General features: G+C 40.3%; 2 protein-coding genes, 1 long non-coding RNA gene and 1 other non-coding gene across 4 annotated transcripts; 2 read left to right on the top strand and 2 right to left on the bottom strand.

The window, feature by feature from the left end:
* Positions 1–18,471: 18,471 nt before the first annotated feature.
* On the top strand, positions 18,472–18,777 carry LOC117513158. Its single transcript, XR_004561477.1, has one exon.
* Positions 18,778–21,339: 2,562 nt separating this feature from the next.
* On the bottom strand, positions 21,340–41,972 carry LOC117512287. The gene is made up of 3 exons (XR_004561264.1): positions 41,962–41,972; positions 37,935–37,939; positions 21,340–22,367 (listed from the first exon to the last, which is right to left on the bottom strand). It is a non-coding gene; the product is annotated as an uncharacterized LOC117512287 (long non-coding RNA).
* Positions 27,210–101,847, top strand: smc5 (structural maintenance of chromosomes 5). Its single transcript, XM_034172296.1, has 24 exons — positions 27,210–27,420; positions 39,423–39,564; positions 40,193–40,245; positions 41,531–41,693; positions 54,100–54,234; positions 54,311–54,451; positions 54,533–54,694; positions 60,839–60,910; positions 63,839–64,094; positions 65,117–65,271; positions 66,603–66,716; positions 66,883–66,977; positions 71,130–71,262; positions 71,487–71,660; positions 77,060–77,229; positions 77,562–77,685; positions 85,256–85,378; positions 85,582–85,707; positions 95,160–95,255; positions 95,532–95,636; positions 95,739–95,858; positions 100,052–100,231; positions 101,171–101,266; positions 101,386–101,847. Exons 1-24 carry the CDS (start codon positions 27,260–27,262, stop codon positions 101,518–101,520), a joined length of 3,231 nt encoding a protein of 1,076 aa, XP_034028187.1. The 5' UTR covers positions 27,210–27,259; the 3' UTR covers positions 101,521–101,847.
* Positions 101,848–122,493: 20,646 nt separating this feature from the next.
* On the bottom strand, positions 122,494–124,852 carry c6h1orf194 (chromosome 6 C1orf194 homolog). The gene is made up of 4 exons (XM_034171590.1): positions 124,690–124,852; positions 122,899–123,015; positions 122,700–122,815; positions 122,494–122,599 (listed from the first exon to the last, which is right to left on the bottom strand). Exons 1-4 carry the CDS (start codon positions 124,762–124,764, stop codon positions 122,494–122,496), a joined length of 414 nt encoding a protein of 137 aa, XP_034027481.1. The 5' UTR covers positions 124,765–124,852.
* Positions 124,853–125,411: the final 559 nt, after the last annotated feature.

Here is a 125,411-nt window from a genome sequence, read left to right as displayed (position 1 = left end):
TTTGGACATAACAAGGGGGTGGTATGCATGACTGAAAAAGAACACAGCATTCCAAGAAAAACACTTGCTGCCTACAGTAAAAATTTGGAGGTGGTTCCATCATGCTGTGGGGCTGTGTGGCCAGTGCAGGTACTGGGAATCTTGTTAAGTTGAGGGTCACATGGATTTCAGTCAATATCAGCAGATTCTTGAGAACAATGTTCATGAATCAGTGACAAAGCTGAAGTTGCACCAGGGCTGGATCTTTCAACAAGACAGCAACACTAACTGCTCAAAATCTACTGAGGCATTCATGCAGAGGAACAAGTACAACCATTCTGGAATGGCGATCTCAGTCCCCAGACCTGAATATTATTGAAAATCTGTGGTTGATTTTAAGTGGGCTGTCCATGCTCAGAAACCAACAAACCTGAGATGTTTTGTAAAGAAGAATGGTCCCAAAATACCTTCAACCACAATTGAGGCTCTCATTGGAAGCTATAGGAAGTGTTTTGAGGGTGTTATTTCTGCAAAAGGAGGATCTACTAAATATTGATGTATTTTACTGTTGGAGTGCCCAAATTTATCCACCCCTTCTTTTTTTTTAAAGAATTATTGCACTTTCTTTAAATCCTATAAACTTCATTTAATTTCTCAAATATCACTGTGTTTGTCTGCTATGTGATATATTTAACTGAAATTATGATCCAACAACCAATGATTTATAAAGGAAAATCATGGAAATCATCAGAGGTGCACAAACTTTTACATACGACTAAATTGCACAGGCAGGGGTGATCACATAACGTCTGGCTCTCGTCAATTAATGGAAGACGTAAGGTTTACATTGTAGGCTTATAGTGTATCAACATTTTAAACAAAATATCAAACAGAAAAAAGTGGGTGGCTTGTGCCAGGTTGAGTTGGTGCTGCATTTAGTGATTGCTGTAATAATATTAACCATGTCTGATGTTTTTAAAAGGATTATCCAAATGTATTGTGAACCCCTAATACAAAAGTGAAACATTTGTGGGTGCCAGTAAATTTGACTATGATCCACAGAAAAGTTTGGTTTGTCTTCAAAATGAAAGGTTTCTTCAGTGTTTCTTGAACAAGAATACATTTATTAAAACCTCAAATAGTTTTTCTTGGTGTTGTGGAATATTGGCTATTTTTTTTATGTTTTGTTTTCTGCATTTGAGAATCCCCCCCCCCCCCCCCATTTTGTTTTAAATGTTCTAAGCATCAGTGTTGCTGAAATGATCATTTTTTCAAGTGACTATCTACAGATTCTGTATTTGAAATCAACTTTATTATTATCCCAAAGGAAATTGATTGCAGCAGGCATTAAGACATCCAAAAAACACAAAGAAATGAAAACAAAAAAGTTTTAAAAAGACAAAAATTTCCTCCTACCATGGCAAACCAGAACCAAACATTTAAACAGCACCAATTTGTGAAATCAATATGTGTGCACATTGATTAAAATGACTATTTTCAAACTAAATGTGTGTGTTTTTTTAAGTTCCAAAGTGCTGGACAATGCATTTTCTCACAAAACAGGTCCTAAGGCTTTGTGTACGCACATGACTGTGTCTGTGGAGGTATGCTGCTCCCATAGACTGTATATACCGGACAATCCCTGCATTGACATTACTCATTGTTTTCTATAGAGATCCAGTGTTCTGATGAACCATCCTACTTTGTCCAAACATCCTACTGTACTCTGAATTTACAGATGCAACTGCCAGAGTAGGCGGAGTCAACTGGGCTCAGCTGCTGTCATTCAAAGTGGCCACACCACTAATTATACAGTACGTTATGGCTTAAAAGATTTTAACTAAGAAGGTAGAAATAAAAATTTTCCACCCCATTTTCCATCAGTTGTCATGGAAGAGGAAACTATATATTGAGACCAAAAACTTTTTCTTTTTTTGTTTTGTCCAGGTTGCGAACATGTTTATTTCTGCTCTAAATTTGGACATTTTAACATGGACTCCTCTGAAAATGTGCTCTGTTTTGGAGCCAGCCTCAAGCGGCCAGTCAGGGAACTGCAACTTTTATCTTCTGGTAGAGCTGCTTTTTTTTTCAAAACTTTATTTCAACACATACTATAACAAACAGTAAACGAACAAAAGGCAAGGCCACAATAACTTCACAGTATTATTATATAATAGAAAGAGACAAAATAAATAATTATAAATGAATGAATTGTACAATAATAAAACTAAAGGGATTCTTTCCGTCTGGAGGCGTCGAAGTGGAGGTGACGTGTTTCCGGTCTAGCGTGGCGCGCGCCACCAGCAGCCGGACCCAGTAGAACAGAGGAGTATTGAGTGCCAGCTGGTCATTATGGCTGAGCCCAAAAACAAACAGCGGCTCAGTCAGTCCGTGAATAGCGGCACTCAGACGTCTTCCAGCATGTCGAAGGTCAGACCGGCCACTCTGCCGCACAAAGTGCAGGCGAATTTTGTGACGGGATCCATAGTTCGCCTCACCATGAAAAACTTCCTGTAAGTTATCGACTCGTTAGCTGTCTGTCCTAACCGCGCAAAAACGGCGATAACTCGCCGCTTATGAGCATGATGTTTGGAAGTCCACAGTGTCAAGGAGCCAGAAGTATTCAGTATAAGTTCACTTGATCTCCGACACAAAATCTAGATAAGGTCGAGTTTTGAGCACAGACTGTACACAGAGGCGCATCGATATCTTGAGGGCTCCGAGCAGGGGCTCGTCACTAGATTTTAAGGACAGGGGATCTCTGATTTGCCCTTGCCTGTTGATCGTTTTCTCCCTCAGCATCTTCTAGTGCCTGGTCCTTCAAGATACATTGAAACACAATGAATTGAATTAATAACATCATCATCTAGGCTAATGCCATAACTTTCGCTCACAACACAATAATTGCTTGCTCACAAATGTTTTGAAGTCGCATAGATTGCATTTTGGGCACATATGGCTAAAATGGTTGCAGTTTCAAGCCCTAGAAAAATATTACTTAATGAACTGAATTAAAGTAATGTTAATGTACTCTTGAAAACATTTGGGTCAGCCTAATTTGGCATTTATTGTAGTTTATGTATGTGTGTGTGTGTGTATATATATATATATATATATGTATATATATATATTATATATATATATTATATATATATATAATATTATATATATATATCGGCTATCTAAATAAAAGCTCAAGTTAAATAAGTTTTATATGGTGCACCTTGACTGAAATGTGTTTCATATTCATATCTAGTTACGTAAAATTCCAAGTAGGGTTGGGTATCAAGAACTGGTTATTTTCGGGTATTGTTAAGAATTGATTCGATCCATCGACATCAATAGCCTTTTTGGTTAACGTCCCTTATCGGTCCTTCAGAGTGGCCATTGTTTGAGGGTGTTTGTCAGGAAAATGATCATTTACTCTACGTTGATTACAGACGCTGCAGCAGCTCGGTAAATCAACTGCTTCTGCGTGTGGCTTCACTTTGAAGTGTGAACCATTGAAGCAGTGCTTCGATCCACTGGCTCATTGGTTCTTTGATTTGCTGCTCTTCAGAAGTGGCGAGTCACTTCTTAACCCCTCTCAAAGTCATTAAAATATGTCAATTGTGAGTCACTTTTTTGTGGATTAAAGTCACTAACTGGGACTTTTGTTGCAGTCAAGAAAGGAGAATTCGTCCTCCGTTTCGTTGGCTCAGCTCCAAACACTGCGCCCCTCTCTGCCGAGACAGAGTCCGGTCTGAATTAATAACTTCAAAACGAATTGCCACTTTAAATACAATGACACCTCTTTCCAAATGCTTTAATACAGACAAAAATTACAATCGGACTAAAACTTTTTTTTCCCCAAATGAGACATCTTGCATTCTTTATAATTACATCTGATGTGCAGCACAGCTGGCTGCAAGAGCTCAGCTCAGATGTGTGGAAAGATGTTCATGCCAATAACGTCTGAAAGGAAATGCTTTTGACAAAAACTACAGATTTTGTTTATTTTTATTTATGTCCAGAGATCGAGGATCCACCATTTAGAGTTTAATATGTCCAGAGTTTAAGGATCCAGTGACCAGTTTCATATTTATTTACTTGAAGACTCAATAAAAAGTTGCTGACATAGAAAATCTGTAAAGCCTACTTTTAGTACACAGAAAATTCACAAGAGGTATCGATACGGGAATCGATAAGGAATCGGATTGATAAGCGGAATTGGTATACAATCTTATCCATACCCATCCCTAAGTCCAAAACTGTCTGCATCCCAATGACTGTGTAATCCTTTAGACTCACCTTTCCAGTAGTGGTCTCTCACTCTCTGTGCTCCTCTGCCCCGACTTGTACAGGTCAATATGGGTGGAGAAGTGATTATTATTAGTGCATTATTACCATTATTATTATTATCCACTGATGATAATACCAGAATGAGCTTAGCTCCTGTTTCATGGTGTGTAGGACCTTCACAATGCATTTCTGACTAACTAGCTAGCTGAGTATCAGTATTCTTTTACAGTTGGAATGTAACTTTTGACCCCCCCCCCCCACTTTTGACCAAAAAAAGCAAAATTAAGGTAGTACGCGCATGGGTCATCTATACAGTACATATTTCACACTGCCCCCTGTACAGGGGGTGCTCTTGTGTGTGCTGTGCCAGCCAGGTTTTTATTTGTCAAACAGGGAGCACTTGGTTCATTAATTACATGGGACTTTCTGCTGTTAGCTGGCGCTAAATCATTGTTACTACCAGCAGTGATGAATACTTACTTTCTTGAAAAACCTTCGTATATCCATTCTTCAAGGAATCTTCTTGCTGCTCTAATTGGCTCTATGCACTGCAGGTACACACGCTGCAAGCAAGGTCACAGGGCAGGGGTGGAATTAGTACGTGCATGTGCTAGTTTGTGCACGTATTATTCGAGCGGTGCACGTAATTTTATACTGCACTAGCACTGTTGCAAGTAACTTTATCCAAGTTTTATCAAGTATAAACACCAGTAGAATGAACCCATAAAGAAATAAATAAGGAAAAAACAATTTCCAGTTTGTTGTCTTCGTCTTCCCTGCGTTTTATGACTCTCACACATGGAGCAAGTTGCTGTGCTCTATTTGTTGTGGAAAGCTGCGAGCAGCAGCAGCGCCTTCCCTGGGTTCACAACATCCTCATGAGACGTTCCCAATTCGGGGAGTTTCATGATTTGCTGCAGGAGATGCAGCAAATAACTGGAGCTGCAGGAGCTCCAGTTTGAGGACCTCCTGTCCCGTTCGCGCGCGCACATGTAAACAAAGAAAAGAAAAAAAAAAAAAAACTGTCTGCTGCTGCGATTCCTCGCTCTCTCTCCCCTCAAACTCATCATCATCATCATCATTGTCATCATTGTGTCATAAACCAGTCACCATTTGTTTTATTATACATCTGTGTAGTTAATAAAATTATCTTCAAGGATGATTAGTTCGCGCGCACGTGAAAAAAAAAAAAAACCTGGCTGTCGCTGTGGTTCCTCTCTCTCCCCTCAAACTCTGTCATAATTGTGTTATAAACCAGTCACCATTTGTTTTATTATACATCTGTGTAGTTAATAAATGAAATAATCTTCACGGGCGATTCATTCGTGCACGCACGTGAAAAAAAGCTCTGCCGCTGCTACTGCTCTCCCCTCAAACTCTCCCTAGAGAGGAAGAGTCTGACACATCAGAGGAGGAGTTTTAAGGTTGATATAAGACTGACTTTTGGTTGTGCACGTAACCTTTTTTTGGTGCAAGTAATTTTTTTGTTACTAGCACCAGTGCAAGTAGGTTAAAAAATGTATTTCGACCCCTGCAGGGAAAATGAGGACTGGATTTTCAGAGATGTGGGTGTACTCTATATGAATAAGTGGAATGGATTGGATAATGATGCACTGACGGGAGTCTCTATGAAGTGAAGGGAAACTGACAGATTTATGATCATATTTAAGCTAATTTAGAGTTTATATGATTATTTACACTCATATTCTGGCCACATTATATTGAATTTGTCAGCACTTTTTTGTAAAATAAATAAATAAATAAAAAAACCACCAGATTATTTCGGGGAGCTTAAAATATTTTAGGGGTGCTTCAGTCCCCCCTAAAATAGGCCTAATGACGCCACTGGCTCCGAGCTTCATTGAGGCTCCACCCCACCTGGATCAGCTGCTATGTTCCAGACAACTTTAATTAGAAATTTCTGATAGTGAAGGGGTAATTCATTCTTGGCTTAAACACAATTCTTTCCATTCAGTTGAGCTAAATAATTGTTTGGTAACATTTCCAGTTTGTGTAAAATATATGTGAAATGCTTATTGGTTGGCTCTCACATCCAGGTACTCCGTCTGTGAGCTCTTAGCAACGTGCTTAGCAACACCAGCTGCGGTGTAAACAATCAGTAGCAGACAGTGTAAGTTGATGTGAGTTTTTTTTTTTCTTCTCTTCATTTTCACCACTGTTTTTTATGCCTGGGAAATGCGAGGCAGTGGATTGTACCAGCAAAGCAAGAAAAAATAAAATAAAAAACCATCACGACACACCAAGAGGATTATGCATCACATCGTTCAGTATTATACGTTACTTTGGGGAAATAGTCAACAGCTGGCCCCTCCTGGGGCAGACCAGCAATTCACAGTGGGCCTCATGTATCAGCGTTGCGTACGGCGATATTTGAGCGTATATGGGGTGTACGCCAAAACGGCTGCGCTACTTGGCATTTATCAATGTGGTCGTTGGCGTACGCTGCGCTGAAAATATACACCAGGTCGAGAGGTGGCGTAAATTATACACCAAAATGAACCAGCACTGGAATCCACATAAAAATGAAAATGATCAACATGATAAACAGTGCCATTATACAAATCAATGCATATGTTACATAAATAACGCTTTCTTGATTATACTACATAATAATTAATACAAATCCCGCTTTTGCGGGACTGTTGGTCTCGAGCACGATCCGTGGCCACAGCGCTGACCGCAAAGAAAGCGCTGCTCGCCTTTTTCTCCAGACTTTGAGCCTGGAGCCAGAGCAGCGCTGAGCTTAACTTTATGTGGTGTGATCGTTTTAGACAATGAAATTGATAATAACAACTGTAGTGTTGTCATTCCCTTCACCCGTGCTGCAATCAGGTTGTGTCGTCTCCATTCGTTTTTTTACAATAAAATAAATAAAGAAATACATTTTAAAAATAAAGAAATCTGAAAAATTAGGCGTGTCTTATAATTGAGCAAGCAAATATCCACATGTCAAGAATTATTGACATGTGAAAAGAGAATACAGTGGTCCCTCTATAACGCGGTTCACCTTTCGCGGCCTTGTCGTTTCGCGGATTTCTTTAGTCCAATTTTGCATGCTTTTTTTTACAGTGCATTGTGGTCTGCATGTCTGTTTATAAGAATCTTCTCGCCCAGAAGAAAAAGAGCGCCAACAACTACTCTTAACTGTGTTTGTCACTCGGAAAAAGACACCTGCAGCGAGGTGTGAGTGGAAAAAGGCGCGACAGTGGCGCAGCGCCAGGACGAAGAGGCGCGGTCAGAGGAACTGTGAAATACTGGTCAGTCACTATTAATAATTTCTTATGTGTCCAACCTCGTAGGTTGATCGTTAAAATTAAATTCGTTAGTTCTAAAAGCCATCATAATTATTTATAGGAAAATGTTCTATTTTTATTTCTCAAACAAATGTTTGGGCCTGAAAACAGTTTGGTCTTATTTTTCTACTAAGGTTTGAACTTTGAGAGTGTTTACACACGAGAGAAAAGTGAGAAAATGTTCATGCCTGATTGAGAAAAGTGTATAAAGTGGTTTTACAGGAGTTTTACAGCTTTAAAACATCTATAATAATTGTAAAAAATAACGCTGACTACGTCGCGGACTTCGCTTTATGCGGACTATTTTTAGAACATAACTCCCGCGATAAACGAGGACCACTGTAACACTTTTTTGATTATACTACAAAACAATTAATACGACGGCCGCTTTTGACACTATTGGCACGCGTCGTGATTGGTGAAGTTCTTTTTCTTTGCCGTCTTCCTGGCTTCCATGTCGTAAAATGAGGGTGTGTCTGAAGCGGAGTCTAAATATTTGGGCGTATTTATTATAATTACGATTGTTTTCACCCGCTGCATTTATCAAGGTCACGTCAGGCGTACGCCGGAAATGGGCAGGTGTAAGTAAATTTACGCCACGAGTGCGCAACTTTGATACATGAGGCCCAATGTATACGCGACATAAATTATGTCAAATACAAAAATACCTGGTGTGTCTATGAGGTTGGAATAAATATCAGGATACTGAACATTTGACCATTGTGTAGGATCATTTTTCCATTGTCCATCTTCAAGTTGGTGTGGACAAGATGCCAATCCTGCTGCTGCTAATTTGGTTTTATCGCTTCCGGGTGATATTATCCAAACCCTCTGAATAGTTGAAGGCCTTACTAAGGTCCTAACAACAGAAATATACTAAATTCAAACAAATTATTACTTAAATCTGGAATTCAAGAGCAAATACCACTCCCAAATACACAGTGTATCTCTGTGGTAAAACACGTCAACATCCGCATATTTTCGCACTAGCGACTGATCTGACGCGGACGTAAACTGACAGTGACCTGGCTGTGACCAAGTCAATATCCTGGTATGTGAAAATAGCATTTATTAATGTTAAATAGTAAGCTTTAAGCTAATGGCCCGGTCACACGGCATATAACGATTCCTGAATGAAGGGAAAAAGTAAAAGAGGAACAAAATGAAAGCAAAGCTAACGCTGATCTCAACACTTTAAATGAAATGCACCTGGAGCCGCTGCTGGAGCAGTGTGTGTCTGTATCTCTGCATTCCACAACTCGGCACTGGGACGGAGCTCAGCTGCAAACAAAAACGCGTGAGCCGACCCATTGTGGAGATCTGTGCGCATGTCGGTGGATCCACCTGCTCTGGTTCCTCGTCCAGAACAAAAGAGGGTTCATCTCCTTCATTGTCAGAATCCTTACTGCTGGTTTAGACTCTGATGACATGCTGCGACTTGCGCCTTGCACTTCATCTTGCTCCAATTAACACAGCACTTAATGAAGGACAACCAAGCCTGTATGAAACAAGAAATCTGGATGTTTGTTGGCATCATTTAACCTTTGCGCAGCTTCATTCCTGTAGCTGGTGCTTCGTCAGGATTTTTAAACTGTTGAAAAATTTGAACGAATTCCACCGAAAACCTCAATTTGTCCATATTTTGTTTTGCTGTTGTTCTTGACTGTTTTTACAAGTTTTTGTGGGGGTCAGTGTCACTGGTTTCTTGCACCTTAAGCCTGGTTCACAAGACAAGATTTTAAATTATCTTTAGGGTTCCAAAACCTGAGACACGACACACGTGAAGATAAAAATCATAGATCTAACAGCTTTGGTCATACAGTGTGTGGTGTTCAGCCACACGGCAGGACACCAACACCACACACGAACATTCTCGGGTCAGACAGGAAATCTCGCAAAATCTCTTGAGATTAAACGTGACTTCAGAGTAAACAAATGGACATACTTGGTGGACTATTTAAACAGAGGGAAAAAACAATACAAAAAGAAAAAGAAAAGACGTTCTTTAAAGGAGTGGAGACAGCGCGACCACCGGACTTTCTGGTAAGTCAGAACAGCTTTTTTGATTTTATTTTCCGCTCCGTACATCCGTCACCTTGCTTTCTGGTTGGCTACGCGTCACATTCAGCAGGCTGTGTGCTCGTTTGTGGTTGGAGGACACAACACACGCTGTGATATAGAGCCAAGACAATCCAGCAATATCCCCGATTTGTGATTGGAGCACTCCTGACGTCCTTCCAAGCAGATCAGCGCACTCTTAACACACACACATGGCAAATATCTGATAAGATTATCTTTAGCATCATCACGATTGTCGGGGTGTCCTTAAGATTGTCGGAAGGGGAAGATCGGGTCCGATATCGGCCTAATTATCCTGTCGTGTGAACCAGGCCTTATATAGGCCAGAATTAATCTTTTGTGTAGATACAATTAATTATTTTGCCACAAGCAACTGCTGAATTTAAAAAAAAAAAAGTTGTGTAGTTTCTGATGGTACACAGCAGCAGCAGCAGCTCCTGTGTGAGCTTATTATTTTTATTAAATATAACAATATGAGTGTAGGAATGGCAATCCAGCCCTTATTGGAGACAAAGTCAGAGATGAGAGATTGAGATGGTATGGACATGTGGAGAGGAAGGACCCAGGGTATATAGGGAGAAGGATGCTGAGGATGAAGCCACCAGGCAGGAGGAGAAGAGTGAGGCCAAAGAGGAGGTTTGTGTATGTGATGAGGGAGGACATGCAAGTGCTTGGTGTGAAAGAAGAAGTTACAGAGGACAAGGAGAGATGGACATGATTGATCTGCTGTGGCGACCCCTAACGGGAACAGCCGAAAGAAGAAGGAGAAGAAGCTGTATGCATGCATTTGTGCAATCGTGTGCCATATTTACATTCATCTTGCAGTAGTTGCACAAAAATTTACCTTTCCTGTGCTGTCCGTGTCCAGGTTTCTGTTACATTAGATAGCAAAGGAATGAAACAGAAGGAAATATATTAGACACCCTGTATGTATGAGTTTACAGTTAACAAAATATGAAATCTGACAAATAACATGTTAATCAAAACAACTTTACTCCTGTGATAGACATAGATAGATAGATAGATATGAATATGAATATAGCGAAGCAGATGCTTCTTCCTTCTCTCTTTCTCTGTTAACACGTGTGTAGTTCTGAAGTTACATGAATCATGAAATGTGCTTATTTGTCAGTTTATTTCTGTTCCAAAGCCTAGTCCTGCTTGTTTTGCTTCCCACCTGATTGGACAGAGGGTATAATTAGATCAGGACGGTGTTTGCTGGGCTGCTTAAGTTAAATAAGGAGCACAGGGGTGACGTACGTAACTCATGTGAACACAATCATCTTATGATGGAAGAAATAATATAAATGTTCTATTATATGTTACATCCATTGTAAAAGCATGGGCTGGCATGTTACGACATTAACTCAGTTAGTCAGGTACTTATTCTGCAGCCATCTGATAGCAGTTAAACAGTTATAAAGGATGGGATTGAGCAGCTGAAGTTGTGACTGAATAGTATTAAGAGAAAACAGTCAGATAACAGATGACATCTGACCATGACAGACCTCAGCTCATCTCCCTGGGTGTTTTGTCACTTTTTGCATGCACAGATCCACCTTGTGATTGCTCAGAACTGTATTTAGGATTGTCCCTTTCACCCTGATCCCGTCCCTTGTTGAGCTCCTGCAGAGAGGTTGAGCTGAAAGTTAATGTGGTGAAGCTCAGCCAGCCCGAGCCAGGGCCTGGATGGACTCCAACCTGCCCTGACAGCTTCTCATTCCCATGAGCACACTCTGATTAATACGGTCTCTGGTGGAGTTTTGGCAGCATTTTAACCCTATACATGATATTAACTTCAATAAGCACTAAAACACAAACTGTGAAAACCCTGAACTGAAAAACCACTAAAACCAAAAAGCAGACAAAAGACCAGGGGAGACCATGCTTTTTCAGTGGTGGCTCCTAAGTTATGGAATGAGCTGCCCACTCATATCAAAATAGCCCTCCACCCTGGATACTTTTAAATCTCATTTAAAAATGTATTTTTACTCCATGGCTTTTAATACTGCAAGAGAGTTGTGTGGTCTTCTATCTCGTTTTTATCATGTTTTTATCTTTTAGTGTTTTATCTTATCTGATATTTCCTTTTTGTTTTTATATGTTTTTAATTAGAGCCCAACCGATATGGATTTTTTGAGGCCGATGCCGATAACGATATTTGGATGAAAAAAAATGCAGATAATCGATAATTCGGCTGATTTTCAGATAGCAGATAAATCAGCCAATATTTATTATTATTAGTTTTTAAATTAATAAAATGTTCTTTTTTGGACCCTTAACAAAAAGGTATGAGCTAAAAGCTGAAGCTTTGTCCTCATATTGATTAACTTTATAACAGAAGAATTTTCAAGTTCAAAAAATGCAATCAAGAATTAAACCTTTGTGAAATTAGCAAATACATGTCCTTAAAAAGAGTTGTGAAATACATCTGATCTTGTACCTCTTGTTGCTGCAATTTAGATATAGGTTCAGGATAAGGATATAGATCCTTATAAACTTACTTGTATGCTTTTGTCAGCCGATCAGTGCAGTGTGAAGGCGAACTACGGGGGCCAGTGATGAACACATTTAAGCAGGGGAGTAAGCAGCTCTCAGTTGAATGGAGTCAGAGCTCCATCTACTGGACAAACGGTGCAAGGACATTTTACATTGCCGACAAACATTATTTCAGCAACTGTTGTGTTTATGAGAAATTATCAGCGTTCTATCGGCAAAATGTCGGCCGATAGTGGGTACTTTGAAAAGGGCTTATATCGGCCGATAATATCGGCCGGCCAATAATCGGTCGCGCTCTATTTTTAATCTATTGTATTTTATCTTTATTTTATTTTTTATATTTTATCTGTTGTGCAGCACTTTGGTAACCTTGTTGTTTTTAAAATGTGCTATACAAATAAAGGTGGATTGGGATTGGATTGGATAAAACACTGAGCTGAAGCTACAGCTAACCACTACTAGCCACTAACTTTATTATATGAATTTAGGTTTGCTTTGGTTTTTAAGCTCTAAACCCCTGACAAACAGACCAAAAGAGCTGAAAGAACCTGTGCTATTAAGGGGGCACATTCTGCCTATGCTTGAGTGAAATTTTCCACATCGAAGATTTTAATTAAAACTGTTAGATTTCAGTGGGTTACATAATGACATTCAATGTAGAAATAGAGAGAGTTAGGAAAAATATTAAATTTAATGCTTTTTTCACCGTCATATACAAGGGATAAATGTAATAAATTTACATATTATCTTTCTGTATTCTTGGCACAATACTGGGCATAAATCACAGAGTAAAATGACTTGGCCTGGGATGATCTGATGTGTTTACTGGCCTGATTTTGCATTGAGCTACATCTTAACTTGAAATGGGAAATGTTGTTTTCTAGCATGCAATACAGTCCAGAGCAACGTTTATTTGTGGCTTACGGTTCATCCAGAAAGTATTCACAGTGTTTCACTTTTTCCACATTTTATGTTACAGCCTCTTACAGTTTTTTTTTTAATACATTTGTAAAAAAAGAAACAATCCAAAACACTTTGAGGAAGTTACAAATTTTCCATGGAGTCACAGAGGTTTCAGGCATATGCTGCAACAGATGTTTTCTGGAAGCTAACAGATCCAGATTTATCAATCCATTGACGTAAATTTCATTTATGGCTGCACATTAAACATAAAGAGAAAATAAACATATTAGAAATGTACTATTCCTCAACATTTAGCCTATTTCTTTGTAGCCCGAGGGAACGTATTGGACCCAATCCTTATATCATAATTAACATTTATGAGGAGGTCCAAGGGAATTGAGGGGGAATAAAACTAAGAAGAGGGATTTGATGGAAAAAGAAGAGGGTTTGGAATTTAAGAGGGATTGAAATTGTTATTACTATAAGTTATATTCTCAATTCTACCTTTACATACCTCATTAGTGTGGGATATATGTTTGTGATTTATGGTATGAGGATACAATCTTCAAATAGATTAAATTGTAACCTGGAAATTGGTTTTCAATATGTGTGACTTACCATAAATAAAGTTATATTTCCACATTATTGCACTGTGTGATTCATATTTCATATTATACTTTCTAATACCATTAAAGAGCTGTAGGAAATTTTTTGAGAACATTTGAGGATAGACAGATGGCCCATAGCATGGTTTTGTTTTATGTTGTGTCTTAAATAAGCAGGTTTCCACAAGGTGTGCCAAGATCAAATGATAATCAAGATGTGCATAAAAAATTAAATGAACAAATAAAGCTAAACAGTAGTTTTCATTCAACATACAGTTTATTCACATTATAGAGAGTATTAAATATTAAGAAAAAAAAAATATGTAAGGAAAATAACTAACAATCTGATTAATGCTTTTACACTAGCTTGACCTCTTGCTCCTCCGTCTTCTCGAAATGATGCTCGTTGTCTTCGCACAATGTATTAGTTTTGTTTAATAGATTAGTGTATAAGCTCCAAAGAAGAAGAATTGTACAGTTAGGGTTTCAAATGCTTTAGCTGTTAAACCTTATGTAAAAAAAAGTTTGCAAACTTTAAGTTGGGAAAACTAAATTAACTGGAAGCTAATTGGTCTGCTAATGGTTTTCAAAGCTAGCTGAAAAGCTAATTTGCTAATGGAAAAGTTAGCTTTACTCGTTAGCTGTTAGCCAAACTGTGCCCACCACTGGATATAATGTATCACATTTTAGTGTCTGAGACTAACCAAATTCTTCTGAAATATGTTTATGTGCACTTTAGAAAAGCCTGGGCATGTACCCTGTGAAATGCAGTGAGTGAATGGAGTCCATCCACTCCAGATTGTTACAATGACAAGTCAAAAACAATAAATATTATTATCTTTCATATCTACTAATTAAAGGGCATATAAAAGAGATGAACCAATTCAAATCTGGTGACCGCTGAGGCAACAGATCGATTTGAAAAACAACTGTTTGCCTCAGTAATATCCCATAGACATCCTGCCACCTGCTGGTGGATGCTGCTTAGATCATGGAAAATTAAGAGCAGGTGTGGCTGTCACGGACTGACACAAAAATGCTCTAAATCAGAGAAGTAAATCAATTTACAACTCAGATACCTCCGTCACAGAGAAGGAAGAACACATTTCGTCCTTTTCTCTGTATTTCAATGTGTAGTTTTAAAGTTACAAGGAGCAATAATTGATCTTGTTTGTCAGTTTCATTTCTAAAGCTTTGGTCTGCCGGCCATCAAAGGCACCGCTGCTTCTCAGTTTACTATTGTCCATAATAACTGAAAAGCTGTTATGCCAAGATCCACACTGCGACCGTTCAGTCACCAGACAGCAGCAATTAGAAATCAAGTGGCATTAACTTACTTTTTTTGTATTTGGTGCTTCCATGACAGGATGACTGACATCCACTGCTTCCGTCCAGCAAAAATGTTCCTTTTTTTCAGTATTCCATTGATGAAAGTGTCACAGACCCTCTCACAGTCTGTCCAACATAGTGCTGTTGACGAAGGGTCGTCACTGTGCCTTCTACTGTACTACTGATAGTCAGTAGTGGTAGTAGACACTGAATCTCATTACGCCATTCAGGATGACCTCAGAGCCAATCCCCACCGGCTACACAACACAGGATTAGGTAATTACCAATGACATGAAGACGGCTTTACTCCAACCTATCAACAGCTTTTCAGATGACTTCTCTACTACTGAGTCCTTAAAAACTGAGGCTGACAACTAATTACAATTCAAATCAATGATTTTATACAGCACCAAATCACAGTAAGTCATAAAAAGAAGAAATAACTGGTGCAGCACAGAAATAAGTGCAAAAAGTCTTTAATAAGGTGCTGAAAGGAAAACAAATGTTCAAAGGGACTGACGTTTCGATGTCGAAACGTCAGTCCCTTTGAACATTTGCTGCCACCAGTTATTTCTTCTTTTTTACAATTGGTCCTGCCTGGTTGCACCAGATTTGTTTGTGCTGTGCAGAAGCGTGGTGAACTCTTTGTTTTTGCTTCACAATAAGTCATCTCAAGGTACTACACACAAGCATAGTTTAAACTTACCCACCCCAAGTACAAACGGTGACAGTAGGAAGTAAAAACTCTGTCAGGTGTTTTTTAAATTTTTTTAAATCCTTATCATTATAGGAAGAAACCTCAGTCTGACCAGACTCTGTGGGTGACCATCAGCTGACAAGTAAACAAAACACAACAAAGAATTTCCAGAACATGCAATTATAGAAATGATTCAGCTAAGTAACCACATATGTGACAGATGACTGAAAGGACAATAGAAGACCAGAGTCCCAGCAGAATAGACCTCACTCATAAATCAGCGATTGCATTGATGCTAGGGAAGAGAACTGATGACCGTTCTATTGAAATAAATTCTGATTATCGGTACAATCCTTAACAATCCCTTATTGATTTCCTAATCAATTTTCTGTATGGAAAAATGTAGATCTACATAGCATCAATACATTTGTTTTCCTCGTTGCTGGATGGTGTCATGACATCAGATGTGACATTATGGCGCATGGGTTTTTGCACTGAACCACTACAACACAAACAACCAAAATATACTACTAAATAAATAAATAACACTTTCTAAAGTTCAAAATTGTCTTCTAGTTAAATATTGTCAGGTCTAAACTGTTGTGTGGCTGGGGGGCCTGGCTGCCTTTTGTTTCTGTTTTCTGTCCTGTCTTTTGTTTTCCTTCCAGGTGGCTTGCATTTGGGACTGAGTGGCTGTGTAGCTGAGTTTATCAGGACCTCACCCTGATCACCTGAGGCTGATCACCTGCGGCTCATCAGGACTCACAGCTGTGGTGCATCTACATGGATTGGAACATGGTGGCATTTAAGACTGGAGTACACAGTGTGTATTTGCCAGAGACTCGACCTTGTGACCAGACGGGTGAGATCGTCGTCTCAGGAGCCATCTCATCATCAGTGGATGCAGAGAACGTCCAGGTTGATGCATGGTCTGTGAAAGAGGAGGGGGTGAGGTCTCACGCTCGTCAGCACACTTCCTGAGGTACGTTAGATTTTGTGACTAACATTTATACAGTCAGTAAATGTGGTGTCCCTCACACCTTATTATATTGAGCTGTATGTTGGTCGTGTGGTCAGCTTCCTCTGCAGTGGAGTTTTGTGAACTGGGTGTTCCATGCCTGCAGGGTGGGAAGCTGATTAGTAATTAGGCCAGGAAGTGTTTGCTGTTTGTGCACCTTTGAGCGTTCTCTCTGTGTGTTGAGTGTGGACTCACATAATGATTCCTTCTGTCACAGACTCGGTTTGCCGCGGCCACCTGGGGGGTGTCGGCGGGGTCCTTGGGTCCGGGTTGGTTCTGGCTCGGACCGTTGGCGCTGCTGGGAGTGCACCGCAAAACCACCACGCCAGACCGCGCACTTTTATATTTTTTCACAGCACTGTTATGTTCATTAAACTCTGTTATCCTTTGTACCGTGCTCTGCTTATTTATACTGGGTCCTTCAAACGCTGGTCGGTTCTCCGGGCTGCGTCCGACACATAACACTAAACACTACAATGAATAAATAAATATTGATGTAAAATACAGGACATGTGTAAATTTTAAAAATTGATGTACCACATTGGGTGGGTGCAAGATTTTTTCTCAATAAATGATTCAATTAACTGAGGGAATTAATTTATTTATGTCAATCAGTCACTAATGATGACTTCTTTCTAGTACCCTGGCATAGGCTTTTCCAAGGAGGCTGAGTAGTGTGACACCTCTAGAATTGTAACACACTCTCCGGTGACCTTTTTCAAAAGATGGGGACCATCACACCAGTTTGCCAATCCAGAGGTCCCGTTCTTGCTTCCATGCAACATTGTAAAAGTGTGTCAACCTCAGGCTCCTTCCCCACCAGAGAGGAAACATTCCACGTTTCAAGAGTTAAGTTCCATAACCAAATGTGCAGTCTGTGTAGGCATTTGTCCCGTCCACAGCCAGAAAAACAGCACACCATACCTCTGCAGACTCCCTGCAGGTGGTGAGCCCACATGGAGATGAAACCATGTTGTTTCTTCGAGCTGAGCTCCACTGAGTCCCACGGTGGTAGGCTCATGGGACTCAGTGAAATGTCATGAAAATTCAGTAAGGTATATCTTATATATTATATTCCAATTGTAAGGTGGAACTATGCTAGTATACTAAGGTATATTTACATATCTATAAAGGCAGAGTAAAACAGAAGAGTAGAAAAGAGTAGAGTAGAGCCACTTAGGTGCCTGGTCTTGAGAACCAGGGGTAGTAGGTTGAAATGCTTTTTTTTAATCCCTTTTTTTAATCTCTTTTTTATCATGTCATAAATTGTTCATTTATTTTTAACTGGTCTGTCACCGTAATTACACTTTCAGGAGTAAATAATGAAACACATAAAAACAAAACAAAATAAAACAAAAACAAGCAAACAAAAGCAATTTTTAAATTAAATATAAAGAAACTGGTGAGAGAACTGGATCTGAAAAATAATATCTCCTTCCTGACCCAAAAGTGAATTATCTACAATCCTTATTCAAAATCTGTTCATCACTTTGATTTATTTTTAACATATTCTGACCAAAATCAAACAGACATAGTGACATAACCTACACCCTCCTCTGATGGTGGTGGAACCTTAACAAACACACTAATCCCTGCACGTTTTATTTGATTTGTAATAAATCAGCACAAATCACTGAAATAGAAGTGGGTCTTCTCTTCGTGGCCACATGGGGGCGACATATACACATCTTTGTTTTCCGTGTCCCATAATTCTTTGCGACCTTTAAGAGACAACCCCGGATGTTCTTTGCTCAGTTCGAATGGTGTGTGTGTGTGAGAGAGATTGTGCGCGTGCTGGTGAGAGTGTGTGCTGTTGTTGGAGTGAATGTGATTAAAATCTACACACTGATCTTATTTGATCTGGTCTGAGTCGGGCTCTGCTCTGATCGGAGATGATAGGACACGGACTCGTGAGTCTTTGGGGCGGTGATCGAGTCCCGGTTTGACCGTCAGGGCCTCCGAGCTTCGAGCTGTGGTCAGAGGTGATGAATTGATCAGATATACTAGTCCTGAGAGTTTAGCTTCGTGTTAAACTCCGGATGGACGGTGAGTCAAGAAGCGATTCTGATCTAACCACGAGCAAAAAGCACAGAGTCAAACAAAAACCCACGCCGTCTGTGTCGCGTTCAGAACCGTCGAAAGCTCGGAGACACACTCTCACAAGCGCCACTAGCTTAGCTTGTCACAAGCTAAGCTAGTGGCGCTCTCGTTTTGGCCGAGCAACTTTCCACAGTTTCTGGGGATTCTGTGTTAGTACGCGCCCGCGGCCGATGTGCTTGATGAGTTCCTGCGCAAAAAGTAGTTCCCAGATAATTGTGATATAATCCTGTGAGATAATGAGTATATCTCATCTAAATCACTTCTACAATTTACCAGTAATAAAATTATAAAGAAAACTGAAATTTTAAGAGTGTCCATAATAAATATTTAAGAAACTTAAAAGTTTGTGAGCATTGTAAACATTGACACGATGGCGTTTGATGCGGAAGAATTCAGAAAGATATGATTGGAATGTTTTAATTACCATTTACAGTTGGCGATGAAAGTCTTGGGTGTCAACTTCATGTTAAAGTCAGAACAAGAAGCTGCATTGAAAGAGCTCTATCTGGAACACAGAGACACATTCGGTGTGTTGTTGCTCCAGTGAGAGCGGCACGCTGAGCAGTTTCACGAAAGTAGTCCGGCGAGCTATCCCACAATGCTAAAATAGAGATGTCGGTCCAATGACAGCGGCGCTCTGAGCAGGGTGGCTCGGAGATTCCGGCCTTTCATTTGGGGGGGGGGGGCCCTGAACGCTACGTGGGGCAAAAACTAGAGGTGGGCAATACTGGGAATTTTGGTATTGATCCGATACCAAGTAAACAGGCCCAGTATCGCCGATACCGATACTTTTTCATATTTAAGCTTAATAGAGTCAAAGGATCCAAAAGACCTAGGATAGAATTTTGCCAAACATTGTACATGGTTCCGGGTTCAAATCCCACCCCTGCCACATTTCTCCATGTAATGTGTCGTTGCATCAGGAAGGGCATCCGGCGTAAAACCTGTGCCAATTCAACATGCAGATCCACCTTGGATTTGCTGTGGCGACCCCGAGTGCAAACAAGGGAGCAGCTGAAGGGACTTACTTTTATTGTACGTGACAACAAATACTTTATCACAATCAACATTTTTGTTTAAAAAATATCACTCAACACAACTTAAAACAAAATCTCCTGAGGTAGAGGGCTGACAAACCACAATACAAGGGTGCGCTGCTCCGTGTTGTGTGACACAGCGCAGCGCTGCTCTTACAGTCAACTTTGATGAATCTGCGTTGGCAGCAGTCAGTGTGTATGGGAGAGAAAAAAAAGCTTGTATCGATCTTTTTACATGAGGATCATTCAGTACCAGCGTTGGTATCGATATTAGGATCGATCCGCCCACCTCTAGCAAAAACGTCTGACAATTTCAGTTAGCCCAGAAGATAACGTTAGCCTAGCTCTGCTGTGGTATAGGCTAAGTAGTTGCAGACTTTTGTGGAAGGTTTTTTTTTTTTTTTTATAATGTCTGGTCTTTTGAATGTCCAAGGGTTCTGAACACCGTCGGTGTTCTTCGGTGCATTTTGACTTTCGTTTTTAAAGTCTGTTTTCACCAGACTGCTGTATCTGTTTACACTTGCTCTGGTGAAAAGTAAGTCAATAGACTTAAAGTAAAAAAAAAAAAAAGTAATTTAAGTCCGTGAGGAGAAAAGATAGCCATTCCTCCTGTAGCGCTATTTAAACAGTAAAACATTTGCTCACATCTTGCACCCCAAATTCTAATGTGCTCCGCCAAAGCGGCAATGTTTTTACTGGTGTTTGTCTTTTACCAGGATAACTTAAACACTACTGAATGGTTTTCAGTGAGATTTGATGTGCAGATGCACAATGTTCTGGGAAACAAGTTGCTCAATTTTGGACGTAACACTATATTCTGGAACAGAAATCTAGAAAATGTTTGGCATGTGGCAAATTTAACTCAAAGTTGTGACAGGATAGTGATGAAATTTGGTGACCATATAGATAATGTCCTATAAAATGAGGGATTTTAGTTTGAGTTTGATCTGGAACATAATTTGGATGCAGAATCCAGAGGTTTTAACAAATGTGGACTTTGTGGTGGTATGTGTCTTACAGGCTACACTATGAAGTTTGCTACACTTAGTGATATTCTGTTTCTAGACAAACCACACAAATTGTATTGAAGAAGCAGCAGTGGCAAAAAGACTTTATAAATCACGGAAAACAAAAGGCCTGCATAAACAAGCCCGGACGTGTCTACGGTGCCATCATTGCTATGTCACTGACTGATATAAAAGCAGCCATTCCCAAACTTTAAAAACTTTAGGACTCACTTTGAAGCCATTAAATCTTCTGGGGCCCACCTAAATCTTGACTCACAATTTTGACTGACGCAAGAGAATTAAGATCCATCGTATCAAGCCTATAACATTTTAAGATAGGTAATTAAATTAGGAATAACATTTTAAACCTTTGTTGTTTTTATTTGTGATTATACTTATTTATTTTTTTACTAATTTCAGACTTTATTCCAAATGGAAAATTAAAGACTTTTTTTTTAAATGGTATTTTTAATCACTTAAATCAAGAACCACATGCAGTATCTTCAGTGTCCACAGTTTGAGAATCTCTGATGTAGAGTACTATCTCACCAAATTGAACATCAGAACTAAAGGAAATTTAGGAGAGTTGTGTGTACCCTATTACAGTGACCAAACACCCATTCTTTCCAAACGCTATATGGTTCTGGAAAACTCTATCAGATGATGATGCTTCTGATGCGGCCTTAGACCAGTTCAAGTCCAGGTTGGCAAACATCACCCCCACAGCAGCTGATCTCAGGGTTATCTGTAAATAACAAAGTACATGATTTAAAGCCTCTGAGATCCAGAAATTGGACTCTTTACTGAACTACCTTGAGAAAATAAAACAATGGCTCAGTGCAAATTCCCTGCAGTTAAATTCGGATAAACCCGAGGTGCTGGTGGTTGCCCCGATGATGTTATTCCGGGGATTAAACAGTATTTAGGTCTTTTGAGCTCATCTGCAAAATCTAGCCTGAGAAATCGAGGTGTTATCTTTGATAAAGAAATGTCATTTGGGCATCATTCCATGCAGCTAACCAAAAACTCAAAAACTGTTTCTACCAGTTGAGGAAGATTTTCAAACTCAGATCAGTTGTTTCAAAAGATGATCTTGAGTTGATTATTCATGCTTTTGTATCTTCTCCTTTGGACTACTGCAACAGTTTTGCTGTCTAAACAAAAAGGAGCTGTCCCTTCTGCAGCAGGTCCAAAATTCTGCAGCAAGGCTGCTGTCTTGCTCAAACAGAAGGACTCATATTTCTCCTATTTTAGAGTCCTGTCATTGGCTCCCAGTGTCGTTTCATTTACATTTTCAAATCCTGGTGTTGACTTTTAGAGATTTGCATGGCCAGGCTCCCTCCTACATTAGAGACCTGTTACGTATGTCTCTACACTCCTGCTCAGAGCCTGTGGTCAGTGGATCAGAACCTTCTGAGGGTCCCTCGTACCCACTTTAAGACCCGAGGAGATCACTCTTTCCAGGCCGTTGCGCCGAGGCTCTGGAAAGATCTCCCTTTGTCTCTTTGTTCACTGGACTCTTGATGTTTTAAGAGCAAACTTAAAACCCATCTGTTTCTCCAGGCCCTCAAACCATAGTAGTAAGAGGGCTGTTTTATGACCACTGTGTGTGTCTTAAAACAGTGTGTGTCTTTTATTGTGATGTAAATTGTATTTTTCACAGAATTTTATGTGTGTGTGCCTTTTGTGAAGCACTTTGTGACTTCTCTTGTCTGTGAAAGGTGCTATATAAATAAACATTACTTACTTACTTACTTTGTACAACTAAGTCGACACTTCTCATGACAGTGCAGCGGCAGCATTGTATCTATTATTTGGTAGAAGTTGACAATAATACATATTTGACATGGTGCACTGAATGTCCTCTTGACAGCAAATTTAATGGATTTCGCTTATTTCAGAAAAATGATTCAGAAAATCTGCATTGATGTATATTAGATTTGACTAATAATTCATACAGTCAGTATAGAAATTTGGGGGCTTTATGAATTTAAATTTAGTAAAAATCATTGGACATCTTGAAGTGTCTGATTTCAGACAGCTTGAGACGTGTACAGTTGTGCTCAAAGGTTTGCATACCTTGGCAGAATTTTTGTTTTTTTTGGCCATTTTTTCAGAGAATATGAATGATAACACAAAACGTTTTTCCACTCATGGTTAGTGGTTGGGTGAAGGCATTAATTGTCAAACAAGCATGCAAGTACAGTTGTATGCAAAAGTTTGGGCACCCCTGATAATTTTCATGATTTTTCTTTCTAAATCATTGGTTGTCTGGATCAGAAATTTCAGTTAGATATATCATATAGCAGATGAACACACTGATATTTGAGAAGTGAAATGAAGTTTCTACTATTTACAGAAAGTGCAATAATTATTTAAACACAATTAGGCAGATGCATAAATTGGCATCCTTGTCATTTATTGATTTGAATACATTTAGCAGTAATTATTGTAACATAAAATTAGTTTGGTAAGCTCATTGACCTTTGACCTCCTTACACAGGTGAATCCAATCATGACAAAGGGTATTTAAGGTGGCCATTTGCAAATGTTTCTCCTTTTTGCATCTCTTCTAATGAGTGGCAACATGGGAGCCTCTAAACAACTCTCAAATGATCTGAAAACAAAGATTGTTCAGCATCATGGTTTAGGGGAAGGATATGAAAAGCTATCTCAGAGATTTCAGCTGTCAGTTTCCGCTGTGAGGAACATAGTAGTGATGGGATGATGATACCTCAAGGAGTGTATTGACACACTACACAAACTGTGTCGGCACTGTTGACACTGTGTTGGTCGCTCAATAGTGACCCCTGCAGTAGTTATAAAATCATTGCAGGTAAATAAGATGGAAAAGTTACCGTGCTGCAAACGCAACATCAGCCTGTGAAATAGTTAATCGCCAGTCCTCTATTTAAAATATGATCTCATCATTGCATAATTTCATGTGCTCAATTTGAGTGTCAAGTTAAGCTGTTCATGAGAAGAGTTTAAAATTTGCTTAAAACCTTGTTTGTGTAAATGCTAAATTGAGTTAGTTTGTAAAATATAGCAAATTTGTCTGTAATAAAATTCAGAGTTAAAATTTGTAACTTGTGTATGGAAATTTGTTAAGTGTTAAAGCATACGAAATATAACACTGAAAATAGATTAATTTATGCATTTTTATCGAAGAACAAAGGTTCCTGAAGTGTCTTTGCTCCAAGGCGATTTCTCCTCTTACACAGCAGTTCCCCTGCCTTAGAAAAAACTCTTTCACAGGGTACAGATGAAGATGGTGAGCATAAACATTTCAGTGTGAGTTGATAAAGGTGTGTATATGTTTTCTGGTTAGTCTTCCAGTATTGTAAAGGAGTACAAACATATCTAATTGGAAAAATAGCAGTAAACAATGCCGAAAGGAGAAAAAGATTTATCTTACTTGGCATCAAAAGATCAAAATTATTCCAGACTGGGGAAACATCTTTGAACGTGCCATGAAGTCAGTGGAGCAAGGTGAGGGCAAGCAAAAATCCACCAGCAAAACTCCATCCAACAAATACGCAACATGTCGATACAGTTTGTTTCCTTATAAACACAATTTGGCGCGGCGCAGCCGAACGACACAGTTCCTGTATCGGTCACGTGAATTTTTCTTAAAGCGATAACGCGCACCGATACGGGGTTTCACTCTTGTGTGCTCAGCACAGTGTTGACGCACCAGTGTTGTTCATCCCATCACTAGAACATAGTGAGGAAATGGAAAACCGCAGGCACAGTACTAGTTAAGTCCTCAAGTGGCAGGCCAAGAAATATCTCAGATAAGCTGAAGCAAAGGATGGTGAGAACAGTCATAGTCAACCCACAGACCTGCTCCAAAGACCTACAACATTATCTTGCTGCAGATAGTGTCTCTGTGCATTGTTCAATTATACAGCGCACTTTGCACAAAGAGAAGCTGTATAATGCTGTAATGCAAAGGAAGCCTTTTCTGCGTACATGCCACAAACAGTTGCTTGAGGTATGTTAAAGCACATTTGGACAAGCCAGCTTCATTTTGGAATAAGGTGCTGTGGACTGATGAAACTAAAATTGAGTTATTTGGACATAACAAGGGGTGGTATGCATGACTGAAAAAGAACACAGCATTCCAAGAAAAACACTTGCTGCCTACAGTAAAATTTGGAGGTGGTTCCATCATGCTGTGGGGCTGTGTGGCCAGTGCAGGTACTGGGAATCTTGTTAAAGTTGAGGGTCACATGGATTTCAGTCAATATCAGCAGATTCTTGAGAACAATGTTCATGAATCAGTGACAAAGCTGAAGTTGCACCAGGGCTGGATCTTTCAACAAGACAGCAACACTAACTGCTCAAAATCTACTGAGGCATTCATGCAGAGGAACAAGTACAACATTCTGGAATGGCGATCTCAGTCCCCAGACCTGAATATTATTGAAAATCTGTGGTTGATTTTAAGTGGGCTGTCCATGCTCAGAAACCAACAAACCTGAGATGTTTTGTAAAGAAGAATGGTCCAAAATACCTTCAACCACAATTGAGGCTCTCATTGGAAGCTATAGGAAGTGTTTTGAGGGTGTTATTTCTGCAAAAGGAGGATCTACTAAATATTGATGTATTTTTACTGTTGGAGTGCCCAAATTTATCCACCCCTTCTTTTTTTTTAAAGAATTATTGCACTTTCTTTAAATCCTATAAACTTCATTTAATTTCTCAAATATCACTGTGTTTGTCTGCTATGTGATATATTTAACTGAAATTATTGATCCAAACAACCAATGATTTATAAAGGAAAATCATGGAAATCATCAGAGGTGCACAAACTTTTACATACGACTAAATTGCACAGGCAGGGGTGATCACATAACGTCTGGCTCTCGTCAATTAATGGAAGACGTAAGGTTTACATTGTAGGCTTATAGTGTATCAACATTTTAAACAAAATATCAAACAGAAAAAAGTGGGTGGCTTGTGCCAGGTTGAGTTGGTGCTGCATTTAGTGATTGCTGTAATAATATTAACCATGTCTGATGTTTTTTAAAAGGATTATCCAAATGTATGTGAACCCCTAATACAAAAGTGAAACATTTGTGGGTGCCAGTAAATTTGACTATGATCCACAGAAAGTTTGGTTTGTCTTCAAAATGAAAGGTTTCTTCAGTGTTTCTTGAACAAGAATACATTTATTTAAAACCTCAAAATAGTTTTTCTTGGTGTTGTGGAATATTGGCTATTTTTTTTATGTTTCTGTTTTCTGCATTTGAGAATCCCCCCCCCCCCCATTTTGTTTTAAATGTTCTAAGCATCAGTGTTGCTGAAATGATCATTTTTCAAAGTGACTATCTACAGATTCTGTATTTGAAATCAACTTTATTATTATCCCAAAGGAAATTGATTTGCAGCAGGCATTAAGACATCCAAAAAACACAAAGAAATGAAAACAAAAAAGTTTTAAAAAAGACAAAAATTTCCTCCTACCATGGCAAACCAGAACCAAACATTAAACAGCACAATTTGTGAAATCAATATGTGTGCACATTGATTAAAATGACTATTTTCAAACTAAAATGTGTGTGTTTTTTTAAGTTCCAAAGTGCTGGACAATGCATTTTCTCACAAAACAGGTCCTAAGGCTTTGTGTACGCACATGACTGTGTCTGTGGAGGTATGCTGCTCCCATAGACTGTATATACCGGACAATCCCTGCATGACATTACTCATTGTTTTTCTATAGAGATCCAGTGTTCTGATGAACCATCCTACTTTGTCCAAACATCCTACTGTACTCTGAATTTACAGATGCAACTGCCAGAGTAGGCGGAGTCACTGGGCTCAGCTGCTGTCATTCAAAGTGGCCACACCACTAATTATACAGTACGTTATGGCTTAAAAGATTTTAACTAAGAAGGTAGAAATAAAAATTTTCCACCCCATTTTCCATCCAGTTGTCATGGAAGAGGAAACTATATATTGAGACCAAAACTTTTTCTTTTTTTGTTTTTGTACCAGGTTGCGAACATGTTTATTTCTGCTCTAAATTTGGACATTTTAACATGGACTCCTATGAAAATGTGCTCTGTTTTGGAGCCAGCCTCAAGCGGCCAGTCAGGGAACTGCAACTTTTATCTTCTGGTAGAGCTGCTTTTTTTTTCAAAACTTTATTTCAACACATACTATAACAAACAGTAAACGAACAAAAGGCAAGGCCACAATAACATTCACAGTATTATTATTATAAATAGAAAGAGACAAAATAAATAAATTAATAAATGAATGAATTGTACAATAATAAAAATAAAGGGATTCTTTCCGTCTGAGGCGTCGAAGTGGAGGTGACGTGTTTCCGGTCTAGCGTGGCGCGCGCCACCAGCAGCCGGACCCAGTAGAACAGAGGAGTATGAGTGCCAGCTGGTCATTATGGCTGAGCCCAAAAACAAACAGCGGCTCAGTCAGTCCGTGAATAGCGGCACTCAGACGTCTTCCAGCATGTCGAAGGTCAGACCGGCCACTCTGCCGCACAAAGTGCAGGCGAATTTTGTGACGGGATCCATAGTTCGCCTCACCATGAAAAACTTCCTGTAAGTATCGACTCGTTAGCTGTCTGTCCTAACCGCGCAAAAACGGCGATAACTCGCCGCTTATGAGCATGATGTTTGGAAGTCCACAGTGTCAAGGAGCCAGAAGTAATTCAGTATAAGTTCACTTGATCTCCGACACAAAATCTAGATAAGGTCGAGTTTTGAGCACAGACTGTACACAGAGGCGCATCGATATCTTGAGGGCTCCGAGCAGGGGCTCGTCACTAGATTTTAAGGACAGGGGAGGCTCTCTGATTTGCCCTTGCCTGTTGATCGTTTTCTCCCTCAGCATCTTCTAGTGCCTGGTCCTTCAAGATACATTGAAACACAATGAATTGAATTAATAACATCATCATCTAGGCTAATGCCATAACTTTCGCTCACAACACAATAATTGCTTGCTCACAAATGTTTTGAAGTCGCATAGATTGCATTTTGGGCACATATGGCTAAAATGGTTGCAGTTTCAAGCCCTAGAAAAATATTACTTAATGAACTGAATTAAAGTAATGTTAATGTACTCTTGAAAACATTTGGGTCAGCCTAATTTGGCATTTATTTTATTTTATATGTATGTGTGTGTGTGTGTGTATATATATATATATATATATATATATATATATATATATATATATATATATATATATATATATATATATATATATATATATATATATATCGGCTATCTAAATAAAAGCTCAAGTTAAATAAGTTTTATATGGTGCACCTTGACTGAAATGTGTTTCATATTCATATCTAGTTACGTAAAATTCCAAGTAGGGTTGGGTATCAAGAACTGGTTATTTTCGGGTATTGTTAAGAATTGATTCGATCCATCGACATCAATAGCCTTTTTGGTTAACGATTCCCTTATCGGTCCTTCAGAGTGGCCATTGTTTTTGAGGGTGTTTGTCAGGAAAATGATCATTTCTCTACGTTGATTACAGACGCTGCAGCAGCTCTGTAATCAACTGCTTCTGCAGTGTGGCTTCACTTTGAAGTGTGAACCATTGAAGCAGTGCTTCGATCCACTGGCTCATTGGTTCTTTGATTTGCTGCTCTTCAGAAGTGGCGAGTCCACTTCTTAACCCCTCTCAAAGTCATTAAAATATGTCAATTGTGAGTCACTTTTTTGTGGATTAAAGTCACTAACTGGGACTTTTGTTGCAGTCAAGAAAGGAGAATCGTCCTCCGTTTCGTTGGCTCAGCTCCAAACACTGCGCCCCTCTCTGCCGAGACAGAGTCCGGTCTGAATTAATAACTTCAAAACGAATTGCCACTTTAAATACAATGACACCTCTTTCCAAATGCTTTAATACAGACAAAAAATTACAATCGACTAAAACTTTTTTTTTCCCCAAAATGAGACATCTTGCATTCTTTATAAATTACATCCTGATGTGCAGCACAGCTGGCTGCAAGAGCTCAGCTCAGATGTGTGGAAAGATGTTCATGCCAATAACGTCTGAAAGGAAATGCTTTTGACAAAAACTACAGATTTTGTTTATTTTTATTTATGTCCAGAGATCGAGGATCCACCATTTAGAGTTTAATATGTCCAGAGTTTAAGGATCCAGTGACCAGTTTCATATTTATTTACTTGAAGACTCAATAAAAAGTTGCTGACATAGAAAATCTGTAAAGCCTACTTTTAGTACACAGAAAATTCACAAGAGGTATCGATACGGGAATCGATAAGGAATCGGATTGATAAGCGGAATTGGTATACAATCTTATCCATACCCATCCCTAAGTCCAAAACTGTCTGCATCCCAATGACTGTGTAATCCTTTAGACTCACCTTTCCAGTAGTGGTCTCTCACTCTCTGTGCTCCTCTGCCCCGACTTGTACAGGTCAATATGGGTGGAGAAGTGATTATTATTAGTGCATTATTACCATTATTATTATTATCCACTGATGATAATACCAGAATGAGCTTAGCTCCTGTTTCATGGTGTGTAGGACCTTCACAATGCATTTCTGACTAACTAGCTAGCTGAGTATCAGTATTCTTTTACAGTTGGAATGTAACTTTTGACCCCCCCCCCCCCACTTTTGACCAAAAAACAGCAAAATTAAGGTAGTACGCGCATGGGTCATCTATACAGTACATATTTCACACTGCCCCCTGTACAGGGGGTGCTCTTGTGTGTGCTGTGCCAGCCAGGTTTTTATTTGTCAAACAGGGAGCACTTGGTTCATTAATTACATGGGACTTTCTGCTGTTAGCTGGCGCTAAATCATTGTTACTACCAGCAGTGATGAATACTTACTTTCTTGAAAAACCTTCGTATATCCATTCTTCAAGGAATCTTCTTGCTGCTCTAATTGGCTCTATGCACTGCAGGTACACACGCTGCAAGCAAGGTCACAGGGCAGGGGTGGAATTAGTACGTGCATGTGCTAGTTTGTGCACGTATTATTCGAGCGGTGCACGTAATTTTATACTGCACTAGCACTGTTGCAAGTAACTTTATCCAAGTTTTATCAAGTATAAACACCAGTAGAATGAACCCATAAAGAAATAAATAAGGAAAAAACAATTTCCAGTTTGTTGTCTTCGTCTTCCCTGCGTTTTATGACTCTCACACATGGAGCAAGTTGCTGTGCTCTATTTGTTGTGGAAAGCTGCGAGCAGCCAGCAGCGCCTTCCCTGGGTTCACAACATCCTCATGAGACGTTCCCAATTCGGGGAGTTTCATGATTTGCTGCAGGAGATGCAGCAAATAACTGGAGCTGCAGGAGCTCCAGTTTGAGGACCTCCTGTCCCGTTCGCGCGCGCACATGTAAACAAAGAAAAGAAAAAAAAAAAAAAACTGTCTGCTGCTGCGATTCCTCGCTCTCTCTCCCCTCAAACTCATCATCATCATCATTGTCATCATTGTGTCATAAACCAGTCACCATTTGTTTTATTATACATCTGTGTAGTTAATAAAATTATCTTCAAGGATGATTAGTTCGCGCGCACGTGAAAAAAAAAAAAAACCTGGCTGTCGCTGTGGTTCCTCTCTCTCTCCCCTCAAACTCTGTCATAATTGTGTTATAAACCAGTCACCATTTGTTTTATTATACATCTGTGTAGTTAATAAATGAAATAATCTTCACGGGCGATTCATTCGTGCACGCACGTGAAAAAAAGCTCTGCCGCTGCTACTGCTCTCCCCTCAAACTCTCCCTAGAGAGGAAGAGTCTGACACATCAGAGGAGGAGTTTTAAGGTTGATATAAGACTGACTTTTGGTTGTGCACGTAACCTTTTTTTGGTGCAAGTAATTTTTTTGTTACTAGCACCAGTGCAAGTAGGTTAAAAAATGTATTTCGACCCCTGCAGGGAAAATGAGGACTGGATTTTCAGAGATGTGGGTGTACTCTATATGAATAAGTGGAATGGATTGGATAATGATGCACTGACGGGAGTCTCTATGAAGTGAAGGGAAACTGACAGATTTATGATCATATTTAAGCTAATAATTAGAGTTTATATGATTATTTACACTCATATTCTGGCCACATTATATTGAATTTGTCAGCACTTTTTTGTAAAATAAATAAATAAATAAAAAAAACCACCAGATTATTTCGGGGAGCTTAAAATATTTTAGGGGTGCTTCAGTCCCCCCTAAAATAGGCCTAATGACGCCACTGGCTCCGAGCTTCATTGAGGCTCCACCCCACCTGGATCAGCTGCTATGTTCCAGACAACTTTAATTAGAAATTTCTGATAGTGAAGGGGTAATTCATTCTTGGCTTAAACACAATTCTTTCCATTCAGTTGAGCTAAAATAATTGTTTGGTAACATTTCCAGTTTGTGTAAAATATATGTGAAATGCTTATTGGTTGGCTCTCACATCCAGGTACTCCGTCTGTGAGCTCTTAGCAACGTGCTTAGCAACACCAGCTGCGGTGTAAACAATCAGTAGCAGACAGTGTAAGTTGATGTGAGTTTTTTTTTTTCTTCTCTTCATTTTCACCACTGTTTTTTATGCCTGGGAAATGCGAGGCAGTGGATTGTACCAGCAAAGCAAGAAAAAATAAAATAAAAAACCATCACGACACACCAAGAGGATTATGCATCACATCGTTCAGTATTATACGTTACTTTGGGGAAATAGTCAACAGCTGGCCCCTCCTGGGGCAGACCAGCAATTCACAGTGGGCCTCATGTATCAGCGTTGCGTACGGCGATATTTGAGCGTATATGGGGTGTACGCCAAAACGGCTGCGCTACTTGGCATTTATCAATGTGGTCGTTGGCGTACGCTGCGCTGAAAATATACACCAGGTCGAGAGGTGGCGTAAATTATACACCAAAATGAACCAGCACTGGAATCCACATAAAAATGAAAATGATCAACATGATAAACAGTGCCATTATACAAATCAATGCATATGTTACATAAATAACGCTTTCTTGATTATACTACATAATAATTAATACAAATCCCGCTTTTGCGGGACTGTTGGTCTCGAGCACGATCCGTGGCCACAGCGCTGACCGCAAAGAAAGCGCTGCTCGCCTTTTTCTCCAGACTTTGAGCCTGGAGCCAGAGCAGCGCTGAGCTTAACTTTATGTGGTGTGATCGTTTTAGACAATGAAATTGATAATAACAACTGTAGTGTTGTCATTCCCTTCACCCGTGCTGCAATCAGGTTGTGTCGTCTCCATTCGTTTTTGTTACAATAAAATAAATAAAGAAATACATTTTAAAAATAAAGAAATCTGAAAAATTAGGCGTGTCTTATTAATTGAGCAAGCAAATATCCACATGTCAAGAATTATTGACATGTGAAAAGAGAATACAGTGGTCCCTCGCTATAACGCGGTTCACCTTTCGCGGCCTTGTCGTTTCGCGGATTTCTTTAGTCCAATTTTGCATGCTTTTTTTTACAGTGCATTGTGGTCTGCATGTCTGTTTATAAGAATCTTCTCGCCCAGAAGAAAAAAGAGCGCCAACAACTACTCTTAACTGTGTTTGTCACTCGGAAAAAGACACCTGCAGCGAGGTGTGAGTGGAAAAAGGCGCGACAGTGGCGCAGCGCCAGGACGAAGAGGCGCGGTCAGAGGAACTGTGAAATACTGGTCAGTCACTATTAATAATTTCTTATGTGTCCAACCTCGTAGGTTGATCGTTAAAATTAAATTCGTTAGTTCTAAAAGCCATCATAATTATTTATAGGAAAATGTTCTATTTTTATTTCTCAAACAAATGTTTGGGCCTGAAAACAGTTTGGTCTTATTTTTCTACTAAGGTTTGAACTTTGAGAGTGTTTACACACGAGAGAAAAGTGAGAAAATGTTCATGCCTGATTGAGAAAAGTGTATAAAGTGGTTTTACAGGAGTTTTACAGCTTTAAAACATCTATAATAATTGTAAAAAATAACGCTGACTACGTCGCGGACTTCGCTTTATGCGGACTATTTTTAGAACATAACTCCCGCGATAAACGAGGACCACTGTAACACTTTTTTGATTATACTACAAAACAATTAATACGACGGCCGCTTTTGACACTATTGGCACGCGTCGTGATTGGTGAAGTTCTTTTTCTTTGCCGTCTTCCTGGCTTCCATGTCGTAAAATGAGGGTGTGTCTGAAGCGGAGTCTAAATATTTATGGGCGTATTTATTATAATTACGATTGTTTTCACCCGCTGCATTTATCAAGGTCACGTCAGGCGTACGCCGGAAATGGGCAGGTGTAAGTAAATTTACGCCACGAGTGCGCAACTTTGATACATGAGGCCCAATGTATACGCGACATAAATTATGTCAAATACAAAAATACCTGGTGTGTCTATGAGGTTGGAATAAATATCAGGATACTGAACATTTGACCATTGTGTAGGATCATTTTTCCATTGTCCATCTTCAAGTTGGTGTGGACAAGATGCCAATCCTGCTGCTGCTAATTTGGTTTTATATCGCTTCCGGGTGATATTATCCAAACCCTCTGAATAGTTGAAGGCCTTACTAAGGTCCTAACAACAGAAATATAACTAAATTCAAACAAATTATTACTTAAATCTGGAATTCAAGAGCAAATACCACTCCCAAATACACAGTGTATCTCTGTGGTAAAACACGTCAACATCCGCATATTTTCGCACTAGCGACTGATCTGACGCGGACGTAAACTGACAGTGACCTGGCTGTGACCAAGTCAATATCCTGGTATGTGAAAATAGCATTTATTAATGTTAAATAGTAAGCTTTAAGCTAATGGCCCGGTCACACGGCATATAACGATTCCTGAATGAAGGGAAAAAGTAAAAGAGGAACAAAATGAAAGCAAAGCTAACGCTGATCTCAACACTTTAAATGAAATGCACCTGGAGCCGCTGCTGGAGCAGTGTGTGTCTGTATCTCTGCATTCCACAACTCGGCACTGGGACGGAGCTCAGCTGCAAACAAAAACGCGTGAGCCGACCCATTGTGGAGATCTGTGCGCATGTCGGTGGATCCACCTGCTCTGGTTCCTCGTCCAGAACAAAAGAGGGTTCATCTCCTTCATTGTCAGAATCCTTACTGTCTGGTTTAGACTCTGATGACATGCTGCGACTTGCGCCTTGCACTTCATCTTGCTCCAATTAACACAGCACTTAATGAAGGACAACCAAGCCTGTATGAAACAAGAAATCTGGATGTTTGTTGGCATCATTTAACCTTTGCGCAGCTTCATTCCTGTAGCTGGTGCTTCGTCAGGATTTTTAAACTGTTGAAAAATTTGAACGAATTCCACCGAAAACCTCAATTTGTCCATATTTTGTTTTGCTGTTGTTCTTGACTGTTTTTACAAGTTTTTGTGGGGGTCAGTGTCACTGGTTTCTTGCACCTTAAGCCTGGTTCACAAGACAAGATTTTAAAATTATCTTTAGGGTTCCAAAACCTGAGACACGACACACGTGAAGATAAAAAATCATAGATCTAACAGCTTTGGTCATACAGTGTGTGGTGTTCAGCCACACGGCAAGGACACCAACACCACACACGAACATTCTCGGGTCAGACAGGAAATCTCGCAAAATCTCTTGAGATTAAACGTGACTTCAGAGTAAACAAATGGACATACTTGGTGGACTATTTAAAACAGAGGGAAAAAAACAATACAAAAAGAAAAAGAAAAGACGTTCTTTAAAGGAGTGGAGACAGCGCGACCACCGGACTTTCTGGTAAGTCAGAACAGCTTTTTTGATTTTATTTTCCGCTCCGTACATCCGTCACCTTGCTTTCTGGTTGGCTACGCGTCACATTCAGCAGGCTGTGTGCTCGTTTGTGGTTGGAGGACACAACACACGCTGTGATATAGAGCCAAGACAATCCAGCAATATCCCCGATTTGTGATTGGAGCACTCCTGACGTCCTTCCAAGCAGATCAGCGCACTCTTAACACACCACACATGGCAGGAATATCTGATAAGATTATCTTTAGCATCATCACGATTGTCGGGGTGTCCTTAAGATTGTCGGAAGGGGAAGATCGGGTCCGATATCGGCCTAATTATCCTGTCGTGTGAACCAGGCCTTATATAGGCCAGAATTAATCTTTTGTGTAGATACAATTAATTATTTTGCCACAAGCAACTGCTGAATTTAAAACAACAAAAAAGTTGTGTAGTTTCTGATGGTACACAGCAGCAGCAGCAGCTCCTGTGTGAGCTTATTATTTTTTATTAAATATAACAATATGAGTGTAGGAATGGCAATCCAGCCCTTATGTACATGTGGCAACAGGTAGATGATTCAGATGATTATCTAAAGAGGTGTTCTGGAAGGCAGAATTCATATTGTGGATCAGTGACAGCTCGTGGAATAACCGCACATGGGAAGTCAATGCGCGTTCACATAGACTGATCAATTTACTGCTCTGATATATTCAATCATCTTTACACTTATATTTATTCCCCCTTTTGACAGTTTTCTGTTATAAATCAATGTATATGGTTTAGTAACATAATACAGTGATAGAGCAGTCACCACAGCACACCAGCGTGTTTTTTTTTTTTTTTTTTTTAATTGGAGCAAGACGGAGCGCGTAGCGTGTCGTCAGACATTGTGGATTCTGATGATGAAGGAGATGATCCCTCTTTTGTTCTGGAAGAGGAACCAGAGCAGGTGGTCCCACCGACGTGCACACAGATCTCCACAGCGTCTGTTTGCAGTTTCTCCAGCACTCAGGCGCTATGAGCTCCGTCTCAGCGCCGAGTCCTGGAACTCAGAGATGCAGACACACACTGCTCCAGTAGTGGCTCCAGGCACATTTCGTTTAAAGCGTCGAGATCAACGTTAGCTTCGGTTTCGTTTTGTTCCTCTTTCATCCATTTTGCGCTCTTGCTTTGCAGGCTATTCGGTGATAAAGCTTGTTCGTCCACCTTTTCTCAACGAATTGTGACTTTTTTACTTTTTTCCCTTCGTTCAGGAATCGTTGTATGCCGTGTGACTGGGCAATTAAGTGTCATGTGACCGAGCCTTTAGGGAGAAAATACAGTGCTGCTTGAAAGTTTGTGAACCCCTTTAGCTTTTTTTATGTAAAATTTTTTTTGTAGCATAAAACATAACATAAAAAACAAAACAACTATTCAGGCTTTTTAATATAAAAATTTCTAAAATTATGCCCTTGAAACTCACAGTGAAAAGTAATCTCTTCATGAATTAAAAGAAGGGCGAGACTCGGCTACGGAAAGCAACACTCTCTGCAGCCGGCAATCAGTTCACCCTATTGAGGTTTCAAATCCTACAAAATCTCCCAAGATCTCAGACAGGTGGCTTTCATTGCAAGATGTATATTATATTAAATTTTATTTATACACACACACACACACACACACACACACACACACACACATATATATATATATATATATATATATATATATATATATATATATATATATAAAGAAATTGCCCAGTCCCTCATCGCCAACCTCTTATTGGCTGCATTTCATATACTGGTGTATCAAAAAGGGTGGACTTATGCTCTGGTTAATTTTTATGAACATCAGATGTAATTTCTTGGAGAAGAGAAGACATACCAAGACAATCTTGGTGTCATTTTAAAGCTTAGGATGTTCTCCTTCCATTGATATGTATTTCATAACATTTGGACATAAATCAATGAACTTCTGGTCTGTTGAAATAATTTTGTGGACTCGGTGGCGATTCAATAATTCATAGTCATTTTTTGCCCATATGTCTTTAAATATGGTATATTATGAAAGAATAGGTTCTTCAGAACATTTTGACACCATTTCCATAGATTTTGCATGAAAATTGACTGAATAATGTTATTTGTTGCAAAAAAGGTCAATTCTGAGATCATCGACAAAAACGTTTTTAATTCCAATAAATTTTCCATTTATTTATGTCACATAAATTTGCTTTTTCTCCAAAACTAAATGGGATAAATTCAGAAGGTTGCATTTGAAAGGGATAATGATAATTAAGGGATAATAATGGATGATATGATACTGATATTAGGGAGTAAAACATTTCTGATGCAGATATGGCTGCTAATATATACATAAAAGACCATGAATTCTAGCATTTTATCAAACCATTATGACAAGGAAATATTATTGATTGTTTATTATTTAAAAAAATGTAGCAAACAACCAGTGTAAGTCATTCAGCATTTTCTTGACATAGAATTCCTGTTTATTTTGGCCCTGCCTAGCTGGCTGCACAGTGATTACTTGTCTTCTGTTGCTATAAAACACCCACTGTGATTGAAAATGAATTACACCTAGTTGGTTTATCTCTTCTTGTAGCCAATGTGACCAAGGGGTGATGGGGGTCCTAGCCATGTTTGACAGCACTGCAAACAATGCTGTTAGGCACCCTCTGCTGAACAAACTATGTAATGACACCATATCCAACAGCTGGAGTGTTTCACTGAATTGTTTATTCAGTAAAATAAAAGTAGTCATAGCAGCAAAAAATTATGCAGAGACTCATATATTTGTCAAAAGGTCATGTCAGCTGATATTATCGGCCAACCAGTAACCCTCAAGCTCTAGATTACATATTCATATTCCTTGTGTATACACATCCTGATATTTCATACTCGGTAAACATTTTGTTTCCTAGTAGTTCCTGCACATATGTACTATTAAATTAAAGAAAATGTTCACATCAAGGTTAACTTGGGAAAAGATGTTCAGTAGCACCTGTTGGGCTCCAGAGATTATTGTTGACTCTTTTGATCATAAATAGCAACCCAGTGGGTTTCAATGCCTGTATGGGACTATGTTGACACGTAGTGGTAAACAAAGCTATTCTAGCTCGGTATTGTTACCCAGGGCTCTCCCCAGAAATATAGAGCATGATGGCACTAGAGATCAGGTCAGGGTGGGATGTTACACCTTTATCATGGAGAAGCTCTAGTATTTTGCCTTTTTCAAATACCAAAACAAGCCATTTCCTGCAACTTCAGCTTTTCCTCTCATCTAAAATTACAAACTAAAGCCTTGTCCACACGGAAATGGATACAGTCTTTTTATTTGTCGTTTTCAGAACGTGTTCTGTAAACACAGCACCGTTTCAAGAAATATCCACTGAAAACACTGTAGTATGTGGTGCTGTAATGCTCCCACAAAAAACAGAAAAGTTGTAGTGCACGTGCATAACCTATGTAAGGAGCTAATCAATGTAGAGGCTAGAACTCAAAGTGGCACAGTGAGCAAAATGAAGCTTTTTAATCAGACATGTTGTGTCCTTTCAGCTGGATTCATCATCACGGCCCGCCATTAGATGAAATTAGATTAGATTAGATAGAACATTATTGATCCCTTAGGAAAAATCTCTCAGGGAAGTTGAGGTTCCGGCAACATTGTATAGCAGCACACAGGGTAAGAAGAACAGTTTGCACTATAAATACACAATATAAATACCAGACATACTGATCAATAGTGGTTTACTGGCAACTACTGTTCCTTTCATTCCCAGCCTCTGTCTTCCTGTTACTCCTCCTCCCCCTGAGTGAGGAGTTGTACAGTCTGATGGCCTGAGGGACAAAGGAGTTTTTCAGTCTGTTGGTCCTGCACTTCAGAAGGAGCAGTCTGTGGCTGAAGAGGCTCCTCTGGTTGCTGATGACGGTGTGCAGAGGGTGACTGGCATCGTCCATCATGTCCAGCAGTTTGTCCAGTGTTCTCCAGCTTCATGCCAACGCCAGAGCCATCCCACCTGATCAGTTTGTCCAGCATGGATGTGTCCTTCTTGGATGTGCTGCCCGCCCAGCACACCACGGTGTAAAAGAGGATGCTGGCTACTATGGGCTAATAGAACATCCACAGGAGTTTTTTGTTTGTTTGTTTTAGAAGATGATGTGGAAATGCTTTCAAACCTTGTCTTGGAAAGTGCTTGTGAATAAATGCGGAGTGGAGGTGTTTGTAAAGAAAAAGAAGTGTTTTTCTCCCAGTGCATTTTGCGGCCTGCTGCCACTTGTCCCGCCACCAAGAAGAAGGAAAAAAAAAAAAAACTTATTTGAAAAGCTGAAAGTGTCACAGCGGTCCCTTTATAAATGTCAGTGTTTACCACAGCCACTCTGCGTCTCCTCAGCATTCTGTTATTGTACGAGTACATTATGAGCGGGAGATGGCAGTACACTCGGTGAGAAAACCCATGATTAAGTCCCCTGCCAAAAAAACCCAATTTTTTTTTCTTGTTGTTACGGCCGGGTCTGAGGTTATAGAAATGGGTCTGTGACACGTTGAAATGTTGTGAGATGCCTCCCCTTCACATGATTTCACAGGAAAACACTGGCCCAGAGGAAAATGATGCTGCATGGGTGCAAACCAGCAAATTTTAATAGATTTAAGTAAAATTACTCAAGAAAACAGAGAGAGAACACCCTAAATTTGAAAATCAGCATGATGGCGCTGTGACATTATTCCATTGCTTAGGGAGAGCCCTGCTACCCAAAACATTATGATATTTACTTTTGGTTTTAACTTTAAAGTGTTACTTGTGTATACAGTATATCTACAGTATCCTTTTCTCTTACAGGACCTATGACTATTCTGTGGTGTATCCTGGACCAAACCTCAACATGATTGTTGGAGCCAATGGAACAGGAAAATCCAGCATTGTGTGTGCCATCTGTCTGGGCTTAGCTGGAAAGACCAGTGTCCTGGGCAGAGGGGACAAGGTAAAGTAACCACTGATGGATACACAAACGTTAGTGGTGTAAAGGATAACCGTTGATCTGTAAGAGCGGCCCCCTATGGTCCAGAAAGCATGTGAGCTGCGGATTAATTGCAGTTTACAAGTGTGATTTCGTGTGATGGTGATTTTTTTTTTTTTTTAATGTGATAACTGGGTTAATTTTGATGTAGTTGCGGAAAACTCACACTCAGTGGAAGAAAGGCAGCAGTTCTGCAGTCACACAGCCTGTTAAGGAAAATAAAACACTGTCACTGTGTGCTCATGCAGCCTTTAACAGCCTCATGCAGACACTTCTGCAAAAAGAATTTCCATTCATGTTAATACAAAGGGACTGTCATGTCATCCCCACGAGCCCATTGAACCAAGCGTGTGCGCAGCCAACGTGGCTGAAAGTTCACAGCTCAGGAAAAATAATGAGTATTACTGACTGTTTCCAAGCATCTGCTTACTAGGATCAGTGCGTTGGATGAAAGGGTTATAAATAAAATTATTGTTGTTACCTTCTAACCATGTTACTTCAGACTACATGTACTGTTAATATACTGGAGAAATAAATGAATTAACAGTTTGAAAATTGCAGAACCACTGAATATTATTTTTACTTTCTGTAGGTTGGGCTCTATGTCAAGCGTGGATGTCCAAAAGGATCTGTAGAAATTGAACTGTAAGTTGTATAGAACAGTTTACAGTTACACACTGATTTTTCACATGTCAAATTTCTCTCTCTGTGTGTGTGTGTGTGTGTGTGTGTGTGTTAATTGCTTGTTTACGATTTTCTTATCTTGTGAACATTACTAAGCCTTGTAAAATATAGACATTTAAAAAAAAAATTATACCGGCTCCCAGAAAATGGCAAATATACTGTCGTGTGCATATTGAATAGAGTAATGTTAAAGGACATGTCACACCGAAATCATAACAATTAAGATTTAGGCTGTTAGTGACCATCTGATGATCCACCGGGACTACATTGTGCACTTCTGTGACTGGTTTCAACAACAAACAGCTACGGAGACTTCTGAAAACAAAGTACTCGTGTGTTTACGACAAGTGACGTAGCTTTTAGAAGCGTCTCATCGTGCTCGGCAATGGAATGTAGGCTAGTTGCTAACATTAAGGACGGAGGCACACATTAATTCCAGAGTTGACATAAGTGTGATGTTGTGTTATGATGAGTCATTTTTAAGTGAAAACTGTTCATTTTGATGCAATCACGGTAAAAGCTGCAGCTCTGAGAGGGTTTATGTGCATCTGCGGCCATGAGTCATAAACACAGCCTGTCATTAACAATCTTTGGTCCAGGTTCAGCTTTGTGCATGATTAATTATCAGTGTTGTTATCACTAAAATCTGAAAAAATAATCTGCTGCCGGGGAAAAAGCATCATGGAGACATTTACAGCGGCAGGAGCTGAGAGGAGCAACAATCAGCGCGCGCACACACACACACATTCCAGCTCCAAATTTACACTCTCTCAAAGTAAGTTTTAGCGTTATTTCCAAAATGTAACGTCCATTAACTGCTGGAAATAATGTATTGTGACTTTTTCCAGTGTAACAAATCCATCTGTGTTTCAGTAAGTCTGTTAAAAACAGTGTCATGGAAATGCCCGCATGTCCACGTACACAGCTTCTGTAAACGTCACCGCACATTAGGTTCCGAAATCTGACACTCTGAAAAAGTTAAGAGTTTCAGGGTGAAGTGTGTCGTCTACTGTCTGTAAATCCAAGTCATCACTTTTGATCGGCAGCTCAGAAGCTTCATTTTCAGACAGTGTGCGGAGAGACTTACAATCATGAGTACTTTTTTTGTTGTCTTGCTAACTGGGATGTTAAAAATGTGCGACATGGCCTTTAAATCAATTACAAAAGTTTTACTCCTTTGTTTTAATAGTTATTGTAGTTTTTTTTTTTTTTTTTTAAAGAATCACTTTTCTTACTCTGTTCACAGATGCAAGGAAAATGGCAATATAGTGATCAAAAGAGAGATTCAAGTGGACAATAACCAGTCTGTGTGGATGTTGAATGGAAAACAATGCAATCAGAAGACCGTGGAAGAGGAGGTCAAAGCACTGCACATCCAAGTGAGCAACTTGTGCCAGTTTCTGCCTCAGGTATGTACAGTATGTGCATGTTTGCACAATATGGCTGAATCTAATTAGAATGAGACTTGCTTAAGCTTGTATTTGAATCCACCCTGTTTAAATATGGTGGTGACGTTGCAGAATTTTATCAGTGTATGGACAGGGATGTTTTTTTTTGTTTGTTCCTCTGTCCATATTATGATTACCAGCATTACTTTCCTTGGATAGCAAGTTATCTGCGTAATAGGTATCAGTATGTTCATGTTGGTGAGGTAAATTCTGAATTTTTGAAGTGTACTTGTGGTTTGCCCCAGGGCTCAGTCCTTGGGCCTTTGTTGTTTCTTTTATATATTAATGACATATGTTTGGTTTCAAAATTTGTGAGTTGCATTTTGTTTGCTGATGACACGACTGTGTTTTGTAGTGGGGATCATTTGGGAGAGATTCTGGACATGGAGAGGGAACTACAGACGTTCAAAGAATGGTTTGATTCAAATAAATTATCGCTTCATTTTGGTAAAACAAAGTATATCATATTTGGAAATAAATCCAGGAATTTATCTATGAATTTGCTAGTGCACAATATTGAAACTGAACTTGTAAATGAAACTAAATTTCTTGGGGGTTTTATTGATGAGAAATTGAGTTGGAAAACATAAATTATGTTAAATCAAAAATGTCAGAAGCCATTGCCATTTTGTATAAAGCACAATACTTCCTCCCCCAATGGTCATTAGTTACCTTATATCATTCATTACTAGTTCAGTACATGACCTATTGCATTGAAGTTTGGGGAACCACCTACAAAAGGAATACAAATTCAGTATTCTTACTACAAAAGAAAGCCATAAGAATTATTAGTAATAAACCATATTGTGAGCCTACAAATCCATTGTTTGTCTGTTTAAACATTTTAAAATTTTGGGACCTGGGGGGGGGGGGCGCTAGTGAACACCTGATGGAGTAGATGTTTCTTGACAGAGCTCCTCTGACCCTCGCTGCATTTTGGTCACTATTCAATGTAATTGACTCAGTGTTTGATCCGACGGGTATGCACCTTTCGTGTAACATCATCAAGATGACTAAACCAAGAAGTGAAAGAGGAAAGAAGCTTGAAAAACCTAACAATGAGAGCGATACCGAACCACCTGCGCTAGCCGAGGACCCTGAGCTAACTTCTGCTATAGCTAGCAAGTTGGACGATGAGGAACCGACAGACATCCTCTCGGCCATTCGCGGCTTACAAAATAGGATGGATGAGAGATTCAACACACTCGAGGCCTCTCTATCGGCTACCCGGGCGTCCGTGGTGAGTCTGGGTGCCCGGGTTCAAGATGTTGAGAAGGCTGGCTGTGACTACGAGCGACGTATTGACGCTGGTTGAGAATGCTCTTGACACGCTTTGAGCTGAAAACGAAAGGCTGGGTCATAAAGTGGTGGACTTAGAAGCTCGTTTCAGGAGACAAAATATCAAGATAGTGGGAATTCCTGAAAAAAATGGAGAAAGGTCAGATGGAAATGTTTTTGTCTAAGTTCCTCCCTGAGCTGCTTGGTGCAGACAAGTTTGAAAAGCCAATAAAAGTAGACCGAGCGCACCGGCTGGGTGCTCGCGTACCTGGAGAGGGTGAGCGTCCGCGCATAATCATCGCTCATCTGCATCACTATTTCATCAAGGAGAAGATATTGCGGCTGGCACGTGAGGCATTCCTGCTCCACTACAACGACAAGCCGATCTTCATCTTTCCAGATCTCCCAGCCGAGGTGGTGAGGCAGCGCCAGGTCTTTGGGGATGTGCGTAAGCGTCTAATGGCTCGCGGCGCACGGTGTGGATTCATCTATCCAGCTTGTCTCCATGTGTCTTTTGGATCTACTGTTAAAGTATTCTCTTCGCTGCACGACGCGGAGGTCTACGCGGGCACTCTGGAAGAAGGCTGATCTGTTAAGCTTGGTGTTTCGGAGGTGTGTTCTCAGGATTAAAGGTGACTTTTTTGGTACTTTCTTTGGACATTCGTTCTTATCCAGATGGCTCGGAGGGGCTCTATAGCGCGGTTGTTCCATCTATCCCTACGTGACTATGTGGGCTATGCATTCTCACTTTGTTTGGGAAAGTGGGAAGGAGGGAGGGGGGTATATGTTTATATGTTTTTATGTGTTCTTTTATTTTTGTGCTTCTTTAATGCATAGTTAACACTGCAATTTTCTTTTTGTGGGTTTATCCCTGAGTCATTAACACAGCAAGGTGGTTTTAAGTTTATCAGTTGGAATGTGCATGGTCTGGGACGTGTTGAAAAGAGCTAAAGTTTTTTCGCATTTAAAATCATTATCTGCTAACATAGTTTACCTTCAAGAAATACACATTAGACCATCTAAAGAGCAATTGCTTAAATACAGCTGGGCTAACCAGATTTTCCAATCTACCTTTTCAAGCAACGCGAGAGGGGTGGCAATTTTGATTAAAAGGACTGTACCTTTCAGGCATATTTCCACTGTCAAAGACCCGAATGGTCGTTTCCTTTTGGTAACCGGCTATATTCACTCATTTCATGTCATTTTTAAATGTTTATGGCCCCAACTATGACAATCCCTCTTTTTTTCGTAAAATACTCAAAATGATTCCCAATCTGTCCGAGACCCATGTGATATTTGGTGGAGACTTTAATTGTGTGCTAGATGCACATTTAGATAAATCCTCTCAAATTTCTCATGTGATGGCCTCTTCAATTCAACTGAAAACTTTAATGAGTGTGAACAACTTGGTTGATATATGGAGATTATGTAATCCTACAGTAAGGGACTATTCATATTTTTCACAAGTACACAAATCTTACTCTAGAATAGACTATTTGTTGCTAGATTCCAAATTGTTACCCTATGTAATCTCCACTAAATATCACAATATTATTATTTCAGATCACTCCCCAACTTCAATAGTTTTAGATTTACGCTTTTCTAAGCAGGCATATAACTGGCGGTTTAATCCACATCTTTTGACTGAAAAATCTTTTCCACAGTTTATTGCGGATAAAATCTTAGAATTTATAGAGTCCAGTGATAAAAATGATGTGTCTGACTCGGTGCTGTGGGAGACTTTTAAAGTAGTGTTAAGAGGGCATATTATATCATTTGAAGTTTCTTTAAAGAAGAGACATCAACAGCGTTTGCTAGATATAGAAGCTAAGCTAGCAGAGCTTGAACAAGCACATAAGGCCTCTCCTGGCTCAACTGTCCTGCAGGATATCCTGATTTTAAAATATGAGTATAATTCCATTCTATCAACCAAAGTAAGTGAACAACTCATCAGAATTAAACAAAAGCATTTTGAGCTTGGTGAGAAACCCCATAATCTTCTTTCACGACAATTGAGAGGAATCCAATCTAACAGGGCAATACATAAATACATGACTATTGTAATTCATTATTATCAGGTTGTCCTAAAAGTTCCCTGAAAAGCCTTCAGTTAATTCAAAATGCTGCAGCTAGAGTACTGACGGGGACTAGAAGGAGAGAGCATATCTCACCCATATTGGCCTCTCTTCATTGGCTTCCTGTTAATTCTAGAATAGAATTTAAAATTCTTCTTCTTACTTATAAGGTTTTGAATAATCAGGTCCCTTCTTATCTTAGGGACCTCATAGTACCATATCACCCCAATAGAGCGCTTTGCTCTCAGACTGCAGGCTTACTTGTAGTTCCTAGGGTTTGTAAGAGTAGAATGGGAGGCAGAGCCTTCAGCTTTCAGGCTCTTCTCCTGTGGAACCAGCTCCCAATTCGGATCAGGGAGACAGACACCCTCTCTACTTTTAAGATTAGACTTAAAACTTTCCTTTTTGCTAAAGCTTATAGTTAGGGCTGGATCAGGTGACCCTGAACCATCCCTTAGTTATGCTGCTATAGACTTAGACTGCTGGGGGGTTCCCATGATGCACTGAGTGTTTCTTTCTCTTTTTGCTCTGTATGCACCACTCTGCATTTAATCATTAGTGATTGATCTCTGCTCCCCTCCACAGCATGTCTTTTTCCTGGTTCTCTCCCTCAGCCCCAACCAGTCCCAGCAGAGGACTGCCCCTCCCTGAGCCTGGTTCTGCTGGAGGTTTCTTCCTGTTAAAAGGGAGTTTTTCCTTCCCACTGTCGCCAAGTGCTTGCTCACAGGGGATCGTTTTGACCATTGGGGTTTTTCCGTAATTATTGTATAGCCTTGCCTTACAATATAAAGCGCCTTGGGGCAACTGTTTGTTGTGATTTGGCGCTATATAAATAAAATTGATTGATTGATTGATAAAATAAAATCTAAATCTGGGGAAATTATAATAGACCCTAAAGCTATTAATGACAGATTTAAAGAGTATTATGAAGAAATCTACAGGTCAAAATCCAAAGGAGGCATTTCAGCCTGGCTAGACAAGTGGGATCTCCCAATTTTAAATGATGCATCACGTAATGCTTTGAATGCTGAAATCACCATTCAGGAAATAGTATCAGCAATTAAATCCATTCCCAATGGCAAGGCTGCAGGTCAGGATGGCTTTGGCATTGAAATTTACAAATAAAATGCTGAAAAAATTGCCCCTTTGTTACTTAGGATGTTTAAGCATTCATTTCAAACTAAGGAATTCCCAAGAACATTATATAATGCCAACATTTTATTATTACTGAAGGAAGGGAAGGATGAAATGGAACCTTCATCCTACTGCCCCATTTCCTTATTAAATACCGATTTGAAAATATTTACTAAGTTATTGGCAAATAGATTAAATAACCACATTAGCTCAATCATTCATTCTGATCAGACTGGGTTTGTACCTAATAGGTTTTCTTTTTTTAACATTAGGAGATTAATGAACATCATGTATCATCGACATTGGCATACTCAAAAAGTCGCAGCTTTATGTTTAGACGCAGAAAAGGCGTTTGATCAGGTGGAATGGGCCTATATGGTGGTAGTATTAGAAAGATTTGGTCTGGGTGACCAGTTTATCTCCTGGGTGAAGTTATTATATAGGCATCCATCAGCTTCCATTTTTATTAACCAAGAACGATCAGCACCTTTCCCTTTGCATCAGGGCACTCGTCAGGGTTGTCCCCTAAGCCCCCTGCTTTTTGTAATTGCAATTGAGCCCCTCGCCATAGCGATTAGGAACAGTCCCTCCGTTATCCCAGTCCAGTTAGGTAGAGTTGATCATTCCATATCACTGTATGCTGATGATGTGGTTATCTTTTTATCTAATCCTGAAAGCTCAGTTCCAGCTTTATTAGAATTGGTAAAATCTTTTGGGGAAATTTCTGGCTATACCATTAATTGGTAGAAAAGTGAATTTATGGTTCTGGGGACTGATCTTGACGTAGATTTTTTAGAAAATCTCCATTTTAAAAAAACAGACCAGTTAAAATATCTACATTACTATTTACTATTCAACATTACTATTGGGCGGCACTCTGCCGCACGTTGGTCTACTGGCAAACGGAGTACACATTGGACTCAGTGCCTGACATTCCTCCTTGGGTGGCCATTGAAAGTGAAGAGGTTGAAAATAGTTCTCTCCCTGCCCTCCTTTTTTCACCTCCTAGTCCAAATGTTAAGGTGCACAATTTTGTTGTCTCAAACTGTATAAAAATGCTCAGTCAAATTAGGAAAAAATATTCCTTACCAAATACAAATATTCATTCACCGATATCACGTAACCACACTTTCCCCCCATCCTTGTTAGATGCCTCATTGATAATTGGAAGGAAAAGGGAATTGTTTCTCTTAGGGATTTATATGTTGCTAGACAGTTTGCCTCCTTTGCTCAACTAGAAGATAAGTTCTCTCTGCCTGCAACGCATTTTTTTTCAATATCTGCAAGTTAGGAACTTTGTTCGTTAGAATACCCCTGAATTCGAGTCCTTACCTGAGGAGGTGCCAATTTATAAGCTTCTCTCGAGTTCACCTGAATCCAAAAAGTTGGTGTCTGGGTTTGTTAATCTCTTTTTAGTTCAGTGTAACTCTTTACCCTTGAAAAATGCATGGGAAGGGGAGCTGGGCTTACAGATAGAGGACGAGGAATGGGAGGAGAGTGTGAACAAAATCTGGTCCTGCTCTATAAATGCAAGGCATCAATTAATTCAGTTTAAAATTTTGCACAGGCTGCACTACTCTAAGACTACATTGCACAAAATTTTTCCTTCCACCTCTCCTTTATGTGACCGTTGTAAATGTGCGGAGAGCTCTCTGACCCATTTATTTTGGTCTTGCACAAAACTGCATAATTTTTGGCTGGATGTTTTTCAGTGGTTTGAAGGTATATATGAGTGCTGTTTAACCCCAGATCCCAAAGTAGCATTGTTTGGGTTATCTCGATCTCTTCTGTGCCTCAGCTCCTCTGAACGATACACAATTGAATATGGTATGATTATAGCAAAAAAGATTATATTAACTTTATGGAAAACTGATACGGTACCCCAATTCAAAATGTGGTTGTCTGAAATCATAAACATCTTGCATATGGAAAAGATCCGGTATTCCCTTCAGAATAAAGCGTGTAAATTTATCAAGATTTGGCAACCTTTTCTGGACTATTTAGGAAAACATAGAACTGTTTCATAGCAGCTGTTCAAGATGCCACTGAAAAATATGCATATATGTTCATATTTCTCTGTCTTAAGAGAAAAAACGTGTAGCAGTGTAACAGTGTTGGTCCTTTTTTTGTGTGTGTGTATATGTGTATGCGATTTGATTTCTGTCGCTTTGTTTGTTCGTTTGTTTGGTATACTTGACAGGAACGTTTGGGGGTTCCTTACTGTTCAGTTGTTATTACTGTTTGTTCACCTTGTATATAAATTTGCAAAACTTTAATAAATACATTTGGTAAAAAAAAAAAAAAAAAAAAGATTGGGACCTGATTGACTATAGCTTAATACAAATTATGTTTAAAGTAAAAATAACCTTTTACAACATGTCCAGGACCTGCTCAAAATGAGGGACTCCAGTTGTAATTTGCAAGGAACATTATTTCAAAAACCGAAGATTCGAACTACAGTAAAAAGTCATGTTTCTTTTAAAGGTGTTAATATTTGGAATTTGTGCCCAGATAACAAAGTCGCTCAGTAACTTGGTTGGCTTCAAAAGGCTCTTCAAAAAATCATTTAATTACTTGTTATAGCATGATGAATTAGGTTTATTGATTTTCGTTTGGTTTTTTGGGTTTGTGCATGCATTGCTGTTTGTGTTTTGAAATCTTAGTTTAGTGATTACTTTAAATTTTTTTGTTATCATGGGTGTGTATCTATCTATCTATATATATATATATATATATATATATATATATATATATATATATATATATATATATATATATATATATATATATTATATATATATATATATATATATATATATATATATATATATATATATATATATATATATATAGTATATACAACCCCTGGCAAAAATTATGGAATCACCGGCCTCGGAGGATGTTCATTCAGTTGTTTAATTATGTAGAAAAAAAGCAGATCACAGACATGACACAAAACTAAAGTAATTTCAAATGGCAACTTTCTGGCTTTAAGAAACACTATAAGAAATCAGGAAAAAAAATTGTGGCAGTCAGTAACGGTTACTTTTTCAGTCCAAGCAGAGGGAAAAAAATATGGAATCACTCAGTTCTGAGGAAAAAATTATGGAATCATGAAAAACAAAAGAACGCTACAACACATCACTAGTATTTTGTTGCACCACCTCTGGATTTTATAACGGCTTGCCGTCTCTGAGGCATGGACTTAATGAGTGACAAACAGTACTCTTCATCAATCTGGCTCCAACTTTCTCTGATTGCTGTTGCCAGATCAGCTTTGCAGGTTGGAGCCTTGTCATGGACCATTTTCTTCAACTTCCACCAAAGATTTTCAATTGGATTAAGATCCGGACTATTTGCAGGCCATGACATTGACCCTATGTGTCTTTTTGCAAGGAATGTTTTCACAGTTTTTGCTCTATGGCAAGATGCATTATCATCTTGAAAAATGATTTCATCATCCCCAAACATCCTTTCAATTGATGGGATAAGAAAAGTGTCCAAAATATCAACGTAAACTTGTGCATTTATTGATATTTATTGATTGTAATGACAGCCATCTCCCCAGTGCCTTTACCTGACATGCAGCCCCATATCATCAATGACTGTGGAAATTTACATGTTCTCTTCAGGCAGTCATCTTTATAAATCTCATTGGAACGGCACCAAACAAAAGTTCCAGCATCATCACTTTGCCCAATGCAGATTTGAGATTCATCACTGAATATGACTTTCATCCAGTCATCCACAGTCCACGATTGCTTTTCCTTAGCCCATTGTAACCTTGTTTTTTTCTGTTTAGGTGTTAATGATTGTTGGGTATTTTCTCCTCCAAACATTCTTAAAACCTTGATAAGACAAACAGAGTCAAGAAACACCAGTGAGACAGAAAGTCAAATTTATCTTGCACGGAGTGCAGTCAGGCTGTACACCAAGGCTACACTAAAGTCTGGCCTGCGCTCCCGCTCTTTTTATTAGAGAAGCCCTCACCACATCATAAAACTTGTCCTAAGGGTGGGGGGGACGACGCAAGACAAGTTTCTTCCCGTAACATAAACACATACGTCAATAAGTGCAGCTGTAAGGAAAAACAGTTTCTTTCTTTAATCTTATCGTCGAAGGTCAGCACATCCCGTTCGTCTGTTGCAGTTATCAGCTGTTCTGCATCTGCCTGGAGTGTCCTGTTCTTCACACTAAGCATCACATCACAACAGTCAAAACAACCTCCAGTTCTTTTACTCCCACTTCAGCCTGACCCCATCATGCTTCACTCCCAGTCGTTAGCGGCTACAAAAACAAAGTTGTATAATAATAATAAGTACATCCAGCTCTTCATTCCCAGTTCAGATTGACCCCAGCATGCTAAAACAAGGTTGAATAACAAGTACATTCTCAGGGTTACGTTAAGACAGGTGCTAAACAGCACAACAACGTTTTCATGAGAAAGAAGACAAAGGTACAAATGTTTAACAGTGATAACATATATACAAAATCTTTAACAATGATGGCTTTTGTTTAGCTTTTCTGTATGTAAATCCCATTTCCCATGTAAATTTCCATTTGCGGTTTCTTACAGTTCGGTCACAGACGTAGACTCCAGTTTCCTCCCATTCGTTCCTCATTTGTTTTGTTGTGCATTTTCGATTTTTGAGACATATTGCTTTAAGTTTTCTGTCTTGACGCCTTGATGTCTTCCTTGGTCTACCAGTATGTTTGCCTTTAACAACCTTCCCATGTTGTTTGTATTTGGTCCAGAGTTTAGACACAGCTGACTGTGAACAACCAACATCTTTTGCAACATTGCGTGATGATTTACCCTCTTTTAAGAGTTTGATAATCCTCTCCTTTGTTTCATTTGACATCTCTTGTGTTGGAGCCATGATTCATGTCAGTCCACTTGGTGCAACAGCTCTCCAAGGTGTGATCACTCCTTTTTAGATGCAGACTAACGAGCAGGTGTTGATGCAGGTGTTAATTTTGGGGATGAAAATTTACAGGGTGATTCCATACTTTATTCCTCAGAATTGAGTGAGTACATATTTTTTTTCCCTCTGCTTGGTCTAAAAAAGTAACTGTTACTGACTGCCACAATTTTTTTTCTTGATTTCTTATAGTGTTTCTTAAAGCCAGAAAGTTGCCATTTGAAATGACTTTAGTTTTGTGTCATGTCTGTGATCTGCTTTTTTTTCTACAAAATTAAACAAATGAATGAACATCCTCCAAGGCCGGTGATTCCATAATTTTTGCCAGGGGTTTTATATATATATATATATATATATATATATATATATTTTTTTTTTTCCATTTGGTTAAAGGGGTGGGCGTTTATAAGCTTTTGCTTCTGCCCACAACCTTTCAGTCACATGGGCGCTTTGTCAGATTGTTTTCTGTGTTTTTGCTGTGAGGTTAATTTGTCATTTTGGTTTGTGTGTGCTGCATTCATTCATTCATTCATTCATTCACCTCTGCCAAGTAGCTAATGTTTTCAGTGGTTTTTGTTTCTGTTTGCAGGACTCCACCAAAAACTACTGAATCACTTTTTTTTCTTGAAACTTGGTGAAAGGGTGGGGTATGGACTAGTTATGGACCAAGACCAAAAAACGGTTACCAAATGTTCTGGACTATAAGATGCAGGGTTTTGTTTTGTTTTTTTGTTTTTTTCTAAGTTTTTTGATGGCCCTGTGACCTATATTTTGAAGGGATTTGTATATCGTCCTGGGACCCAACCTGTTCATTTATGTCATCTGTAGTGGACAAAAAAAGTGAAGTTGAATGACACTTTTTTCCTTGGATCTCAGGAGGAAATGTAAAAATGCTGCATTATCATCTCTGGCTACATAATGACACTGTACATGTGTGACAAGCTGCTCCTGTATTCACACACACACGCACACACATATATATATATATATATATATATATATATATATATATATATATCTCTCGCACCCTCTTGCACCACGTCACATATTGGACTTTGAACTTTTACTGGTACCAGACCCGGTCACACCAATGCTCAAATGTGGCTTTCAAACGCATTTGGCCCCTTGACATTTCACGCGTTTTGCTCTTGAATAAGGATGGAGAGTAACCTTCATACTATATTTCACTTTGTGGCACAGCCAGAACAGTAATGAGAACAGTGAGGCTAGGGTAAGGCTAACTATAATGTTTTGATAATGTATCAGCCTTTTACAACATTTAATTACATTTAGTGAAGTTAATGCAAATATTTCAGTCTGAATAGACATTTTCTTCTATTCAGTGGTGACAAGAAACAGTTTACTCGATTAGCAATTCACAGTTAGCATCTGCTTGCTAATTTGGTGTTCACATTATAAATTTAATAATGCGCTAATTAAATTAATTTTGCTTCTTTTTGCATGAAGCAGTAGCACCACATTTCAAAAATAAATGTGACTTATAGGCCAGTGTGACGTACATGTTTTTTCCTCTTCATGACCTATTTTTGGACAGATGCAACTAATAATCTGGTGTGACATGTAGTCTGTTACAATACGTTAACTTTTGGAGTGGATGCAGGTATTCTCTTCCTTACTTTAACATTGCAAGCTAGGGAATTTTTGAATGTTTCATTTGACTGCAAAAAAGTGAATGACACTTTTTTCCTTGGATCTCAGGAGGAAATGTAAAAATACTGCATTATCATCTCTGGCCACATAATGACACTGTACATGTGTGACAAGCTGCTCCTGTATTCATATATATATATATATATATATATATATATATATATATATATATATATATTCATCTCTCGCACCCTCTTGCGCCACGTCACATATTGGACTTTGAACTTTTACTGGTACCAGACCCGGTCACACCAATGCTCACATGTGGCTTTTAAACGCATTTGGCCCCTTGACATTTCACGCGTTTTGCTCTTGAATAAAGGTGGAGAGTAACCTTCATACTATATTTCACTTATTTGCACTTTGTGGCACAGCCAGAACAGTAATGAGAACAGTGAGGCTAGGGTAAGGCTAACTATAATGTTTTGATAATGTATCAGCCTTTTACAACATTTAATTACATTTAGTGAAGTTAATGCAAATTTTCAGTCTGAATAGACATTTTCTTCTGTTCAGTGGTGACAAGAAACAGTTTACTCTATTAGCAATTCACAGCATCTGCTTGCTAATTTGGTGTTCACATTATAAATTTAATAATGCGCTAATTAAATTAATTTTGCTTCTTTTTGTGTGAAGCAGTAGCACCACATTTCAAAAATAAATGTGACTTATAGGCCATGTACATGTTTTTTCCTCTTCATGACCTATTTTTGGACAGATGCAACTAATAATTTGGTGTAACATGTAGTCTATTACAATACGTTAACTTTTGGAGTGGATGCAGGTATTCTCTTCCTTACTTTAACATTGCAAGCTAGGGAATTTTTGAATGTGTTTGTGAATTTCTCAAGTGACACTGACAATTAAAAGATAAATAAAATCTGGCATATAGTGCAAATATAGAAATTATTTCTTGAGAAATTAACAAAAATGCTGTCTGTCAGTGTTAAAGTGGTGGAAAACAACAAATCCTGGACATGCTCCCTTATTCAGATCCACTCCAACAGTTATGGTAATTGTTTTTTCTTTGGCTCATATTCAACCCTTTCACCAAGTTACAACAAAAGTGGCTCAGTAGGTTTTGCATAATCCTGCTAGCATTTATCTCTAATAGTACAGAAATATGTGTGAAATGTGTGCTTTCTGAGCACCCCAGGTGTTTTTATTATTATTATTATTATTATTGTTTTTTTAAGTAAAACTGATCATTCTCTGTACTGAAGCTTTACTTGTATATTGACTCACTGTATATGTCTCATTTTCTTGTGAATATTTTTGTTGCTACAGGAGAAAGTTGGTGAGTTTGCTAAAATGTCTAAAATTGAGTTGCTGGAGGCCACAGAGAAGTCAGTTGGACCACCAGAGATGTATGCGTACCACTGTGAACTAAAGAACTTTCGCAATAAAGAACGAGAGCTGGAGGTAGGCACACAGTTCAGATGGCTATGCTCAGCAGGTTAGAGTTCTTCAGAGTTGCCTGTGGTTTGTTTCCCACTAGAATGTCTTGAAGGAGAAGGCTAACTTCTTGGAGAAGGCCAAACAGAGGCATGAGAGGAACAAGCTCGATGTGAACCGATACTATGAAAAGAAGAGGCACCTGGATGTGATTGAGTTGCTTGAAAAGAAGAAACCATGGGTGGTGAGTGGAACAAGAGCAGTAAAAAAAAGCAAAACAAAACAAGCCACCTGCATCATTATCTTTGTTTCCCTCTGGTGCCAGGAGTATGAGACCACTCGCCAGGAGTTAGAAGGTGTGAAAAGGGAGCGAGATGATGCCAAGAAACAGCTCTTGGCTTTGAAGCAGGCCCAGGCGCCCATGCTGCAAAGGATCCAGGAGATTGACAATTTGCTGAAGCCTACTGAGGCGCAAATCAAAAACAAGGTCAGAACGCAAAGGTTGGATTCCTTCCTGTCCAGTGTACAGTACCACCTTTGAGAGAGAGGGACACACACACATACACACACACACACACACACACACACACACATCAGCCTACGTATTAGGTTTCAGTGATAATTGTGTATGTGTAGCAAGAGACGAGTTCCTCTGAAAAGCAATTGGATATTTGTGAGGGTGCCACTTGACTTTTGAACAGCATAATACTGTCAGTGGTATCACATATTGTGCAGTAAATGCAAACACGTGAATTTAGCTGAATAAGTTGCATTTTGCCAGTTCCTCATTGGTTGAGCACACTTGATCTGAAGTCACTGGATTTTTGTGTTAGATTTTGGGAAGAAGAGGAAGACATAAGCCCCATTTCCACCAAGCTGTCCGGGTTGGTATGGCATGCTCTTTATGCATTTCCACATCCAGATTCAGGAATGGGTACCAAAATAACCAACCCGTACCATACCACGTTTTTGGCACTCTTTGGTTAGGGTCTCAAAATAATGGAAAGATAACAAAAGGAAAACGCTAACCCACTGCTGTCCATTGATTGGATCAGCAGCTAAAGTGAAAGCTGCAGTCCTCACGAGACCATTCATATAGTTGAGACTGTTTGAAATATTAAAACCATTCACACATTAAATAAATATTAAAGTCTTAAGCTTACCTAATATGTCATTTCAGTCAAATTCATCATCAAAGCCTGACAAAAACTTATCCACATAAAGTTTGGAAATACTTTAATTCCTTGTCGTGGCTGAAGAAACGCAGTGTTTTTAAAATGTCCCTCTGTGTTTGTCTGCTCTGGGTGCGTTTCTCAGCCTGAACCAAAGGACGCTGGCACTTTGTCCCACAACAAGAAAATTAACATTTTAAAAGTTAAATGTCACAGCACCACATTAATTCACATCAGCATTTACCACGCAATGAAAATAAATTCCATGATCTGCCAAGACAAAAATTAAATGAAATTTAAAAATGTTAAATTACACTGTGTGGACTCTGTGTTGAAGGGGCAAGGCCACGCGACAGCGTACACACTCAGTGACGTGTATGTCGACTATGGCTGCCACAAACAATTATTTTGATCACCGACTAGTCACCGATTATTTGGATCATACGTAAATTGTGGCTTATCGCACCAGGATGCAGCTGTTATTTGGACAAGGATCTCATGTAGGGCTGAAACGATTACTTGAATAAATCGATTACAAAAAATGTTCGAGGCAAATTCTGTGCCTCGAAGCTTTGTTTAACATTGTAGTACATATGCCAGGCCTGTGTGTGATGCTGTAACATCCCCAGAAAAAGAAACAAAAGAAGACTAGAGCATGCACACAGGCTGTGTAAGAGCTAATAATTTAGCACTGAAAGCTACTGCTTTCCAATGCAACACAAAGTAACATAAAGCCTTTTAAGAGAAAGAGGGCCCACACTGATCATCTGAAATAGACTTAATGCACATTTAAAGCGAAACAGTGTGTTGTCTATTTTTAAAAAACATACAGTCTGCTCAATGTGGTGAGTGACTATTGACCTGACTTATTGTCCCTCTCTGCCTGGTGGGCGGGGCTCTCAGCAGTAGTTCACTCTTTCTTCTGTGTTTTTCTCAAACTCGCACTGAGCATTTCGCTTTTTAATTTTCACTTTTTTGGCCAACACACAACGCTTCACAAACACGATAACCTTAAATAAAAAAACAAAACAAAACAGTGACTGAGGCTTGCATGTTCAATCTCCAGCTGAAATACATCTGCTCAATCGCAGAGAAAGAGGGATTAAAAAAAATTTTCACGTAGGGACCCAGTCCGCCAACTTTTTAAAAAATAACACTCAAAATGGTTAAATTTTACAAGTTGGGGAAGAAAAAAACAACAGAAAGCCACATCCCATCGTCATTTCAGCAAAATGTCAAGACTTTGGCACAGCGACATTATGCTGTTGCTTAGGGAGAGCCCTGGACTATTGGTGTTGTTTAAAAACACAGAAGTACTTTTTATCCGATTACTCGAATAATCGATAGAGTACTTGATTACTAAAATAGTCGATAGCTGCAGCCAGAGTCTCATGTCAGTCACCAACATGTTAAAGATTGTTTCAGTCAGGATATTTGCTTGCCGAGGTGTGCATGTTGTTGGCTTGGTAACAAAGTCCGTTGAAGTGGAACATTTTTTAGCGCTGTAACGTAGCATTATAAAACATTAGTGTTATCACATTTCCTGATTAAACATGACATCACTGTTATATAATGTTAAAGCAAACATATAACATATGTGTGCTAAGACCAATGAAATAGACATCGTTAATGTTTGCAGCTATCAACATACAGTGAGGAAAATAAGTATTTGAACACCCTGTGATTTTGCAAGTTCTCCCACTTAGAAATCATGGAGGGGTCTGAAATTTTCATCTTAGGTGCATGTCCACTGAGAGAGACATAATCTAAAAAAAAAAAAAAATCCGGAAATCACAATGTATGATTTTTTAAATAATTTATTTGTATGTTACTGCTGCAAATAAGTATTTGACCCCCTACCAACCAGCAAGACTTCTGGCTCACACAGACCTGTTAATTTTTCTTGAAGAAGTCCTCTTATTCTGCACTCTTTACCTGTATTAATTGCACCTGTTTGAACTTGTTACTGGTATAAAAGACACCTGTTCACACACTCAGTCAATCACACTCCAACCTGTCCAGCATAGCCAAGACCAAAGAGCTGTCTAAGGACACCAGAGACAAAACTGTAGACCTGCACAAAGCTGGGATGGACTACAGGACAACAGGCAAGCAGTTTGGTAGAAGACAACAACTGTTATGATTATTTATTACACTCAACAAAAATATAAATGCAACACTTTTGGTTTTGCTCCCATTTTGTATGAGATGAACTCAAAGATCTAAAACTTTTTCCACATACACAATATCACCATTTCCCTCAAATATTGTTCACAAACCAGTCTAAATCTGTGATAGTGAGCACTTCTCCTTTGCTGAGATAATCCATCCCACCTCACAGGTGTGCCATATCAAGATGCTGATTAGACACCATGATTAGTGCACAGGTGTGCCTTAGACTGCCCACAATAAAAGGCCACTCTGAAAGGTGCAGTTTTGTTTTATGGGGGGGATACCAGTCAGTATCTGGTGTGACCACCATTTGCCTCATGCAGTGCAACACATTTCCTTCGCATAGAGTTGATCAGGTTGTCAATTGTGGCCTGTGGAATGTTGGTCCACTCCTCTTCAATGGCTGTGCGAAGTTGCTGGATATTGGCAGGAACTGGTACATGCTGTCATATATGCCGGTCCAGAGCATCCCAAACATGCTCAGTGGGTGACATGTCCGGTGAGTATGCCGGCCATGCAAGAACTGGGACATTTTCAGCTTCCAAGAATTGTGTACAGATCCTTGCAACATGGGGCCGTGCATTATCCTGCTGCAACATGAGGTGATGTTCTTGGATGTATGGCACAACAATGGGCCTCAGGATCTCGTTACGTTATCTCTGTGCATTCAAAATGCCATCAATAAAATGCACCTGTGTTCTTCGTCCATAACAGACGCCGGTCCATACCATAACCCCACCGCCACCATGGGCCTCTCGATCCACAACATTGACATCAGAAAACCGCTCACCCACACGACGTCACACACGCTGTCTGCCATCTGCCCTGAACAGTGTGAACCGGGATTCATCCGTGAAGAGAACACCTCTCCAACGTGCCAGCAAATGTGAGCATTTGCCCACTCAGGTCGGTTACAACGACGAACTGGAGTCAGGTCGAGACCCCGATGAGGACGACGAGCATGCAGATGAGCTTCCCTGAGACGGTTTCTGACAGTTTGTGCAGAAATTCTTTGGTTATGCAAACCGATTGTTTCAGCAGCCGTCTGAATGGCTGGTCTCAGACGATCTTGGAGGTGAACATGCTGGATGTGGAGGTCCTGGGCTGGTGTGGTTACACGTTGTCTGCGGTTGTGAGGCTGGTTGGATGTACTGCCAAATTCTCTGAAACGCCTTTGGAGACGGCATATGGTAGAGAAATGAACATTCAATACACAAGCAACAGCTCTGGTTGACATTCCTGCTGTCAGCATGCCAATTGCACGCTCCCTCAAATCTTGCGACATCTGTGGCATTGTGCTGTGTGATAAAACTGCACCTTTCAGTGTGGCCTTTTATCGTGGGCAGTCTAAGGCACACCTGTGCACTAATCATGGTGTCTAATCAGCATCTTGATATGGCACACCTGTGAGGTGGGATGGATTATCTCAGCAAAGGAGAAGTGCTCACTATCACAGATTTAGACTGGTTTGTGAACAATATTTGAGGGAAATGGTGATATTATGTATGTGGAAAAAGTTTTAGATCTTTGAGTTCATCTCATACAAAATGGGAGCAAAACCAAAAGTGTTGCGTTTATATTTTTGTTGAGTGTAGAAAGTGGAAGAAAAACAAGATGACTTCCAATCTCCCTCGGTCTGGGATTCCATGCAAGATCTCACTTTGTGGGGTAAGGATGATTCTGAGAAAGCTCAGAACTACACAGGAGGACCTGGTCAATGACCTGAAGAGAGCTGGGACCACAGTCACAAAGATTACAGTAGTAACACATGATGCTGTCATGGTTTAAAGTCCTGCAGGGCAGCAAGGTCCCCCTGCTCAAGCCAGCACATGTCCAGGCCCATTTGAAGTTCACCAGTGACCATCTGGATGATCCATAGGAGGCATGGGAGAAGGTCATGTGGTTAGATGAGAACAGAATAGAGCTTTTTGGAATCAACTCCACTTACCATGTTTAGAGGATGAGAACAACCCCAAGAAAACCATCACAACCGTGAAGCATGGAGGTGGAAACATCATACTCTGGGGGTGCTCTTCTGCAGAGGGGACAGGACAACTGCACTGTATTGAAGGGAGGATGGATAGGGTCATGTATTGTGAGATGTTGGCAAACAACCTCCTTCCCTCAGTAAGAGCATTGAAGATGAGTCATGGCTGGGTCTTCCAGCATAAAAATGACCCCAAACACACAGCCAGGGCAACTAAGGAGGGGCTCTGTAAGAAGCATTTCAAGGTCCTGGAGTGGCCTGGCCAGTCTCCAGACCTGAACTCAATAGAAAGTCTTTGGAGGGAGCTGAAACTCCAAACCTGAAAGATTTGGAGAAGATCTGTATAGAGGAGTGGACCAAAATCCTTGCTGCAGTGTGTGAAAACTTGGTGAAAAACTACAGGAAACGTTTGACCTCTGTAATTGCAAACAAAGGCTACTGTACCAAATATTAACATTGATTTTCGCAGGTGTTCAAATACTTATTTGCAGCAGTAACATATAAATAAATTATTAAAAAATCATGCATTGTGATTTCCGTTTTTTTTTTTTTTAGGTTATGTCTGTGACAGTGGACATGCACCTAAGATGAAAATTTCAGACCCCTCCATGATTTCTAAGTGGGAGAACTTGCAAAATCACAGGGTGTTCAAATACTTATTTTTCTCACTGTAGCTCACTATAGACTTAACTAGCCAATTAGCTTACCAAGACGACTGTCCCTCTTTGTCAGCATCTAAATCAGCCACAATGTGCTTCCTTCTCAGATGCTCTTGCATCGCCATTGTATTGCAGTGGAAGGCAAGTTCTGTCTTGCAGATTTTGCATCGCATATTTTTCTCTTTAATTTGTTTAAAATACTCCAAAACTTTTTAGTTCCATTGCCGGCTAGCCATGGTATTGTTTGGGCATAACTTTTCCTGTGACATCACTCCTGACCCGGATTACCACTACTGCACATGTGCGTAAAAGACAGAAAGGCAGCGGAAAATACAGCGGCAGTTTTTGAGAGAAATGCAAAGCTTAAAAAATAAACAGTGACATTGTTTATTAAATTAGTCACCGATGATTTTGATAGACGACGTAATTATGACTAATTGTGGCAGCCCTATTGTCAGTGTCTGCATACTCCCCCTTCCAAACAAAAGGGTACTGCTGGTAGTGGAAACGCAAACCAAGCCAGACCTAAACATTCAGACCTGGACCGCTCTGTGGAAACGAGGCTATAGAAGAACTGAGAGGACTGAGAAGTTCTAATATGCAGGAATGATTGTCATTTAGATGAGCTTGATGTTTTTCAGACTGCCAGCATCAGAGAAGCCTCTCTGAAGTGCAAGCAGAAACAAGATCAGCTGGATCAAAAGCACAAAGAGGTGAGCCTCTAAAAAACTGGTGCAGATCTGCGACATCATCCATGGCAACTGGTCTGGTGCAGTATAGTACTGTTTTAATTTTCTGTGGAAAAAAATCAAATGTTTTATAATAACTAGCTGAAATGGCCATTGGTTAGAATACATACATACTTCTTCAGCCACTTATCTGGGATCGGGTCGCAGGGATTGGTTAGAATGCATAATGCAGAAGATAAGACAACGGGCATGGGTGCTGTTATATTTGTGTGAGAAAACAATGGTTCTTGTTATAATCTGTCAACATACTGTTGCTCAATACTCTACTGAAAAAAAATGAAAACATGTCAGATCAAAACGCATGCAAGATCAAAGCCAATGATATAATTTAAATATGTATTTATTGTGCAGCATCGTGGCCAAGTGGGTAGTGCACATTTTTCCAAAACAAAAGGTTCTCGGTTTAAGACTATCCGTGGCCATTCTCCATGTATTGTAGAGCTTCATCAGTAAGGGCACTAGGGCGTAAAATGTTCGCCAAATCAACATGCAGATCCATATCTGATCTGCCGTGGGAAACTAGAGTGAAAAAGGGAGTTTTTCAATTTATTTTCATTTATATAGCGCCAAATCAGAGTTGCCCCAAGGCGCTTCACACAAGTAAGGTCTAACCTTACTAACCCCCAGAGCATCAGTGGTAAGGAAAAACTCCTTCTGAGGAAGAAACCTCAAGCAGACCAGACTCAAAGGGGTGACCCTCTGCTTGGGCCATGCTACAGGCATAAATTACAGAACAATTCACAAAATGAATATACAGGAAATGCTGTTGGTACACAGGACTGGAGGGTCTCCAGCACAAAGGGAGAAGCTGAAGGAACTTACTTCCTATTTATTGTGTCCTGTGATACAGTAGCGGACTGTCCAGGGTGTCTCTAACCCAGTGACCATGGAGATAGGCTTCAGCTCCCCCGTGACTCTTAACTGGAAGTAGCAGTTATGAAGGAATGTATTTATTGCACCGCATTCTCGAGTTCACGATAGCCTAGTTATCTGAACACATTAGAGGCGTGTCCGTTTTGAGTGACAGTTCATGTGTTGACGCTGCCGTTGTTCAGGGGCTCGGCAGGCTGTTGGCTGCAGCTGCTGTGAAAGCCCATCTTTATTTGAACATCTGCTACAAATACAAATATGTATACTAATATGACTTGTGTAAATTCTCTGAATGGATTATTCTAAGAAATGTACCATATTTGTGTTGAGTGAAATTGTGTGAAGATGTTTTGAATGCTAACATTGTTAGCATTTGTAGCGGCTATTGGTGGCTTTATGACCTTTGGGCTGAGGACAGTACAGTGGATTAGTGGTTAGCTCTGTTGTCTCACATGCAAATTGTGGGATTGCTCCCCACCTGGTAATTTCTGTGTGGATTTTGCATGTTCTCCCCGTTTTTGCATGGAGAACATGCCCTATCCCAGCAGTCATAGGGCGTGAGGCAGGGTACACCCTGGACAGGACGCCAGTCTCTCTCAGGGCTCATTTGTAATCTCTTTTTACTGAGTTCATTTTCTGAACCTTCGAAGTGATGAATGTTTTTCACATCAAATTGTATGAAAATCAGAAAGAACGTTTTTGTTGGATGGTGCTTTGTTTTTGTGGCGAACATATGTGGAAAAAATACACAATGAGATAGAAATGTTTGTAAAAAAAATGTCTTATTTGTATTGTAAAACTAGGTGCAAATCAACAAGTTTTAAAAATGTGTACACAACAGAACCTACAACATCAATTTGTAGATCTTCACACAAAGCATTAATACTGAAATAGAGGTATTACTTGTAGCACCAGATGATTCAGTTCAAATAAAATACACTTTATCATTGTATTCAAGCGAGTCCACTCTCAGGACACTTAAGTCAGGACACTGTACGTCCCTCCGTGGGTAGGACTGCAAAATGTCCATATGTAACTGTAAAAACATCTGCATGGTGTGCTGTGAAATTATGTGCCCTGATAGGTACAGATCCTGAGGATGACTTTACCTTCTATTTGGACCATGTTGGCATCTTTTAACATGCAATAGCTTGTTGCTGGAACATCTTTTGATGTTAGAGAGTGAGGTTTTACTCACCACACAGCACCACCTGCTGGCTCCCATTATGTTTGTCAGCTTGCGTGTGAAACCTCATTGCTAATTGCAGTGTCCTGGTGGCCACTAAGGCCACTGTCACTTGTCACATTAAATAAACTTTACTGTCAGACATGAGAACTTTATGAAGTTGGCAGAAATTGGTTGAAATTGAATAGTCATTCCCATCCCATACAGTTTTCTTATCAGAATTGGCTATAAATATTAGTCATCTTGCAGGAAAATTACACCACTCCATCTCATCATTTTTAAACCTGTCCAAATTAAACCCGTCCAAATAGACCTTTACAGTGCCAGATGCTCTAGAGGCCATTCATCTTTTATGTTTGTCACTTGGGCAGGACAACTTTAATGCAACATTCAGCCACTGTGTCTTTTATTGAAACTGACTGTAAAGTCCAAACAAAATTTTAACAGAAGACTGGCCTTTCAGTAAAAGTATGAAAGTTGTTTAAGTTGTATGTTCTTCTGTTATTTTCATGTTGTTGGCATTTGATCATGTGTTGTTAAGATCTATATCCAGTTCTCTCATAGTTGATTATTGATTTATTTGGAAATGACCACTAATATTTAACAGCTAGTAGTTTTTCCTGGTTAACACTCATCACTCATATTCAACCGCTTATCTGGGATTGCGTTGCAGGGACAACAGCTCCAGTAGGGGACCCCAGACTTCACTCTGGGTTAACAAATATTTAAATATTTGTAATTGGTTGCTTTTCTGTCCACTGTATGAGAGTACAGAAGAGTTGGGTTGTAGCTGTTTACAATGCACAATGAAAACTTCCCTTTTTTTTTTTTTACAGATAGAAGATATTAAACAAGCCTTGAAACTGAAGCAGATGGAGTTTGAAGATCACCAGAAGCGAATAACTAATACCAAACTGATCATTGAGGGCTTGAAGGCAGAGCTTGCCAGAGTTGGTGATCACCCAGATGTTACTCCACGGATTAACGAAGTAAATACTGAGCTGAGACATAACCAGGAGCAGAAGGCAAAGATTGAAGGAGAGAAGACTGATCTACGCAGAGAGAAGGACAACATCTCTGCTGAATCAAAAAGTGAATTTATTTATTTACAATTTGGCGTTTTGTTTTTTCTTTGTTAACCCGCAAACTGTTTTCTTCATTCATGTTGCTTCTGTTATGGGCTACCGTAGCAGATCATCAGTGTTCATCACACCCTGTTCTCTACATCTTTTTCTGCAATAGTGGTCTCACTACCATTATACACCAGCAGACCTGTCACAAAATCTCTCCTGCCAGGCTTCTCTACCCACTCCACCCTGCCTGTGCTCACTTCTTCACCTCTCTAACACAGTGTCCATTTACATTGTTTATCACAAGTGTTTAAACTCGTTCACCTTTACCACTTTTACTCCTTGCAATTGCACCATTCTGCCGCTGTCCATCTTATTTATACATGTTCCATCTTGCCTTGACTAGCTTTCATTGCCCTTCTCTTCAGAGCATATCTCCATCTCTCCAGGCTAGCCTCAATATTCTCCCCACTCTCACTCCAGATCATATTGTCATCTGCAGAAATTCTAGTCCATGGAAACCCTGTCTGATCTTGTCACAGTTGCAAACAAGAAAGTGTTAAGTCTATCCTTTGTCCAACTTCACCTCAGACTTCTTCCCATCCATTAATTTATACTATTAGCTGTTTGATACCGTAAGTGTAGATGATTAAACTTACATTTTTAAAACCTTCTTATTTTTAATGTACAGTTATGAATGTATGGGTCCCTAATTTTTGGTGCAGGCAGTGCAAATTAGGTTATTTTTGTCGAATTCCTTCTGTTTTTTTTTTTTTTCTTTTTTCATTCTCCCATTTTTTTCATGTCATTGAGATTTTGAGGCCATTGTAGAGTGCATGGTGTAAATGTGGGAGGAGAGGCAGTGCCAATTTTTTAGTATTCAGGGGGAAATTATATCTTGGATGTAGTCCAGGAAACTACTGTCAGAGCTGCATGTATTTGTACTATGAAGGCTGTTTAAAGTTAATGGTGACTGTCAGCAGGTCAGAAACTAAATATCTGCTGTAAACACTCAGGAAATAATACATTGATTATCATTTCCAGTGCTCGAAAAAAAACTTAATGACATGAACAACATGATGAAATCCAAAGAGGAGAAGCTGCGATTGCGACACAGGGACACGCATACTGCCATCCAGTGGCTCAGGCACAACAGACAACTCTTCAGAGGAAATGTTTATGAGCCAATTATGTTGGTGGTGAGTTGGATGAGAAAGTGTTTGTATTCACATAGCATAATGAAAGAAAGGATAACCAGGAATTCTCCACAGAATTTTTGGATAATTACGTCCACCAAGGATGTAATAAAATCATAAGTGTTTATGTGTCTGTCTGTTAGCAGGATTATGTCAAAACTACTATATGGATTTTGATGAACTTTTCACCACAGATAGATATTAGGGCATGGAAGACTCCATTAAATTTTGGAGGTGATCTGGATTCTGGATCAAGATTTCTGGGTCAAGATTACATTTTATAAAGGCTTTGAAGGATTAAGTCAAAACTACTTTACAGATTCTCACTGAATTTGCACCACATATAGATATTAGGTCATGGAAGACTCCACTGAATTTTGGAAGTGACCCAGATCCGGATTCTGGCTCATTATTTCACTTTATAGGCTTTTACGGATTACTTCAAAACTACTGCACAGATTTTGGTGAACTTTTCACCACAGATAGATATTAGGCCATGGAAGGCTCCATAAAATTTTGGAGGTGATCCAGATTCTGGATCAAGATTTCACTTTATATAGGCTTTGAAACATTATGTCAAAACTACTTTACGGATTCTCATCAAATTTGCACCACAGATAGATATTAGGTCATGGAAGACTCCACTGAATTTTGGAGGTGATCCAGATCTGGATTCTGGTTCAGGATTTCACTTTATAGGCTTTTAAGGATCACATCAAAACTACTGTACAGATTTAGATGAAATTTTCACCACAGATAGATATTAGGCCGTGGAAGACAACATTAAATTTTGGAGTCGCTCAGCATCAAGATCCCGATTCTGGATCATTTCTTAAATTTTCACCATTTTGAGGATCATCTCAAATCTGCTTGATGGATCTTGACAAAATTTAAATCAGATGTGACTATTGTACAAAGTCACATCTTTGCATTTTGGGAGTGTTCTGGATCAATATGTAGGTTCTACAGCAGAAACATGAAATCATGATGTAATCCAAGATCAGGAAGACACTATTTTGTTTCAGCTTGTGAATTAAATATCAGATTGCAACATCTGGATCAGTCTGAAAATTCTGGATCAATATGCAATTTTTGCATTGTGTTGTGGAATTTGGATCCAGGTAAAGTCCAGGTCACGATTTGAATCACATATGTTTTATTTCCGTCCTTGTCAACTCTTGGCGGACGTCAGAAATCTCTGATTGACGTTTCTTATTGTAGCCCTTCTGGAATAACTGACGCCAATACCCCAGAAGAAATTGTTGTGATTGTGAACCTTTTTTTTTTTTTAATCTAAGTAGAGATTTAATAGTAATCCACTTTTTATTCTTCAGATAAATGTAAAGAATCCTGAGTTTGCCAAATATGTGGAGAACCACATCCCTTTCCATGACCTGAGGGCATTCGTGTTTGAGAGGAAAGATGACAGGGAAAAGTTCATGGTTGAGGTCAGCATGATGCAGATTTTAACTGTCCTGATGATGCTGCTGTGGGTGTGAGATAAACCTGTGCAAATTCATCTTTACTTCAGCCAGATGACATTAACATTATTTTGAAAATTCTTTTTGAATGCTCCCCAACACTGAATTAAGTTTTATCTGACGTGACCTTCAGGTACGTGACAAGATGAATTTGAAAGTGAACTCTATCTCTGCTCCTGATGAGTCATGTTCTCAACGGCCTGCATCCAGAAATATTGAGTCCCTGAGGTGAGGCATACTTACTACTACATACTTTCCATTGTATATGCTTTATGTTGTTAGTAGATGTTTATTTTTTTAACTTTATTCCATTTGCAGTAAAATTAATTATGCTCTTTTCGGTACTATAAGTTGCACTGGAGTATTAATTGTATCTGTCAAAAAATGTCACAAAGACCATTTAATTTTCAGCATATAAACAGGGATTAAAGTTCTCTGTCGCTAAAATGGATTTCCATCAGTTGGGCTGCCAAAAGGCCATATATGACGGTTAAACAATAATGCTTGCCCGCTCGACACTGGCGAGTGAACAGTGCTATCCGACCCATGCTTCATGTCCCTCACTTGTTCAATGTGAAGTTAATATGTAGCTGCATTTAGAATGAAATCTGGAGAAAAATCAACGTATTTCACTAATGTTCCTGCGGCAGCAGAAGTGTTTTTCTGATTGGCTATTTTAAGATAAATGAACCCGATTCATGTTGTGTTCATTCAATGTTAATATGTTTTGAACCTTTTCAACATTATTTCTGACCTATGTGTAACATCAAATGACATGAAATATAGTGAAATATGACATCTGCATCATATTTAACTTGACTCTTACGACAGCGTTTTCAGATGGTTTGACTGTTAGGACACCGACATTTTGAACAAAAGTGAGATTTCCGCCTTGTCCACACAGTAAAGACATGATAACATTACACTGACTGATGACATCATTCAAAACAAGTGTAAATGGTCATGGCTGGAGTATGCTTCAGGTGGAAAACATTCCCTCCTGTGTGGATCATTGGTCGCCAGCTGGCTCTGTTCCTCGTGTGTTCTTCCCAGTCACTGAAGCAACTCTTAAGGCTGTGATTCAGGAGGTCCTTGTGGCATTTCTTATGCCCTCCTCTGGACTTTTTGCACAGCTGGGAGTAGAAAATTTGCTTGGAAAGTCAGCTGTCATCCATTCTAATGATGTGTCTCACCCACCGAAGCTGGTTCTTGATGATGACACACTTTATGTTCTGGTGCTTGGCTTCAGCCAGGAAGCTGATGTTAGCACTGCAGTCTTCCCACTTGATGTGGAGGATACTCCTCAGATAACATTGGTGGAATTGCTCGAGGGTCTTCAGGTGGCAGGGGTAGGTGATCCAGGTCTCAGATCTATACTGCAAAATTGGCATGAAATTGGATTGATCATAATTAATAATAAATAGAATAGAATACAAATTAGAACACAAACATGATATATAAGCTATTATGTAATAAAATAATATAGCGTTAACAGTGTTGGCATTACACCCAGGAGTATTGCATCAACTGGACCAAATTTAATAAATGTAATATAAGTTAGGCTTACCTTAGTCTAGCTGTCCTCATTGCTGATCTGCCTGTCCCACAATTTGTACACAGATTCAGTGCTGAGTACTTTGAAAGTTATATTCCAGATGTTTCTTTAAGAGCATGTTTTTTCAGTTTGAAAGCACAATTTATTAATTTCACTTCTCTAAGACCCAGCATGTCTTTATTATTCAGATCATCTTGTTTTATGATGGTCTCCATCCAGCTTAATGGTGCATTACTGCAACCTTCTGTTCCAGAATGTGAATTGCAGTACTTCTTCCAGATGAGTATACAGGAACAGCTTGTGATGGGCGTAGATGGTGCCATCTTGTGGCCGCAGATGATAATTTTTATCCTCCTGGTATGAAATACAGGGGATATAGCGATCAGCATGTCTGTCCTTCTGTTTGCATAAGGATTTTCATAAGGGTGTACTTGGGTAATCCCCCAACACCAGTTGAATACGGTGACCTTAGGGTCAGTTTCAAGGTAACAGCAAGATTTTAAAGATCTTGTCATTGCCGCCCTCGTTAGTGCAATATCTCAAGAACCAGCTGACCAATTTCATTTATATTTAGCATAAGGGTGTACTTGGCTGATCCCCCGGACACTTTGTATTACTGATTTGTGGGGACCATGGGGATATAATCATCTCCTGAGGACTCTTGTTTCATATATAAGTCCCTTTGAAATATAAGTCACTGGACCAGCAAAACAAGTTTAAGCAAACAAACAAATGAAAACTCTCACCCTGAGAGTGACCGGTATCTTGCCAAAAGATGAACAAAAGAGACTACCACGAGGAACGACCACCATGAAGAGGGACCGATGAGCAAGGGAATATACAATATTCATGCCAGATTTGGAGGCAAAAAAGCACAAATTGCGAGCAGCAAAGGGGTTTTGGGGGGTGGGGTGATTTTAGTGTTTGACCTTCCTGTGACTTTGACCTCGATGACCCTTTTGTGTGCTGAAAGGTATCTCTGTAGGACTGCTATGTGTGGTTTTACACGAGTCTACAGTGATGATTTACATGCTTTGTCACACCATTAAAAAAATCTACATTTTGCAAGTTTTTTGTGATGATGTCATCAAATGACATCATAAGTTAAAACTCAGATCTGAAATTTGACCTATTTTAAGCTCATGTTTGACCTCATGCCAAATTTGGAGGCAAACAAAATTGCAGCCTTGACCTTGCCTTGACCTTGACCTTTGACCATGAACTTGAGCCTTTTGTGTGCTGAAAGGTATCTTGCCAAGGCAAGTTATATATGAAGTTGCAAGAGTCTGCGATGTAAACTGTGCTACACAGTGAGTTAAAGGTGAAAAATGCAATGATTACAAAAAACCAAACATACATGCTGACTAAGGTAGTCAGTTTGGAGGGGATTGTCTCCTGTAGTTTGTGGCATGCTGAAGACTTCTACACACTGTCGCAGAATTGGTGGCTGAGAATTGTTTTTTCAGCCGTCAGAGTTAGGCATGTGGAGATTAATCGATATGAATCTGTATCTTGATATATACGTGCGTGATGCGAGCGCATCGATTCAATTAACGGGTTAAATCGTGTTGCATCGCTTGCTGCTGCTCTGCTGTCTGCTTGAAGCTTGAAGCAAGGAAGCAGCCCTTCGATCTGCTGTTCACTGGTTCTCTGCTTCGCTGGTTTTTAGAAACGGCAAGTCCGCTGGTGTGAGCACCAGCTGATGCTCAGCCAATGATCAGGTAAAAGGAAGAAATAATAATAATAATATCTGTTTTGTGGGACTAAGTGTGTAGCTCCAAAAAGCCGCATATGTTTTGGTCGGAATGAATAACTTCAGAGCGACTGGCTGTTTTAAATCAAATGACACCTCTTTCCAAATGTTATAATACAAACAATAAACTACAACTGACCAAACCCGTTTTTTTTTTTTCTTTCCCAAAATGAGACTTCCTGCGTTTTTTATGAATTCCATCCTGATGTGCAACAGCCAGCTGAGCTCAGGTATGGAGTGACATTCATGCCCTTAATGTCTGAAATGAAATGTTTTTGACAAAGTCTACAGATTTTGTTTTTCTTTACATCTACAGATTTTGTTTTTCTGTACATCAAGGATCCAGTGACCATGTACAGATTGTTGATTTTTATTTATGTCCAGAGATCAAGGATCCAGGGACCAATTTCATATTTATTTACTTTAAGACTCAATAAAATGTTGACATAGAAAACCTGTAAAGCCTACTTTTAGTACACAGAAACTTCGCAAGTATTGATAACGGAACCGATAAAGTATTGGATCGATAAGCAGAATCGATAATGGCATCAATATCAATAAAATCTTATCAATACCCATCCCTAATCGTAGCGCATTGTGAGGAATTGAATTGCCATCAAATACATATCAAATCGCATCGAATCGGGAACAGGGGTGAATCGTATCGCATCGTATCATCATGTATCGCAATATGTATGGTATCGCGGGTAGTGTTTCGAGATGCATATTGAATTGCTGTCATTGATGAAATTCACATGCCTAGTCAGAGTCGTTCCTCTTTGCTACTGTGATCTCCTTAGCGTGTTCCTGGTCTGCCTGGCTTGACAGACCTGCCTCAGCTTCCCAGTAAACCAAGGTTTGTTGTTGCTGTATGTGGAGAAGGTGTTGGTCTGCACACACGGGTCCTCACAAAACATACATACTGACTAACATATTTTGCCAAAACTTTGTTTTGGCAAGATAGCAAAAAACCCCTGCAACTTGTAGTCTGAAAAACATGGTACTTGAAGAATGATTGTCTCCTTGTAGAGTTTCAAGCAAAATTATATGTTTTTATTTCTTTGCTTTGCAGGCGCTTTGGATTCTTTTCCTACCTACGTGAAATGTTTGATGCGCCGGATGAGGTGATGAGTTACCTCTGTCATCAGTACAGGGTGAACGATGTCCCTGTGGGCACTGCAAAGACTAAAAGCTTGATTAAAATGGTGCGTTTTTCTTGAGACATTGTTCATGAATGCAACAACAGAAAACATTTCAGTGAATGTTAACCTTGTCCTCAAAAGATAAATACATCTAGATGTGATAATTATGGCTCAGGGGTGTAACTACAAGGTAGCTTTGACACTACCATTGCCATTTCAGCTAAAACCTACAAAGTAGATTGTCAAGCTCTGTCATTTTATTAATTCCTACTTTCTTTTGTATGTAGGTTATTTTGGAACCCTACATCAAAGTGTTGTACACATCAGAGGAGAGGTACACAGTAAAGAAGTCCTTCTACTCTAACAAGATTAGCACAGCAAATTCTGCAGTGCCCGATTCCCAGTACCTGTACATCACTGTAGATGTTGAACAGAAGCTCCAGCTGGAGCAACAGTTGAAGGTGAGGGAGAAATACATGAAACGAAGAAACAAATGGTTCAGAAATATTCCCTGTGAATGCACTGTATTAACTGAGTCAGTGAGTTAGTGAATGAGTTGGTCTAAAACAACCTGTGTAAGTCACTGAAGCCTGCTAAGTAGTTAGTTAAAATGATCTTCTTATGGCTTCGGACAGTGGACTTATCTCTGTGCTTGTTCTGTTGGACCTCAGTGCTGCTTTTGATACTGTTGACCATAAAATTTTATTACAGAGATTAGAGCATGTCATAGGTATTAAAGGCATTGCGCTGCGGTGGTTTGAATCATATTTGTCTAATAGATTACAGTTTGTTCATGTAAATGGGGAATCTTCTTCACAGACTAAAGTTAATTATGGAGTTCCACAAGGTTCTGTGCTAGGACCAATTTTATTCACTTTATACATGCTTCCCTTGGGCAGTATTATTAGACGGTATTGCTTAAATTTTCATTGTTACGCAGATGATACCCAGCTTTATCTATCCATGAAGCCAGAGGATACGCACCAATTAGCTAAACTGCAGGATTGTCTTACAGACATAAAGACATGGATGACCTCTAATTTCCTGCTTTTAAACTCAGATAAAACTGAAGTTATTGTACTTGGCCCCACAAATCTTAGAAGCATGGTGTCTAACCAGATCGTTACTCTGGATGGCATTTCCCTGATCTCTAGTAATACTGTGAGAAATCTTGGAGTTATTTTTGATCAGGATATGTCATTCAAAGCGCATATTAAACAAATATGTAGGACTGCCTTTTTGCATTTACGCAATATCTCTAAAATCAGAAAGGTCTTGTCTCAGAGTGATGCTGAAAAACTAATTCATGCATTTGTTTCCTCTAGGCTGGACTATTGTAATTCATTATTATCAGGTTGTCCTAAAAGTTCCCTAAAAAGCCTTCAGTTGGTTCAGAATGCTGCAGCTAGAGTACTGACGGGGACTAGCAGGAGAGAGCATATCTCACCCGTGTTGGCCTCCCTTCATTGGCTTCCTGTTAATGCTAGAATAGAATTTAAAATTCTTCTTCTTACTTATAAGGTTTTGAATAATCAGGTCCCATCTTATCTTAGGGACCTCATAGTACCATATTACCCCATTAGAGCGCTTCGCTCTCAGACTGCGGGCTTACTTGTAGTTCCTAGGGTTTGTAAGAGTAGAATGGGAGGCAGAGCCTTCAGCTTTCAGGCTCCTCTCCTGTGGAACCAGCTCCCAATTCAGATCAGGGAGACAGATACCCTCTCTACTTTTAAGATTAGGCTTAAAACTTTCCTTTTCGCTAAGGCTTATAGTTAGGGCTGGATCGGGTGACCCTGGACCATCCCTTGGTTATGTTGCTTTAGACGTAGACTGTGTTTCATAATTATTGTATGGCCTTGCCTTGCAATGTGGAGCGCCTTGGGGCAACTGTTTGTTGTGATTTGGCGCTATACAAGAAAAAAGTTGATTGAGTTGATTGATTAGTTCTGAAAGTTAGAATTCTGATAGAAATGAGTGAGGGCCAGTGAACTTCCTGTTTTTGGCCATGTTTGGACTGTGATTAGCAACAAGACCTCATAAATTTGATTCATACAAAGGGCCTGTCTGATTTACACATGCCTGTCTGAACAAACCCAGCTTGCTTGTTCAGACAGGCCCAACTAATATCTGAAAGAACATTGGCAAGGTATTGTTTTCAAAGATGCCAACACAGCCCAAAATAGGAGGTTCACTGGTCATCATATATCGATTTGAAAATGTCAAGGCTGAGTATGCTTTTTACGGTTACTGAGGGGACATGCCGTGGACCCAAAAACTCATTCACTGACTCAATCATTACTATGCATGCCCTGCTAATCAACAACATAGGAACTAAGGTCATTTTTACACCCCATTAACAGTCTCACATGAAAACAGTTCTCAAAACCTTTACAGAATAAGCAAGTAACATGTGACAGAGAAAAGGGGCAGGCCTCCTTCAGGATTCAACAATCTTACAAACAAAACTGCCTCTTGCATGTTTAAGGGTCTTGTGCATTATCTTAGCTGTGGCTAGGACTGCACTCTTCTGGACAGAGATCTCAGATGTTGTACCTAGAATCTGGTGGAGTGAGTCTACCAGTTTGGCCGTCACGACACAGAGTGCTTCTATTTGCACTGGGACCTACCTTGGCCTTTCCCTATTGCATTTTTCCTGTTCTTCCTTCAGCTTCTGGTACTTCTCAGTTTTCTCATGCTGTTTCTTTCTGATGCTCTCACTTGGAATTGCTACATCAATCCTCAACTGCCTTTTTCTGCTCCTTGTCGACCATCCCTGTGTCTGGTTGGTTGGCCAACACCTGTTTGACACCCTTGAACTTGAAGTTCCGCACCATCTTTGTTCTGCAGTTCTCAGCCACCTTTGGTGGTATTTTTCACTTGGACTTGGTTACTTCCTATACACTGTCCCAGCTACTTGGCTCTGCTTAAGATTTGCTGCTTGGTTATTGAAATGTACTCCCAAATAACATGGAATATTTCAGTACTTGATAGTATCAACACGTTTTGGTTTGTGGCACCAAAGTATTGAAATTTGGTAACCAGCCTTGCAGAAGATATTCTGGATATTCTTGAGAGGAATAACGATGTATGGCTTGGTGACAGTTTATGCTGTAAAGGTATTCATGGTAAAATGAGGTGTTAGAACCTGAACAACTGACACATCACCTATGGTGCGTCCAGAAAATATTCACAGCACTGCACTTTTTCCACATTTTAAGTGTATGTTGCAGCCTTATTCCAAAATGGATGAAATTCTACACACAATACCCCATAATGAAGAGATGGTGGGTTCCTCCTGAAGTCTCCTGTCATCTTAACAGTCTTGAGCGGGTTCAGTTCCAGGTTGTTCTGACCACACCGGAGGACCACCTCCTGTCTGTATGCACCCTCATCACTATCCTGGATGAGTCCAATGATGGTGGTGTCATCTGCAACCTTCAGGAGTTTAACAGAAGGGTTCCCTGAGGTGCAGTCATTTGTATAGAGGGAGAAGAACAGTGGGGAGAGCACGCACCCTTGAGGGCCTCCCGTGCTGATTGTCTGTGTGCTGGACGTGATACTCCCCAGCCTCACCTTGTGTGTTCTGTCCATAAGGAAGTTGGAGATCCACTTACAAGTGGGAGCTGGCACAGAAAGGTTGGAGAGTTTTTGGTGAAGAGTGTAGGGGATGATGGTGTTGAATGCCAAGCTGAAGTCCATGTAGGATCCTCGTGTACGTCTCTGCAAAGTCCAGGTGCTGCAGGATGTAATGCAGAGCCATGTTGACTGCATCCTCAACTGACCTGCTTGCCTGGTAGGCAGACTGAAGGGGGTCCAGCAGGTGTCTTGTGATGTCCTTCAGGTGGCTCAACACCAGCTGTTCAAAAGACTTCATGCCTACAGATGTCAAGGGAATGGGCCTGTAGTCATTTAGTCCTCTTATGGAGGGTTCCTTCGGGTCTAGGATAATAGTGGAGCATTTGAAGCAGGAGGTGAGCTCGCACAGCTCCAGAGACCTGTTGAAGAGCTGGGTGGAGATTGGTGCCATGTGATCAGCACATGCTCTCAGACATGAAGGGGAGAGACCATCAGGTCCTGGAGCCTTTTTGATCTTTTGTTTGCATAAGTGGTGGCATACTTCCTCTTCACAGATCATTAGTGTGGGTGGTGTTGCAGAGGGGACGGGTAAAGAGGTGTCTAGAGGGCAAGTACTTCAGTGTCGTTGCGATGGGTGAGGGGTGTGAGGGAGTCCCTTTCAAACCTGGAATGAAACACATTCAACCCCTCAGCCAGTCGGAGATTCTCCACATGTTGGAGGGGATGGTCTCATGTAGTTGGTGGCATGCTGAAGACCTCTCCACACTGTCACAGAATTGTTGTTTGAGAATTGTTTTTTCAGCCTGTCAGAGTAGCTCCTCTTTGCTACTGTGATCTCCTTTCTTAGTGTGTTCCTGGTCTGCTTCTACAGGAGCCTGTTTCCACTTCTGTAGGCGTCCACCTTGGCTTGACGGAGCTGCCTCAGTTTCCCAGTAACCCAAGGTTTGTTGTTGCTGTATGGGCAGAAGGTTTTGGTCTGCACACACAGGTCCTCACAAAAACTTAATGATGACTTTAAACACACAACCAAGATATCAAAGGAGTAGCTTTAGGACAACTCTGTGAATATCCTTAAGTGGCCCAACCAAAGCCCAGACCTGAATCCAGTTGAACATCTCTGGAGAGATCTGGTAGGTGATGGTCTAGTTGTTAACACGTTGGGCTTGAGACCAGAGGATCCTCGGTTCAAATCCCTGCATGACTGGTAAATCACTAAGGGCCCTTGGGCAAGGTCCTTAATCCTCTAGTTGCTCCCGGTATGTAGTGAGTACCTTGTATGGCAGCACCCTCACATCGGGGTGAATGTGAGGCATTATTTGTAAAGCGCTTTGACCGTCTCATGCAGATGGAATAGCGCTATATAAATGCAGTCCATTTACCATTTCTCTGAAAATGGCTGTGCACTGACGCTCCCCATCCAACCTGATGGAGCTTGCAAGGTGCTGCAAAGAGGAATGGGCAAAACTGCCCAAAGATTGGTGCACCAGGCTTGTGGCATCATATTCAAGAAGACTTGAGGCTGTAATTGCTGCCAAAGGTGCATCATCAAAGCATTGAGCAAATGGTGTGAATACATACATACATGTGGTTTCTTACTTTTTTATTTTTAATACATTTTCAAAAATTAAAAAAAAAATCATGTCATTATGGGGTGTTGTGGGTACAATTTTGAGAGAAAATATGAATTTACTTCTTTTTGGAATAAGGCTGTAACATAACAAAATGTGGAGGAAGTGACACGCTGTGAATACTTTCTGGATGCGCCGTATAGTCCAGCGACTTGAATTGTATACAGAAATTAAAGCATTAAATTAATCCAAATCTAAACTTCACGCTCCCCTAGTCATTGGAAGTGATGGCACAGTTGTGACAGATGAATCCACAGCATTGACTTGGTCATCTACTTGGGTAGTTGTGTAAGACTGGTCATCCTGCCAGGTTGTGGAACACCTCCTGTACCAGGGTCCTTCTAGCTGGTCCTCAAGGCAGATGTGAATCACCAAATCCCTATGAGATTGCAAAGGTGTTTAAACAGCAAAAGCTGGGAAAAGGTGCAGGGATCTGTGATATCAGTCCTGTTCTGGTGGATATGATGTTCATCTGGTGTTCAGTCTTTGGTATGCAGTCTTTGCCTATGTCTGGGGAAAGGTATTATCCTAACACACTGGAAGAGAGGCATTGTTGTCCCTCTGGAAAGGAAAGGATGATTTTAACAAATAAATATATCCATAATGGAGCTAATTTACCACAGAATAATGTGGTTGTTTGGTTAATGTGTGTTCAGGCCTGTGAAGTGAAGTTACAACACATTGATGAACAGATGAAGGCCCTACAGCAGCAATCTGTTGCGCTGGATCGCCGTGAAAATGAGTTGCTGGTTGAAAAGAAGCGTCTTCAAGAACTTAAGGGCAAAAAGAGACAGTTGGAGCAAAAAGTTAGTACCAAGCAGGACAGGTAAGTCAGATTTCTCTCCCTATAATGTTATTATAATAAATTTTGTCAAAGTATTGAGTGTATGAGATTAGCACAAACAGATCTGTCTGTGAGTCAAGTTAGACTTGATTTAGAGCAGTGGTTCTAAGTGATCCTCAAGGACCACCGACCTTACACATTTTCCATCTCTCACAAGAGAGAGGGAGTAATGTAAAATGTGTTAGGTGGTCCTTGAGGGCTGGATGAGAACCACTGTTTGTTTTAGAACGTCAATGGCAATAGTAGATAAAGAACAGTGCTGTGTATTCAGAATTGAGGACATGCTGTCACTCTTTTTCTGTCCATGTGTTTAGCTTGAGACAGATGGAGCAAAATGTTATTAATTTGGATGAGATCGAAGAAGACGCTAAAAGGAAAATTACAGCTGTCAATTCCCAAAAGTTGGCAATCATCAAAGCGTTCATGACTGAAATGAAGGTATGGTCAAATGAACCCATAACGAATGACTAAATGAGTGGATTACATTTGGCGTGTGTGTGTGTGTGTGTGTGTGTGTCTCCTGTTAAGTGATTTTCATACATACTTAAGGATTTCGAGGACAGTCTGTCCAGGGCTTATCCCGAGATACTGTAGCATGAAATTGTTGAGTTGGAGACTACCCTTGCATGGGATGCTACTTCATCACAACTTGATTCTCTAAAAGCTGCCACACATTTTATAGCTACATGGGACAATGCACATTAAGGGCCTGCTTTGCATTCATGAAAACATGTGCAGACTCTGTATCATTGTCAAACACATGAGTGACCTGATCTGCTAAAGGTGTGCTCTGAGGTTTGAGTCTTTCAAATGTGCAAAATAACACATATTGGCCATTTAATATGTTTGCCTAAATGAATAATTGTAATGAATGCAAATTAGTTAATTTAGCACAAGCAGTGTCATCTGTCAAACCCAGAACCAATTTCAGGTGCTAATGACTGTCTGTCTGTCTTTTGCATGTTTGAAAGCAGAGTCTGCCTGGTATTTTTTTCTTTTTCTCACATTGTGTGTCTGTCCAGTGCCACATACGAAACAGTAGGTGCCATGGACAGCTCCACCTACAAATAAAATCTACAAAAATCAATACAATTCTCACTCTATGCATCCTCTCCAGTTATGCAAATGTGAAGAGGTTAGTTTGAATTTAGCGCTGGATTCAGGACCCATGCCCCGTCGCACTGTGCAACGTGCAAAAACCGAGCTTGTGTGACACTCCACTGGGAGCACGCATTGCCGCTTGACCTCAAAGTCAAGTTGAAGTCAGTCCAACTTTCACTGCTGCTCGCTGTGACGTAGCTTAGCACAGCCTATAGAAATGAAGCATCAGGCCAAAACACAAAAGACAACACTGCACTTTTCTAAAGAAAAGACTTGCTTTTTTTTTTTTTTTTACCTCATTATTTTCTGATTACTGTACATTTTGAAGTTAAAAATACCTTTCTTATGTTACAAAACATGAAATTAAAATATTTTAAGTTAATTTTAAGTTAAACAAAAAAGATTCTTTAGAAATCTTTGATGTTCATCTGTAAATTAAAACCATAACTTATCAGATGAGTTGATTTCTTGATTAACATGATAATGAACCTTGGACATTTATTTTTAGACAGAATAGCATGAAAAGTAATGTGTACATTTTTAAGTCTGGTAGATTCATTCATTCATGTTTGTATTTCAACCAGGAAAAAAGATACCGTAAATAAATATAAACATTTATTAAAACACAAAAGGAGATGATTTAACAATGACTGTAGTGTGTCTGTTAAAGATTAATGTATATTTTCTAGTCACATTTCATTTACTCTTGATGGTTATTTGTCAGCACATGTAGTCATGTGACATAAACCTCATGATTAAATCATTTTTTAAATTTAGTCATTTCAACATTTTATTTCATCCTTATTGATGATGTGATTGCTTTTAATGTTGTAGTCAGGACAGTAATTACTAAAATATGAATTTGACTATTCTAGTGATTATGAATGCTTTGAAATTGTGCACAGTAGGGGTGGGGCTTCTTCTACCTGCACTTTAAACTTTGAGTTCATGGACATGTTTAATGATTAATTTGTTTAATGTTAAAATATAAAAGGAAACAGATTTTTCAAATAAAATGTTGGCTCTTTAAAGAGCCTTTGCTTTATTTAGAAGTGTAGCAGCAGGTGTGAGTTTTCAGAGACAACAAGTGAGCTGGACTCTCAGGACATTTAACCAGATGAATGTCTCCTCTGTAGCTTCAGCCTCTTGGTGGAGTTTTTTTTTTAGATACTTTCCTTACATTTTGAAGAGCAGAGATGTTTTCTTCCTTCTGGACTTCAGGTTTTGGTGTTCAGCTCCATCAGTGGCAGTTTTGAAGTGCATCTGTATTTACAAGGTTCCCTGCACAGCAAATGTTGGAATTTTCCTGATGTGGGACAAGTGAAGAAATATATTTCTTACAATATAAAGAAACAGGAAACAGTGCTGTACTATTTTAAGGACTTTAGTAGAGAAGCTTGAATCTTCAACTGGACTGGGTTGCTTGACGTGAGGACGCTTCGCTTCAAATCACAGAAGCTTCCTCAGCTAAAATTCTTGCTCTGGTAGTCTGACTTCTGTCTTGACTCTTGTAGAGAAGAATAAACCAGAAGCCAACAAAAGCTGGAGTTTTTAACCTAACCAGACCCCTCCTACCGAGAGGCTGACTACTATAGGCTAGTGACTAAACAATAGCTCTAATTAGCTCCTGTTGTGCTCTCTCCTAATGATGGGATGGAAGCCTCCCCTGATGGCTCCCTTGATGACTCTCCTGATGACGTGAATGACTCATTGCCATGAACAAAAGACTGAAACTGCTTTGACCTGAGTGCCCCATTGTAAACAGGGGACAAAGGGTGTCTGGGACCCGCCCCCCAGTTAAGGCTGGGTTTCAACTGTTAACAAAGAATGCTTCCTTGACACCTCTCAAACCATTTCTTCTCTCTGGCTAAGATTTTAACTTCCTTGTCCTTAAACGTGTGGTTAGTGTCTTTCAGGTGGAGATGAACTGCAGACTGAGGTCCACTGGCGACCTCTCTGCGGTGCTGGTATAGCCTCTTATTTAAAGGTTGCTTAGTCTCACCTATGTAGTGTTCATTACAGTTTTCCTGACATCTGATATAATACACTACATTGCTCTGTTTATAACTAGGGATCCTGTCCATAGGTTGAACTAATTTCTGTCTCAAGGTGTTAACCGGTTTAAAGTAAACTGGGATTTTGTGCTGTCTGAAGATCCTCTGTAGTTTTTCCCCTACTTCTGCTAAATAAGGGAGAGACACTCCTCTTCTTCTTGTCTCCGTCTCCTGTCTATCTGGTCTCTTTGTTTTCTGGGACTTCTGCACTTTGTCCAGGGACCATCGTGGTACCCACATACTGTGAAGGCTTTCTGTACAAGTTGTTATTCTTTAGCCCTTCCCTCTGCAGTTGTGGGCACCTGTAGGGCTCTGTGTTGAAGAGTCCTGATCACCCCGAGCTTGTGTTCAAGGGGTTTGAGCCAAAGAGCAGATATTGGTCAGTGTGAGTGGGTTTTCTGTAAACCTCTGTCTGGAGCTGCCTGTTCTCTCCAATCTTAACATCACAGTCCAAGAAGGCTAAATGGTTGTTTCTGGCATCCTCACGTGTGAACTTGATATTGGAGTCCACCGAATTGATGTGTTCTGTAAAGTCCTCGACCTCCTGTTGCTTGATTTTAACCCATGTGTCATCGACATATCTGAACCAGTGACTGGGAGAGATGCCCGTGAACGATGTCAAGGCTGTCTTCTCCACTCGCTCCATGTACAGATTGGCCACAATGGGGGATACCGGAGACCCCATCGCACACCCATGGATCTGCCTGTAGTAATTCCCCCTAAACAGGAAATACGTGGTGTTAAGACAGATCTCCAAGAGTTGGCAGATGTGGTCTGGTGTGAGTTTAGTCCTTTCAGGTAGAGACACATCCTCCAGCAGTCTCTGCCTCACAGCTGAGATGGCCTCAGCGGTGGAGATGCAGGTGAACAACAAAGTCACATCAAATGACACCATAGTTTCATCTGCCTCCAGCTGCAGGTTCTTGATCTTGTTCACAAAATCTTGTGTGTTCTCCACATGGTGGTCTGAGTTACCCACTAGAGGAGCCACAATCCACTTGAGGTGCTTGGCCAAATTGTATGTGATGGAATCTGTGCTACATACAATAGGCCTGAGTGGCACGTCCTGTTTGTGGATTTTGGGCAGTCCATAGATGCATGGAGTGGTGTCCCCCGGGTACAGTCTGTAGTATGTCTGCCTGTCGATGAGTTCCTCTTTCTCCAGGTTTTGGAGGTAGCTAATGATTTTCTTCTTATAGCCACTCGTGGGGTCTGTCTTCAGACGTTCGTATGTATTGGAGTCACTGAGCAAGTTGTTGATCTTGGCCTCGTAGTCCGATGTGTTCAGGACCACTGTGCATCTGCCTTTATCCGCTGGCAGGATAAGGATGCTTTGGTCCTTCTGCAGTGCTGCCAAAGCTTTCTGTTCTTCTCCTGTGATGTTGGACGGAGGAGGCTTAGCACTGTTAAGCGCTGCTGTGACTCTTAGACGGAGGTCCCCAACTTCTGTCTCTGACAAACTATTATGTTTAATGGCTGACTCTACTGCAGTGATGTAATCTACTGTCGGTATATGTTTAGGGGTCACTGAGAAATTTAGTCCTTTAGCGAGCACATCCTTTTCTGTCTGTGTAAGAACCCTGTCGGACAGATTCTTTACCCAATTTTCCCTGTTGTCACTAATTTGTCTGGGTGTATTTTTAAAACTACTCCCCCTGAAAGTACGCCTTTTCTGCACTAAAAGGTTGTGAAACTTCCTGATTTGCCGCTCCTTACTTTTTAAATGCTCAGCTATTTGAATTTTAACTATGAACTTTGTGATCTTATTATGGGCCTCTTCCCCCACTAAGGTTTCTAACCTTTTGTAAAGACTATCAAGATTATTTTGGAGGTCTAATATTTTAAAATGAAGTCTTCTAATTCTAAGACCCAAAATCCTCCTAAGGTAACTGTGCTGGATCTTTTCTGCTGTGTGACCTGCTTCTAGTGCCTTTTGCTTCATGCATTTGGGAATAACATTGTTTTGTTTGCATCTTAGGTTAAATCTTAAGTGGTTTCTAAAGTTAGCTATCTTTTTAGCAGTCCTTTCCAGCTTATGTACCAGTGCCAGGGCATCATGCCCACAGTTGGTTGCCGATGCCATCGTATACGACGGCTAAGACCAAGCTTTACTAAATTATAAATAACTTTTTAATGATAAGAGATAGAAACTTAATTTTTTTTGCTGAAAAGGTAACTCCATGGACCTTCGAGCAAGCCATCGGCCATCTTTGTACTCCTCATAGAAGCTGTGTGATGACGTTCGCAATGTGAGTGTCCAGTCGGAATTGGCTCACCGTCATATGGTTTTCCAAAATCCAATCGTAGGGCAGATTTACCTCACGTGAAAAGCCAAAGATCGTTTTCAGGAGTGATATGTTACTAGTTGGCCCGTTTGAATAGCCCCCTGGGTGCTCCACTGAGTACATACTATTAGTAGATACTCAGTGTGCCCTGCGCCATTACGCACAGCGATCAGTGAAAGCAGAAGCAGACGGAGAGCCTCTGATGACAATCTCACGTGCTCAAACAAAGAGTGTGTAACTATCAGGATTGCTTCACTAGTTTGCATGTGAAAGTTACTGGATAACTCTGTTGCTTTCTCTGCATAAAGCACTGTTTACCATATGAATGGACAACAAATCGCATAGACTATTTTGTATATATTTTCAAAATGTGCATTTGTGTTTAGCATGGTCCGGGCTGCCGGGCCACCCGCCCTCGACCGCCACCCAATCCTCTCTGCACCCGACCCCCATGGCCCCCTCTGCAGGTGGTGAACCCACAGGAGGGCGGGCCCACGTCGCTCTTTCGGGCTGAGCCCGGCCGGACCCCATGGGCTAAGGCCCGACCACCAGGCGCTCGCGCGAGAGCCCCAACCCCAGGCCTGGCTCCAGGGTGGGGCCCCGGCTCCGCCATACGTGCGACGTCTCGGTCCTTGATTTTTTTCTGGTCATGGAGGTTCTGTTTATTGTTTGAACCTTTTTGTTGTACAGTATTTCACACAAGACCTCAAATTACCTTTATAAAGTGTCAAAACAGTTGTTTATTATAGTTTGCTGTGTGTTTTGAATAAATGTGTGTGGAAAATTATTTTTCGCTTTATTTTTTCCTTGCCTATTTTTGATTGTAAACCTTTATTACACTTATAAAACACAACAAAAACATATATATAGTCTGAAAGCACAGGTTGTCCTGAAAAAAGAGACACAAAACTTGATTGTGGGATGCAGGTAGAGCTGTTAACTGCAATAATAAAACATTTATGCCAGGTGAGTGAACTATCCAAAAAATGCCCTCAGACCCCAGAGGGTTAAATAAAGGTTAAATCAAATCATTGGTGCATGAACATCACGTGTTATTTTCAGATTTTTTTCAGAAGCTCTGTTGCTCAAACTGGGTGAGTGTATATGTCCAAAAGTGAAGAATTGCGGACTGAGTGTGTCCGCTTGATCGCGCCGGCTGCTGTCTCTCTCTCACTGTCTCTTTGACTGGCTGCTGTAGGTCTCTGGCTGGGCCGTGCTTCAGCTCAGCCTAGCCTCACTCCGAACAGTCGCTGGAAAAAAAAGCTCCTTCCAGCAGGATATCTGTCACTCGTTACTAATCTTGTGGCTCTGTAACTCATAGACTGAGTGCTTTGCTTTTTATTTAATTCTTTTTTTAGGAACACTGGAGTCTTCACACACATGGGGACTGCAAGACTTGTTCAGCCTCCAGAACACAAACAGAACTCTGCCCATTTTTCACGTCCACTTGCGGCATTCACAGTGCACCACACGCGATCTGAATGGCCGTGCGCCTGCAGGCATGACAACTCTAGCATACCGTGCAAGCGATCTGAAAGTCCCTTTAGGGTTCATGACACCTTGTGCCTCTAGTGAATTGGCAGCTAAACCACTTTCAAAGGCAGGTTCATTTTCAATTTGGTAGATGTCAAATAAGTAATATTTTCAAGTGCAATGTGTGTTTTGTTTGATTTTGCACATACCTGCAAAGTGTATGAGTAAATTTAATTTGTGCTTTGTCATTAGCTTACACAAAGTTCTCCTTTACATTCTGCTGTCTACTCACGTTCCCACCACCTGTCATTTGTAAACCTGTCCATAGTAAATCCCATGTAAAATGTTCAACAATCCAGTGTGCAAAATGTTTGAATGCCTATCTGTGCCAAGGATACAGATGGGTAGCCTGAACGGGATTCAAACCCAGGTCTGCATGTTGGTAGTCCAGCTTCTATCCCACTGCGGTCTTGTCCTTTATGCACGGAGATTTGACCAGATCTGTTGATTCTCCTAAAAATAGTGCCTGTAGAAGGTGAATCACCTAGACACCTTCCTATTTGTTTGTTTTTCATAGATCATAATGTTTTGGATTATTGACAAATGCATTTCTTGGGAAATTGACATCCCATCACCTTCTTTTAGCCCAGCGGTTCCCAGACTGGGGGTTTGGAATCACTGCTTTAACATGATGAGCTCACCTGCTTAACATATTACCTGTATTACATGACCTTTTACCAACTTTTTGAAAGTTGTTGCTTGATTCTAATTCAAAGTAATTATATACTTTTCAAAGAACAGTAGAATTTCTGGGCTTCAACACATATATTGTCTTTGTACGCTTTACAATTCAGGGTAAAAGGATTAGGAAATCTCATATAATCAATTTACATTGACTGATAGGTAGATAATATCTGTGAGAACATTATTCAGGTGTTTTTTTTTCCTCATTAAATGTGTGCAAGGGAAAAGCAGTCTTAAAAGACAAAATGTTTTATCTTGCTGCAGTAATGAAGTGGTAATTATGCTCTGTATTCTTCTTTGACATTTTCTTTGTTTCTGCTCTTCATTTCTTTCCTACTTTCTTCTGTGTAGCTGAGAGCCAAATTGACTATGGAGAAGGTCTACCTGGCTTTAGACAATGTGGGGAAGATGGCTGAAAAAACCAAGCTGGAGAGTGACTGTCGAGATGGTGCTTCTGAACTCAAGGCCATGGATGTAAGTGTTTCTTTGGCATTTATCGACATTTACATGTTTTTTTTTTTTCTTCTTCTTTTTTCTTTCCCTGAGATGGTAAGGCTTCAGGTTTGTTGTGATAGGTTCCTCTGGACACCCTTCCATGGCCCATAGAGGTTATTCACTCAGTGTATTTCATGATCTTCTCCATTTTGATTCATGTTTTCGCTCGTGTATCTTTGCAGCAACAGTGCCGGCGGTTGGAGCAGAAGAAGGACCAGCTGACAGAACAGTGCAAAGGCCTATTGAGAAGAGCAAAGGAGATCTGTAGGATGCACGCTGAAGATCCTGTAGCTGCAGACCTGCGCACTGTTAGTAGTTTTTGGATGTTTTGTGTCTTTTATGACAGTATAAGTGGATTCTTCAATGTCACTTCCCATGTAGTGTTGTTCATACTGTTAGAAACACAAATCATGTCTTGAGTCCCCTCAACACACACCCACACAGCTCAGAATAGTTGTATGTTCATAAACAAATGTAAGCTGCTAAAGATGCTGCTAACCTGGCTATAGCATGTTACAAATGCTGGGGATGGTCATGGACAAACATCAGCTTGTCTATAATTCACCTGACACAGCAAAATGGAATGCAAATTTGGGTGGGAAGTTAGCAGTTAAAACCCTGTCAGTTTGACTTACAATCAAAACCTAATGAATCGATGTCTTTGCTAACACTGCCAAATATAAAGTGAGTGGAACAACACAGCACATAGCAAGCTAGCTAACATTGCGTACCAACTCAGCAGTAGGAAGGCCAACTTAGCATCTAGTTTACAGTCTATATTTTTAATTTACATTTCTCTCCTGTAGTTTGTAACATGGAGAACTCAGCCCGTTGTGCATGTGTTGTCATGGCAGGACTCTGTTTCTTTTGCCGCTCATTGCTCAGTCATCTTTTAGTTTGTAAAGCTTTCACCAACAAGCAAAATCCAGCCACAGGTTTAACTTCACACTCTTCAGTCTCTTTGCTTCTGCCATGACATTTTGTATTGACAATACCGAATTAGCTGAAGACCAGCGGTGGGCACACTTCCGATAATCCGATAACAGATAATTATCGAAGATAATGTTTTCAGTATCAGATTATCTTTTTAGATAACTTTAAAAAACATTATTGGACCAATTATCTTTTAAACCGATAAACAAAATAAACAAAGCTGAACAGCGACAAGCATTTTTAAAATTAGTTCAGCACCCATCTGTTAAAAGTTTTGTAACAGACGCATAGTTATAACCTTTGCAAACAGAAGAGAACTGCTTGTATAAAAAGCATCTCAATCCTCTGCAAACAAAGGAAAAACAGCCCCAAAAGGAAAAAGAAAAAAATCATTTCCTTTAACACCATACCGATACGCAGGCAATATGACCTATGTCATCCAGAGGCATACATTTTTAACTTATGGTTCAAATTTTAACCAAACTAATTTTGGACAAGTTATTTAAAATTACTGTCATGTCTGAAGTTTCATAAAGTAAAAATATCAGATATATGGTTTAGTTTTAAAGTAATGTGCTAATTTTTAAGGTTTTGTGAGCACATGCTCTGCCCCGCAGTGCATTTTGGGTAGGATGATGTAATCTCAGTACGTCACGACAGGACAAATGCATTTCAGAAACTCTGTTCAGCAGGGGCCGAATGTTGAAAGAAAAAAGTGTGGTCTCATTGTTTGGTTCTCGGGGTGCCTCTGTGCTCGGAGCGCTGTAGTAAACAAGAGCTTCCAGCAGGGGCAGACTGTTTAAAGAAAAAAGTGTGGTCTTATTGTTTGGGTCTGTTGTTATTTTTAATATTATTAGAAGCTATTAAATTTGTTCTACTAGTAGTTGTAAATGTGCCAGAGATAATATTGGAATTTATGTGTTATCGGTTATCTGTAACTTCCGATACATTTTTGGTTGGTTTATTGTTTTATCTTTATCGAAGACAACTTTTCAGTTATCTGATTATCTGTTATCGAAGTTAATTTTTTGGTTATCTGTGCCCACCACTGCTGAAGACCCATCATTTTTGCTATGTGATGTAGTGCTGCAAAGCGTTACATGCTTCACCTGGCAGATTGTGTTTTATGCATTCATTGAATTAGATCATACCTGCGCCACCAAAAGTTACAGTGCAAGAACAGGCATACATTTATTTGCCGCTGTCCACTGCCAAAAGAGTGTTTGGTTTGCACGGAGGTCTCCAGAATCAGCATACAGGTATCGACAGACCAGAAGGATTGCAGGCTCAGTGGTGGCTGAGGCAAAAACTCTGGCAGGGGAGGAGTTTGGAGAGGTCATGGAAATTACTTTCATTCAGCCTCAAAGCTGTTCTGGCAAACTGTCAGGCGCCTCAGGGAAGGGAGACAGTTCTTGGCCAGGCTCTGTTCGGCAGGGGAGGAGAGTTGCTAAACTGGATTGAGGATATTGCTAGGTGGTGGAAAGAACACTTTGAGGATTTCCTCAACCTTACAAACATGCTCTCTGTCAAGGAGGCAGGGATGGAAGACTTGGAAGGATCTGGTACCGGAAGTCACCAAGGTAGCCAAAAAACTCCTTGGACATACTTATACAGTGTTGTATGGATGTCTGGGAAGGTACCTCTGAATTGGCAAACTGGGGTGGTGATCCCCATCTTAAAAAAAGGGGGGGGGGGGGCGAAGAGTGTGTTCCAATTATAGAGGAATCACACTTCTCAATCTGGTCTCCATATGACCAAAGTAGGAGCAGTCTCCACATTCTCTGCATTACATCAGACCTGTTTCTGGTGGGAGTTGGACTCCATCATGGCTGATTGGCTGTCACCAATCCTGTTTGTGATGTTCATGAACAGGATTTCAAGGTGCAGTCAGGGACTGGAGGGTATCCAGTTTGGTGACCTTAGAGTTGCATCTCTACTTTTTGCAGATGATGTGTTTCCATTTTTGCTTCATCAGTTGGTGACCTCTGATGTGCACTGAGCAGGTTTGAGGTTGAGTGTGAATTGACTGGGATGAGATCAGCACTTCCAAATCTGAGACCATGGTCCTCTTTCGGAAAATGGTGCATTGCCCCTTCTGGGTCAGGGGAGAGTTACTGCGTCAAGTGGAGCAGTTTAAGTATCCCAAGGTCATGTTCACAAGTGGGGGTAAATTGGAGCAGGAGATCAATAGACGGATTGGAAGGGCATCTGATGTTTTATGGATGTTGTACCAGACCGTCGTGGTAAAGAAGGTGCAGAGCCGGAAAGTGAGGCTCTAAATTTACCAGTCAGTTTATGCTCCTATCCTCACCCATGGTCATGAGCTTTGGGTAATAACTGAAAGAATAAGATCGCGGATACAAATGGCAGAAATGAGATAACTCCGTTGGGTATCTTGGTTTACACTCCTGGACAGGGTGAGAAACTTGATTATCCGGGAGGTCTTCGAGGACATGCTGGAGAGCTGGCTTGGGAACACCTTGGGATCCCCAGGGCAAAGTTACAGGGCTTGGCATAGGACAGGGAAGTGTGAGATGAGCTGCTTTCTTTGCTGCCTCCATGACCTGGACCCGGATAAGTAACTGAATATGAATGAATAAACATGCGTATGTGCTGCAGAGCATGAATGAAAGATTCTTTCTATCACAGGTTAATAAAATATCACAATAATTTCAATGTTGGAATTGCCCTCTTCCTTCTGAAAATGTGTTATGTCCTTTCATTTGTCCCTGTGTCCATGCCTGCATCGTACCTCTCCTTACAGTAATAACACCTCAGAGTATTTCTTTCATATCTGATGTGCACCATAACCTTGGATCAGTTTGCACATGAAACCTCTGTGACCCCTGAGAACTAATTAGTGCTTTCAGGTATTGCTTTCATATTGGATACACATGCTTTCTGGAAGGGGTGGTTGGGACGCTGGTGTCATAGTCATCAGTGCACCACAATATGGATTGTACCATCAATGTCAAATATCATACATCATGTATTTCTGACATTTAGAAATGCCTTTTTTGCTGAATTTTGTGTTTAAAGTAGGAAATGTACCAGAAGCCTGGAAATGCTCACATTGCTGCTAGATGATGACAAAAGTTTGTTAAGATAAACTTAACACTAGCATGTTGCCCGTGGGAATCCATGGGCTGTAAATTGGGTAGGGTTTATAAAATAGGCAGCTGACGATTTGTCAGGGGTGGTAATAAATTATGCAAAGTTTGTATAATGAGTTGGAATAGCGTGTGAGTCCAGAATGTTTTCAGAACCTTAGACCTCAACAGTTTTTAGAAGAGCTCAACCCTTTTATTTCCTGTTAATTACGTAGTTTTTCAATGTTAATTTACTGTCTTAATGTATTTATCAATTGTTTAGGAGGTTCTTGTTATCATATACATACTATTATTATATGGCTACGATAGTACACATGCTCTCATTGGCTGATTTCCGTTCTATTTTCCCATATCAGACCATTTCCGGCCCGGATCATGTATCAGATTTGCAACTTTCTTTACAATTTTCACGGCACAAAATAAAACAAAAAGTGAACAAAGAAATTTTGAGAGACGAAGAGGCCCATTCTTCAAGCAAATTTTATTATTCTGACAAGTTTGAATTGGAGGAATAACAGCAAACAAACTCGAAGTGGACATGCAAAATTAAGACCAACAAGATGAAAACACAGCTCCGAACAGCCATATAATAAACAAATTATTAACCTCGATTGTTCGGTCTATACCATAATATCAGACCTCCGTCTACTGCGCTCGGGCCATACTGTCAAGACCTTGGTCTGATATTTTCGCGCTCGGTTAATAATCCTGTATTATTATTATCATTATTATTATTATCTATATACAACCCCTGGCAAAAATTATGGAATCACCGGCCTCGGAGGATGTTCATTCAGTTGTTTAATTTTGTAGAAAAAAAGCAGATCACAGACATGACACAAAACTAAAGTCATTTCAAATGGCAACTTTCTGGCTTTAAGAAACACTATAAGAAATCAAGAAAAAAAAATTGTGGCAGTCAGTAACGGTTACTTTTTTAGACCAAGCAGAGGGAAAGAAATATGGAATTACTCATTTCTGAGGAAAAAATTATGGAATCATGAAAAACAAAAGAACGCTCCAACACATCACTAGTATTTTGTTGCACCACCTCTGGCTTTTATAACAGTTTGCAGTTCCTGAGGCATGGACTTAATGAGTGACAAACAGTACTCTTCATCAATCTGGTTCCAACTTTCTCTGATTGCTGTTGCCAGATCAGCTTTGCAGGTTGGAACCTTGTCATGGACCATTTTCTTCAACTTCCACCAAAGATTTTCAATTGGATTAAGATCCGGACTATTTGCAGGCCATGACATTGACCCTATGTGTCTTTTTGCAAGAAATGTTTTTACATTTTTCGCTGTATGGCAAGATGCATTATCATCTTGAAAAATGATTTCATCATCCCCAAACATCCTTTCAATTGATGGGATAAGAAAAGTGTCCAAAATATCAATGTAAACTTGTGCATTTATTGATGATGTAATGACAGCCATCTCCCCAGTGCCTTTACCTTACATGCAGCCCCATATCATCAATGACTGTGGAAATTTACATGTTCTCTTCAGGCAGTCATCTTTATAAATCTCATTGGAACGGCACCAAACAAAAGTTCCAGCATCATCACCTTGCCCAATGCAGATTCGAGATTCATCACTGAATATGACTTTCATCCAGTCATCCACAGTCCACGATTGCTTTTCCTTAGCCCATTGTAACCTTGTTTTTTTCTGTTTAGGTGTTAATGATGGCTTTTGTTTAGCTTTTCTGTATGTCAATCCCATTTCCTTTAGGCGGTTTCTTACAGTTCGGTCACAGACGTTGACTCCAGTTTCCTTCCATTCGTTCCTCATTTGTTTTGTTGTGCATTTTCGATTTTTGAGACATATTGCTTTAAGTTTTCTGTCTTGACGCTTTGATGTCTTCCTTGGTCTACCAGTATGTTTGCCTTTAACAACCTTCCCATGTCATTTGTATTTGGTCCAGAGTTTAGACACAGCTGACTGTGAACAATCAACATCTTTTGCAACATTGCGTGATGATTTACCCTCTTTTAAGAGTTTGATAATCCTTTCCTTTGTTTCAATTGACATCTCTCGTGTTGGAACCATGATTCATGTCAGTCCACTTGGTGCAACAGCTCTTCAAGGTGTGATCACTCCTTTTTAGATGCAGACTAACGAGCAGATCTGATTTGATGCAGGTGTTAGTTTTGGGGATGAAAATTTACAGGGTGATTCCATAATTTATTCCTCAGAATTGAGTGAGTCCATATTTTTTTCCCTCTGCTTGGTCTAAAAAAGTAACTGTTACTGACTGCCACAATTTTTTTTCCTGATTTCTTATAGTGTTTCTTAAAGCCAGAAAGTTGCCATTTGAAATGACTTTAGTTTTGTGTCATGTCTGTGATCTGCTTTTTTCTACAAAATTAAACAAATGAATGAACATCCTCCGAGGCTGGTGATTCCATAATTATTGCCAGGGGTTGTAATAGCCAAGTGGCCTCTGTGTACATGTATGCATGCGTGCATATGTATGGCTTCAATCACGGAGAAACTGCGGAGAGCTGACATTTGCCGTTTGCTATGCTTATGTATTTTGGGTCAAGGAAGTTATGCACACACACAGAGCTTCTTGTCTTTTCTGCATTCTGCCCCAAGCAAGTGCTTTTATTTTTTACACACCCACAAACAGACAGTGGCGGAAGACATCAAATGCACTACACTTCTCACTCATGGTAACGGCAACATGGCACTTAACTAAAGTGGCTAAACCAATTGAACTACAAAAACACAATAAAACAATAACAACACTGTAACACTGTTAAACTAACATGAACCACAATAACAACATTTAAAGCCCCGAACTCCCATGGTGCATTGCACAGGGCTGTGAAAACTCAGCGGATCCGCGAAATTCCGCAGATTTCATCATGGGGAGGAAGGGGGTTTTCGTGTTGTACTCTGTAATCGTGATCGCCACTCAGTTTTTAAAATGTCAGTCGCAAAGCGTTCTTTTTTATGACATCATGCATGTTTTATACAGTAGTGTTCAGAATAATAGTAGTGCTATGTGACTAAAAAGATTAATCCAGGTTTTGAGTATATTTCTTATTGTTACATGGGAAACAAGGTACCAGTAGATTCAGTAGATTCTCATAAATCCAACAAGACCAAGCATTCATGATATGTACACTCTTAAGGCTATGAAATTGGGCTATTAGTAAAAAAAAGAAGTTGAAAAGGCAGTGTTCACAATAATAGTAGTGTGGCATTCAGTCAGTGAGTTTGTCAATTTTGTGGAACAAACAGGTGTGAATCAGGTGTCCCCTATTTAAGGATGAAGTCAGCACCTGTTGAACATGCTTTTCTCTTTGAAAGCCTGAGGAAAATGGGACGTTCAAGACATTGTTCAGAAGAACAGCGTAGTTTGATTAAAAAGTTGATTGGAGAGAGGAAAACGTATACGCAGATGCAAAAAATTATAGGCTATTCATCTACAATGATCTCCAATGCTTTAAAATGGACAAAAAACCAGAGACGTGTCCAAGAAAACAGAAAACAACCATCAAAATGGATAGAAGAATAACCAGAATGGCAAAGGCTCACCCATTGATCAGCTCCAGGATGATCAAAGACAGGTTGGAGTTACGTGTAAGTGCTGTGACAGTTAGAAGTCACCTGTGTGAAGCTAATTTATTTGCAAGAATCCCCCGCAAAGTCCCTCTGTTAAATAAAAGACGTGCAGAAGAGGTGACAATTTGCCAAAGAACACATCAACTGGCCTAAAGAGAAACGGAGGAATATTTTGTGGACTGATGAGAGTAAAATTGTTCTTTTTGGGTCCAAGGGCCGCAGACAGTTTGTGAGACGACCCCCAAACTCTGAATTCAAGCCACAGTTCACAGTGAAGACAGTGAAGGATGGTGATGCAAGGGCCTATATATCACATACCAGGTATCATGGATCAGTTTGGATATGTCAAAATACTTGAAGAGGTCATGTTGCCTTATGCTGAAGAGGACATGCCCTTGAAATGGGTGTTTCAACAAGACAATGACCCCAAGCACACTAGTAAATGAGCAAAAACTTGGTTCCATACCAACAAAATTAATGCCTTGCAGATATGAAGAAATCATGAAAAACTGTGGTTATACAACTAAATACTAGTTTAGTGATTCACAGGATTGCTAAAAAAGCAGTTTGAACATAATAGTTTTGAGTTTGTAGCGTCAACAGCAGATGCTATTATTATTGTGAACACCCCCTTTTCTACTTTTTTTTTTTTTTACTAATAGCCCAGTTTCATAGCCTTAAGAGTGTGCATATCATTAATGCTTGGTCTTGTTGGATTTGTGAGAATCTACTGAATCTACTGGTACCTTGTTTCCCATGTAACAATAAGAAATATACTCAAAACCTGGATTAATCTTTTTAGTCACATAGCACTGCTATTATTCTGAACACTACTGTAAGTCCGCGGACACTGATCTATGTGTTACAAATACAAATCAGTTTCCTCGGATCCGCGGATAATAAATGCCACTCAAAGCGTGGCTGTTAGGACAGTTGTCGTAAAGCGGGACTGGTTGGTTGCTGAGGTGACGCTGTGTGGCTCCTGCACAACGCTTAACCTTACGTAGCATGTGAGCATCGCAAACTTTTATAGCTCTCAAGTTTTTAAAAGAAGAATTTTGCACCATGTCTGTGTCATGGAGCACTGTCAGACAGAGAGAAGATGGCAAGAAAGACGGTTTGAAAAAGTCGGATATGGACAATGTAGTGTTGGCTTCATAAACACACCTGAAAGATAAACGAAACGGGAAAAGTGAACTGTGCCATCAGGAAACGGTAAGAATTTTTCTCTCCCTGGAAAATAAACATTGTGCTGTTGAAACAGGATTTTAGACAAGATTACGTGAGTTTTCTTTGATTAATCTAGACTTTCTTTCATTGGAAACCAAGGCGGGACTTTGAATAATGGATTTACATGAATTTGCTGAAGAATGTAAATGAGTTTTTAATTCATGTAGACTTTTTCATGGGAAAAAGACACTGGCTTTGAATGGATTTACAGGAATTTACACAAGAATATGTGGCATTTTTACAATAAGGTATGTTATTGATGTTTTACCATGATTTTCAAAATATTCTACAAGTTTTAGCTGTGGTTTTTGAAATGCTTTAACGGTGTTTCAGTCTTCATAAATTTCATGTAGTTTAATTGTTCTGAGTTAATGAATAATTTGGTTTACAATTAAAAGGAAAATCTTTCCAGGTCCTACTTCCATGTCATATTCTGTTATTTCAACATCATTGACAGTTCAAATGAAAGGTTGAATATAGCATAATTTATATATGCACTGATTTTGAGATTTTTTTTCTTCCAGGAGATGCTGAAAATGTATCATTAGATTAAAAAAAATTAATTTGGTTTCTGGAGCCCCCCAGACCCCCTGCAAATTTTCCTCAGATTTTACAGTTTTCATTTCACAGCCCTGATTGTAGCACAACGTCCATTGTTCACTGTTGTTAGATAATATTGCTAATTTCTCCAAAAATATTAGTCCTATCAACTTTCCGTTTTTGCAGCTTTCATCCTTGATCCAGAATACATAAGCATGCCAAATGTCAGCTCTCCCCAGTTTCTCAGTAATCGAAGCTATACACATGCACGCATGCATACACGTACACAGGCCACTTGGCTATTATAATATAGATTGTGACTATTTGACATAATAGTCAAAATGTTTCTTTCTGGTTGTTTTGAAATAGGCTTTCACCAAGCTGCCTGACACGCTGGATGAGATTGACGCCAGGCTGAATGAGGAGCGGGCCAGAGCTGAACACTTCACTGGCCTCAGTGAAAATGTAAGCGCACATCAGAATATCCATGTTGGAGTTTCATTTTTACATGAGAATATTAATCTTGGGGTTTAATATGCCTTTGATTCATTAAAAAAAAAAATAGGGGGAAAAATTTGTATCACAATTCAAAGAGTATATTACAATTTTGAAAAATATCTATCATGAAATGTAAAAAATTATTTGATTTCTGTTTTATGTTGGACTTTTAAAAATGTTTCTGTGGTATTTGGCTGAGTATGAATACAACCTGATTCAAGTCTTGTCTTCTCTGATCCAAAGGTTGTAGATGAGTACAACCGGAGAGAGCAAGAAATCAGACAACTGGAGCAAGAGCTGGAAGAAAAGAGCAGTGCCCTCAATGCTTACAGACAAAACATATCAGAGGTTAGTGACGTTAGCAGTACAAAAGCTCTTCTGAAACTGCCTTTTAGGGATGCAGCAAACATTCCTCCAAAGTGCGCAGTAACGTGTACATGTTATTCACAGGCCAAGGAGCGCTGGCTGATTCCGCTAAAACAGCTGGTGGAACAGATCAATGAAAAGTTCAGCAATTTCTTCCGCTCCATGCAGTGTGCAGGAGAGGTCGATCTGCACTCAGAGAGTGAGGTATGTGGTCATTCAGAGTGCAGCAGAGTGCACATTCAGAGAGTCATCCTGTGGTGTAGCTGGTGGTTAGCAAGTAATGCAACCACAATGGCACCCGGGACTGAACAATGGCCTGCATTTCAAATACAGAAAGTGATTGCATTGAGCCCCGCCTCCCACTCGTTACGTAGCATATATGAACAATTTAATGGTGACAACTTTTATGTCAGGATGATGCTAAATGATTCTTCAGGGTTGGGAAACGGCTTGAGGTGGGGACTCAATGAGAGTGAGGTTTGAGCACAGCAGTGAGATTAACATGTTCTCTCCATAGTTTGGGTCTGCAGGCAAAACAACACTGTTTCTTCTGCTACTGATAATAAAGTTAAATAAAATCTGAGATAGTTCATGGTGTTAAACTTCACAACAAAAGTCTTTCAGTGTAAAACAGACTTTACGACTAAGGCTTTTACTCTGAATGGGCCTCATGTATCAAAGTTGCGCACTTGGCATAAATTTACGGTGTAAATTTGAAGTACACCAATGTTGCCGTGACATGTATCAAGCAGTGCACACCTGCCCATTTCCGGCGTATGCCTGACGTGACCTTGATAAATGCGGCGGGTGAAAACAATCGTAATTATAATAAACACGCCCATAAATATTCAGACTCCGCTTCAGACACATCCTCATTTCACAACGACCAGGAAGACGGCAAAGAAAAACAACTTCACCAATCACGACGCGTGCCAATAGAGTGTCAAAAGCGGCCGTCGCATCAATTGTTTTGTAGTATAATCAAAAAAGTGTTAGAGTGGTCCCTCATTTATCGCGGGACTTATGTTCTAAAAATAGTCCGCAAAAAGCAAAGTCCGCGACGTAGTCAGCATTATTTTTTTTACAATTATTATAGATGTTTTAAAGCTGTAAAAACCCTGTAAAACCACTTTATACACTTTTCTCAATCAGGCATTAACATTTTCTCACTTTTCTCTCATGTGTAAACACTCTCAAAGTTCAAACCTTAGTAGAAAAATAAGACCAACCTGTTTTCAGGCCCAAACATTTGTTTGAGAAATAAAAATAGAACGTTTTCCTATAAATAATTATGATGGCTTTTAGAACTAACAAATTTAATTTTAACAATCAACCTACGAGGTTGGACACATAAGAAATTATTAATAGTGACTGACCAGTATTTCACAGTTCCTCTGACCGCGCCTCTTCGTCCTGGCGCTGCGCCACTGTCGCGCCTTTTCCACTCACACCTCGCTGCAGGTGTCTTTTTCCGAGTGAAGAACACAGTTATGGGTAGTTGTTGGCGCTCTTTTTTCTTCTGGGAGAGAAGATTCTTATAAACAGACATGCAGACCACAATGCGCTGTAAAAAAAAAAAAAAAAAGCATACAAAATTGGACTAAAGAAATCCGCGAAACGGCGAGGCCGCGAAAGGTGAACCGCGTTATAGCGAGGGACCACTGTATTCTCTTTTCACATGTCAGTAATTCTTGACTTGTGGATATTTGCTCGCTCAGTTAATAAGACACGCCTAATTTTTCAGATTTCTTTATTTTTAAAATGTATTTCTTTATTTATTTTATTGTAACAAACGAATGGAGAAGACAAAACCTGATTGCAACACGGGCGAAGGGAATGACAACACTACAGTTTTAATTATCAATTTCATTGTCTAAAACGATCACACCACATAAAGTTAAGCTCAGCGCTGCTCTGGCTCCAGGCTCTGGAGAAAAGGCGAGCAGCGCTTTCTTTGCAGTCAGCGCTGTGGCCACGGATCATGCTCGAGACCAACAATCCCGCAAAAGCAGGATTTGTATTAATTATTATGTAGTATAATCAAGAAAGTGTTATTTATTGATTTGTATACTGGCACTGTTAATCATGTTGATCATTTTCATTTTTATGTGGATTCCAGTGCTGGTTCATTTTGGTGTATAATTTACGCCACCTCTCGACCTGGTGTATATTTTCAGCGCAGCGTACGCCAAAGACCACATTGATGAATGCCAAGTAGCGCAGCCATTTTGGCGTACACCCCATATACGCTCAAATATCGCCGTACGCAACGTTGATACATGAGGCCCAATGTCTTTTACTTCTAGTCAAGACAGAAGTCAGACTACCAGAGCAAGAATTTTAGCTGAGGAAGCTTCTGCGATTAGAAGCGAAATGTCCTCACTTCAAGCAACCCAGTCCAGTCAAAGATTCAAGCTTCTCGACTATGGAAACCACCTGGACAACTGAGATCCTTCACAGAAACACTGAGAAGATACTTTTAGCTAAAATCTTGTCATTGCTTTAAAAAAGTTACAGCACTAAGCCAGCCTCTAAACTAAACTAACCAGCCAACCCACCAGCGGGGCTAACCAGCCCATCACCTGAAGTCCCTCCCTACATGCAACATTTAACGCAAGCGTGATCTGCTTTTCACTTGAATGATTGAGTCTTACCGATTGGTGGGGAAGTGTGTAATGATGTAGCATAACATGTCAATCAAAATGTTAAAGCCATAGAAAGGACGTATCAGCACTACACGTCAATAGAATATCAGATTTGTGCCAAGTGACATTTGATTGCTTCTCCAGGCTATACTAGATCAAAAATATTTATTCCTCAGATTTTAAAATTTAAATGTTCAGACTGCTCACATGTGGTTTTTACTTTTTTAAACACATTTGTTATTGTTTATTTTTTGTACTATCTGTTTGCTATTGACATTAGGTTGCCATGCACTCTGGTTAAGAGCGCTGGCCTTGACAGTCCTGCATTAGGGCACAGTGTTGTTGTTCCTTGTTACGCCACTACACTCAACCAAATGTTTGAGGAGGAAATTAAATGAGTATACAGTAAAACACACCTAAACCGTCATTGTAGAAACCAGATATTTGCACTCACCGGACAAAAGCAAAAGTCCAGTGCTTTTGAATGGTTTGTCCATGTAATACACCATATACGTATAATGGATTTTGTATAATGGATTTTTGCTCACATGGGACAAAACATCCTGTCCCGTCCTAGTGTATTTCCAATAAAAAACCCTCGCATGTACTGGACAGAGCAGTCTGGGGCTGGAGGTGCCCAGTAACAGAGGGATGATATGAAGTTCAGCACTGACACTTGCTGATTCGAGGAAAGTGGTTACTGTATTTCTTTAATTAAAAGCCCGGCCATTTATTTTTTCGAACCGTGCTCAGACACGGACCTAAATGAGGCAGGCTGTAATTCAAGGCCGGTGATTATTAACAAAATACTGCTTGCTGCCTGCACTGTAATGTGGTGTTAAGTTTCACACATATCCCTGGGCATGGCGAACCAAACCACTTTAGATCAGAGCCCTCTGCATGGCTGCAAACCCTCTCTGCAGCCTGACGCACAAGACTGAGACTGCAAGGGCTGTGACTGGTCACTTTTCCAGTTTTACTCCTTTCTCTCTCGTCATATTTTAAAGGTTTTTGCAGTGCACCTGCCGATTACATTTTGATCATGGATCAGACTAATAAACTATGTAAACGCCAAAGCACCACTGTTTAATGTGGACAGCAAATCCAAATATCAACTACAATACTAATGTTTTATGCATCTTGGAATTTTGATTAACCCATACACCTCAACGTTGAGTCTGCTAAAAAGACAGTTTCAGATGTAAAAACATTTGTCCCTGATTAGCTTCTTGAAAGAAATGAATCAAACTAGAGAAAGAAAACCTCTTCACACAGCACCACTACATTCTGACAGTTTGCAGTTGGGGAGGTGGCAGTGTGGTTTCTGCAGTTTTGTACCAGCCCTTTCCATCTGTGCATAAAATATTTCAGAGCTGACTCCTGGACAAAGTGTGGTGATAGTGTTTCTAGTTTTAGAAAATAAATATGTGAATGACAGTTCAAGTTTTACACACTACCTGTTGTTGAGTTCAGCGCTTTGCAACACTTGAATGATGCAGAACACAAAATATTGGTGCTCCAGTGCTGAAAACAGTCAGCAGTGAATGCAGATCAGCCAAGTTTGGTTGATGCATGATTCATAAAAGTAAAAGTTGGGTTTCACAGCTGTTAAAATAAGAAAAGCCTTTGAGCACCTGATGACTGTCATTAAATAATCGTAACTGATTAGTAACCCTAAAAAGCGTGACATACCTTATAATCGTTATACATCTGGCAATGACTTTTCCTGTGAATTACTGCTGTCCACTTCAGGAGGAGTATGACAAGTATGGAATCCGCATCAGGGTGAAGTTCCACAGCAGCACTCATCTCCACGAGCTGACAGCACATCACCAAAGTGGAGGAGAACGCAGTGTCTCCACAATGCTCTACCTCATGGCTCTGCAGGAGCTCAATCGATGCCCCTTCAGAGTGGTGGATGAGATCAATCAGGTATGTGTGAAGAAAAGACGTACCAAATGACAGATAAATGTTGATCCATATTTCTGCCCATTGCTGACTCTGTAACAAATATGAGCAGTTGCTTGTGGAAATAGACACGTCTTTGTGGAAAGGAAAGAATGATCACCTAGATTGCAACAACTACAGGGGTATTACATTGCTCTCTGGGCTGGGAAAGGTATTTAGAGGGGTCATTCTCAAATTAACAGTTGCTTGGGGAGACTTGTGAGGAGTCCCACTTGCATTGTGAGGGACAATCTTCTACGGTATTATGGCCACATGGCATACACTTCTGTTTGCATGATCCAGTGTGCGGCTGCCTTCGTGTTAAGGACCCTAACTGGAAAAGGCCAAGGGGATGCCTACATACCACCTGGCTGCAGCAGCAGCAGATAGATGACTATTTTGTCATCTATCTGCCAAATGTCTACCTTGGTGGTTGCCATCTAGGACCTGGAAAGATTCTGTCATGTGGTGGATGCAGCGACCCTCAACACTTTATTTATGTGAATGACTTCACTTTGGACTATGACCATTCCACGAAAGTAAAAGATAAAACATTTATGTGTATCTTGTCACGATGCACATGCACACTGGTTGTTTCATCGCGCAGCTCTCAACACCTGCAGCTGCTCCATGCGCTGTCTCCAATAGACTTGGAGCACAGTGTGGTAAATGTACTGAAGTGAAAACGTTTACATAAGGAACATGAAAGTGCTCTTTAATGGTGGGCAGCACCCGTGTTCCTACCCCTGCAGTTAACATTTAGTACATTGATTTTTGGTACTTGTGAATCTATTCAGAATTGACCAACGTTCACATGATGATGCATCTGAGAATCCACCTCACCCCCAGTACCCTTAATTAATATAATGGTAAGTAGCCACATGTTTGCTCCGCTGTGACTGTCCATTTGTATCTTGGACCCAGGGAATGGATCCTGTAAATGAGAGGAGGGTCTTTGACATTGTTGTCAGCACGGCTTGCAAAGAGACAACGTCTCAGTATTTCTTCATAACCCCCAAAGTGAGTCTTTGTCAAACACATTGAGTGCTTGCACATACACACATCTGCCCTGCATTGTGCAACTTCAGTGTGTTTTTATCCCTGTTCTGCTGTTCTGACCTCCTTCTGTGCCTCTGCAGCTCCTGCACAATCTAAATTACGCTCAGGAGATGACTGTCCTTTGCGTTCATAATGGTCCCTACATGCTTCCCCCCAACCTATGGGACAAGAGGGCTTTCATCAAATGCAGAATCCAGAGAAAATCTCAAGCATGAACCTACCACCTCATACAGACATTCCTCCGTTCACTTGGTTACATAAAAATTAAACTGGTTTAGTTCTGTTTTTTCTATTTGTTGATAAGATAGAAATATATGTTTTGAATAACAATTTAATTTTGCAATACATTTGAATGTAAGGATTTCATCATTTAACGTTCTGCCATTATGGCATTTTAGAAATAGCTTCAAATGGGGTAAACTATTGTAAACGATTTTTCCTGAGAAGAATAAAATGTCCAAGCAGTTATCTTATTGGGAATGTTTCTGTCATAAAGCATGTCTTGAACTGTTTTGGTAATACATGCATGCACAAGTGTTTCATTATTTCTTTAACTATTGTGTTTGTTTGAATAAAATATTCTGTTCAGTTAAATTTGGTCTACCTTTTACATAGGTTTCATGAATATCAGAATCACTTACTCATTTCAACCACTTATACGGGACCGGGTCACTGCGGCAACAGCTCCAGCAGGGGACCCCAAACTTCCCTTTCCCAGGTCACATTAACGACCTCTGACTGGGAGATACTGAGGTGTTCCCAAGCCAGTATGGAGAATGGAGATATAATCTCTGCCTAATCCTGGGTCTTCTCCCAGCTGGACATGCCCGGAACACCTCCCTAGGGAGGTACCCAGGGGGCATCCTTACCAAAGCTACCTCAGCTGGCTCCTTTCAAGGCAAAGGAGCAGTTGCTCTACTCCGAACGCCTCACGAAAAACCAAGCTTCTCACCTTATATCTTAGGGACACACCAGCCAACTGCTGAGGAAACCTATTTTGGCTGCTTGTACCCGTGATCTAGTTCTTTCGGTCATGACTCAACCCTCATGACCTGTCGGTGAGAGTAGGAACTAAGATTGACCAGTAGATTGAGAGCTTCACCTTTTGGTTCAGCTCCCTATTCATCACAGCGGTACAGTAGATCAAATGCAACATTGTCCCTGCTGCGCTGATTCTCTGGTCAATCTCATGCTCCATTGTCCCCTCACTCGTGAACAAGACTCTGAGGTACTTGAATTCCTTCACTTGGTGCAAGACTTCATTCCCTACCTGGAGTAGGCAATCCATCGGTTTCCTGCTGAAAACCATGGCCTCAGATTTAGAGGTGCTGATACTCATCCCAGCCATTTCACACTCGGCTGCAAACCAATCCAGTGAGTGCTGGAGTTCACAGGCCGATGAAGCCAACAGGACCACATCATCTGCAAAAAGCAGTGATGAGATCCTGAGCTCACCAAACTGAAGATCGTCCTCCCCCCAACTACACCTCTAGATCCTGTGTATGAATATCACAAATAAGATTGGACAAGGTGAAGCCCTGGCAGAGGCTGAATACAACTTACTGCAGAGAAACCAAACACAGCTCTCCCTTTGTGAGTACAGAGATTGGATGGCCCTGAGATGGTACCCCCTCACGCCATACTCCCGTGGCACCTCCCACAGTATCTCCCTGGGTACCCGATCATACGCCTTCTCCAAGTCCACAAAACACATAGACTGGATTGGCATACTCCTAGGCTCCCTCCAGGATCCTTGTGAGAGTGAAGAGCTGGTCAGTTGTTCCATGGCCAGGACAGAACCCACATTGCTCTTCTTCAATGTGAGGTTCGACTGTCGGTCGACCCCTCCTTTTCAGCACCCTAGGTTAGACTTTACCAGGGCGACTGAGTAGTGTGATGCCCCCATAATTGGCACACACTCTCTGGTCTACCTTCTTAAATATGGGGACCACTACCTCAGTTTGCCACTCCTTAGGCACTGTCCTAGACTTCAATGCAATGTTGGAGAGACATCTCATCCAAGACAGTCCCTCCACACCCAGAGCCTTCAGCATTTGTGGATGGAGCTCATCAACCCCCAGAGCTTTGCCTCTGAAGTTGTTTGACCACCTCAGTGACTTCCAGCAGGGAATTTGATGATGATCCCCCATCAGCTTCCAACACTGCCCCTACTATAGAGGACACTCCAGTCTTCTGCAGGAGTTCCTCAAAGTTTTCCTTCCAGCGCCTGATTACCTCCTCAGTTGAAGTCAACAGAGTCCCATCTTTACTGTAGACAGCTTGGATGGTTCCCCATTTTCCTCTCCTGAGGTGCCGCATAGGCCGTCAGAAGCACCTTGGTGCTGGCCGGAAGTCCTCCATGGTTACTCCAAACTCCTCCCAACCTGCCGCCCTTCAGGCCTGTCGATACCTTGCAACTGCCTCCAGAGTCCTCTATGGTAACATCCCAGAAGGACTACTTCAGTCGGATGGCTTCCCCGATCACCAGTGTCCATCACGGCGTTTGAGGGTTGCCGCCCTTTGAGGCACCTAAGACCTTCAGATCAGAGCTCCCCGCTGCAGCCTCAGTAATGGAAGCTTTGAACATTGCCCATTATGATTTAATGCCCCCAACTTCCACAGGGATGCCAGAAGAGCTCCACCAAAGTAGGTGTTACAGGGCACCCCCTCTGTTTTATTAATGGTATGCTCCAATGATAGAAGAGTGCATGCGTAGACATACCTGGTGTCGCAGACCGAATGATCCGCCTCTAAAAATCGGTCCACCTTTTGCATCTGTGCATGCGTCATTTCGGACCACAGCAGCATGTCTGAGACGGAGTCTCTTCACCCAAAGCAATCAAATGGATTAATGGGATTATTAACCATCAGATGATAAAGGTAAAACCTCTTAAATCATTGTAAAGTCAATTTTAAGCAGAAACAAGACCGTTTTAAGCAGAAACTCTGCGAAATTCCGTGATGCTTTGAAATGTCTGACTCGCAGTGAGCACATCAGCTAGCTGCTTGTTTAGCCGCGGCACTCGTTTCCACCGCCTTTTATGATGAAATATGGTGAAATTTATGTGGAAATGATTGTTGTACAAAAGCTTCAGATATCTATCGCTGAGATATATGATGATTGGAGTGCAGTTTGAAGCAGAAATGAGGTGTTAATCTGAACTGTGTCATCATGGGGACTGATTTTTAGGGGGACCGTTCGGTCGGCGACACTGGGAGTGCAGTCTGTATGCTCGAGGGCTTGTTACTAATGCACTCAGCTCTGCTTCACAGCATTTTCCTTATGCAAGTGCAAATGAGTGGTGACTGCAAACGCTTGATCAGTATGTTTACTGTCGTAAGAACTTTTTTGTTGCTACAGGTGGACCAAGGTAAGATTTTTCTGAAGTTTAAGCTTGCGCTGACACGACTAAGAGGTGACAACATGGCAACAAATGAGGAAATTAAACTGACTGGAGATGTGGCAAGTAACTGGGACAATTTCAGAACTGAATTTCAAGATTATTCACTGGCATCTGGGTTGAATGAGAAAGTGGCGGCAGTGCAGGCAGCATCAGAATTTTTGCTCAAAAGCTCTCGAGGTACCTGAGTTAACGTCACAGCCATAGCAGCCCCCTTTGTGACTGCTGAGACAGTTACTAATGTTGAAAGTGCATGTTTCAATAAATTTTAACAAGACATTACTGCTATTCACATTCTTTGTACACTTCGCTAAGTTCCAGCACCACACATCAGCAAAAGTGTCTTGACTATTTCATTTAGGCCAAAAGATAACAATTGCCTAGCTCTACTGTGGCATAGGCTAAGAAGATAAATTACTGAGGTCATCTCATGAACATACTTTTTGACGTAACCAATACAGCACATGAAAACCCTCTATAACTTAATTTTATCCAGTTAGATATCTCCCTACTGTAAAGTAAGTCCCTTCGGCTGCTCCCTTGTTTGCACTTGGGGTCGCCACAGCAAATCCAAGGTGGATCTGCTTGTTGAATTGGCACAAGTTTTACGCCGGATGCCCTTCCTGACGCAACTCCACATTACATGGAGAAATGTGGCAGGGGTGGGATTTGAACCCGGAACCTTCTGAACTGAAACCAAGCACATTAACCACTTGGCCACCACCCCTGCAGTAGATATCTCCCTACTGTATCCGGGTCAAACACCTGAGGCCTTCAAAAGGTTTCAAGTGAGTCTCTGCTGTTGATGTTGTGGATTGTCATACTCTTTAACCAATCAGATTTCGTGTTTGCTATTTTGGGCGTGTACTTTGACACGCCATGTCCTGCTAGCGGGCTCTCAGCTACATCAGCAAACAGGTGTTCAGCATTTTTTGCTGAATAAAGTTAGTTTAAAAAAGTTATCTAACTTGACCTCGACTAATACATTATGGAGCTTTCCAGCTACCTTAAACCCTCAGAATTTACATTTAAAGTGAAAGTTTGTTTTTCTTGCTGTAATCTTTTTCCTCCTTCAGCATTGGTTTTGTTAGGTTCTTTTATCACAGTGAGACCTCCAAAAAGAATTGGACAGGAAACGGACTTCAAAGTTTAGATGTTGTAAGTTGTTGCACCGGTACAGAGTTATCTCAGCGCTGCGATTTTGAACCGGCCGCATGAAAACACCAGGAACAAAGAACCCCGACTTCCTTTGTTCTGTAACTTTTATAACCAACCTATGCCACCCCCATATGGGCAGTCCTTAACCTGGCTTGAGTCAGTGTCTATGTGAGCTGGCTGCAGTGGTGAAAAATGGATGGTGCCTGTTCACGGTGTGTTCATGGTTATGTAAAAATCTTATAGTGTGTGTGTTTATGTATGTAGTGTAGTTTCATGCAATAAAAACAGTGTTCCATCATGCTGGTTCTTTTTCCAAATAGACATGAATACTTTTGGTTTATCAATTAAACATATATAAAAAGATCAGATGGTTTTATCAATTAGACAGCTGTAAAAGGATCTGCTAGTTTTACCAAATACAAGACATTTTGTGCATCAGCCATTTTGTGCTATGCATCATGGAACACTTACAGTTGGGTTTAGTGAGAATTGAAGAGCACCTGTGGACCATGTCTTTGAATGTTACAGATGAAAAAGGAGCATAAAATTTGTCTTAAAGCTGTGAGAAACTTTGGTAAGTTTAATTGATTATGCATTTTTGCCTGCTATTCTTTTGCCAACACAGATGTCACATACAGTGTGTTGTGTGGGCCGCTGAAGAGGAGGTACTGCTGGCCCACCACCACCAGATGGCGCCCTGCTTGGAGTGCGGGCTCCAAGCACGAGAGGGCGTCGGACCTACTGGGAGTGACAGCTGTCACACATCAACACCAACTGTCACTCATCAACCACATCCTCCATAAAAGCCGGACTGCAACTCCACCTCCCTGCCGAGAAATCAGCTACCACTCAGGTAACCTTCTCTGCAGATTTTCTGTGACTAAACATTGTTCTGTGTGCAGCCGTTTTCCTGTGGCTACAGTCTGAAGCTGGATTGGCGGATAGTGTGAGCGCGACGTCTTCGCCTCTCACTCCTTCCAGGGAAGTGACTGACAGGAGCTGCATGGGTGATTCTGTGTCTGGAGGTGGAGGTTTTCCCTCCTGGATGAATTAAGCACTGAAAGATTGCAGGGTGTGTATTCACACACCCACCATTAACTGTTTCTGTTTCTGCCAGCAGTACCGGGTCTGACTGCTGAAGACAGTGGCCACCTGGGGCGCAGGGCTTGGCGGCTCCGGTGTTCTTCAGATCCGCTGGCGGTGGAAACTGTGTGGGATCCGGCTCTTCTCTGGCCAGACGTCTTCTATCGTCGAGCCTGCCCACACATCACCTTGTGTATGATTGACCATCCTCATCCTCTGTTATTGTCTGTATTTCGTTGTGCGATTCACAACATTAAATTGTTACTTTTTTGGCTTATCCATTGTGAGTTCATTAACGCCCCCTGTTGTGGGTCCGTGTCACTACACTTTCACAACACAGTGGGGCCAAAAAGTCATGCAAGTTCTCCTACTTAGAAAGATGAGACAGATCTGTAATTTTCAACATAGGTACACTTCAACTGTAAGAGTCAAAATGAGGAAAAAAATGCAGGAAATCACATTGTAGGATTTTTAAAGAATTTATTTGTAAATTATGGTGGAAAATAAGTATTTGGTCACCCACAAACAAGCAAGATTTCTGGCTCTCATACCTGTAGCTTCTTCTTTAAGAAGCTCTTCTGTCCTCCACCTGTTACCTGTATTAATGGCACCTGTTTGAACTTGTTATCTGTATAAAGACACCTGTCCACAGCCTCAAACAGTCAGACTCCAAACTCAACCATGGCTGTCGAAGGACACCAGGAAGAAAATTGTAGATGTGCACCAGGATGAGAAGAGTGAATCTGCAATAGTCAAGCAGGTTGGTGTGAATAAATCAACTGTGGGAGCAATTGTAAGAAAATGGAAGACATACAAGGCCATTGATAATCTCCCTCGATCTGGGGCTCCATGCAAGATGTCATCCCGTGGGGTCAAAATGATTGTGAGAACGGTGAACAGAAATCCCAGAACTACTCGGTGGGGTCTGATGAATGACCTGCAGAGAGCTGGGACCAAAGTAACAAAGGCTACACACTACGCAGAGAGGGACTCAAATCTTGCAGTGCCAGGCATTGCCAGAGAGCATATGGATGATCCAGAAGAGGATTGGGAGAATATCAAGTGGTCAGATGAAACCAAAATGGAACATTTTGGTAAAAACGAAACTCGTCATGTTTGGAGGAAGAAGAATGCTGAGTTGCATTCCAAGAACACCATATCTACTATGAAGCATTGGGGTGGAAACATTATGCTTTGGGGCTGTTTTTCTGCAAAGGGGACAGGGCGACTGATCTGTGTTAAGGGAAGAATGAACATGGCCATGTATCGTGAGATTTTAATCCAAAACCTCCTTCCATCAGTGAGAGCATTGAAGATGCACCGTGGCTGGGTTTTCCATCATGACAATGATCCCAAACACACCGCTTGGGCAATGGAGTGGCTCCGTAAAAAGCATTTCAAGGTCCTGGAGTGGCCAATCCAGTTTCCAAACCTCAACCCCATAGAAAATTTGTTGAGGGACTTGAAAGTCCATGTTGCCCAGCGATAGCCCCAAAACATCACTGCTCTAGAGGAGATCTGCATGGAGGAATGGGCCAAAATACCAGCTACAGTGTGTGGAAACCTGGTGAAGACTTACAGGAAACGTTTGACCTCTGTCATTGCCAACAAACATTATGTTACAAAGTATTGAGATGAATTTTTGTTATTGACCAAATACTTATTTTCCACCATAATTTACAAATAAACTCTTTAAAAATCCTACAATGTGATTTCCTGGATTTTTTTTTTTCTCATTTTGTCACTCACAGTTGAAGTGTACCTATGTTGAAAATTACAGACCTCTCTCATCTTTCTAAGTAGGAGAACTTGCACAATCAGGGACTGACTAAATACTTTTTTACCACACTGTACCCATTGTACTGCCCGCAGTAAAAAAATGTGTTTTATAAAGGGTTAAAATGGTTCTTCATAACTTAGTGATAAATATATCATGGTTCATGTTAACGGGTAATTTGGTTAAAACCAGAAAACATTTACATTCAGTCAGCATTGGTTTACCTGTATTTTATTCTGAAGGCGTAGTCAGTAGTCGCAATGCATTACAGGTAGCAGGAGTGGTAGCTAGTCAAAAGAAAAAAGTCACAGAAAGCCTGCCTGTCCACGCTGCAACTTTAAATATACCTTCGAAACCAATGGCTTTTCACTCGGGCTTTACCTTGAGCTTCTCAAGACACAATTCTGAGAATTGTATGCTGTAAAGAGGACCGTAATAAAGGAGCAAGACGCTCAGCTTCCTGGCTCATGAAAATGAGTTTTGCTTAACATACACAGTGTACCAACACATAGTGACAACAGTACAGTGAAAAGCCATATCAGCAGTTGGTGGAAAATAAAACGCACGATACAGGGATGGACAATGCTCAAGAAAGAAAGGCTAACTCTGAAGCCAAATAGTAATCCAAAGCTAGTTCCAGCTCCAAAGATTCATCTTCCGGGTCATCTTCAATATCCAGTGTATTTGAAGCAGCCGTCTTGAAATGCTTTTTACGGAGCCACTCTTACTTTGGTTCCAGCTCTCTGCAGGTCATTCATCAGACCCCTCCGAGTAGTTCTGGGATTTTTGTTCACCGTTCTCATGATCATATTGACCCCACGGGATGACATCTTGCGTGGAGCCCCAGATCGAGGGAGATTATCAATGGTCTTGTATGTCTTACATTTTCTTACAATTGCTCCCACAGTTGATTTATTCACACCAACCTGCTTGACTATTGCAGATTCACTCTTCTCAGCCTGATGCACATCTACAATTTTCTTCCTGGTGTCCTTCGACAGCTCTTTGGTCTTGGCCATGGTTGAGTTTGGAGTCTGACTGTTTGAGGCTGTGGACAGGTGTGTTTTATACAGATAAGTTCAAACAGGTGCCATTAATACAGGTAACAGGTGGAGGACAGAAGAGCTTCTTAAAGAAGAAGCTACAGGTATGTGAGAGCCAGAAATCTTGCTTATTTGTGGGTGACCAAATACTTTTCCACCATCATTTACAAATAAATTCTTTAAAAATCCTACAGTGTGATTTCCTGCATTTTGTTTTCCTCATTTTGTCTCTTACAGTTGAAGTGTACCTATGTTGAAAATTACAGACCTGTCTCATCTTTCTAAGTAGGAGAACTTGCATGACTTTTTGGCCCCACTGTATGTGACATCTGTGTTGGCAAAAGAATAGCAGGTAAAAATGCATAATCAATTAAACTTACCAAAGTTTCTCACAGCTTTAAGACAAATTTTATGCTCCTTTTTCATCTGTAACATTCAAAGACATGGTCCACAGGTGCTCTTCAATTCTCTCTAAACCCAACTGTAAGAGTGTTCCATGATGCATAGCACAAAATGGCTGACGCACAAAATGTCTTGTATTTGGTAAAACTATCATCCTTTTACAGCTGTCTAATTGATAAAACCATCTGATCTTTTTATATATATTTAATTGATAAACCCAAAGTATTCATGTCTATTTGGAAAAAGAACCAGCATGATGGAACACTTTTTATTGCATGAAACTACACTACATACATAAACACACACTATAAGATTTTTACATAACCATGAACACACCGTGAACAGGCACCATCCATTTTTCACCACTGCAGCCAGCTCACATAGACACTGACTCAAGTCAGGTTAAGGACTGCCCATATGGGGGTGGCATAGGTTGGTTATAAAAGTTAGAGAACAAAGGAAGTTGGGGTTCTTTGTTCCTGGTGTTTTCATGTGGCCGGTTCAAAATTGCAGCGCTGAGATAACTCAAGCAGCCGTCTTTGCACAAGCCTCTGCTATAGCCACAAATGCTAGGGACTCATACAGTAAGAAACAATTAGAAATTAAAACGAAACAAGCCAATCTCGCTCTGGATTTGGAGATGCTGGAGATAGAGAAAGAAGCTGCGGCTGCTATCATAAAAACAGAGTTCAAATGTTTCCTGTAAGTCTTCACCAGGTTTCCACACACTGTAGCTGGTATTTTGGCCCATTCCTGGAGATAGAGAAAGAAGCTGCGGCTGCTATCGCAAAAGCAGAAGTTCTAGAAGCTGCTGCAGCTCCTGATCAAGATGAAGGAGGAAGTGTAAAAAGTGCAGTCCCACCACAAGTTGTCAGGCAGAGAACTATGGAGTACGTGCAACACCAAACCCAGCTAAAGTCACAGCCAGCTGATGAAGAGACACCTCTCGTCAAACCAGCACCAAAGGCACAATCATTCATTCCAAGGGGATCTGAGCAAACTCCCTCCCCAGCAGTGCTCAAGAAATTGTATGTCAAACATGAGACCTTTGACACACCAAAACACTATGTCAAGCAAAACGGTGTCCATGCTTCTCACAGTAGTGACCCACCTATGGCAGACTTTGCTAAGTTCGTTGCACGTGAGAGCTAATCACAACAGGGCTCTTTAAGTTTGATGACACCCCTGAAAACTTTAGACCATGGCAGTCATTCTTGAGCACAATTGGAGATGTTAACCTCTCGTACAGCCAGGAGTTAGATCTCCTCATCAAGTGGCTTGGTTAGGAGTCCTCAGAGCATGTTAAACGAATCAGAGCTGTCTATGCTACCAACCCAAAAGCTGCCCTCCAGCTGTCATGGAACAGACTAGAAGAATGTTATGCTACGCCAGAAGTAATAGAAAACGCCTTGTTCAAAAAACTAGGCAGCTTCCTTCGCCTTACAAATAGAGACAATGTAAAACTCAGGGAACTAGGAGATTTGCTGTTAGATATGCAGGTCACCAAAGAGGAAACTTATCTCCCAGGCGTTGCTTACCCTGACAGGTTCCGTGGTGTTAGGCCCATAGTGGAAAAGCTGGCTCCAGTTTTACAAGATAAAACCTAGATAAAGATAAAAACAAACCTGAACCAGAGCCTCAGCCCCAAGACAACACGCCATTTGTGGTAACGTCACGGTGTACCAAGATCTGCGGTACAAGCGGTTTCCCACGTTCATGCTCCAAGGTATGCCTAGTTCGAGTTTCCCCAAAGGCCAACCAGAACGCTCCATCAGGATGTACTCTATCCTTGACGATCAGAGTAATAGCTCACTGACCTGTCTTTAATTCTTCGAGCTATTTTGGATTGAGGGTAGCCCTCTTATACCATATGAGAACGTGTGCTGGTCTAACTGAAATGCTTGGCAGGAAAACAGTGGGGTTCCAAATTGAGCCTGTAAGTGGAGGCCCACATCTAGACCTCCCTCCTCTCACTGAATTTGATGAAATAGTTTTCAACAGAGAAGAAATACCTACGCCTGAAGTTGCTCAAGCCCACACTCACTTGAAACACCTTACTCCTCATTCCAAAGTACAACCCAGATGCTCAGATAGCAGTTTTACCAATGCTATCAATATCAAAGGGAAACCATGCTACAGCGGGGAGCACAAGAATGGCCTCCCTAAACTCAGCTCAAAACCCTAAACAGCAGATAGTCCATGAGCCAGTCATGAATTTTGACCTAATTGGTACCACTTAAGGGGAAAAAATGACAGAATCCAGTCTCAGTGTATCATGGCCTACACAAAAATGTATGATAGCCATCCCAGGGTGGTAGCTGTAGCCAGAGAGGGGTCAATGAAGAATTACACAGAGGTCAAACTTTAAAAATGCTCCAGTCCTGTTGAAAACTATATCACATTATTTGTCTGATCATAACAATTCCAGAAAGGTACAGTTTGGACTATCTATTACGGATTGATCTGGAATTATGGGGTAAAAACAGTAAAAATGGTGACAAAGGTCAATTTCAGTTTGTACAGGGGTCAAAAGTTAAAGTTGCTCCAATTTCAGCAAAAAATGATGCAAATTATTGGTTGAAATAAAAGGATCAATAAATGGAATTGTTTTGACTGTGTTGAATGCTTTGTCTCCAAAGTAAAGGTCAAACAAGGTCAACATCCATTGAATTCTATGACATGTGACATATCTTACCCTGTAACATGATAACTAAGCATGACAGATGGTGCAAACTATTCCTTTTTAGAACCTTATCAACCCAAACAATAATTTGCATATTTTCTTACTGAAATTGGAGCAACTTTAATATTTGACCCCTGTACAAACTGAAACTGACCTTTGTCACCATTTTTGCTGTTTTGACCCCATAACTCCAGAACATTCCGTCATAGGTTGTCCAAACTATACCTTTTTGGAATCGTTATGATCAGACAAGTAATGTGATATAGTTTTCAACATGACTGGAGCATTTTTAAAGTTTGACCTCTGTGTAATTCTTCATTGACCCCTACCTGGCTACAGCTACCACCCTGGGATGGCTATCATACATTTGTGTGTACGCCATGATACATTGAGGCTGGATTGTGTTTTTTTCCCCTTAAGTGTACCAAAAACCTGCTTGGCCCATGGACTAAGAAGTAAAGCTTGGGGGCAGAGTTCTTGAGCGCACAGAAAATAACAACTGTGCCATTAGACCTCTTCAAATTAGACCTTTTTCATCAAACTTATGCAAACTGATATTATTCCCATAGGAATAATATCAGCATATGGTGTCAAACACATGAACACCTGTGTAAATTTTAACTAATTTTAATGCACAAACATACATATTTTTGATGCTTGGAAAGGATGACATCATATGATACATAACTTTAAAAAATGTTACTCTATAGTCTATACAGCTTTACTAAAGCTGTATGCTGCGTCAAGCTCATTGAACGTCACATGACAAGTTTGACAAGTAAAAAGCCAAATTATCACCAAGTAAACAAAATCATAAATTTCACTGGAAGTAATGAGTAAAATATTCAGTTACAATGAGCCAAATGAAACTGAATATATTAGCACTGCTATTAAAACAAAGCATGCATTTTAATATTTTGCATTAACCTCCAAGAAACAATTATACACTGAACAAAAATATAAATCCAACACTTTTGTTTTTGCTCTCATTTTTCATGAGCTCTATAGTCTATAGTTCTATAGCTCTATCGTCTATACAGCTTTACTAAAGCTGTATAGACGATAGAGTAACATTTTTGAGATAAAGTTATGTATCATATGATGTCATCCTTTCCAAGCATCAAAAATATGTATGTTTGTAAATTAAAATTAGTTAAAATTTACACAGGTGTTATGTGTTTGACACCATATGCAAGACAATTTTATTAGCTTTCATTTGGTACCACTTTCAATGCTATAGCATTAACCTCTGGGAAGCTACAAAGAAAACAAGGACATAATATCCCGAATTTTGCAGCATTTTTGAAAAAACTACATGGCTCTTGAGGCAGGCATAGCCAAGGTCCAAGATCACAGTAACTGGTATATTTAGTTAATTTAGACCTTGGAGAATGGGAATATATCAGTTTGCATAAGTTTGATGAAAAAGGTCTAATTTGAAGAGGTCTACTGTGCCATGTCTTTTGAGGATGAGACCTTTGTAAAGATAATGGAGAAAGAGGTCCATCAGGATGAAAATAGTAATTGGACCACTCCTTTACCATTCAGTTCCCCTCGCTTGCCACTCCCGAATAACAGAGACTAAGCAGTGTCTAGACTCAACTCACTGAGACGCACCTTAACCAAAAACATCTCAGTGGGCAGGTATCAACTGAATGCTGATACCTGCCCATTTTTGGGGTATTTCATCCCCAGAAGCCTGGTCAGATATGGGTAGTCTTTGACTCAAGTGCCGAGCAATTTGGTGTGTCCCTCAACTCAGTACTGTTAATGGGAAAATATACAAATAATGAATGTTTGAGTTCAATGGTACGAATATTTCATGAGGTGAAACCTGGAACAGACCATTCAACTCGGCTTTGCCTTATTGAATGGTCTGTTCCAGCTTTCACCGAATTAAATATTCGTACCATTGAGAGAATGTAAACACATTCATTATTTGTTTTATATAACAGATAAAATAGATCCTTATCATTTGACATTTTATTAATTCATAAACAACAGAAAAGGGACTTACATTTTGGCATTCCACTGCTGCTAAAGGCCAAATTGTGACGTGTAGTCCAGTGATGCTGTGCACTGACTTTGGACTTCCATTAAAAAAAAAAGACTTTGTCTAGTTCCTCAGTCCAGCCAAAAATCACATCAGCCTTTCCTCTGAACAGGTCTTCATGCATCCAGATGGCTTACAGCGGAGTGGAGTGTGTGTGTGTTGCATGAATTAGCAGCGTCAGTTAGCTCAATCAAATCATTGTGTCATTGTCCCATGCGTGCAGCCGACCCGGTTGGAGGGCAGCTTACTGCTTAAAACTCACTTTAGAATGATTTAAGAGGTTCTTCCTTTGTCATCTCATGGTTAATAATTGCATTATTCCCTTTGATCAGTGTGGGTGTAGAGAATCAGACTCAGAGAGTCAGACTCACACTGGTGTTGTGATCTGATTGGTCTCCCCGTCTTTTATTATGAAATAATGTTGAACTTATGTGGAAATTATTGTTGTGCAAAAGCTTTAGAGTTCTGTTCCTGTGATAGATGATGACTGGAGTGCAGTTTTAAGCAGAAACGAGGCGATAATCGGTGAATCGCTGCTGACGCTCTGAAATGATGCATGTGCAGTGAAGACAGGAGGACCGATCAGACTGCGGCACCGGCAATAAAATTTATGAGTTGCTTATTTTCTCAGTAATCGTGCATTAACAGGACCTAACAGATCAGCTGACTGATAGCTGCTAAAAGGTCTAATGCTGTTAAATACCACAAGAATTTTACTCTGTGTGAATATTCCAGCAGGGAGGTCTTGGATGATCTGTTAAAATGTTTGACCATACAATAAGCCATATTATTCCAGGTGTTTGTAATAAAATGCTCCAAAATGACAAATGCAGTCTCCACAACAGAGAGCGGACACTGAGTTACGGTTGGCTCGCTCCGAATAACAGAGACACTGAGCTTAGTCGCTGTCAGTCAAAGCGACAACACACACAATTATACACAGCTGTATGGCTTAAAACATCTCAAAAGTCAGGAAAACTAAATTCACCCCCTGTACAGTTGTCATGGAGGGGAAACTATCTAGGGACCATATTTTGTACCAGGCTGTAAACATGTTTATTTCTTATCTAAATTTGGACATGTTAACATGGTGTCTTTTGGGAATGTGTTCCCTTTTGGAGCCAGCCTCAAGCGGCCAGTCAAGGAACTGCAAGTTTTTCTTCTTCCAGTAGGGCTTCATCTGAGATCATCAGAGCTTACCCCTTGAGTTTAACACAGTCACAATGCATGTTAGAATGCATTAACTCAGTGTTTCACTTAAATGCAAAACAAATTTGTTTTATTCACACAGATCAAGTCTTGGTCTGGTTCATAGCGTTGTACAGATGCAGGAAAGACGGCCAGCAAACCCATTTGAAAAGGACACTAATTCCTTGTCTTTAAATATGCAACATCTGTTTGATTCACAAATATCATCAACCATGTGTGTCATGAATGTATAGCTTGCAGACTGACAGTAACAGATGATGTAAACAATACAGATCCAGTGTGAGTTTGCACTGACACAGAAATGGTGATGATGTGCTGCCACCACCAAGTAGTTCAGATGTTCAGGCAGCCCTGTTGATTATTGTTTGTCTCAAATTATGGCTATTGGTGTGTGTGAATGGCGTCTGTCGGTGTGCATATACAACCCCTGGCAAAAATTATGGAATCACCGGCCTCGGAGGATGTTCATTCAGTTGTTTAATTTTGTAGAAAAAAAGCAGATCACAGACATGACACAAAACTAAAGTAATTTCAAATGGCATCTTTCTGGCTTTAAGAAACACTATAAGAAATCAAGAAAAAAAGATTGTGGCAGTCAGTAACGGTTACTTTTTTAGACCAAGCAGAGGAAAAAATATGGACTCACTCAATTCTGAGGAATAAATTATGGAATCACCCTGTAAATTTTCATCCCCAAAACTAACACCTGCATCAAATCACATCTGCTTGTTAGTCTGCATCTAAAAAGGAGTGATCACACCTTGGAGAGCTGTTGCACCAAGTGGACTGACATGCATCATGGCTCCAACGCGAGAGATGTCAATTGAAACAAAGGAGAGGATTATCAAACTCTTAAAAGAGGGTAAATCATCACGCAATGTTGCAAAAGATGTTGGTTGTTCACAGTCAGCTGTGTCTAAACTCTGGACCAAATACAAACAACATGGGAAGGTTGTTAAAGGCAAACATACTGGTAGACCAAGGAAGACATCAAAGCGTCAAGACAGAAAACTTAAAGCAATATGTCTCAAAAATCAAAAATGCACAGCAAAACAAATGAGGAACGAATGGGAGGAAACTGGAGTCAATGTCTGTGAACGAACTGTAAGAAACTGCCTAAAGGAAATGGGATTTACATACAGAAAAGCTAAACGAAAGCCATCATTAACACCTAAACAGAAAAAAACAAGGTTACAATGGGCTAAGGAAAAGCAATCGTGGACTGTGGATGACTGGATGAAAGTCATATTCAGTGATGAATCTCGAATCTGCATTTGGCAAGGTGATGATGCTGGAACTTTTGTTTGGTGCCGTTCCAATGAGATTTATAAAGATGACTGCCTGAAGAAAACATGTAAATTTCCACAGTCATTGATGATATGGGGCTGCATGTCAGGTAAAGGCACTGGGGAGATGGCTGTCATTACATCATCAATAAATGCACAAGTTTACGTTGATATTTTGGACACTTTTCTGATGTTTGGGGATGAAGAAATCATTTTTCAAGATGATAATGCATCTTGCCATAGAGCAAAAACTGTGAAAACATTTCTTGTAAAAAGACACATAGGGTCAATGTCATGACATAGGGTCAATGTCAACCAGCAGATGTGATTTGATGCAGGTGTTAGTTTTGGGGATGAAAATTTACAGGGTGATTCCATAATTTATTCCTCAGAATTGAGTGAGTCCATATTTTTTTCCTCTGCTTGGTCTAAAAAAGTAACCGTTACTGACTGCCACAATCTTTTTTTTCTTGATTTCTTATAGTGTTTCTTAAAGCCAGAAAGTTGCCATTTGAAATGACTTTAGTTTTGTGTCATATCTGTGATCTGCTTTTTTTCTACAAAATTAAACAACAGAATGAACATCCTCCGAGGCCGGTGATTCCATAATTTTTGCCAGGGGTTGTAGCAGGTGTACAGGAACACAACTGGCTGGAATCTGTTTAATTCTGATTGTGTTGTTTAACATTTTTGTTTGGTTGGTGAGTTGAGTAAATGGCTAGCTGTTTGAGTTTTTGCTTGGTTAATGGCAGCAATAGCAGCGCCAGAATCCTGTAACATACTTGGTAAAAGTTCCTAAAGACTGAAGGTCTCAAAAGTATGGGATTAAAAGCAGTCACACACACCTGAAGAAGAAACATACTAAACCACTGTTAAGTACTGTATCCACGTTTAATACACGGTGTTCCCCCTACAGTATTATAGACCTGGCTGCCCGCCAGGCTAACAACAACCCCCACCAGGACAGAATATTTTTTCATAACACCAAAGAAAAATAATGAAAAAGAACACAAATATTCATTAATCAATATATTCTTGTATTTTCTAATGTATATTAACATTAGCATTTTTAGCAGCTATCCGTAGCTTCATCTGTTAAGTCCTGATAATGCATGATTGCTGAGAAAATAAGCAGCTCATAACTTTTAAAGCCCATAGCAAAGCAAACCCTTATGATATTGTAGTCTGATTTTGTGCCTACACACAGCACCCTGCTCAGCGTGCCGCTATCTTTTTCTGTGACAACACACAGAATGTGTCTCTTCCCAGATAGATCTTTTTCAGTGCAGCTTCTTGTTCTAACTTTAACACAAAGTTAACACCCAAGTCTTTCATCACCAACTGTAAATGGTAATCAAAACATTCCAGTCGTATCTTTCTGAACTCTTCCGCATCAAACTCCATCGTGTCAATGTTTACAATGTACTTGAGCAATAACAGGTGAAGTTGCTCATAAACTTTAAGTTTCTTAAATATTTATTATGGCCACTCTTAAAACTTTAGTTATCTTTATAATTTTATTACTTGTAAATTTTAGAATTAATTTAGATGAGATATACTCATTATCTCACACGAATATATCACAATTATCTGGGAACTACTTTTTTTCGCAGGAATCCATCAAGCACGTTGGCTGCAGCTGAGTGAAGCTGACACCCCACCCACGTGAAAAATTCCAGCAAATAGATTAAATGGTTAGTGCTCCGTTTGTGCTGGTTTGTGCCGTTAAAACTGTCGTTTGTGCTGCTTTCGTTTCTGAGATAATAAGAATTATAATTTCGACCGATCCTGCTCCAAAACAAACCAGCGTGGTCTGCTCCATTTGTGCTGATTTGTGCTGTTAAACCCGTCATTGTGCTGCTTTCTGCTTGCAATGCAAGGTACATAAGGTAAGTCTCCTTATTTCTCCTCTCTGAAAAACAGTGGGGCAGTAAAAGTTTTCTGTTCTAATTAATTGATTAAAGTAACGTACTATGACTTCTAAGCTCACGCATAACAAAGTTACTGTTTGAAAATGCAACATACTTTCAAAGGAGAATAAACACTTCTGGTTTGGAAAATTCTCTTTGTTAACAATTCAACATTCTGAAAACAACAACCACCCCCCCCCCCCCCCCCCAAAAAAAAAAAAAATTCTAAAACGCCATCGTACACTTTTTGTGTAGAATGAAATATACACACTGTCTCAGATGTTACATGAAATAAAAGTGTCAGCAGCGCATTAGCGGCACTACAGATCAAGGCAATTGAATTATTCAAAATATTTGAATAAAGGTTAAGACATTTATGGGGGTGGGGGTCCCTTCCTCTCACACGCAACACTACTTGAACACATTTCCCAGCAGGGGGCGCTCTTCCCTTAGTTTTGCATGCAGCATGCAGGAACCATCTGTACAGACTGTACGAGTATGTTCTATATATTAAATCACAAACTACAGCTCTATGCACAGACTGTATACAGAACACAATGTCGGGAATCCACCAGTATTTCAAGCATCCATCCATCCATCCATTTTCTTCCGCTTTATCCGGAGTCGGGTCGCGGGGGCAGCAGCTCAAGCAAAGCCACCCAGACCTCCCGATCCACACACACCACCTCCAGCTCCTCCAGGGGAACCCCAAGGCGTTCCCAAGCCAGCCGAGAGATGTAGTCCCTCCAGCGTGTCCTGGGTCTTCCCCGGGGCCTCCTCCCAGTGGGACGTGCCCGGAACACCTCTCCAGCGAGGCGTCCAGGGGGCATCCGGAAAAGATGCCCAAGCCACCTCAACTGACTCCTTTCGACGTGGAGGAGTAGCGAGGACAATGCAAGGTACATAAGGTAGGTCTCCTTATTTGTCCTGTTCTCTGAAAAAACAGTGGGGCAATAAAAGTTTTCTGTTCTAATTAATTGATTAATGAAAAGTAATGAACTATGACTTCTACGCTCACGCATAACAAAGTTACTGTTTGAAAATGTAATATAATCGTACTTTCAAAGGAGAATAAACACTTCTGGTTTGAGGGGGGCCATTACTCCTGTCCAAAGTAGTAAGTAACTTGCAAGTCTTATGTGTGGAACAATGTCAGGGAGGAAATGGATGTTATCCCTATCCCCATTGGCTGCAGCGAGTGACCTGCTTTCCTTGCATAAGTCTGATACCCAGTCAAGTATCTCAGTCTGGATCTCATCAAAAGGATCCACTTGATGCACTTCCTTTGTGTCTTCAGCTGTAATGGTGATGGAGTCTTCTGTGATCTGGGTTTTTAGATATTTTTTGCACCTCTCTGATAATGTGTTCCTGCATGCTGCATGCAAAACTAAGGGAAGAGCGCCCCCTGCTGGGAAATGTGTTCAAGTAGTGTTGCGTGTGAGAGGAAGGGACCCCCACCCCCATAAATGTCTTAACCTTTATTCAAATATTTTTAATAATTCAATTGCCTTGATCTGTAGTGCCGCTAATGCACTGCTGACACTTTTATTTCATGTAACATCTGAGACAGTGTGTATATTTCATTCTACACAAAAAGTGTACGATGGCGTTTTAGAATTTTTTTTGGGGGGGGGAGGGTTGTTTTTTTTTTTTTTTCAGAATGTTCAATTGTTAACATAAAGAGAATTTTCCAAACCAGAAGTGTTTATTCTCCTTTGAAAGTATGTTGCATTTTCAAACAGTAACTTTATGTGTGAGCTTAGAAGTCATAGTACGTTACTTTAATCAATTAATTAGAACAGAAAACTTTTATTGCCCCACTGTTTTTCAGAGAGGAGAAATAAGGAGACTTACCTTATGTACCTTGCATTGAAAGCAGAAAGCAGCACAATGACGGGTTTAACAGCACAAATCAGCACAAATGGAGCAGACCACGCTGGTTTGTTTTGGAGCAGGATGGGGGGATGGTGACGTGACGTCATTGGTCGAAATGATAATTCTTATTATCTCAGAAACGAAAGCAGCACAAACGACAGTTTTAACGGCACAAACGGAGCACTAAAAAAGTAGACCACCCTGGTTTGTTTTGGAGCAGGATGGGGGGATGGTGACCTTTTGGATGACCTAAAAAATCATTCTTAATATCTCAGAAACGAAAGCAGCACAAACAGTTTTAACGGCACAAACGGAGCACTAACCATTTAATCTATTTGCTGGAATTTTTCACGTGGGTGGGGTGTCAGCTTCACTCAACTCGTTGGCTGCGGGTGCGTACTAACACAGAATACCCAGAAACTGGACAGTTGTTCAGCCAAAACGAGAGCGTCCGCTTTTAGCTTGTCATAAGCTAAGCTAGTGGCGCTCGTGAGAGTGTGTATACACAGTTACAGCCATGATTCTACGCTGTTTATAAATGTGGTCGATGGTTTTTATTTCCAAATACAGTATCTGAACAAAAAAGTGATCATTAACACTAAAGTCTTTGATTGTCACGGTACAAGTTACTGGTGTTCAATGTCCGGTGTCGCAAACCGAACGGTTCGCCCTGCCTCAATGCGTATGCGTCATTTGGGACCACAGCAGCTCATCTGAGTTTGACTCTCTTCAACTAAAGCGATTAAAGGAAATAATAACCATCACATGACAAGGTAAAACTCCCTAAATCATTCAGTTTTAAGCAGAAACGAGGTGATAATCGGTGACGCTTTGAAATGATGGAGGCGCAGTGAACACAGCAGGAGCATCTCATCATGGCTGCTGCGCTCTGATCGCTTCCTCCGTCTTTTTATTAGGAAATAATGCTGAATTTATGTAGGAATGATGTGCAGTTTTAAGCAGGAACGAGACGATAATCAGTGAAATACTGCCAAAACGCTCCGAAATAATGCATGCGCAGTGAAGGCAGGGCAGACCGAGTTTTAGGGGGGACTGTTTGTTCTGTGACACCAGCACTCAAGTATTTGCTCTTGTTTTTCTTAAGTCGAACAACTTTCACCATTACTGTTAGTTTTGTTTACTCAATTAAGATGAGAACCATAAACATGCAGTGAAAGGAGTACTTTATTTCAAGCTTTGTGATGCTGTCTGAATATTTGGGACATGCCTTGCCCCAGATAGGCTGAAGGATAGTATTTTATAAGATATTTATTGCAGCAATACAGCAAGTACAATTTCTTCATTCTTTCACTTAATGTTGTAAATGGAGCGCCTTTGTGGGTCAACGTACACTCTGATGTCTTTCGTCAGTTTGTTTTCATGGATGGTTTGCATCTCAGAGTTCTGCAGTGCCCTGTAAATAAATGATAGCTTTTTATGGTTGAAGCATGGCCCAAGAATGTACAGTGGAGGTGTATTGTTCATGTATGAAGTTAACATTAGCAATCACTCACATACAGTCTTTATACAAAGTCTCCTTCTGGTATAATATCTGGTTCTTGCTCTGGAAGACATCCTTGTGGTGGTCGTAAGTGGATTTTAGGTGGAAGTCGAGACTGTCACTTGGAAGCTGAGGAAGGGAGAAGTGCTTATAATCATCTTGCAATGTTGCGGTTTCCAAATATATTGAAATTATGCCTCTTGGAGCATTACCTGTTGCTTATCATACATAACACTCCGCTGGCAGCTGGCAAATGTAGCCGCATCATGGAGCCGATTCCACGGTTGCTCAGTTTGGGCAATGTGGGTTGGTGTATCAAATGTTTTTTTCTATTTGGCAGAGAAGGAGAAAAACATTACTTAAAATTTAAAAGAGATGATTGAGCATTTGAATAAAACTGCAGCACAAGTTGAGAGATCTGTGAGCGAGCTCACAAAACCATAACCCCTGCTCTGCCATCATAGTTGCTTGCATGCGTTATGTGTTGGTTAGTAGGTCATTCATTCATTCATTCATTTTCTGCTTCTGGGTCAGGTTCGCTGTGGCAGGAGACTAAGCATAAGGCAACATGATCTCTTCAAGTATATGGATGTGTAAGGTCACATCCGGTTCTTCTCACATCCGGGCCATAGAATACTTGGACGAGAAAACAGATTACAACCCCAATTCCAATGAAGTTGTGATGTTGTGTAAAATGTAAATAAAAACAGAATACAAATAATGATTTTCAAATCCTCTTCAACTTATATTCAATTGAATACACCACAAAGACAATATATTTAATGTTCAAACTGATAAACTTTGTTTTTGTGCAAATATTTGCTCATTTTGAAATGGATGCCTGCAACACATTTCAAAAAAGCTGGGACAGTGTTATGTTTACTGCTGTGTTACATTACCTTGGGTTGGTTGGCTCACGGTAAGATTTATTATTGACAATTCCGATGGCATTCTTTTGCAATAGTCAGAATGAAGAAGTGTTCGTTTACAGATGTCCTGAGTTTCGGCTCCAATTGTAAGCTCAGAATGTTGAAGTTGGAAGCAAACTCAGAAGACTACAAGATTGACGGGGGACAGACTTAAAAAACAGATGCTGTATTAAAAAGATACCCATACTTGAACAACAGAGTCACCACCATTTACAGTGCTGGGATCTTGAAAACAGACGTCACATGCACCGCTGCTAACTAGAGGCCTGACCTCTGGGCTCGCCTACATATTAAGCCTGCACTCGGCCAACCTCCAAGTGAGCGGGCCTTCCCTGCTGGGTGGATCAGTGGAGCTATGTGATTGGGTGAAAAAGTGTTGCGTTTGGCCTTATGTGCGAGTGACATGTTCGCGTTGTTCATCTGAACGGTATGTGTTCAAGACCTTATGATGTATGTTTGTGTCAGCATTAGCACAGAACAGAATATTTCATGATGCCCGTCTGCCCCAGATGGAGACATGTAGCTAGACCTTAAGTTTTATCAGGCATGTATCATCAAGTTGGTCCGAGGACAAGCATCATGGAATTTTCTGCCTAACAGATGTATTCAAACTGAGCCATGATTCCTGGTATGCGAAAAAAGGGTTGAACATATCAAGAAGGGACATGGGTGGGGCCCATGGCTCACTAGGATTTGACATAAATTACTGAATAAGAGTAAAATACTACATAAACTAGCTAGAACTGTCTACATGATTTTTTTTTTCCCTTTCAATACTGTAGATAATGTTAACTTGGATTTTACATTGGACAGTGAAAATCAATATACCTGTTTTTTTGCTCACTTTTTTTAGACACAGTGCTAATATTTTGAACATAACTGTATTTTGGTGTCTGGAGTCATTTTATACCTGCTGGCCAGGGCTATGTATCTTATAAATGTTGGTCTTACGCAATCAGCGTTTGATGGACAGGCTAACATGTAAAAGAACATTATCAATCTGTGTTTTATTTTTTTTACCAACAGTGTTCAGTCTGACTTGTCGTAAATTTTCCCAGAAAGAAATAGACTCACCTGCTGCGGCCTGAACCCACTCAGAGTGAAACCATTCTCAAACTTTGGACTGGGGAAAGGATCACGGTTTGACATTTTCAGCGACGGCACAAAGCACAACAGGAAAAATGACCCATTTGCCTCTAAATTTGTTGAGGTCAGGCTCAGTCCTCTGCAGCCAAAGGATGTTTACAACCCGGTTTCCAGGGAACTAAGAACTTCCTTTAGAGTTTTTCCACAATAAAAGTATCCTTGATTAAAGAATGCCTACAGTTAGATACTCTAGTGGGAGACTTCCACAAGAATTGGACACAGCAAAAACAAAAAAATGTGAATATTGTTAGCCACTGGGCTAGAACAATTCATAGTCATCCAAAATAAAAATAAATTTAGCTCACGACAGATTTTTAATTTTCTTAAATTCATTTTTTTTAATTCTGAAAAATGCTAGTGCCTCATATGTAATGTCTAACCTCAAGAAGCTCTGCCCTCCAGCTGTGACTGACAGACACACCACCTCTCTGCAGAGAAGTGAAACAGTCTTTATTGTGGTTCGCCAAACTACTTCTGCAGAAGGATGACATGATCTGGCCGATCTCCCGTGTCCAGGCCTTTAACTTTTGCAGTGTTGATATTTGTGTCTTGGTGGCTTCCCTCACCAATTGTCTTCATGCATAGCCCTGCTTGGTGTGACTGGAGTCGCTACTGCTTCTTTCTTACAACGCCACACTTTAACTGATAGT

Source organism: Thalassophryne amazonica, chromosome 6 (assembly GCF_902500255.1).
Source record: "Thalassophryne amazonica chromosome 6, fThaAma1.1, whole genome shotgun sequence".
Lineage (NCBI taxonomy): Eukaryota > Metazoa > Chordata > Actinopteri > Batrachoidiformes > Batrachoididae > Thalassophryne > Thalassophryne amazonica.
Note: the sequence above shows the minus strand (reverse complement) of the source record. Positions and strands in the feature narration are given on the sequence as shown.

Excerpts from the sequence above, each read along its gene's own strand:
- smc5 (XM_034172296.1), top strand. The coding sequence starts at position 27,260 with ATGGCTGAGCCCAAAAACAAACAGCGGCTCAGTCAGTCCGTGAATAGC. Across the intron at positions 27,421-39,422 it reads CTCACCATGAAAAACTTCCT|GACCTATGACTATTCTGTGG; the intron begins GTAAGTATCGAC and ends TTTCTCTTACAG. Across the intron at positions 85,379-85,581 it reads CTGAACTCAAGGCCATGGAT|CAACAGTGCCGGCGGTTGGA; the intron begins GTAAGTGTTTCT and ends GTATCTTTGCAG.
- c6h1orf194 (XM_034171590.1), bottom strand. The coding sequence starts at position 124,764 with ATGTCAAACCGTGATCCTTTCCCCAGTCCAAAGTTTGAGAATGGTTTC. Across the intron at positions 123,016-124,689 it reads GTGGGTTCAGGCCGCAGCAG|AAAAAAACATTTGATACACC; the intron begins GTGAGTCTATTT and ends TCTGCCAAATAG. Across the intron at positions 122,816-122,898 it reads TTATGTATGATAAGCAACAG|CTTCCAAGTGACAGTCTCGA; the intron begins GTAATGCTCCAA and ends TCCCTTCCTCAG.